We start from the raw sequence: 121,896 nt of genomic DNA on the forward strand, positions 1-121,896 counted from the left end.
TTAATAGGACAATTTTAGAGTTCACATACTCTTAAATTAAAAAAAAATGGCTGGTACATAAAAATTGTACATATTAATGGAATAACAATGTTTTGACACTTGTATAAATTGTGCAATGTTTACATCAGGTTAAACACATCTGTATCCTCAGGCTTTATAATTTTTATGATAAAAACTTCTAAAACCCTTACTTACAGCTTTTTAAAATACACAGTGCATTATTTTTATCTGTAGTCACCCTCTTGTACAGTAGCACACCAGAACAATTGCTCCTATGTTACTAAGCACCCACTGACACCCTCTTTCCATCCTTCCCTCCCTCTCCTCTTCCCAGCCTTCCATAGCCACCATTCTACTCTTAACTTCTGAGATCAATTATTTTATTTTTTGTTTGTTTTAATTAGTTATACATGACAGTAGAATGCATTTTGACACATCATACATAAATGAAGTATTACTTCTCATTCTTCTGGTTGTACATGATATAGAATTGCATAGGTCATGTAATATATATGTACATAGGGTAATAATGTCTGATTCATTCTACAATCATTCTCACCCCTATACCTCTTCCCCTTACTTCATTCCCCTCCTTCTAATCCAAAGTACCTCTATTCCTCCATAGCTCTCCCTCTTATTATGAATTAGCATCTGCATATCAGAGAAAACATTCAGCCTTTGGTTCTTTGGGATTATCTTATTTCACCTAGTGTGATATTCTCCAGCTTCATATACTTAGCAGCAAGTGCCATAATATTTCATTCTTCTTTATGGCTGAATAATATCATATATGTATGTATGTATATATCACATTTTCTTTATCCATTCATCTGTTGAAGGGCATCTAGGTAGGTTTCATACTTTAGTTATTGCAAATTGAGCTGCTGTAAACATTGATATGGCTGTATCACTGTAGAATGCTGATTTTAAGTCCTTTGGGTAAAAATTGAGAAGTGGGACAGCTGGGTCAAATGGTGGTTCCATTCCAAGTTTTCTAAGGAACCTCTATACTGCTTTCCATAACAGTTGCACAAATTTGCAGTTCTACCAGCAATGTATGAGTGTACCTTTTTCCCCACCATCCTAGCTAATATTTATTGTGGCTTATATTCTTGATAATTGCCATTCTGACTGGAATGTGATGAAATTTCAGTGTAGTTTTTATTTGCATTTCTCTTACCACTAAGGATATTGAACATTTTTTCATATATTTGTTGATTCGTTGTATTTCTTCTGTTCCTTAGCCCATTTATTGATTGAGTTATTTGGTTTCCTTGTGTTGAGTTTTTTGAGATATTTATATATATACTGGAGATTAGTTCTCTATCTGAGGTGCATGTGGTAAAGATTTTCTCCCGTTCTGTAGGCTCTCTCTTCACATTATTGGAGATCAATTATTTTAGTTTCCACTTATGAGTAAGATGGTGCAATACTTATCTGTATGTGCATGGATTATTTCACTGTAACATAATCATCTCCAGTTCCATCTGTGTTGTCACAAGTGATGGGACTTCATTCTTTATATGGCTGGATAACATACCCACCATATATTGTGTGCCACATTCTCTTTATCTATTCATCAGTTGATGAACACTTAGAGAATGGGAGAAAGAATTTGCAAATTATACATCTTACAAGAAGTTAATATCCAGAATATATAAGAAATCCCAAAAAGTCAATAACAAAAATAATTATGAGTGAGCAAAGGACCTAAACAGACACTTCTCAGAAGAAGACAAATGACTAACAGGTGTATAAGTAAGGCTCCAACTCATTAATCATTCAGAAAATGCAAATCAAAACCACAATGAGATATCATCTCACCCCAGTAAGAATGACTATTATCAAAAATCCAAATGATAGTGGGTACTGACAAGAATATGTAGAAAAGGGAATGCCATAAGCTATTAGCAGGAATGTGAATTAGTGTAGCCATGATGGAAAACAGTATGGAGGTGCCTCAAAAGCTAACAAGAGAATTGCCATATGACCTGCAAGTCCAAGCTGAGTAGATAACCAAAGGCAATTCATCAGCATATCAGAGAGATGCCTGCACACCCCTGTTCACAGCATTCTTCACAGGAGAACTCAAGGCTTAGTGGCCATCTGGCTTTGGCAAGGTGATTTACCGCACTCACATCAGTTTCCTGAAAATGTGGACAGAAGTATGAAATCCATAGTTTCCCAGAAAGTATATAAGATAAGCAACATAAAATATATCAACATTCATTATTTGATAATGTAAGATTAATGTTCTCTTTTCTACCAAAGTTAAACCTGTAGTCTTAGTTTCCCGGTATGTAACAAAAACCTGTTTACTGTAGCCTAAAACTTAAATTTCATAATATTTGGTTAGATGGAGCCATTCTAAATTATAAAACCATATGGAAAAAATAAAGCCATTTTGAGCTCCCCTACATGTACAACATATGTTCAACATATGTCCACCAAGAGTGCAGATTCTGATACCTATGTCACAACCCCAACTATAATCTCCCTTTGTCCTTGGTCTTCCAATCATAGTGTGTATAGTGTCTTCAATGAGCCAATCATAACCCTTCCCTTTTCTCTTCCCAATTTTAAATCAGCCAATCATATACATAGTAACCCCAAGTTCCTCCTATCAGAACTAGGGGCAGATCTGCATTAGGGATAAAAACAGGTGGACTGCCCACCCCACTGTGCTTGCTCTGGTTGGTGGAACACCCTTCTGTAGAAGTGAATTTTGCCTTGTAGAGTAACTTTTGAGCACTTGTCTGATTTCTTGTAGCAATCCAATATTTCTAACAGTTATCACCCAACACATGGTACCTACAAAGCATGATCTCTTAGGGGACTGTTAGAGGAGGCAGACATGTAAATGAACATAGAAAACACATGATAAATAATAAAATATAAATTATCTGGGCACTGTGGTGCACACCCATAATCTCAGCAGCTGGGGAGGCTGAGGCAGAAGAATCACAAGTTCAAAGCCAGCCTCAGCAATTGAGCAAGTTCCTAAGAAACTTAGCAAGACCCTGTCTCAAAATAATAAGTAAAAAGGGCTGGTGATGTAGCTCAATGGGGTAAGCTCCCCTGGATTCAATCCCTAGTACAAAAAAAATTAAATATCCCATTTCATCTACAAAATAAACATCAAAGCTAATATTACTCTTACATGTGACCTTTAGGCATAATGCAGTAAGACTTATTTGATCACTATCAAAAATAAATAAATAATTTTTAGTGCTGAGTAATATTCCATTGTGTATAATTGCCACATTTTTTTTTTATCCATTCATCCATTGAAGGGCATCTAGGTTGGCTCCACAGTCTAGCTATTGTGAATTGTGCTGCTATAAACATTGATGTGGCTGTGTCCCTGTAGTATGCTATTTTCAAGTCCTTTGGGTATAGACTGAGGAGAGGGATAGCTGGGTCAAATGGTGGTTCCATTCTCAGCTTTCTAAGGAATCTCCATACTGCTTTCCAAATCGGCTGCACAAGCAGTGTATGAGTGTACCTTTTCCCCCCACATCCTCGCCAGCACTTGTTGTTGTTTGTCTTCATCATGGCTGCCATTCTTACTGGAGTGAGATGGTATCTAAGATCATGGCATTTTCAGGGAAATGGATGGCATGAGAGCAGACCATGCTAAGTGAAGTTAGCCAATCCCAAAAAACAAATGCTGAATGTCTTCTCTGATATAAGGGGGGTGACTCAGAATGGGGTAGGGAGGAAGGGCATGGGAAGAAGATTACCTCTACATAGGGAAGAGAGGTGGGAGGGAAAGGGAGGGAGAAGGGAAATTGCATGGATGGTGGAAGGAGACCCTCATCATTATACAAAATACATGTATGAAGATGTGAGGAAAAAAAGAATAGTGTTACCTTAGATTAGGTAGAGAGAAGTGATGGGAGGGGAGGGGAGGGGAGGGGAGGGAGGATAGGAAGGACAGTAGAATGAAACAGACATTATTATTACTGTGTGTATATATGTGACTGCGTGACCAATGTGATTCTGCAACCTGTACACTCAGAAAAATGAGAAATTATATCCCATCTGATTCAAATGTATGAATGTCAAGGTCATTGTACTGTCATGTGTAACTAATAAAAATAAATTTAAAAATCAATCACATTTTAAAAATTATAAATAAATAAATAACAAAAAATATGCTTTATGTGTCCAAGGAACATTTCAGGCATATCCAACAAGTTACCTAGTATCACTAGGCTCCAAAGTTATGGTTCTCAAGCCTCATTGGCTCTTTCTCATACATATTAACATTTAAGAAATTTGTTTAACCTATAATAAGTTTCTTTAAGATCATTGACCTGAGCTAGGTGTGATGGCACACACTTGTAATCCCAGTAACTCGGGAGGCTGAGGCAGAAGGATCATAAGTACAAGGCCAGCCTCAGCAATTTAGCAAGACTCCAAGCAACTTAGCAAGACCCTATCTCAAAATAAAAATTTTTCTAAAAATGTAATAGAGTGGGGATGTAACTCAGTGGTAAAGGGCCCTGGGTTAAATCTCTAGTACCCCCACCTCAAAAAATAAAAAATAAAAAAATCACTAAGCTGAGAAGCCTAACATCAAAGAATATAATGGCATATAAACCAAATAGCATAGCCTCTGTCTTAAGCCCCACCTAGCAAAGACTGAAGTTCTAGTTTCCCCCAATCTTATCACAGTTCCTGGGTGGCTCAAGAATTATCCTTATAATCATGTTTGCTACCAAGAATCTTGGTAGCAATAAAGAAGCAAAAATCTTGCTGTGACAATCTTCTTCCCTACACGACCTTCTTTGCAAGCACCTCCTGTGTGTTTGTGGGAGGTCTACTCAGATTTATTATCCTTCACAAACTTCATAACTTTACAAAAGATCATTTGAGTTCCTAAATTTGGTCATATAACAAGTGTACTGAATTGGTTCCTCCTGTTTTCTAAAGCTTCTTTACTTTTTTTTTTTTTAATGGCTTGCTTTACTGGTACTGAACCACCTTCCACCTCCAAGGAAGCTCTATCCTGCCCTGAGGCTGATGCCCAACTTCTGCCAAATCACTCCCCTCTTCTAGTCACCATCACCGCTCCCATCCTGAGTCATCCTCCCTTGGCTAAACCTCTGACTGCAGCTGCAGAAGAGAATGGTCAGTTTTCTTCTTTCCTTACTACATCCACAAGAGGGAGCCTCCCGCCAACTTCTTCAGCCAGAGCTTTAGCCCTCAAGACACTTTTCTACTCACCTTGAAGCACAGACCCAACAAGGTAAAATTCAGGGTCTTCCATCCAATTAAAAATTACAAGACATGCAAAAATTCAGGAAAATATGACTCCTGTTTTGTCATTATTAAGACTAAAAATAAAAAAAGTCCCAGAAATGACATGGACAAAGACATTAAAACAGTTATAATTATTATAACTATATGATCAAGAAGTCAGAGGAGATTGCACAAGTTGGTAGAGACAAGGAAAATATTTTTTAATCCTTAAATTGAGCCAGGTGTGGTGACTTACACATCTAATCCCAGCTACTAGGGAGGCTGAGGTAGGAGTGTCACAAAATCAAAACCAGCCTGGGTAACTTAACAAGGTCCTATCTCAAAAATAATCAAATATTCAAATTGAACTTTTGACCTGAAAAAACACTGGATGAGATTAATATCAAATTAGATGTTCAAGATTATTGAACTTGAAGATCCAGCAAATTTAAACACAGAAAGAAAAATACTGAAAAGAAATTCAGAGCATTAGTACACAGTGAGACAACTTTGATCATATATATAATATATGAAGAACTAATATATATGAAGAACTTTAAATGCTTCAAAATGTAACCAAAAAGATAAAAAGTAAAAGAAATCTTCTAAATTGTGAGAAAGTCCATCAGAAATTTTTAACAGTTTTATTGGAAGAAAAAAACAATTATTTTGCCATTTAAATCCCCTTCAGACAAATCTTTGTGACAATCCCTCAGGGTGTCATCAACCTACACAGATAGCTCTAATGCTAACATGTTATTGGGACTTACTATCATATTATACATTTGTTAATATTTTTAATAACATAACATAATATTGACCAATAAAGAGTTCCTTCCAGAAATGTAATACTTATTCCACAATAGGAATCTTGTCTGTGTCACTGAATCTATATATTGAGACTAAAACCTACATGATTTTATAAATACATGCAAAATAGAGGATCTCCCCCCATATTTAATAGCATTCTAATTTTTAAAAATAACTAAAACAGGAGTAGAAATTATTCAAACAAGATAAAAACTGTTTACCAAAACAGAACTCTATTTTCAACTATGGTGGAGACTCAATTTACCTTCTTTCCTTTCACAACTAAAAGCTGGACAAAATACATGAAACAAAAGTTTCCATACGTTGGGTAACAGAAAATGCTAAACAGTGATCACTGAAAGGAAGAAAACATATGAGTGTGACCAGTGGCCCCACTCACTGCCTGAGAATTTGCAGGTCTAATACACAAAAAGAAAAACTAAAATAGAGCCAAATAGTTTCACTGATTAAGGACACAAAGTTCAGAGTTCTAGCAGAACAAGGTGATGAAATTTGTGAGGCAAAGTATCAAAAGGAGGAAGTATAAAAAGTGAGGGCTCCAGAGACCTGCAGAGTGGTTCGCCAAGTCTGTCTGAGATCACCTGTGTGCAAGTTAGAATGCTGTTAAACAGGAACCGTGTGCTATGTAGAAACCGGGGAAAGGACAGACAGAGACAGGCCACTAAGGAGTTCACACAGGGCCAGAAATAGTGTTCTCACTAGTCACACTGAGAAGACCTCCCAGGATGTGAGGCATTGGTACAGTTCTCAAAGCATAAAGCCTTAGTGGAACCAGATTAGCCCTTGATAAAAAGTTGTCTTAGACCTGCCCTACTGAAGCTTAAAAGCAAACCTCAAAAGAATAAAACTGATTCAAGAAATTTAGTTCATTTTAAACAAATCTCAAAGTACCGGCCCTGTGTGGTGGTGCATGCCTGTAATCCAGGGACTTGGGAGACAGAGGCAAGTGAATCTCAAGTTCAAATCCAGCCTCAGCAATTTAGCAAGATCCTCTCTCAAAATAAAAAGTAAAAAGTGCTGGGGATGTAGCTCAGTAAAGCGCCTCAGGTTCCATCTTTAGTACAAAGGGAAAAAAGAGAGAGAGAGAGAGAGAGAGAGAGAGAGAATCCCAAAGTATCTAAAAGAATTCAAACATTCCAGCACCCAATAAAATATAATGTACAATGTCCAGTGTCCAATCAAACATTACTAAGTATGAAAATAAGCAGGAATATAAGTCACAGAACCAGGAAAAGAAATCATCCCCATAGAGATAAAGCCAGATAAAACATAGATGTAAAATGTATAGACAACAACATCAAAATGGTAGTTATAAATACATTTCATGTGTTTGGGAAAATACAGGTATGGTAAGAAGAAAAATGAAATGAAAACATAGCCACTAAGCTTCTAGAAATAAAAAATACAATATCTGAAATGAAAGATACACTGGCAAGATTAACAACAGATTAAATGCTATAGAATAAAAGATGACTTCACTTGAAGACACAGCAACAGAAACTATCCAAAATGAAACACTGAGAGAAAAAAAAAAAAGAAAGAAAGGTGGAATAAAATTGAACAGAGCATCAGTAAGAAATGGGGAAATCCCACAAAGCTTAGCTTGTGTACAATTGCAGCATCCAGAAAAAAATAAGGAAGCAATATTTGAAAAAAAAATGGTATTCTTTCCAAATTTAATGAAAATTATTAATTTGCATATATCAGTCAGGGTTCTCCAAAGAAGCATAATGAATAACACACACAAACACACACACACACACAAATAAATTACATTGTAGATGTCTTTACGATGTATTTGGGGAGATACTTAGATAGAGGATGATTTGTTATGAGGAATTGGCTTGTGCAATTACAGAGGCTGATAATCGCCATCTGCCACTCCCAGGCTGGAGACCAAGAGGGCCAGTGGTAAAATGCAGTCAGAGTTCAAAGGCCTAAGAGCACGGGGAGCCTGTCGTATGAATCCTAGTCTGCGACAGGAGAAGATGAGATGAGATGTCCCAGCTCAAGCAGTGAAGCACAAGAAAAGGGGGTAAATGTCTCCTTCGTCCACGCTTTGTTCTGTTCAGGTGCCCAAAGATCATATCATGCCTACACATCAGGGAGGGCAATCTATTTTAGTGAGTCCACTGATTCCACACACAGGATATTGAATGTTTAATCTGGACACCCCATGATCCAGAATAGTTGACACATAAAATTAACCATCACAGGTCCCCTCATTGTCAGCTTGTCACCTATACACATCTCCTTATAACAAACATTTTATCTCTAAATGAAAATAATAACAAGATCGTAATTTCTCCTAACTTAATACAACTATCCTGTATACAACTGAAAATGCACTAACCTTTTCCCCAGAAAAGGAGATAAGGACTTTACCCTTCTCCTTGCTATCTCATGACTCAATGCTATGATATAAAGTCAGCAGTACTTAGATAGTGTGATATAAAATTAATACCTCTTATAAGGGAATGAAAGGGAAGAAAACAAAGACACACATTCATAGTAAAATAAGGAAGAAATACTCATGACAATTACCATCCTCTTTTGTGTAACTGGCCACATGGTCATAGTCAGTTTTTACAACTACCTGCTTCCACTATCTGTTCCGTATTTCTCTTTCCTTCAGTGAGCACCCAGCTGGTCATGGTTCTTTACCTGTGAAGTGACCTAAATCATTCCCAAAACGTCTGAGTCTTTAGTTGTCCTGCCTGGATGAATGTTATAATTTTCCATTAACCTTAATCACAGGGCATAATAATACCAAGAAACACCCCACGGGATATTCTGTATCCTAGACATAGTTTTCCTTACCTCCATTGTGGAGGAAAGTCCAATTTCCTCTGGTAGGCAGATCAACCTACCCAGCCAACACAGTAAATCCCTTATCTGTCTGTTGATCCATATGCATGAGAAGTCTAAAATGGCCTGAGAGGCAATCTTAACATCCAGTTAATGGAATCATTATTGTGTCTCTGGAACTAAGATAAGACCTTTAGGTCAGCAGAGCATAAAGCCACAGAAATAGGAAGCCAACCTTTTGCTGGTAGGTCACTTGGGGTAATGGTGAGTGGTGACACATTTCAAACCTTGATTCCTAGACTCAGGAATCCTGACTATAGGAGAAACAGCACAATATTTTTGGATACCTTTTCAGAGCCCATATAGCCTTCTGGAGCACTTTACTCCAGGTATGCAAGATATTGCTATCCAGCTGGAATTGTAACGAAGTCTTCAAAAGGCCATTTCACCATTCATCAAGTCAGCTGCTTAGGGCAGTGGAAAACATGGTAAGACCAGTGAATTCCATGAACATAGGCCCATTGAAGCACTTTGTTTTCTATGAAGTGAGTTCCTTGATCAAAAACAATACTGTGTGGTACACCACTACAGTGGATAAGATACATTATAAGTCCACAGATAGTAGTTTTTACAAAAGTATTGCATATAAGGAAAGTAAACATATTTAAAGTATCTTATCCAGTAAAAACAAAATGTTGCCCTTTCCATGATGGAAGTGATCCAGTGTAATCAACCTGCCTCCAGGTAGCTGGCTGATTACTCCCAGAGAATGGTGCCTTATCAGGGGCTTAGTGCTAATTTCCATTGCTGGCAGACTGGGCACTGAGCAGTGGTTGCAGAAGAAGTCCAAGTCGCTTAGCCCATGCATAACCTCTATCTCTGCCATCATGGCCACTCTGTTTATGAAACCATTTGGCAAAGACAAGGATAGCTGGAGGAAGAGGTTGGCTGGCATTCACAGAACATGTCAACCTATCCACTTAATGATTAAATTTCTCTGTATATGTTTTATCCATTCAGAGAGTCTATCCTCATACTTCCCCAAATTTCCTTGCCACCATTTTTCCAATCATGTTCTTTCTAAGTCTCTGAACATCAGGCCAAACCACTGGCTACCGCCTGAATTGGTGGATGATCACATGTGTGGACATTTCCCCTTCCAAGAAAAGTGCACAACCAGGTACACTGCTCCAAGTACTGACCACTAGAAGAACAATGCTTCACCATGTCCCTTTAAGAAGGTTCCAGAGCCAGGCACAGTGGACCAGCAGCTCAGGAGGATCATGGGTTCAAAGCCAGCCTCAGCAACTTAATGAGGTCCTAAGCAACTTAGCAAGACCCTGTCTCAAAATAAAACACAAAAAAAGCTGGGGATACAGCTCAGGGGTTAAGCCCCCTGGGTTCAACTCCTAGTACAAAAGAAGAAGAGGAAGAGGAAGAGGAAGAGGAAGGTCCCAGAAAGGAGAAGTGGAGTCACCCACCGCTGCCATCACTGTTGTAGCCTCATCCACTGCAGGAGAAGGAGCACCAACAGGAAAGCCCCTGTGTGAAACCCACCATCTTGCTGGCTGGTTTGTCCGCTCCTCCTTCCTTCTCCCCAGCCCCCAGCCCCTATCCCCACAGGTGCCATCCACACCATCCACCCTCTCTACTCACCATCTCTAGGTGGGAGGAGACAATTCAGGATGTGGAGACCCAGAGCAACTCAGCAGGGTCACCATTTGCAGCCCAAAGTGGTAACAGCTGGAGGAGGAAATGATATTCAGTGGTGTTTTCTCAGGTGAAAGCAGTAAATGATAATGTAGCAGAAGCAGATATAATTTCTACAGTAAAGTTTAATCATTCTGGAAAATTACTAGTAACAGGAGGAAAAAGTGGCAGAGTTGTCATCTTTCAACAGAAGCAAGAGCACCTTCAACCCAAGGATCTCAGGTGCTTTACCAACACTGACGAATTAATCCTCACAACACCCCATGAGAACAAAATCCAGTTTTATAGCAGGGGAGAAAATAATGCTTACAGCACCTTCCAGAGCCATGAACCATAATTTGACTACTTGAAAAATTTAGAAAAAGGGAAAAAAAAGATGAACAAAATTAGGTGGTTACCCCCCAAAAATGCTGCTCAGTTTTTATTGTCTACCAATGATAAAATAAGAAAATTATAGAAAATCAGTGAAGGGGAGGGTATAACTTGAAAGAGGAAGATGGAAGGTACAGAAATCCTGCTACAGTTACTACACTACATGTGCCAGTCTTTGGGCCCATGGATCTAATGATTGAGGCCAGTCCACAAAGAATGTTTGCCAATGCACATATATAGCGCATCAACTCAATTTCTATTAATAGTGATCATGAAGCTTATTTATCTACATATGGTTTGTGGATTAATCTTTGGAACCTGGAAATGACAGACAGGAATTTTAATACTGCAAATACCAAGCCTGCCTATACAGAGGAGCTCACAGAAGTGATTGTAACAGCAAAATTCCATCCAAATGACTGTAATACTATTGTATACAGCAGCAGTAAAAGAACTACTTAGTTATGAGATATGAGAGTATCTGCCTTGTGATAGATGTTCTAAACTGTTTGAAGAACCTGAAGACCCTAGTAACGGGTCATTTTTTTTTTTTTCTGAAATCACCTCTCCTATTTCTAATGTAAAATTCATCCATAGTAGTCACTATATGATGACTAGAGGCTATTTGTCAGTCAAAATTTAGAACTTAAATATGGAAAACAGGCCATGGAAATATTCCAGGTACATGAATACCTCAGAAGTAAACTTTGTTCACTATATGAAAATGCATACTTGATAAATTTGAATATTGCTAGAATGGATGTGACAGCGTTGTCATGACTGGATCTTACAATAATTTATTCAGAATGTTTGACAGGAACAAAAAACGAGATCTAACTCTAGAAGCATCATGAGAAAACAATAAGCCTCACACAGTTCTGAAGCCACACAAAGACAGTGCAAGCAGCAAGTGAAAGAAAGATGAAATAAGTGTTGACAGCCTAGACAACCCTTCAGGGGCTGGGGTTGTGGCTCAGCGGTAGAGTGCTTGCCTAGCATGCTTGAGGCACTGGGTTCCATCCTCAGCACCACATAAATTTAAAATAAAGACATTGTGCCCACCTAAAACTAAAAAATAAATATTAAAAAAAAGAAGGAAACCCTTCATATGGCCTGGCACCCCAAGGAAAACATCATTGCTGTATCTACTACAAACATCTGTGTACATTTCAAGACAAAGTGAATTAGGGTTGGCATTCCTAGCAGAAGAGCCCACTTCCTGCTTAGTTGAGATAATTGAATCTAGCATTTGTATCTGTGAAAGCGAGAGATCTATTGCAGCACCCTATTCCAGTGTTCTACATTCATTCATTCAACATTCATTCATTCATTCATTCATCCATTCAGCAAAACATTTCTATAGCTACATGGAGAAAGCTCTGTGGATTATCACTGTATTCTCCATATCTGCTAGACAGTTACACAAGGGTAGGGCATTTTTAATTTAAATGACTTCTTGCACCATCTTGCCTAATGGACTAGATTGGACTATCAACATTGAGTTACTCCACTTTTTATGCCTTCCATTGCGATGACATCCAATGGAGTGAAAGCCTTCTGCCGTGTTTTGGGATTTGTGTATCCTCATTACTGTATCATTTGTGGGGTATATCTCTTCACTCCCCCTCCCTTTTTAAATTAAATACAGCTAATTCTTACTGTGGCTTGTAGCATTCCTCCTCTCTGGCCTACTGGACTCTCCCGCTTCATCTCTCTTGCCCTAGCTCCTTCCACCAGTCTTGGTGGTAGTGTATTTAAAAAGAAAGAACAAAACACAGACAAAATGAGTTGGTTTGAGGTCAGTGATAAAGAGGATATAGGTTACAAACAAATGTTTTAATAATGGTTGGCTGTATCATTCCTTGCCATGTCTGGCACTGAAAAATAAGGGCAGGGAGTGAAGGGGTATATGAATAAAAAATGACAAAGAAGAGAGAGAGGGAAAAAAAGAAGGAGAATGTCCCAGAAAGGGCTAAGCACTGCAGCTGTCTACTTCTGGGTGGTGCCTGCATATTGGGCAGAGCCTTCTGTAGGCCATGCATGGTCACAATTCTCAAAAAAATTTGTCTCTTTTCTGCAGTGTAGAAGTCCAGGATTAAATGGTCAGAAGCTTGATTCCTATCCAGGCCTCTGAAGGATATCATGTCCATTCCTCTCCTCTAGCTTCTGGTGGGTTGACAGCAAGCGGAATCCCGTAGTTTCTGCCACATCACATCATCTTCTGCCTTCATCTTCACATGGTCTTCTCCCTCTTTTGTGTGTCTCTATCTAAATTGCTCTTGATAAGGACACTAGATATATTGGATGGGCACCCCATCTTTCCCCAGTATGACCTTATCTTAACTTTTGCAATAACCTTATTTCCAAGTTAGCTCACATTCTGAGGTATGGGGAATTAGAACTTCCACATATGAATTTGGAGGCAAAAGGACACAATTCAACCTCTAATATCCAGTAAAATATCTTTTAACAATGAAAGCAAACCAAAGATTTTTGCAAATATATGAAGAATGAATTTACTGCCAACAGATCAGCAGCAAAGAATAATTAAAGTATGCTCTTTCAATAGAAATAAGATGTTACCACGTGGATATTTGGATCAAAAATGAATAAATGATGGTTCCATTCCAAGTTTTCTGAGGAATCTCCACATTGCTTTCCAAAGTGGTTGCACCAATTTTCAGTCCCACCAGCAATGTATGAGTGTACCTTTTCCCCCACATCCTCACCAACATCTGTTAGTGCTTGTGTTCTTGATAACTGCCATTCTGACTGGGGTGAGTAGTTTTGATTTGCATTTCTCTAATTACTGAAGATGTTGAACATTTTTCATATATTTGTTGGTCACTTGTATATCTTCTTCTGAGAAGTATCTATTTGGAAAGCAGTGTGGAGATTCCTTAGAAAACTTGGAATGGAACCACAATTTGACCCAGCTATTCCACTCCTTGGTCTATACCCAAAGGACTTAAAATCAGCATACTATAGTGACATAGCCACACCAATATTTATGGTAGCTGAATTCACAATAGCTAAACCATGGAACCAACCTAGATGCTCATCAACACACCTGTGTTGGATAAAGAAACTGTGGTATATATAAACAATGGAATATTAATCAGCATTAAAAGAGAATAAAATTGTGTCATTTGCAGGTAAATGGATGAAGTTGGAGACTACTATTCTAAGTGAAGTAAGCCAGTCCCCAAAAACTAAAGGCCAAATGTTTTTTCTGATTAATGGATGCTGATCTGTGATGGAGTGGGGTGGCATGGGAAGAATGAAGAAACTTTGGATTGAGGAGGGGTTATGAGGATAGGAAAGATGGTGGAATGAGATGGACATCATTACCCTAGGTACATGTATGATTGCATGAATGGTGCATCTCTACACCATGTACAACCAGAGAATTGAAATACTGCACTCCATTTGTGTATGATGAATTGAAATGCATTCTGCTGTCATGTACAACTAAGTAGAACAAATAAAATTTTTTTAAAAAAAGAAGAGGAAGAAGAAAGAAAAATCTAGCCACTAAAATGATAAATATTTCTACTAAATAAATATTATATACAAAAAAAGAAAAGAAAGATGACAAAAAAATAGTAAGTAGGTGAGCAAATACAAAAGACTCTTCTCATTTTAAAAATCTGTTTAAGGTATAATTGCACCTCCAGTATCTGGTCAAACCGGTAAGATGCCTGGAAGTTGCTAGTGTGTCCTATCAAGTGAAATGTTGAACAAACTGAAAAATCAATAACTTTCCTTAGGTCCACAAGAGATATGAAGCCCAAAGCAATCCACTGTCCCCAAATTGGAAAGACTTATAGGCAAATACAGAGAATTACAACTTACCAGAGCAGTAACTCACTAGCATAAACCTCCATGGAACTAAACCATAACTGAAAATTGTTGGAGGCTCATTGTATAAAAGTCTGAAAAAGAAAATGTCCAGGGCACTCGGTCATCAGGAGGCCCCCACACATTTGTGAGTTTTACCTCCTAGAGCTCAACCAGTTCTCACAGTAAACATCAGAGAAAAATCTTCTCATGGTTCTAGCAGGGGGAAGAGATAAGGAAACATTTTTAAATGTGCCAGAGCACAGTTTCTTAACAAGGCCTGTCCATATGAGTAATTGTCTAACCAGAACCCAATATGCTGGGCTTATCAGAGCCTAACCTGACTATTGGGGAAGAAAATTACCCAAATCCAGCCCACCCCATTTAGCTTTCCATGTAGGAGAAGGGAAATACCCAACTACAGTCCATATAGCCATACTGTTCCAAAAAAGTCTGAAGGATGGAGAAACACATCTGAGATTCACAGTTCAGGGATACTTTCCCACTAAAAGACTGAGACTTAATCATAGGTCTACAGAATACTGTCCCGCTCCTCCAACACCTTACCATCATGGTACTGAAGGCTTATTCACTACAATTCCTTTTACCAAATACATTGTGCTCAGCTATCAAGAAAAAGTGAGAAGGCATGCTAAAAAAAAATGTTTTTAAGAGAGAGCAAATATTAGAAGCAGAATCGGATATGGTGGAATTATCAAACCAAGAATTTAGAACAAATATGACACAATATAAGGATTCTCCAAGCATGTCCAACATCTTGTGTTCAATCCCCAGAATATTGTTTTGTCTTTTGGTACTGGGGATTTAACCAAGGGTACTTTAACACTATGCTCAATCTCCAGTCCTTTTTATGTTTTATTTATCAATAGGATCTTGCTAAATTTCCCAGTTTAGATTGAACTTTTGATCCTCCTGCTTGAGGCTCCCAAATCACTGAAGTCACAGGCCTGAGTTGCCTCACTCAACTGATCCCCAGAACTACAAAAAGAAAAAAGAAAGAAAAAATGCTACTAACAGCTGTAATGAATGAAGTAGGCAGCATGCAAGAACAGATGGCCAATGTAAGCAGAGAGATGGAAATCCTAAGAACCAAACAGAAATGCTAAAGATCAAAAACACTGTAATGGAAATGAAGAATGACTTTGATGGACTTATTGGTAGATGAGATATGGCTTAGGAAAGAAATTCTGAGTTTCAGGATATCATAATGCAAACTTCTAAAACATAGAAAGACAAACAGAAAAAAAGATGGGGGGAAATGTCCAAGACCTATAGGACAACTATAAAAGGTCTAACATACTTACAATGGAAATAACAGAAAAAGTAAAAAGAACAGAAAAATATTTGAGATAATAATGACTGAGGATTTTCCCAAATTAATTTCAGCTACCAAACCATATGTAATGATTAATCTGAATTGTCAACTTGTTAGGATTAAGAGATGCGGGTGTTTAATAGGCTTATGGGTGTATCAGTAAAGGTGTGTCTAGGAATGACTGGCTTGGGGGAATAGCCAACTGAAATGGAGACCCTCCCTAAGCATGGGCAGCAATGTCCAATAGGATGAGGGCTTGGATGGAATAACAGTTGCAAGAATAAGGAAGCAGCTGCAGATGCAAGCTCCATTATTCTTGAACAGATTCTTTTTTAAAAAATATTTTATTTTTCAGTTGTACACAATACCTTTGTTTTATTTATTTATTTTTTTATGTCCTGCTGAGGATCGAACTCAGGGCCTCGCAGGCGCTGGGCGAGTGCTCTACCGCTGAGCCACAACCCCAGCCCCTTGAACAGGTTCTTTACTTTTAACTTTTTTTTAAATATTTTTTAATCATTAAATGGACCTTTATTTATTTGTATGTGGTGCTGAGAATCAAACCCAGTGCCTCACACATGCTATGCAAGTGCTCTTCCACTGAGCTACAACTCTAGCCCTTCAACTCAAGCCTTCCGTCTTGGACTAGGGTAGCACTGTTGATCCTTCTTGTTCTGAGGCTTCAGCCTCTTGGACTGTGCAGCTACTGGTTCTTCCAGCTCTCCACCTTGCAGGCAGCCATTGTGGACTAGTCATGTAAGCCAACCTAATATGTCCCCCTTTTATAATTATACTTCCTGTTGATTCTGTTCCTCTAGACAACACTGACTAATACACAATAGTTCCAGGAATTCAAAAGAACACCAAGCAGGATAAATGCCAAAATTTTTAGCTACACATCATTTTTTTAAAAAATATTTATTTTTTAGTTGTAGGTGGACACAATCTTTACTTCATTTTAATGTGGTAGTGAGGTTTGAACCCAGTGCTAATGTGGTGGTGAGGTTTGAACCCAGTGCTTCATGTGTACTAGGTAAGCACTCTACTACTGAGACACAACCCCAGCCCTAGGCATATCATTTTTTAAACTATAGAAAGTCAAAGATAAGAACAAAAACCTTTTTGTATATTAATCTCTTATAGATAATGGTTTGCAAATACTGTCTCTTATTCCATAGATTTCACTTTTCACTTTGTTGTTTGCTTTTGCTGTGCAGAAACTCGTTAGTTTGACAATCACTTGAATCCAGGTGCTGGAGGTCAGGCTACAAGACACTGTACCTTAAAAAAGAAAGGAAAAATAAAAAGATAGGCAAAGTCAGAGTCAGAGACTGCTTGGGAGAAAATGGAAAGCAGGAAAAAGAAAAAATAATGAAGGAACAAATGGAATGAATAGAAAACAAACTCCATCATAGAGAAATGATAGCCTTTTCAACATGGGTGCTGGGACAACTGGACATTTGCACTCAAAAAAAAAAAAAAGATTCTAGACACACCTTATACCCTTCACAAAAACTATCTCAAAGTGGATAATAGACATAAATGTAAAATACAAAACAATAAAAATTCCCAGGAAATAACATAGGACAAAATCTAGGTTACCTTGGGTTTGGCAATAATTTTTTAGTTGTGACACCAAAGACATGACCCTGTAAAAAATTGATCAGATGAATGTCATTAAATTTAAAATTTTCTGCTCTGCAAAGGACACCATCAAGAGAATAAAAAGATAAGCCACAGACTTGGAGAAAATATTTGCAAGGAAACTTACATGCACATTACTAACTGAAAGAAGCCAGACTGGAAAGACTGCATACCATATGATTCCAACTATATGACATTCTGACAAAGGCAAATCTATGGAGTTGGAAAAAAGATTAGTCATTACCAAGGATTTGCATGATGGAAGGATGACTAGGCAGAGCTTTTAGGATTTTTAGGGCAGTGAAATTACTCTGAGTGGTATTATAATGGAAGGTATATGTCATTATACATTTGCTTATACCAATAGAATGTACAACTCCAGGAGTAAGCCCTAATGTGAACTATGGATTTGGGGTGAGAATACTGTGTCAGTGTAGGTTCATCAGGTATAACAAATGTACCACTCTGATCAAGGATTTTGATAATGAGGGAAACTGAATATATGGGGACAGGAAATCTCTGTACCTTCTGCTCAATTCTACTGTGAATCCAAAAATGAAAAAAAATGTAATTGATTAAAGCAAAAATAATAATTAATTTTAGTGCTTATGATATATAGAAGTTAATGCTTGAATAGTAGCTCAAAGGCCAGAAGGGAGAAAAAAGAAGTATATTATTGCAATTATTTTTATTGCAAATAAATTGATGTAATATTATTTGAAGGCACAGTGTGATAAATGAAGAGGTATATTGTAAACCATACAGCACCTACTAAAATAAAAATATAGCAAAGGGTAGATTCAAAAACCAATGGGGTTGTGGCTTAGTGGCAGAGTGCTTGCATTGCACATGTGAGGCACTGGGTTTATCCTCAGCACCACATGAAAATAAATAAACAAAATAAAGATATTGTATTCATGTATAACGAAAAAATATTTTTAAAAAACCAATAGCAGTCAGTGTGCTTGTTAGAAAATCTTAAAAGAGATGAATGAATTCCACTATCTGTCTTTTGTTTCCATGTCACTAGAAGAGAACATCCCAACCTGGAAAGTTCACCAACAATAATTATTTCCTCTGGGGCTGAAGAGATAAAAACAGGTGGGCTTGTTGGCCTGGCAGCCTGTAGTTCCAACTACTCAAGAGGTTGAGAATCACTTGAAGCCCTGGTATTGGGGGCCAGCCTGCAAGACCCTGTATCTTAGAAACAAATGCTAACATGATAGATTTGAATAAACATATTGATAATCTTTTTTATTTTTTATTTTTGTTTTTTAATTTGTTCTAATTAGTTTTACATGACAGAAGAATACATTTTGAAACATTGTATACAGATGGAACATAACATCTCATTCCTCTGGCTGTACATGATGCAGAGTCACACCAGTAGTGTAATCATACATGTATACAGGGTAATAATGTCTGTCTCATTCTACCATCTTTCCCATCCTATAGCCTCTCCCCTCCCTCAATCCCCTCTGCATAATCCAAAGTTCCTTCATTTTTCCTTACCCCCCCACCCAGTATGGATCAGGATCCACTTATCAGAGAAGACATTCAGCCTTTGGTTTTTTAGAATTGGCTTATTTCACGTGGCATGATATTCTCTAGTTTAATCCATTTTCCTGCAAATGCCATAATTTCATTCTTCTTTAGGGCTGAGTAATATTCCATTGTGTATATGTACCAGATTTTCTTTATCCATTCACCTGTTGAAGGATACCTAGGTTGGTTCCATAGTTTAGCTATTGTGAATTGAACCACTATAAACATTGATGTGGCTGTGTCACTATAGTATTCTGATTTTACATCCTTTGGATATAAACTGAGGATTGGGATAGCTGGGTCAAATGGTGGTTCCATTCCAAGTTTTCTGAGGAATCTCCATACTGATTTCCATAGTGGTTGCATCAATTTTCAGTCTCACCAGCAACGAATGACTGTACCTTTTCCCCCATGAATATTTTTTCCTATGTTTGTTGATTCATTGTATTTCTTCTTTTGTGAAGTGTCTGTTCAGTTTCTTATCCTATTTATTGATTGGCTTTATTTGTTTGTTTGATGTTAAGGTTTTTGAGTTCTTTTTTCCCATTCTGTAGGCTTTCTCTTTACGTTATTGATTGTTTCCTTAGCTGAGAAGAAACTCTTTAGTTCGAGTGCACTCCATTTATTGATTCTTAATTTTACTTCTTGCACTTCAGGAGTCTTGTTAAGGAAGTCAGGTCCTAAACTGACATGATGAAGATTTGGGCCTACTTTTTTTTCTGTTAGGCTCAGGATCTCCGTTCTTGTGCCTAAGTCTTTGATCCACTTTAAGTTGATTTTTGTGCAGGGTGAAAGATAGAGGTTTAGTTTCATTTTGCTACATATGAATTTCCAGTTTTCCCAGCACTATTTTTTTAATAGGCTGTCTTTTCTCCAATGTATGTTTTCAGCACCTTTGCCTAGTATGAGATAACCATATTTATGTGGGTTTGTCTCTGTGTCTTCTATTTTTGTACCATTGGTCTACATGTCTATTTTGATGCCAATACCATGCCATTTTTGTTACTATAGCTCTGTAGTATAGTTTAAGTTCTGGTATTGTGATGCCTCCTGCTTCATTTTTCTTGCTAAGGATTGTTTTGGCTATTCTGGGTCTCTTATTTTTCCAAATAAATTTCACAATGGCTTTTTCTAATTCTGTGAAGAATGTCATTGGGACTTTAATAGGATTTGCATTAAATCTGTATAACAGGGGCTGGGGATGTGGCTCAAGCGTTAGCGCGCTCGCCTGGCATGCGTGCGGCCCAGGTTTGATCCTCAGCACCACATACAAACAAAGATGTTGTGTCCGCCGAAAACTAAAAAATAAATATTAAAATTAAAAAAAAAATCTGTATAACAGTTTTGGCCATTTTGACTATATTGAATCTGCCTATCCAAGAGCAAGGGATAGGTCTTCTAAGGTCTTATTTAATTTTTGTTTCCTTTGGTGTTCTATAGTTTTCATTGTAAAGGTCTTTTACCTCTTTTGTTAATCTGATTCCCAGATATTTTTGTTTGTTTGTTTTTTGAGGCTATATTAAATGGAATAGTTTTCCTAATTTCTCTTGCAGTGGCTTCATCACTTATGGTATAGAAATGCATTTGGTTTACGGGTGTTGATTTTATATCCTGCTACTTTACTGAATTCATTTATTAGTTCTAGAAGTTTTCTGGTAGAATTTTTTGGATCTTCTAAATATAGAACCACGTTATTGGCAAATAGTGATAGTTTGAGTTCTTTTTTCCTATTTGTATCCCTTTAATTTATTTCATCTGTCTGATTCCTCTGGCTAGAGTTTCAAGAACTATGTTGAATAGAAGTGGTGAAAGAGGGCATCCCTGTCTTGTTCCAGTTTTTAGAGGGAATGTATTCAATTTTTCTCCATTTAAAATTATGTTGGCCTTGAGCTTAGCATAGAATGCTTTTACAATATTGAGGTATGTTCCTACTATCACTAGTTTTTCTAGTGTTTCTAGTACTGTATTTTCTCAAATGCTTTTTCTGCATCTATTGAGATAATCACGATTCTTGTCTATTCAAGTCTATTGATTTGAAGTATTATGTTTATCGATTTCCATATGTTAAACCAGCCTTGCATCCCTGAGATGAACCCCACTTGATCATGGTGCACTATCTTTTTAATATGTTTTTGTATGCAATTTGTCAGAATTTTTTGAGAATTTTTGCATCTATGTTCATCAGGGATATTGGTATGAAGTTTTTTTCCTTGATGTGTCTTTATCTGATTTTGGTATCGGGGTGATACTAGCTTTATAGAATGAGTTTGTAAGAGTTCCCTCCTTTTCTATTTCATGAAATAATCTGAGGAGTATCGTGTTAATTATTCTTTGAAGGTCTTGTAGAACTCAGATGAGAATCTGTCTGGTCCTGGGCTTTTCTTGTTTGGTAGGTTTTTGATGGTGTTCTATTTCATTGCTTGAAATTGATCTGTTCAAATTGTGTATGTCCTCTTGATTCAGTTTGGGTAGAGCATATGTCTCTAGAAATTTGTTGATGTCTTCAAGATTTTCTATTGGAATATAAATTTTCAATTTATCTTCTGTGTTTCAGTAGTGTCCCTTGTGATATTTCCTTTTTCATCATGAATTTTAGAAATTTGTGTTTTCTCTCTCTGTCTCTTCATTAGTGTAGCTAAGGGTTTATCAATTTTATTTATTTTTTCCAAAGAACCAACTTTTTATTTTGTCAATTTTTTTAATTGTGTCTTTTGCTTCAATTTTCTTGATTTCAGCTCCTATTTTAATTATTTCCTTTCTTCTACCACTTTGGGTGTTGATTTGTCCTACTTTTTCTAGGGCTTTGAGATGTAATGTTAGGTCATTTATTTGCTGACTTTTTCTTTTAATGAATGAGCTCAATGCAATAAACTTTCCTCCTAGCACTGCCTTCATATTGTCCCAGAGATTTTGATATGTTGTATTGGTGTTCTCATTTACCTCTAAGTATTTTTTAGTACTTTTATATTTCCTCCCTGATTTCTTCTGCTATCCATTTGTCATTCAATAATATGCCATCTAATCTCCAGGTATTGGAGTAGCTTCTATTTTTTATTTTATCATTTATTTCTAGTTTCATTCCATTACTACTTTACAATCTCATAGAATGCAGGGTAGTATTTCTATTTTTTTGTGTTTGCTTAGAGTTGCTTTGTGGCATAACATATGGTCTTTTTTGGAGAAGGACCCATTTACTGCCAAGAAGAAAGTGTATTCACTCAGTGATGAATGAAACATTCTATATATGTCCATTAAGTCTAAATCATTAATTGTACTATTTAGTTCTATAGATTCTTTGTTTAGGTTTTTTTTTTTTTGGAAGATCTATCAAGTGGTGAGAGAGATGTGCTAAAGTCATCCAGTATTATTGTGTTGTGGGTCTATTTGATTCTTAAAATTGAGAAAGGTTTGTTTGATGTACACAGATGCTCCATTGTTTGGGGCATATATATTTATGATTTTATGTCTTATTGATGTATGATTCCCTTAAGCAGTATGGATGTCCTTCTTTATCCCTTCTGACTAACTTTGTCTGATATGAGAATGGAAACCCCTGCTTATTTACACAGTTCATGTGAGTGATATGTTTTTCCTCAACCTTTCACCTTCAGTCTGTGGATGTCTTTTCCTAGAAGGTGAGTCTCTTGAAGACAGCATATTGTTGGGTTTTATTTTAAAATCCAATCTGCCAGTCTATGTCTTTTGATTGATGAGTTTAGGTCGTTAATATTTAGGATTATTATTGAGATATGATTTGTGTTCCCAGCCATTTTGGTTTACTTTTGGTTTTTAACTTGACTTAGTTTCTCCTTTGATTGACCTTTTCTTTAGTGTAGTTCCTCCCTTTGCTGGTTTTTATTGTTTTTTTTTTTTTTTCCTCCTCATGGAATATTTTGCTTAGAATGCTCTGTTGTGCAGGCTTTCTAGTTGTGAATTCTTTTGACTTTTGTTTATCATGGAAGGTTTTTATTTCATCTTCAAATCTGAGGCTTAATTTTGGTTGGCATCCATTTTCTTTCATAGCTTGATACATGTTTTTCCATAACCTCCTGGCATTGAAAGTCTGGGTTGAGAAATCAGCTGAAATCTGAATTGGTTTCCCCCTATATGTAATTTGATTTTTTTTTTTTTTTTTTTTTTTACTCTCAGGGCCTTTAAAATTCAATCCTTGGGGCTGGGGCTGGGGCTCAGCAGGAGAGCGCTTGCCTCGCACATGTGAGGCACTGGGTTTGATCCTCAGCACCATAAAATTTAAAAAATAAATAAATAAATAAACAAAATTATATCCTTATTCTGTGTATTGGTCATTCTTATTATAATGTGCCTTGGTGTGAGTCTGCTGTAATTTTGTACATTTGGGGTCCTGTAAGCCTCTTGTAGTTTTCCATTTCATTCTTAGATTTGGGAAATTTTCTGATATTATGTCTTTGAAAAGATTGTGCATTCCTTTGGTTTGTATCACCACACCTTCTTCTATTCTGATAAATCTTAAATTTGGTCTTTTCATGTTATCCCATATTTCTTGGAATTTCTGCTCATGGTTCTTACTATTTTTACTGTGCAGTTGACTTTATTTTCGAGAGTATATATTTTTTCTTCCTTGCCTGAAGTGGTCTTCTAAGTGGTCTAGTCTGTTGGTGATACTTTCCATTAAATTTTTAATTTGGTTTATTGTTTCTTTCATTTCAAGGATTTCTGCTTGATTCCTTTTTATAATCTCTGCCACTTTATTAAAGTGATTTTTCACTTCCTGTATTTTCTTTCCAATACCAACCTTTATTTTGAAGATCAGCCTAACTATGCACCTTCTAAACACCTTCCCTGACATTTCTTCTACTATGTTATCTATGAATTCTATTGTTGGAACATCTTGGTTTGATTAAAGTGCTTTGTTCCCTTGTTTTTTCATGCTGTTTCTGTGTTTTCACATCTAACAGTATGGATCTGAGGCAGTACAATTTCTACCCTGTAGTCTTATGGTGTCCATGAAAGCTTCCAGTACCTCACCTTTAAGTGGGAGACCAATATTAACAGCACCTAATGTGTTTGCACCTTTAAACCAAATAGATCCTATTAAGGTGTCTACAGTTTGTTGCAATAAACAGAAATGATGTGTTCAATTACTGTCTACAACATAAACAGTAAGTTTGCTAAAAGTGTCTACCATTTCAAATGATGGACAATGAGGGAACAGAAGTAGTATAAGACATAATGTTTATGAGGGAGAAGGGAAGATGATAGAGGTAAAAATTTATAGTAAGAGTTAGGAATTAATTGAGATTGGCTGTTAGTATAAGAGAAGTGAGAAAGAGAATCCAGGCAGACAGGTGAGAGAAAAAATATGTACAGATTTTTTTTTAAAAAAAGTAAAAATATAAGAATAAACAACAAAACTGTAATATATTATTCATACATCCCATTCCTTCATAAATTGATGCATAAAAAATATTTGGATTCAAAGATGGTAGAGATGTGAGAAAGGGCAAAAATAATGGAAAGTCTCAATGGAAAATTGAATAATTGCTTCCATTGGCTTTCAAAAACTTTCTCAGCTTCCCTTCTCTTCCCATAGGTGGGGTTGTCTGAAGTTTGAAGGTAGCTCCAGTCCATTGGGGGCCCAACTGTTTGGGTGAGTGAGCAGAGAGCAAGATGCTCTCACACCCTCTTCCAGTCTCCCCACCCATTGTATCCAGCCCCTTTTATCCCCACACACTTCAGGACTCACTGAGCTAGAGAGAGCCCAGTTTTCTCCAGTTTCTCCAACCTGTGCTGCCCCTAGGGAACTGCCTCTAGTCTCAGGCTTTCCACAGGCTTGCTAGACCCAGACTGGCCCACGAAATCCTGGCTGCAATCTGGAGCTTCCATATAGGAGCTGAGTGCCCCTCCCCCAGCTTTGAGCAATGGAAATGCAGAGACTGGCTTCCCTGGGCACTGAAGCAGGAGGATCCCCATCTCTGCTCAGCAGGGGAGTAAGGCTTTGGGAGTGGGCTGCCTTCTTGTTCCTCTGTAATACCACCTCTTACTTTCTAAGGTAGAATGTTCCACAGAATGGCTCCCCTCAATAAATAGGGCTTCAGAACATGCTCTTCCATCTTTTTTGTCTGCCTCTCTTGCTTCCCTTGTGGGAGCTGAGGCTGAGGAGCCACCACTGAAATGCCCCAAGAAAAAGGCACTTTCTGTGTCTGTGTGATTATTTAATAGCCAGCCAAATTCACCTGGAGTGACCCTGACTGATTTACTCACATGTCAAGGCAATTGACTGGGCTTTAGCTTCCCCAGGCTCTGCCTTGCTTTAGTCCCAAGATCTCAATGCCCTTTCAACTTGCAGAGAGACAGGGATATGCTCACACAACAGAGTGACCCTGCAAAGAAGCAGCCAGATGGTGGCCACTAGCACACCCAGCAGAAAGACCTCAGGTGCAACCAGACTGTAAGTACCTGGACCATATATCTCCAGTCCCTGGCCAGTGTTCCCGGACTGAGGCAGCCACGCCCCAAGATGGCAGCAGTGGCAGCAGCAAACTTACAGGTCCTGGCTGGTGTCCCAGGTTGGTGGCAGCCATGTGTAACCAAACCTGCAGGTACTATGACAATGAACTTCCAGGCAGCAGGGGCAATGGGCAGTGGGCAATCCAATGGCGGTCTGCGGGCAGTCTGCAGGCTAATTGTGGGCAATCTGTGGGTGGACGTGGAGCAGTGAGACATGGGCAGGCAATGGGCAGGCAAGAGGCAGGCAAATGGCAGATGATAGGCAGGGTCAATGAGCCTATATTGATAATCTTGATACTAATTATAAAAATACAAAACACTCAATTATACACTATGTATAAGAAACCCATATTTTGCTCTTGGTTTATTTTGATTTTTAATGAAGCCCAAGATAATACTTATTCCATTTTCTTTTTTTTTTTTTTCATTTCTGTTTGCTACTGCTATTTACTGAAAGTAAAAGAGAACTTGTGTGGCTTTTCTTTTTCCATAAGCCACCTCAAGCTTTCTAAATTTGGAACATTCAATCAATCTGAAGGGAAAAGGGAGCTCTAGGGAAAAGCTCTACGGAGAAAGGGAAGGCTACTTTGAAAATTGTAGCCTAGTAGGTGATTAACTGCTTGTACAATTACCTCTCGATTTTAATAAATTGAGTATAGACTTTAATTAAATGTGGGAGTTCCCTTCTTAGAGCAAGTGCATGCACCGGGTGATGTCATGTTCAGGGCAAGTGAAGGGACGGAAGCGAGAGTAGCGACCAGTTCACCTGGCAGTACTGATCCTCAGAAATCAGTCAGGGATAAAATACTTGGGTCACTGGTGACTCAGAAATTGCATTTCTAAGATTACTGAAGAAAGCAAATTCCATAAAATAGTCCTCAGGGTTTTTGTTTGTTTGTTTGTTTGTTTCCCAGCAAGGACTTTCTCAGCCAGCAGGTCCTGCTCATTCTAAAACAGAATCACAGCAATAGTGCACAGTCGTCTCTTATCCCAGACCCTCATGAAGAAGTTCAGAGCCTTCTGCAGGCTGTTAGGTTGTCCTCCCATATGAATGCATTGAAACTGCTGCTGACCACCATGAAGGTGATGGCACTCACTTCATTGCAGCCTTGGATCTGTTTGCTGCAGTCATCACACTGGCCACCCATATCCTCCACATGGAAGTTGGCTTTGTCTATCCATAACTTGGTCTCAAGGATCCCAGAAGTTAGTACACAGCATTAGGGTAGGTCCTGGATGCCTAGCACAGTGGGCCTGCTTGCCAACTCAATCTGTCAAGGAAGCACAGTCAGCTGGTACTGGTTGGAGCACTAAGCAGGCACATACTCCCCATCCTCCCATACAGCCATGGCCTGCTTGTAGAATTCAGGTGTGAAAAGTCAGGCATGGTCATCATGTTCAGAATGCAACCCGCTGGGAACTGGTTCTCCACTGGGAGCATGAGCATGTTCATAACAATCATGATGATTCAGTGCCTCTTTCAGTGTGTTTTTGATGTCCTGCTCTTTATTAACCCTCTCACCATGACTATTGCTCCTTGCAGCCTGCAAGTCCTCTCCATGAAATCCATTAATATGCAGGATCCTCATCTGCTTCACAAGGGTTTCATTCCAGATTCTCCAGAACCCAGCAGCAGTTGGGGCCTGGATACCTGTTTGTTCCTCTGCAGCTGCTTCTCAACTTTTTGGTTGTCTTTATACTGAGCCTTCAGCTCACTGCTCTGGATTTCAGCCTTATTATTCCTAAGGCAGTCCAAGGGGAAAGTTGACCAGGCACTAGCTGAGTTTTCACCAGGAGTGTGCTAGGCATGCTGCAAGGGTGCTGGCAACATGGATCAGATAGAGGGGTATGTGCTGCTCTAGGACCCCTGGGCTGTCACCAACCAAGATATACAAGAGCAGGAGCAGAGTAAGCTGCTCAAGAAATCCATTTTGAATACAAGACACAATCATGTCAAAAGAAAATAGTGGGGGAAATTCTACCATATTAACACCAGTCAAAGGAAGACTGGAATGGCTATCACCACTAGTATTTTACATTATTTTGGAATATCTCGTAATGCTATAAGGCAAGAAAATTAAATAAATAATATAAATATAGGAAGAGACTTCTTTTTCATTGATGGTATCACAAAATTATATATATCTTAAATCTGCACTTTATCCCACTGATATGACCACACAGGCTACGACTTTAGTAACAACATTGATACTAGTACCGTAGATCTCTTCAACTAATACATATTCAGAGGAAGTTCCTATAGTGGTTGCTGGATTAACTTTGCTTAGCACATGTTCATTACATCATCTGTCTGGTCTAATTTTTACTGCTTGATTCCTTATGATACATAGCTTAATAGCTTCCTGATTTGCTTTGATTATAATTAGAGTTGGAAATTTACCTTATCCTTCTTGGGGAAGGAGAGCAGTAACTTGAATGATTTTAATTGCTTGTTGAATAATGTCAATGTAGCTTTTCAACATTTACAAAGAAAAAAATAATGCAATTTTGAAGTTCAGCAAGTTTGTTGATGAGAAATGCTGTATCTTGTTTAATGCCTAGTACACCTCTTCCATTCTCCATTCCAGGGGAATACAAAGAATGTCCACTAACTGTGTTTTAGCCAAGATTTCACACTCTTGCCTCATCAAGGCTTTTAATAACAGGTATTGCCTTAAAAATTACAGAATTGGCAGATTTCCTTTCTCTGTTTCTTGGTACTAATAAACCAAAGAAATTTTAAGAAATAAAAACAAAAGCCAGACTGGTGCATTATTTTCTCTGAATCCTCTAATATTTAAAACATCAAACTATACCCTCTTTTTTTTAACTTGGTACTGGGAATTGAATCCAGGCAGGGGCACTTTACATTCCCAGACCTTTTTTTTTTTTTTTTTTAATTTTGAGACAGTGTCTCACTAAGTTGCTGAGGCTGGTCTCAAACTTGCAATCCTCCTGCCTCACTGAGTGCGCAAGCCTCCTGAGTCACTGGGATCATAGGCATGTACCACCACCATTCCTGGCTTTCTGCTTCACTCTCGACTTCTTTCTATTCTTCCTGCATTCAATTGTATATTCCTCCCTTCTCTTTGATAATTATATTCCTCTTTTTCTAATGAACATATTTCAAATACAAAAATCCAAAAAAAGCCTATATATACTAATGCATGAATATTTATTTTTAAATAGATGTGATTGTTTTGAAACTTTTACTTTAGATCTAACAGGGAACATTTGTAATATGCTTGCTCTGTGCCAAGCACAGTAGGTGCCATGTAAATATGGATATATTCTCATATAAAGTACATACATTTTGATTATCACATCAGCCCTATGTGATAGGTATTATTATCATTTCCATTTTACAGATGGAGAAACTGAGATGTATAGAAGCTTGTACTGTCACACAGCTTATAAATGGAAGATTTGAGAATAATCTACCTGCCAGAGTTCATGATTTTTAGCTTTGTACTATATCCTGCCTCTGACTAATACAGAGGCTAGGAAATAAAATATTAAAGATAATAAATGCAACTGCACAGTTGTAACTAAGCCATCTTCCTTCCACTCTTTCTGTAATTGTAAACAGAAGTGCAATCACCATTTCAACCCAGGCAGAGGCACTTGACATTCCCAGACCTATTGTGGACTTGTATGAGAAATACCCTAGAATATATTAATGCTTAATTTAAATTTAAGTAATTTAACTTACTCTTCAAAGAAAACTATACCAGTCAAAATTCTCCCAGCAATGCAGGAAGGTCCTATTTTTTCTTATATCTTTATATTTGGTATTATCAAACTTTTAATTTTTTAAAACCAATGTCTAGTTATCTTAATACACTATACATTTTTCTAATTTCTAGTACCATTACATAATTTTCATTTGGGTTTCCTTATTTGGAAATTTCCTGTTTATATCATGTATCAAGTTTTCCATCATGTTTCTCATTGTTGATTCACAAAGAGTTGCTCGTACATTCCAGCATTATTCTCTAATCAGTCTTAGATATTGCAAATATATTCTCCCAACCTATCATCTGTGTGTTGACCTTAACTATGGGATTCTCAGTCTAATATAAGCCTATAATTTGATACAAACAAAACTTTTTTTCCATATGCTTTATGTATTTGAGATCTTAAATAGTCACAAAGATATCCTCAGATAAGCTTCTTAAAATATGTACCTTTACACCTTTAACCCACCTGAAATCTACCTCTATAAATAAGGTAGAGGCATAGTAGGAATCCAGTTTTGTTTTGGGTTTTTTTTTTTTTTTTTTTTTTTTTGGTGGGGGATGTCTTTTTAATTTACTTTACAGTAGAATGCATTTTGACATTTATTACACAAATGGAGCACAATTTCTCATTCTTCTGGCTGTATATGGTTCAGTCACTCTAGTAAGGAATCCAGTTTTTACTTTCCTAAACATGGTTCGTTTTTCCAGTATACTCTACTGAGAATTGATTTGTGGTATCACCTTTACCATAGCAAGTGTACAAAGAGGTGGGTCTATCACTGAACTCTCTATTCTGTTCCATTAGGCTGTTTGTTAATCCCCATTGAATTGCCTTGGTCTAAAATCAGTTGACTGTTAACATTAGGATTCATTTCTGGACTCCCAGTTCTGTTCCTTGAGCCATAGGCCTATCTTACACCAGTTTCACACTGTCTTGATTAGTATATTAAACTTTAAAATCAGGCAGTATAAATCCTCCAATTTTTTTCATATGTAATAAGGCTATCACCCAACTTTTAAAAACATTTTATGATCAAAAATTGTTAATTCACAGAAGTTAAAGAAAGTGTAAAATGGACAGATTTAGTGGGGCACACCTATAAACCCAGCAATTCAGGAGGCTAAGGTGGGAGGATTGCAATTTCCAGGACAGCTTGGGCAACTTAGTGAGACCTTGTACCAAAGTAAAAAATAAAAAGGGCTGGGAATGTAGCTCAATAGTAGAGCACAACTTGGGTTCAATTCCTAGTACCAAAAATAAATAAAGGTGCAAAATGAACTTTAAATAGCCATCACCCAACTTCACCTATACTTTTCCACACCTTACCATTGCTGGTCATCATTTTCAATATGTTTAATGAGGCGTAACATACCTATCAGTTCACCCATTGTAAGTATACAATTTAATGAGTGTCAGTAAAGTTATAAAGATGAACAACTTCACCACAAGAATTCTTTATATATATTATAGATACAAGACATTTTAAGACATTCAACTTAAATATAGTTTCTCCTAGTATATACCTTGTACAGCATTTTTACTTTATTAATGACATATTTTGGGTTTTTATTTTTTATAAAGTCCAAGTTTTTCTTTCATAGATCATGCTTTTGGTGTGGATAGTTTGGGTCCTTTCCAGTCTAGCCAATGCATCTATGTGGAGAATTTATCAAGGCCCAATGCCTGTCTCATATTCCAAATTCTATTAAACTTTTGATCAGTCTCCAGTTCATTGCTTGTACCAACAAGGTCTGTAACTTGGAGATAGCTAAGATACTGGTTACCCCCAAGCTCAGCAACTTGGGGATTGTTGAGGATGGGTTTTTCCATGTTTCATTAAAAGTTGAGTCCTCTCTGGCAATGAAGCTGTGTGTTTTCATAGCTGGCACACTCTGGTAGAAATTCCCACCCCACAGAAGTGAGGGAAGGGAAATAGGAGTTACCCCCAGAAAAGATTGCAGGAGAGCCCACTGCTTTTGCCTAAAGTTTAGTTTTTATTCATATCCAGTTCTAAATTGGTTATATGCCTTTAGGCAGCTTCCAGAGTTTTAGAAATGGTTGTTTTTGACAGCTCAGCCTAGCTTTATCACAAGTTTATATGGATAGAATTTCATGAGCTCTAAGCTTCACCAACCAAGAATCTCATCCACTTGCCTCCCTCTTGTCAGCTTTGTACTTTTTTCCCCCCCCAAAAAAAAATTGTCTAGTTTTATTTTTGGAACTTTGCTCTTCATGTAAATTTTTTTTTAATTTTAATATTTATTTATTTTTTAGATTTCGGCGGACACAACATCTTTGTTTGTATGTGGTGCTGAGGATCGAACCCGGGCCGCACGCATGCCAGGCAAGCACGCTACCGCTTGAGCCACATCCCCAGCCCCTTTGTAAATTTTTTAATGGATTTGTTTTCCTCAAAGTCAATCTAGCAAATCTAAAATGGTGATTGGAATTGCACTGGTGTTTATGAATTAATTTGGAGATAATGGTCATCATTATAATCTTAAATCATCTTATCTATAAACATGGGGTTATCTCTCCACTTAAATCTGCTTTTAAAGTCTAAGGTATGGGGTTAAATTTCTCTTTACAAATATCTAGTAATCTAGAAACCTAGTAATCTCTAGGTTTTTTAAATAATGTTTTGTTGTTCTTTTGAATAGACTCTTATTTTCTATTATTTTTAAAAATAGTTAAATGAATAAATCATTCTATTTATTATTCTCACACATTATTTTGTACTTTCATTGTGTATGTATGTGTTTATAAGTTCATATATTTTATGTTTATATATTTGCATTATACTGTAAATCTGAACTTTTAACATTCATCACTTTTGAGATTGATTCATGTTGATACATGAAGATCTGGAGCTTTCATTTTCATTCCATTTTAAAATTAAAACATGGGTTATTTATTCATTTCCCTAACTGGGGACAATGAGGATATCACCATTTGGGGGCTACAGGCAAGTGATGCAATGGCCATTCTTGAGTGTGCTTCCTAGGCAATTATTATTGTCATTATACTGTACCACCAGAATCCCCCACTGAGGTGTATATGCCCCCTAGCTCCTTGACAATCCTTTCCAGAATTTCCCTCAGCTAAAGAGAGCCTCCTTGCCAATATGCTCCTTTCCCAGGAGTAAAATACATCTAATGACTATTTGAGACATAGCTATTAATTTCTAGTCTTGTCATCTCAATTCAGGACAACTCTGAATAGCAAAGCTTCAGTGATCCTCACAGGGTTGCAGATTCTTCCCTGCTTCATTTTGCATCTGTCCCTAGTCCCACAGGTGTTCCTATAAAAAGCATTCCCTAACTATCTTCTCAAAGGCCATTATCCATCTCAGGATCTACTTCCTGTGAAACCTGACCCATAGCAATTGGAACCAGGAGAGGTCTGAGAAGGCAGAAGGTAAGATGGGATTCTGGAGTTTGAATCACTTACTGGCCAGTTGGCAAAAGGCTTCTGTTATGGTTTGGATCTAGAATGTTCCCCTAAATCTCATGTGTTAAAAGCATGGTTCCCAATGCCACAAAGTTAAAAGGTGGGGCCAGGCACAGGGGTGCATGCCTATAATCCCACTGACTCTGATTCAGAGGGCTGAAGCAGGAGGATTGCAAGTTCAAGACCAGCCTGAGCAAGTAGCTCAATGGTAAAAATGTCCTTGAGTTTGATATGCAGTACCAAAAAAAAAAAAAAGTTCAGAAGTGGACTTTTTAGGCAATGGTTAGATCAGGAGGGCTCTGACCTCATGAGTGCATTAATCCATTGATAGCTGAATGGACTACTGGCAGGTGGGATCTAGTTGAAGGAAATAGGTCACTGGGGGCATGCCCTGCAAGAATTTATCTTCTCTGCCCTTTCCTTTCTCTCCATCCCTCTCCCTTCTTGCCTCCCCTCTTTTCTCTCTGGTTCCTGGCTACGATGAGCTGAGATGCTTTCTCCACCATTCCTTTCCACCATGATAATCTGCCTCACCTCAGGCCTAAATGAAACAATGGAGTTGGCTGACAATGGATGGAATCTTCGGAAGCCATGAGTCAAAATAAAACTTCCTTCCTCTAAGTTGTCCTTGTCAGGTGTTTTGGTCAGCTTTTCGCTGCTGTGACTCAAAGATCTGACCAGAACAATTGTACAGGAGGAAAGTTCATTTGGAGGCTCACAGTTTCAGAAGTCTTAGTCCATGGAAGGCTGGCTCCACTCCTCAGGGCTCAAGGTGAGGCAGAATATCATGGTGGAAGAGAAGAGTGTGGCAGAGGGAAGCAGCTCAAATTGTGATTAGAAAGCAGAGAGAGGGGTCTCCACTTGACAAATACAAATTATACCCCCAAGCCACGCCCAAATTCCCACCTCCTCCAGCCACACCCTACCACTTCAGTTACCACTCAGTTAATCCCATCAGGGAATTAATTCACTGATTGGTTAATGCTGTCACAACCCAATCATTTCTCCATTGAACCTTCTTGCATTGTCTCACACGTGAGCTTTTGGGGATAGCTCATATCCAAACCATAACATTCTGCCACTGGACCCCCAAAAGCTCACATTCATCTGATAATGCAAAGTATGTTTAGTCCATTCCCAAGGGTCCCCATGGTCACAACAGTTCCAAGATTATTCAAAGTTAACTCCAAAGTGTTCTCTGAGGCTCAAGGCAATCTCAAATTGTGAGATCCTGTAAAATTAAAAGTAAATTACAAGTATCCAATATATAATGGTATGGAGTAAAAATTTCCATTCACAAAACTAGGGGCATAGAAAGAAGGAATAGGACCAAAACAAGACTGAAATCTAGCTGGGAAAATAAGTCCTGTAGCTCTAAGTCTGGCATCTGAGGCACATGACATTGTGATATTCTCTCCAAAGAGCTTGAGTAGCTCTGCCCCTGTGTCCTTGTTGGTTACAGCCCAAGTGGCCTTTCTGTTGGCTTGTCTCTGCTCAATTCCTACAGCTTTCCTAGGATGATGTCCCACATTACTGGCATTTCTTAATCTTGGGGGTCTCCGCTGCAGCTTTCGTTTCCTTCTCAAATCTCCACACCTTGTCTTCTCGGGGCATGCCCACAGGGACTCTGACCCTGCTGCACTTTGCCTGGTTTCCAAGACTTTCCTTCGAAATCTTGATGGAAGCCTCCATGACCCCTAACTCCAGCATTCTGTATTCCTGCAGAACCAGCACCCTGTGGTAGACGTCAAGGTCTGCCCCTATCTCGAGCAGTAGCCAAGCTTCCAGGGACCCTGGCTGCCTCTGAATGTCTGGGTGGTTGAGCACATTGAAAAAACTTCCTAGGCCCCCTTGTGCAAGCAGGGTACCCCACTGGTCTCAAGAGAATTTGCACTTTTACTCCCTTGAGCCTGAGATGGGTGTGGTCTTGCCAGCTCCTGAGATGTCTCCAAGCCATCTTTTTCATTGTTTCTAGGCAAAGTCTTTAGCATTTCTTGTGGTAAGAAAGTCTTTAACAACTGCAACTTCCTTAGCCCCAGTTTTAATCCCACCTTTCAAGTCCAAGTTTTTCAAATCTTCCTGCTCTGCTTTCTGCTCCTGGATATCACAAGAAACTTGATTAAAAGACACCAGCAATATCCATGCCCACTACCTGAATGCTATGTTGCCTAGTCATTTCTTCTGCCAGATTAAGTAGTCCATAACTTTTTTTCCTTAATTTTTTTGTAGTTGTGTATGGACAGCATGCCTTTATTTTATTTATTTTTAAGCAGTGCTGAGGATCGAACCCAATGTCTCACACATTGTCTCACAGAGCGCTAGGCAAGCGCTCTACCACTGACCTACAGCCCTGGTACCAGTCCATAACTTTTTAAATCAGCCTCACAGCAAGTCTCAGAACACAGGTAAAATGCAGACAACTTCTCAGCCAGAACATAATATGAATGACCTCTAGTCCAGTTACCAATAGTGCCCTCTTTTTCCTCTAAACCCTCTTGAGCCCTGTCTTCACTGTCCACCCTCCTATTGGCATTCTGATCTTCTGAGCTCCCACCAGAATAGGCCATTAATCTCCATTTTCAATAACTTAAAGCATTTCCAGTTTGCACTACTAAGCATCTCAAAATTCTTCCCACCAATTCCAAAGTGCTCCAAAAATGCATGAACCATATGGTCAGGTTATAGTCACAGCAATCACCCCACTTCTCAGTGCCAATTTCTGTTTTAGTCAGCTTTTTCACCTCTGTGACTAAAGGATCTGACCAGAGCAATTGTAGAGGAAGAAAAGTTTATTTGGAGGCTCACAGTTTCAGAAGTCTCAGTCCATATACTGCAGGCTTCATTCCTCAGGGCTTCAGGTGACGCTGAACATCATGGTGAAAGAATATGGTGTAGGGAAGAAGCTCACATGGTGATTAGAAAGCAGAGAGAGAGGTCTCCAGTTGCCAGATACAAATATACACCCCCAAGTCATGCCCCAATTCCCACCTCCTCCAGTCACACCCTACCACTTTAGTTACCATTCAGTTAATCCCTATCAGAGGATTAATCCAGTGATTGGTTTAAGATTCTTACAACCCAGTCATTTCTCTTCTGAACCTTCTTGCACTGTCTCACATGTTAGCTTTTAGAAGACATCATATTTAAACCATAACCTTAGGTATTTGGTCAAAACAACAAAAATCTGAATAACACTAGTAATACGAAGATCATGGATAATACTGAGAACAAAGTAGCGACACATGTTACACTTCACTGGTAGTTAGCTGGATGTCTTTGTCTGTATTACAAAATATCTGCGGATGGGTAAACTTTTCTGCCAGGCACAGTAGTGCATACCTGGACTTCCAGCAACTCAGGAGGCTGAAGCAGGAGGATCCCACGTTTGAGGCTAGCCTGAGCAATTTAGCAAGAACCTATCTCAAAAAATAAGGGGTGGAGATGTAGCTCAGTGGTAGAGTCCCCCTGAGTTCAAACACAAGTACTGAAAAGAAAATTTTTTAAATTATTTTTGTTACTGGGAATTGAACCAGGGGTGCTCTACCCAGCCCCCCCCCCTTTTTTTTTTCTACCCAGCCCTTTTAATTTTTTATTTTGAGACAGGCTCTTGCTTAATTGCTAAGGTCTCATTAAGTTGCAGAGATCAGCCTTGACTTGGGATCGTTTATTCTCAACCTCCTGAGTCACTGGAATTGCAGGTGTACATCACTGTGGCTAGCCAAATAAAAATTTTCTGCTCTGCAAAAGATGTTGTCGAAAGAATCAAAGGTCAAGCCATAGACAAGGAGAAAACATTTGCAAAATATACAGCTCATTAAAAAAAACTATTATCAAAAATATACAAGGAATTCTTAAAACTCAACAATAAGGAAACAGTATGCAGTACTGGGACCTAAACTCAGAGTTCACATATACTAGGCAAGTGATCTCCCACTAACCTGCATCCCCCAGCTCTAGTCTAATAATTTAAGTAGGCCAAAGACTTTGACAGATACCTCATCAAAGGTAGATAGGTGGCAAATAATTTTGTAAACAGATGCTCTAGTATGTCTTCAGGAAAATGCAAATTAAGATAACAATGAGACATCTTTGAACTCTTATTAAAATGATTAAGATCCAAAACGTTGATAACAACAAATGCAGACAAGGATGCAGGCCGACGTCACTTTCTGGATTATTTTTTCTAAGTTTTTCTTTTTTTTTTTTTAATTGGTTGTTCAAAACATTACAAAGCTCTTGACATATCATATTTCATACATTAGATTCAAGTGGGTTATGAACTCCCATTTTTACCCCAAATACAGATTGCAGAATCACATCGGTTACACATCCACATTTTTACATAATGCCATATTAGTAACTGTTGTATTCTGCTACCTTTCCTATCCTCTACTATCCCCCCTCCCCTCCCCTCCCATCTTCTCTCTCTACCCCATCTACTGTAATTCATTTCTCTCCTTGTTTATTTTCCCATTCCCCTCACAACCTCTTATATGTAATTTTGTATAACAATGAGGGTCTCCTTCCATTTCCATGCAATTTCCCTTTTCTCTCCCTTTCCCTCCCACCTCATGTCTCTGTTTAATGTTAATCTTTTCCTCCGGCTCTTCCTCCCTGCTCTGTTCTTAGTTGCTCTCATTATATCAAAGAAGACATTTGGCATTTGTTTTTTAGGGATTGGCTAGCTTCACTTAGCATAATCTGCTCTAGTGCCATCCATTTCCCTGCAAATTCCATGATTTTGTCATTTTTTAGTGCTGCATAATACTCCATGGTGTATAAATGCCACATTTTTTTAATCCATTCATCTATTGAAGGGCATCTGGGTTGGTTCCACAGTCTAGCTATTGTGAATTGTGCTGCTATGAACATCGATGTGGCAGTATCCCTGTAGTATGCTCTTTTAAGGTCTTCAGGGAATAGTCGGAGAAGGGCAATAGCTGGGTCAAATGGTGGTTCCATTCCCAGCTTTCCCAGGAATCTCCATACTGCTTTCCAAATTGGCCACACCAATTTGCAGTCCCACCAGCAGTGTACAAGAGGACCCTTTTCCCCACATCCTCGCCAGCACTTGTTGTCGTTTGACTTCATAATGGCTGCCAATCTTACTGGAGTGAGATGGTATCTTAGGGTGGTTTTGATTTGCATTTCTCTGACTGCTAGAGATGGTGAGCATTTTTTCATGTACTTGTTGATTGATTGTATGTCCTCCTCTGAGAAGTGTCTGTTCAGGTCCTTGGCCCATTTGTTGATTGGGTTATTTGTTATCTTATTGTCTAATTTTTTGAGTTCTTTGTAAACTCTGGATATTAGGGCTCTATCGTTTGTTAATCGGTCTATTCTTGTGCCAATTCCCACATTACCTCTGTTACTGTGAGTTCATAAAGGTATTGATGAGTCTACTTTAGCCAGTCTTATCCCTCTTACACTTTCATATTTGTCTTAAAGTTGTGTTATTGTTTATCTCTTACACACACACACAAATCCTCTGCTAATTGATTGAGATTGCATTGCATCTATACATTAGTCTGTAAAATATGAACATTGTTACCATACTGAATTTTTCAATACATGAACATAACATATTCCTCCTTTATGTACAAGTTCTTTAAACTCTCTCAATATTATTTTACAAAATTCAGTGCAGAAATCTTCCACATTTTTTGTTGACTTATTTCATTTATGTCATTGCCTGAATCAATTCCTTGTTTCATTAGGAATAGCTGAATTGCAATTTTCTAATTCTATCATTTATTAAGCATTTTATTAGCTAGAATTCTTCTATAAATAAAAACTCTCCCTCATCCTCTGAGACTATTTCATTTTCCTGATACACAGTTCATACAAGAAAGTCAAGATATGTTCCTAGTTCTTTTCCCTAATAACTAATTTTTAAACAAATAATTTGGGGCCCTAGCAACTTCCAAAAATGTCTAATTAGTTCTGTTTTATTAATAATTATTATCTTTCTATTTTGGATACCATTATGAACTGATGGCTTTCTATGTATTCAGTATGTTCCCATAAATTGTCGGCATTTTGCTGAATTTTCAAATTGTTCCATCTTTAGATAGAATGTCCCTTCGTGCTAGCTCCTGGACTTTCTTGACAAACTCCTGTCTTTACCAAGGTTTCCTTAACTCAGAGACTGAGACAGTGATTGTGTGTAGGTGGTATATTTGGGAAGGCAAGCAATGTGGGGAGTGTCAGCAGGAGGAGGAACAAGCTGACCACCAGGACTTTTTTCATTTTTTCTAATACTTTTTGAGGAGCTTTTAAAAACATATTCAAAATTCTCTGTCAAAGAAGACAAAAGGTTGAAGCCTTTATCCTTTGGCTACTACTTCTTACCAATCAAGATTAACCTCATAGGCCCTTATTCCCCCCAAATTCCCAATTGCACTGGACAACCCTTGAGTGGGTTCCTACCAAGTTTCTGCACTCTACACAGCTTTAGAGAACTCTCAGGGCAGGAAGCAAGGGATCTTCAGCTCACGCAGAAAGGAGGTGCTCTCTGTACTTGGGCAAAGCCTGTAAAAATTAGAGATGGGACAGAGAAGATGCTGGAGTGTCACACAAAAGGCAATGAGTGCTGTTCACTTCAAGCTCCTCATGCCTCTCTTCAGTGTAGTAGCTAGACCCAGTTTCTACAAGGACTCCATGTAAGAGATTAATGGAACAAACAGCGGTCTCCAGGCCTCAGTTGGTCTCCAGGCCATGATTGGGATAGCCCTCATCTACCATAAACCTGGATTCCCTCACCCTCGCTCTCACTTCAGAAGTAACACACTTCTGAAAAGAACCGTCTTTCCCCGGCCCTTTTTCTGTCTACTGTCATGCCAATGGAGTAACCAAGGTTGTTTTCCATGCCTTCCTTATATCCTTATACATGTAACACACACAAAGGAAATTAAGAAAACGTGTGTGCAGTATGATCTCATTATTACATAACAAGTGAACAAACAAAAATGAAAGAAAATATATACCAGTAGATCTGACAGGTATATATATAACACTCCATTCAACAACAACAGAACATACATTCTTCTCAAGTGCAAATGGGACATTCTCCAGGGTAGAACTATATGTTAGCACACAAATCAAATCTCAGGAGATTTTAAAAGGTAGATATTATAAAAGGTTCTCTGATAACAATAGAATGAAGTTAGAAACAAAGAAGGAAAACATGAAAAAAATCACAAATTTGTAAAAAAAAAAAATTAAAACATGCTTATATAATCATAATGTTTGAAAGAAAGAAAGACAAAGGGATTTTCACTCTCTGCTTGCTTCCTGGTTCCTGCTACCTCTGGACTTCTCTCATGGCCTCAATGCAGGAAGAAGGCTGAGATGACAGGGGAGATCACTAAGGCGCAGGTCACCCAGCTTGGTGGTAACATGATCTTTGGGAAGATCATCCATAAGGAAATCCCAGCCAAAATCATTTTTAAGGATGACCAGTGTCTAGTTTTCCATGACATTTAGCCTAAAGCACCAACATATTTTCTGCAGCATATATCCTAGATTTCTGCAGAAGAAAAAGATGATGCAAGTTTTCTTAAACATTTAATCATTATTGGTAAGAAATATGCTGCCAAGATGGGCCTGAAGAAGAGTTATCAAATGCTGGTTAGTGAAGGGCAGATGCAGGAAGGTCTCTGTCATATTCATGTCTTGTTCTTGGAAGTCAGCAGATGAATTGATCTCCTATTTAAGATATGTTTGAGGAATAATTTCCCTGTCTCTAGGCAAAGATCAAGTTTGTAAGTTCCAAAGTGGTAAGTAGCATATTTATTTTTGACTATGTACGGAAAGATTGGAGAAATAATTTTTTAAACCTACACATGCAAAAAAAAATACATTATTGCATGGTTCTAAACAAATAAAGAGCAAGTGAAATTAGAAAATTTCTAAAGATGATGAAAGTGAGAACCCAACATACCAAAACTTATGGAATGGATCAAAAGCAGAAATTTTGTAGCTGAAAACACTTAAGTTTTTTTTTAAAGATTGCAAGCCAAACACTTAACTTCACAACTCAAGAAACTAGAAGAAAAAGAACTCCAGACTAGCAGAGAGAAGGAAATAATAAAGATTAGAAATAAATAAAACAGAGAAGAGAAAAACAATAGAGAAAATCAACAAAACCAAAAGTTAGTTCTTTGAAAAAGATTAATAAAATTGACAAAACTTTAGATTGACCAAGAAAAAAGAGAAATAAGACTCAAATTCCTAAGCTCAGAAATGAAAATGGAGATGTTATGATTGATTCTGCAAGTATAAAAAGTAATATAAAATAGTACTATAAATAGTTGTAATCCAACAATTTGGAATAACTAACAACAATTGAAGAGGAGGATATACTCTGAATGTTTTGTATCTCTTCCAAAATTTGTGCCAAAACTTAATCCCTAATGCAACAGTATTAGGAGGTGTGGCAGGTGTGATACAGACTTGTATTCCCAGCTACCCCCAAGACTGAGGCAGAAGGATCACTTAAGCCCACAAGACCAGCCTGGACGACATAGCAAGATTGCATCTCAAAAAAAAAGAGGTGTGATCTTTAGTTGGTCATTGAGTCATGAAGACTATGCCTCCATGAATGGGATTAGATGTTTTTATAAAAGGGCTTGATGAAGGGAATTCACCTCTTTTCCCCATCCTTCCCTTCCACATGTGAGGTTACAGCGTCCTTTCCTCTGGAAGACACAGCAACCAGGCACCATCTTGAAAGAGAATTGGGCACCTCACTAGTCATTAAACTTACCCATATCTTGATCTTTTTTAAATTTTTTTATTAGTGCATTACAGATATACATAATATTGGGGATATATTTTGACATAATTATACAAGCATGGAATATAATTTTTAAGCATAGAATATAATTTTTGCTCCATTCATTCCCCAGTACTTCCCCCTTTCCTGTTCCTCTTCCTTCTGCCTGTTCCCTTTCCTCTAGTCTGCTTGTCTTTCTTTTTTTTGTTTATAATTTTTTTAAATTAGTGCATTATAGATTTAAATAAAGATGAAATTCACTGTGGTGTTTTCACATGTGTTCATAGGATAATTTTGTCAGTTTCATTCTACCATTCCTCCCTTTTCCTATCCTTCCTCCCTCCCCTTCACCCCTTCCTCTACTCCACTGATATCTCTTCTATTTTCATGGAATTCTCCCTACTTTGTGGGGGTTTTTTCCCCTTATTTTGGTCTAGCTTCCACATATGAGAGAAACATTTAACTCTTGATTTTCTGGGTCTGACTTATTTCACTTAGCATGATAATCTCCAGATTCATTCATTTACTGGCAAATGCTATAATTGCACTCTTCTTCGTGGTGGAGTAAAACTCCATTGTGTTTATATACAACTTTGTCTTTATCCATTCATCTGTTGACTAGCATCTGGGCTGATTCCATAACTTGGCTATTGTGAATTGCACTGCTATAAAGATTGATATAATTGCATCCCTATAGTATGCTGATTTTAGATATTTTGGATATATACCAAGGTATGGAATAGCTGGATCATTTGGTGGTTCCATTCCTGTTTTATTTTTATTTTTTTAGGAACATCCACACTGCTTTCCTGAGTGACTACTAATTGCAGTCTCACCAAAAATGCTTGAGTGTACCTTTTCCCCCACATTTTCAATAGTGTTTATTATTATTTGTATTCTTGATAATTATCATTCTGACTGGAGTGAGATAAATTTCAATGTAGTTTTGATTTGCATCTCCCTGTTGCTAAAGGTGTTGAACTTTTTAAATGTATTTGTTGTCCACTTGTATTGCTAAGGAAGTTGGAGCCTGTGTCAATATGCTGGATTGTTGAATCTACATTTTATTCTAGCAGTTACAAAGTTTATGGTCTAATTCCTAGGTCTTAACCACTTTGACTTTTGTGCAGCATGAGAGATAGGGATCAAGTTTCATTCTTCTATACATGAATATCCAGTTTTCCCAGCACCATTTGTTTAAAAGGTTATCTTTTCTCCAATGTATGTTTTGGCACCTTTGTCAAGTATCAAATGACTGTATCTATGTAGAATTGTCTCTGTGTCTTCTATTCCATTTGTCTTCATGTTTTTTTTATGTTGTGTTTGTGACTATAGCTCTGTATTATTGAGAGCCAGTATTGTGATGCTTCCAGCATTGCTCTTCTTGCTCAGGGTTGCTTTGGCTACTCTGGATCTTTTATTCTCCCAAATGAATTTTTGAACTTTTTTTTTCCTAGTTCTGTAAAGAATGCCACTGGTATTTTAATGGGGATTGCATTGAATCTGTATAACACTTTTGATAGAAGAGCCATTTTGATAATACTCATTCTGCCTATTTAAGACCATGGGAGGTCTTTTGCTCTTTGAAGGTCTTCTTCAATTTCTTTCTTCAGTGTTCTATAGTTTTCATTTTAGAGTTCTTTCACCTCCTTGGTTAGACTTATTCCCAAGTTGTTTTTTTGTTTGTTTGTTTGTTTTGAGGTTATTGTGAATAGGGTAGTTTCCCTTCTCATTAGAATCATCATTGGAGTATAGGAAAGTGATTGATTTATGTATGTTGATCTTGTATTCTGTCAGTTTGCTGAATTTGTGGTTAGCTCTAGAAGTCTTCTGGTAAAGTTTTTTGGGTCCTCTAGGCATAGGACCATGTCATCAGCAAACAGAGATAATTTGATTTCTTCTTTTTCTATTTATATCCCCTTAATTTCTTTCTCTTGCCTAATCTCTCTGGCTAGAGGTTCAAGGACTATGTTAAACGGGAATAGTTAGAATGGGCATCGTTGTTCCTGCTTTTTTTTTTTAAATAAATGACAGCAGAATGCATTACAATTCTTATTACACATATACAGCACAATTTTTCATAGATCTGGTTGTATATAAAGTATATTCACACCAATTCGTATCTTCATACATATACTTTGGATAATGATATTTATCACATTCCATCATCTTTGCCAATCCCCTGCTCCCTCCCACTCCTCTGCCCTTTCTAGAATTCATCTACTCCTCCCAGGTTCCCCCTCCTACCCCACGATGAGTCAGCCTCCTCATATCAGAAAAAACACTCGGCATTTGTTTTTTTGGGATTGGCTAACTTCACTTAGCATTATCTTCTCTAACTCCATCCATTTGCCTGCAAATGCCATGATTTTATTCTCTTTTATTGCTGAGTAAAATTCCTTTGTGTATATAGGCCACATTTTTTTATCCATTCATCTACTGAAGGGCATCTAGGTTGGCTCACAGTTTAGCTATTGTGAACTGTGCTGCTATAAACATTCACGTGGCTGTGTCCCTGTTTTTAAGTCTTTTGGGTATAGACTGAGGAGAGGGATAGCTGGGTCAAATGGTGGTTCCATTCCCAGATTTCCAAGGAATCTCCATACTGCTTTCCATATTGGCTGCACCAATTTGCAGTCCCACCAGCAGTGTATAAATGCACATTTTTCCCCACATCCTCATCAACACTTATTGTTTGCCTTCATAATAGCTGCCATTCTGACTGGAGTGAGATGATAGAGTGGTTTTGATTTGCATTTCTCTAATTGCTAGAGATGATGAACATTTTTTCATATATTTGTTGATTGATTGTTGATTCTCTTCTGAGAAGTGTCTGTTCAGGTCCGTGGCCCATTTTTGATTGGGTTATTTGGGGTTTTTTTTGGTGCTTAGCTTTTGGAGTTCTTTATATACCCTAGAGATTAGTGCTCTATGTGATGTGTGAGGGGTAAAAAATTGCTCCCAGGATGTAGGCTCTCTGTTTACCTCACAGATTGTTTCTTTTGCTTAGAAGAAACTTTTTAGTTTGATTCCATCCCATTTATTGATTCTTGGTTTTAATTCTTGTGCTATAGGAGTCTTATTAAGGAAGCTGGGGCCTAATCCCACATGATGAATCTTCTATTAGATGCAGAGTCTCTGGTTTAATACCTAGGTCCTTGATCCACTTTGAGTTGAGTTTTGTGCATGGTGAGAGATAGGGGTTTAATTTCATTTTGTTACATATGGATTTCCAGTTTTCCCAGCATCATTTGTTGAAGATGCTATCTTAGACACAACATATCAAAATCTCTGGGACCCTATAAAAGCAGTACTAAGAGGAAAATTCATTGCATGAAGTTCATTCCTTAAAAGAAGAAAAAGTCAACAAAAAAATGACCTCACACTACATCTCAAAGCCCTAGAAAAAGATGAACAAATCAACAGCAAATGCAGTAGAAGACAAGAAATAATTAAAATTAGAGCTGAAATCAATGAAATTAAAACAAAAGAAACAACTGAAAAAATTGATAAAACAAAAAGTTGGTTTTTTGAAAAAATAAATAAAATTGACAAACCCTTAGCTACGCTAACAAAGAGAAGGAGAGAAAAAACTCAAATTACCAGCACACGTGATGAAAAAGGTAATATCACAGCAGACACTATAGAAATACAGAGGATAATTAGAAATTATTTTGAAAACTTATACTACAATAAAATAGAAGGCATTGAAGGCATCATCAAATTCTTAAGTCATATTATTTGCCCAGATTGAGTCAGGAAGATATACACAATTTAAACAGACCAATATCAAGTGATGAAATAGAAGATGCCATCAGAAGATTACTCACCAAGAAAAGCCCAGGACCAGATAGATACACAGCTGAGTTCTACAAGACCTTTAAAGAAGAATTAATACCAATACTCTACAATTTATTTCAGGAAATAAAAAAAGAGGCAGCACTTCCAAACTCAATTCTATGAGGCCAATATCACCCTGATCCCAAAACCAGGCAAAGATACATCAAAGAAAGAAAATTTCAGACCAATATCTCTAATGAACATAGATGCAAAAATTCTCAATAAAATTCTGGCAAATCAAATACAAAAACATATCGAAAAGATTATGCACCATGATCAAGTGGGAGTCATCCCAGGGATGCAAGGTTGGTCCAATATACAGAAATCAATAAATGTAATTCATCACATCAATAGACTCAAAGAATCATATGATCATCTCAATAGATGCAGAAAAAGCATTTGACAAAATACAGCACCTTTATACGTTCAAAACACTAGAAAAACTAGAGATAACAGGAACTTATCTCAACATCGTAAAGGCTATCTATGCAAAGCCTCAAGCCAACATCATTCTAAATGGAGAAAAATTAAAAACTGGAACAAGACAGGGATGCCTTCTTTCACCACTTCTATTCAACATGGTTCTTGACAATTAGACAGATGAAAGAAATTAAAGGAATATGTATAGGAAAAGAAGAACTTAAATTAGCACTATTTGCTGACAATATGATTCTATACCTAGAAGACCCAAAAAGCTCCACCAGAAAACTTCTAGAATTAGTAAATGAATTCAGCAAAAGTAGCAGGATATAAAATCAATACCTATAAATCAGTGATAAATCCTTTGAGAAGGAAATGAGGAAAACTATTCCATTTATAATAGCCTCAAAAAAATAAGATACTTGGGAACCAAATTAACAAAAGAGATGAAAGATGTATACAATGAAAACTACAGAATCCTAAAGAAAGAAATCAAAGAAGACCTTAGAAAATGGAAAGATCTACCTTGCTCTTGGATAGGCAGAATTAATATTATCAAAATGACCATACTACCAAAAGCACCATACAGATTTAATGAAATTTCAATGAAAATCCCAATGGTATTCCTCATAGAAATAGAAAAAGCAGTCATGAAATTCATCTGGAAAAATAAGAGACCCAGAATAGCTTAAGCAATCCTTAGCAGGAATAGTGAAGCAGGTAGTATCACTATACTATACCATAAACTATATACAGAGCAATAGTAACGAAAACAGCATGGTATTGGCACCAAAACAGACTGGTAGACTAATGGTACAGAATAGAGGATACAGAGACTAACTCACAAAATTACAATTATCTTATATTAGACAAAGGTTGTTCCTGTTTTTAGAGAAAATGTTTTCAGTTTTTTTTGTATTCAGTATGATGTTGGTTTGGGACTTGCCATATATAGCCTTTACAATGTTGAGATAAGTTCCTTCTCTCCCTATCAGAACTTGATCTTAATCTTCCTAGCCTCCAGAACTGTGAGTATAACTTTTTGTTCTTTATAAATTACCCAGTCTCCAGTATTTTATTATAATAGCAATAATATAATAGTAAGAGCCAGGTGTTGTGGTACATGGCTGTGAGTCCGGAGGCTGAGAAAGGAGAGTTGCAAGTTTGAAGCCAGCCTTGGCAATTTAGCAAGGCCCTTAGCAACTTAGCAAGACCCTCTCTGAAAATAAAAAAATAAAGATGTGGCTCAGTGGTTAAGCACCCCTAGGTTCAATCTCCAGTACCAAAAAAAAAAAAAAAAAAAAAATTAACCAGTACAAATGGACTAAGAAAAAAAATCTATATGAAACAGGCAAGTTGCTAGAAACCTACAACCTGCCAAAACTAAATTATGAAGAAATATAAAATCTGAATAGACCATAATTGTTATGATTGAATCAGTAATTAGAGACCACCTGATAAAGAAAAAGCCTGAACTTAATGATCATTGGTAACTTAACCAAACAGTTAAAGAATCAACACCAATTCTTCTCAAACTCGTCCCCAAAAAAATTTGAAGAGAAGGGTATGCTGCCTAACTCATTTGATGAGGCCAGCATTATTACCCTGACACCAAAGCCACATGAAGACACTACAAGTATCAACCAATATCCTTGTAAAAATTAATACAAAATCCTTACCAAAATATTAGCAAATTAAATTCAACAGCATATTAAAAGGATTATAAATTATGAATTAGTGGGATTTATTTCTGGAATCCAAGAATATTTCAATATTTAAAATTTGTTCAATATAACATAACACATTAACAGGATGAAAGGATAAAAGGCACATGATCATCTCAACTGATGCAGAAAAAGCACTTGACAAAAGTCAAACCCTTTCATGATAAGAACATTCAAAAAGCTAGGAATAGAAGGAAGCTACTTCAACATAATAAAGACTATATTTGAAAACAACCACTGCCGCAGTCTAGAGCAATTAAGCAAGAAAAGGGGGAAAAATCTGAATTGGAAAGAGAGAAGTGAAAGGATCTTTGTTAACAGATGACATGATTTTATGTGTAGAAAACCATAGACTGTTAAAAAAAAAAACTGTTAGAAGTAATAAATAAGTTCAGTGAAGTAGCAGGACCAAAATTCGTTCAACACTCAAAAATCACTTGTGCTTCTGTACACTAACAATGAAGAATCTGAAAAGGAAATTAAGGAAACAATCTCATTTACATTAACATCAAGAGGAATAAAATACTTAGAAATAGGCATATTTAGTTTAAGGTTTAGCTCAGTGGTAGAGCACATGCTTAGAATATGAGCAATCCTGGGTTGGATCTCTAGGAAAGAAAGAAAGGGGAGGGGAGGGGAGGGGAGGGGAGGGGAGGGTGGTGCTCTGACACTGGCTGAATAAGCAGCAATAAAACTGGAACAAGTGCAGACCCAAATGGTGATTGGAGAGCTGACCAATAGTGCTGGTACTTTTCCAAACACTGATTAGCATAAATTTGGACCAATAGCGTTGACCTGAAAGCTTTTTGAACCTCTAGACTAGTACACTTAAGGAGCAACCTTCTCTCCTCCTGCCAAAATTTAAAAAAAAATAAAATAAAATAAAAAAGGGCTGTGGATATAGTTCAGTGATGAAGCACACCTAGGTTAAATCCCCAGTATCAGAAAAAAAAAAGTGCCGGCAGGTTCCATATCTGGGGAGGAGCCTGGTCTCTGATTCAAAGGTGGAGTCTTATTGTGTGGCCATTCAATGAGGAAAGGACAGTCTTTCCAATAAATGATGCTAAAGAAACTGGATATCCACATACAAAAGAAGAAACTGAATTCTTTCCTAACACCATATACAAAAATGAACTAAACACGTGGAAAAATAAGAATTCATACCCTATTTGAATCAAATGTGTGATATGTCAAGATCATTGTAATGTTTTGAGCAACTAATAAAAAATGAATTAAAAATAGACTAAAGATCTAAATGTAAGCACTAAACCATAAGCCTCTTACAAGAAAACATAAAAGAGAAGCTTCATGATAACAGTTTTTACGGTGATTTCTTGGGTATAGTACCAAAAGCATAAGCAACAAAAGCAAAAATAGCAAATTGAACTTCACTAAAATTAAATATTTTTTTTACATCAATGGACACTATCAACAGAGTGAAAATGAAACGCATTGGATGGGAGAAAAGATTTGCATATTATATATCTGAGTAGGAATTAATATCCAGACTATATAAGGAACTCTTAAAACTAAACAAAAGCAAAATATCTAATTCAAAAGCAAAGAACTTGAACAGATATTTCTCCAAAGAATATATACAAATGCCCAAAAAGCACATGAAATGATGCTCAACAGCACTAATTGTTAAGACAATGTAAATCAAAACCACAGTGAGACAGTTATACCCATTAGGATAACTACTCTTTTAAATAAACAAACAAACAACAAAAACTGGTGTATTGTGGAGAAATTAGAGTCCTTGCGCACTGCTTGTGGGAATGTAAAATGGTGCGGCTGTTATGGAAAACAACAATAATTCCTCACAATCTTAATCATAGAATTACTATTTGATTTAGCAATTCCCCTCCTGAGAGTATCAACAAAATGAAAGAATTATATATTTGTATACCAATGTTCATAGCAGCATTATTCACAGTAGCCAAAATATAGAAACAATCCAAATGACCATCAATAAATGAATACCTAAATGAAAAGTTGTAAAAAAAAAAAAAAAACATATAATGGAATTTTATCCAGCCTTGAAAAGGGGTAAAATTCTAATACATGACATTGCATGGATGAAAATTGAAGGCACTATACTAATGGTAAGTCAGACATAAAGGACAAATAGTGTATGATTCACTTACGTGAAATTCATAGAGATAGGAAGAACACTGGTTATCAGAGGCCAGGGAAGTCAGGAATGTATAGTTATTGGTTAATGGATGAGTTTCAGTATGGAATGATGAAAAAGTTCCAAATGATGATGGGGAGTGGCAATGATTGCACAACAATGTGAAGGTACTTAATGTCACTGAACTGGATGATTAAAAATAGTTAAAATTGTGAATTTTATGCTACATATATTCTATAACAACAAAAAAGAAAACTATAACTTTTTAACTTTAATAATACATAATATCTCTTTTCTTGATCAATAATTATAAATCTAATTCATCATTTTCAATGCAATACATCATAGAAATATACAATTTGCCATTGAAAGGGCTTGCTATAATATGTTTAACTATTCCCATATTTTGAATGACATTTGGTATTATAAACAATGCTGTAATAACAATCTTTAAAATTATTATTATCTAGGGGTTGAGGCTGGGGCTCAGTGGTAGAACACTTGTCTAGCATGTGTGAGGCACTGGGTTTTATCCCCAGCACCACATAAAAATAAACAAATAAAATAAAGGCATTCTGTCTATCTACAACTACAAAAAAATTCTTATTATCTAGAGTCCCCAAATGGTGGTTACTGGACAAAGTAAATGATATATTTAGATTTTTCTTTAACCCATTTTTAATATTTGTTTGTTTATGGTGAAAAGCAGGAGGGAAGTTATTCTAAATTAGTTAAGATGTGGATTTAGCTTCATGTAACAAACTTTATTCTTTGTGGAACAGATTGGAGGTAGACATTATAGGACTAATGCAGAGGCTACTGCATGAGATCATCCAATAATCCAGTCTTCTTTCATCCACATATTTTACCATTGGTCCATAATGTTTAGCCACTGTGGTCCAAGATTGGCTCAGCGTCGCCATGCCCATATCCCTATCATGAGAGTAGAAGGGGAGAAGATGAGCACATTCCCTTCCTTTCAGGACACCCACCACAGTATCCTATCTCCCTTTTCCTCCCATTAGTCTGAATTTAGTTATCTAACCTCTTCTAGCTAAAAGCCTGGCTGGGAAAATCGTCCTTATTTGGTCATGTGCCCAACTAGTAACATGATGGCCAAAGAGAGATTGAATAATGAGCAATGATCTTCCAAAAGAACAGTCAATTATCCTGGGGACATTTATGAACTAAACCATTTCCTATTAAATTAAAAGTTGTTTACCAAGGTCTTTATAAAAGACTGTCTCTAGACACAACTTTGTTTGAATTTTATATTAAAATAGCTTGATAATAATGATTAGCTAGTATTATATTATTTTATAGTTGATTTAATAGTAATTTACCTTTTGTCAGCTGCTTACTTGAAGCTGTTTCATTTGGGTTATTTTTACATACCATGTTAAAGATAGTCAAATTTATATTTTAAGTGGTTTATCCTAATACCACAATATTATAATTTGAGGCAGAAATTATTTTCTTAGTTCTAATTTTTTTCCACATTAAGAAGCATCTCTACCCACCAGTAACTATACAATTAAGACATCACACATTTGTTTCATGATCCTAGCCTATGAGAAAAATAAAACATTAGTAAAGAGAAAGACCATAAAAGAGATCTGGTGTCAGAGAATAGCCTCGCCCAGGATGACACACACACAGGACTCTAACATATTCATTTCAAAATCCATAGGCATGAGCAAGTATCAGGGTTAAGCCTGGCACTTACATCAGTTTGGGAACAGATTTAATCACCATGTCTCATCTTGGCATGTTTCACCCAGGGATTTTAAAATAGATGAAAGGGTTGAGCCTTGATGTTTGTCACCTTGGGAGAGGCTGTTCTCTGTCAGGCATCCCTCCTATGCCCTTTCTCTTCAGGAATTCAAATGATGCTCTTCTGGGAATCTCCTGGCTCTGGCACATCATGCATCTCAGATGTATGGTTTCATTATTCTTTTAACCCAAATCGCACAACTTCCTGGTCATTACCTTCTCCCACCAGGTCCCATTCATTCTATTTTACAGAGGAAAGATCTGCTACAGGAAATGCTCCATGGTGTCTTTCTTTACTTTATAGAAAAGTTATTTGATCAAAAGTGGCACTTGAGCAGGGCACGGTGGCACATGCCTGTAATCCCAGTGGCTCTGGAGGCTTAGGCAGGCAAGTCAAAGCCAGCCTCAGCAAAAAGCCAGGGGATAAGCAGCTCAATGAGACCCTATTTCTAAATAAAATACAAAATAGGGCTAGGGATGTGCCTTTGTGGTCGAGTGCTCCTAGTTCAATCCCTGGTACCCACTCCTCCCCACCAAAAAAAAAGAAAAAAAAAAAAACAAGTAGCACTTGTTCTGCTCTGCTCTTGTACATCCTTTGCCTTGCTCTACAACCAAAACACAAACATTAGTTTCCACAAAGCCCTCAACAATGGAATAAACTGGAAGGCATTTTAGAACTCTAGATCTGTGGTTCTGGACCCTGACTTCTTAGTATCACCTGAGAAGTTTTTAATAGACCTCTGCTAACATTCCTCCCAGGGGGACTTATCAGTTGGTGTGAGATAGAGACTTAGCTCTCTCATTCTTTTATGTCCTCAGGAGAGGAGGAGCAACAGAGCGTTGCAGAGGGAGGTTAATCTCTTAGTTTCAGATGCTACAAAGATTCGCAGCATCTTATACTACAAAGAAAGTCGTGCATACCTCCGTAGAAAGGAAGCTCCTCCCAGGGCAGAAACTCTGTCCCCTTTGAGCACACAGAACTGTGTCCGTCTGTCAGATTTGTTGTTAGATGAGCACGTGGCAGATTTGTTGAATGAATTAATGCATGGAGTGAATGAAAGAGCGAACTATGTGACACTCAAAGTTAACTATCAAGTTTTACCCAGAAAAAGAAACTTGATTCTGGTTCTCGGCTGGCTTCCAGTGTGTTTGCAGTGGTTGCTTGTCCTGGGAAGCTGGCTTCCATGCCCTCTGAGTTCTCGGTGTCTCTCAGGCTTTGTGATTCTTTTGCATTGTAGAAGGTTACAGTCCGACACAGTCCACCCAGGAACCCGCTCCTGGTGAAACACACCTTAGGGAATACCTTCGGACCAGATGGTAGGAAGGAACGGAGGGAAGTGCAGTTCCCGCGACTGGAGGTCCTATGAGCTGGCAGGTGCGGGGAAGGGCGATCAAGGGTGGAGAGAGCCCACGTCGGCGGGCGGGGCCCACAGCTGGCCGCCTGCTCCTGCACCTGCTCCGCCACCTGCCGCTGCACTTGGCTTGCGGGCGCTGGCCGCGGACGCTTCTGAGGAGCTCAGCTCAGGTCAGACTCCAGTTGAGGGCAGGGAGCTCCCACTGTGAAGAGAGGCTTGGACTGGGATGAGGGTTACGGACGGGAGCTCGGAAGTAGGACAAGAAACGGGGAAAGGAGCTCAGGGAGGGGAAAGGGCCCCCGGGGAAGGGCACTGGGACCGAAAAGTGCTCTCAAATTTGGAGGGGTCTCGGACTAGGAAGGGGCGCTGGGATGGGGAGGAGGACTCAACTCAACTACGGGAGGGGCGGGAGGATGTTGGTGTTGCCGAGGCCGAACTGAGAGCCCCTCGGGGCTGGGAAGTTTCCAGAGGTCCCACTTGTGCTCCGCGCCTCGGTCGCATTGCCGGCCCTGAAATGAATATCACTCAGGGTCCCCCAATGAGTCAGGTGGACTATGCTGCGTGGTGAGAGGAAGGTATGAAGCCCCTGGCATCCATCCTGTCCCGGAGGGTCGCTCAGAGGTCACCCTGCCCACAGTGATGACAGGCACCTGGGCCAAGGGACCTGGAGCTGTTTTTAGTCAGCCCTTGTAGCTGTGGGAACTTGTATCCAACGGCCACTCCTTGTTAGCCAGGATCTACTAATACTTGAAACAGACACTGTCCTTAGTCCCGGAAGTCTGGTATCTAATAATACCGGGCGATGGATAAAGTTCTTCCAGCCACTATTATAGAGCAATAAGTAGAAAAGCTGTCTGGAGCAGAGGGTGAATTTAACCGTGGAGAGGTTTGAGTGGAGAACACTCTCTGGGTCCAGAAGGATGAGGTAGCACCGAACGAAAGAAAGATTTTGGCTGAAGGAAAGGTTCAGCCAGCGAACCTAGCGCTTTATGAAATAGAAGACATTTTTAAATTTTAGGGCACGTCTTTCTCCTAAAACTCACAAAAATGGCCATATCCTTTACATTCTCCTTGGTACCTGCCATTTTCTTCCTCTCCCTCCAAAACTTCCGAAATTGGCCTCCCAGGCATCTAATTGGCTCCTCCAAGTGGCACAGTCTTCTAAACCTAAAGGCTTACACCATTTTACCAGTAATTATTTTAATAAATAGTATGGTTTATTGTCCATAAGACACGTGTGCTTATTTAACCAATTGTGCTCTATATTTAGCAGAATCTGGGTATTGCACCTGCATGCAGAGACTGAAGTGGTAAAGCACAGTACACACAGTGAAACATAGATGGGGGGTCCAGAGCCACTTCAGACTTGGCTCTTCATGAGTAAGTTTCTTGGCTTAATAACAAACAGGGTGATCACCCTCTGTTCCTACAGTTTCTAGACAATATGTGGAATTGATATTAAGGCGCTATTGAATATGGCCCCTTGCTTTTACCAGAGGAGGGAGTGCCTGAGATAAGTAGAGGGTGAGACATTATATTATTATTAGTAGTAGTAGTAGTAGTAGTAGTAGTAGTAGTAGTATTATAGGAGCCAAGCATTCAATTTCCTTCTTTCTAAAGAGCTTGATTTCCTCTCATTTCTTCTGTGGAAGATGGAAATAGAAGCACTACTTACTTTTCCTCAAGCCACACATTTTTCCTTATATTCTGTGGGTCCTAGCCCCACCCTTCTGCTGGATGTTGGTTGTGATGACTGAGGTGAAGCTATTAAATCTCACAAGGGGCAACAATTATTCCATTTGGAGTCTCCCTCTGCTATATCCTTAATTATGAATCTGGCTTAATTGAACTTTGAGACAGGATTTGACGAGGGCTGGAGAGAAAAAGAGGCAAAGAGGAAGATTTTCATTTCTTATCTCTCCACCACTTCAAGGTAACAGTGGCTGCCATCCTTAATTGTTCAAACTACAGATGTTGTCTGTATTGGGTATAATCAAAGGACTGTCTCTTTCTCAAATGCATTTGCTTGTTCAAAATGGATGAGGGCAGTTTTATCATATGTAAAGCCACTCCCGTAGCCAAAGTCCCTGCTATTACAAAGGTTTTTAACTGTAAAAAGCTGAAAACTGAGGTATCAACAAATAGGTGCATACATAGACACAGTTTATATCTATATGTTTCTACAGGCAGGTCATAAGACAAATACTAGATTATTCACATATTAGACCATACTGAATATGAACAATTAGAGACCCCAGGTAAGTACTTAATCCCCACACTTCATTTAATTTTTTAAAAATTTGTGTGTGAGTGGATAAGTGGGTTAGCATATGTGTGTGTGTGTGTGTGTGTGTGTGTTGCTAGGGGATGAACATAGGGCCCCCTGTTTGGCTCTACCACAAAGTTACATCCCCAACCCCAACTTTTCTTTTTTTGTGGTGCTGGAGACCAAACCCAGGGCTTCAGCACTCTGTCACTAAACTACATACCCAGCTTTTTTACTTGAAATCTTAGCTTCCTCCCTTTTAAGAGCCAGCACTCTCCCCAAAACCTTCATTGGAACTAGAAACAAACAAAAAGAGATCACTTAAATTTTAGCTGTTTTTTGTTTCTTTTTACCTATTCTCTTGTGTAAAAATTAGCCACAAGGCCCATTATTGGGGAGGCTAGAAAGTCAAAAGATCTATCAGCCACCTACATGTGATGCATATTGAGGCCACAATCTTTCCCTTGCTAGAATCTAGATGTTATAAGCCATTATCAGTATCTTTCTGGTAGTCAAATCATAATGAGGCTTTCAGTATGCAAAGTGATTTCTATAAGCAGCCCTGTAAGTTAAGAGCAAACAGAGGCATTGTGTATGTGGCCCAGGGCTTTCCAGTTATTAAATAGCTGAACCAGGACCCCAACCAGAATTTCTTCCAGAATACCACTGCTCCCACTAGGGTATTTTTGTTGTCAGTGTTTGCTGTTTGTCTAATTTTGTGATGGGGATTTGTGATTTGTTTCTCCTCAACATTTAATATATTCTCTGACTTGAATTTAGAGCCTAAATTTAGAGACACTTTGGTCCATTTCATGGCAATCTTTGTTCAATGTAATCACAAAATATCTTAGAACTAGGTATACTTAAAGACTATCAAGTCAAAAAAAATTTTTTTTTTCAAAAGGTGATTCCAGAAAAATTAGGTAAGTACTCCATGTTGCTTTGTTATAGGGACAAAGGAGGCAAGGCCCTGAAGACAGCAGGAAACAGTTTTATTTGGCTGCAGCCAGGTTCACAGCTTTTGCTGTAATCAATTAATCCCCTGAACCCTGAGTTCAGGTAGTTTCAGAGTTTTATACCCAGCATGTGAGGGGAGGGGCTCGGAAGTTTACAGTCTGCAGAAGTTGACATAAAAACAGCTTTTTCTTTCACTGTTTTGGGCAAATTAACACTTCAAGGACAACACCTGAAAAAGGGAGAGCTTCTTCTCCCCTTTCTTTTCTACCCTTGCCAAGCTTTTACCATGGAGCCCAATTATAACTTATCTTAAAAATATAAACATCTCTGTGAAGCCCCAGCTCAAGGCCAGAGGCCTTATTTGCACATTTCTACAAACTACTATACTGGGATATGTTTGTGAAAAACTAGTAAGGGGTGTCCAGCACCGGGAATGCTGGTATCTTCCCGGCCAGTGGCCAAGTAAAATAGGACGACACAAAAATAGGAAGTTTATCTACATTGAACTCTTTTGCAGAGACTCTTTTGCTGACAGTCCTAAAATCAGTTTGGGTGATGATTTCTGGAGAAGCCCAATTAAGTCTTTTTTGTGGAGAAAGGGGGTGCCACTTCAGCTTCCCCAAATCTATTTCACTAAAAAGTTTCAGGTAAAATCTAGGTCTCCCAGAATTCATATTATTCCTCTTTCTGGCATGTGGTCCCTTGGGAATATAAACTAAGTAACTATTTTGATTCACTCTATTGATTTAAAGTCTATTGGTTTGAGCCATAGTCTTCCTGAATCCCAGTCTCGATGCTCCTGGACTTATGATGGAGTTATGTCATCATGAACACCTTGTAAATTGAAAAATATCATGAGTCCAAAATGTGTTTACTGGGCTGGGGATATAGCTCAGTTGGCAGAATGCTTGCCTTGCATGCACAGAGCCCTGGGTTCAATCCCTAGCACCATATACACACAAAAAAATTTTTTAAATGCATTTACTACACATAACCTCCAAACATCCTAGTTTAGCAATACAGAACAATGTAGAGCATGGTTGTTTCCTTTTGTGATCGTGTGGCTGACAGGGAGCTGTGATTGGCTGCCACTGCCCAGCATCAAACAAGAAGATCATATTGCATATGACTAGTCCAGGGGCAGAATAAATTAAAGAACTGAAGTATGGTTTTTACTGAATGTGTCTGACTTTTGCTCCATCATAAAGCTAAAAAAATACTAAATTAAACTATCATAAATTAGGGACATTCCCTACCTATAGATCCTTCCAACTGTTTTGTGTTCTGTGAAGTAAAGCACCTTGTCTGTGTGGCCTCCTAAGTGATTCCTAGCACAGTGCCCACTAATAGGCACTCAATAAAACATGTTGAATACATGTAAAATAAACATTTGAACAAGTATGAGATGGCACTAGAATTTCATTTAGTTATAAGAAATAGAAAATCCTTCTACAACTGGCTTAAACAAGCAAAGAGGTTTTTTTTTTTTCTTTTTCTTTTTCTTTTTCTTTTTTTTTCCCCCTCATATAACTAGAGATCTGGAAGTGAGAAGTTGGGAGCTAGAAAAGGTATTCCAGAATGTCATCCAGAACAGGCTCCTTCTTTCTTCCTGAACCACTGTTCTTTGTATGTAGCTTTCATGCTTGTCTCATTGGAGAGCTTAGCCTGCATAACAGCAGAAAGAAGGGCAGAAAGCAATGCACCAGATGAGTTGGTCTTTTTTAATATTAATTATTGTTATTAATTAATATCTTTCCTGGAAACTCCACCCAGTAGAATTCTTATATTTCATAGACTGAAACTATGTCACATAGCCACTCCAACTGGAAGGGAAGCTAGGAAAATCTACTGTTTGGCTTGGTTGTGTCATCAGTACAGCAAAACTGGAATTCTGTCAATAAGGAAGAGGTAAATGCATATTGGGAGTGAACAACTAGCAGTATCACCATAATATACTTTATGAGTCAGAGACTCCTTGTTTCTAAATGAGTCATTTGGTTGGTTTGATTTTTGTTTGTTTTATAAAAAAGCAATAGATAATGCGTGAGACTAGGGGAACTTTTTAAAATTGTAGAATCTGAGGTCTATCCCCAAGAAATGCTGACTACAGTCAGACCTCCATTTCTGGGGTTCCCCATGTACAGATAAAATCAACCACAGATCAAAGGTATTATAAATATACAGCAGAATGGGGTAGAGTTCACCTGTAATCCCAGTCTCTCCTCAGGTTGAGACAGGAAGATTGTAAGTTAAAAACCATCTCGGGCAATTTAATGAGATCCTGTCTCAAAATGAAAAGGGCTAAGGATGTAACTCAGTGGTAAAGCACTGGATACCTGGATTCAATCCCCAGCACTGCAAAAAAATTATGTATCTATTATATATTACATATAATACATAATATATATTTTATATATATTTATACAATTTTAAAAAGTTCCCCTAATATTATATTATATATATAGAATATTATATATAGTATCATATGTATACACACACACACAATTATACATATTGAACATGTACAGGCTTTTTTTCCATGTCATTTTTCCCTGAACAAAACAGTATAACAATTATGTACATACTATTTGTATTGTATTAGGTTTTTAAGCAGTCTAAATATACAGGAAGATGTGTATAGGTTAGACATTTTCTTCAGTTGCATAGGGTTTTGAATACCCATCACCAATTCCTGCTTAAAGTTTGACAGAATACATAACTCTCCAATAAACATCAAGTAATCAAAGTAATCAATCACTCTGATTTTTTCTCTGGAAAACATCCCCAGTCAGTCCTCTATTCTCAGAGACTGGTTATTCTCAGGCTCCTAGTTATACTGCACTTCCCCTCACTGCCACGCTGGGAATCATGCTGAATTCCCATTTCTTAGATACCATATCCTTGGTTTTACTGAAACATAGCTTTCTGATAAACAGCATATGGAGGCAGAGGCACATTTACCAAGGAACTGAGAAAGCTCATGGAGCCCCTAAGAGTACCGTGAATTGCTTCTAGTTGCCCAGTGAAAGAGAAAACCAGGTTACCATAAAGAAGCATTTTAGATAAATTTTCTAAAGAGATATTAAAAAGAAAGATCTCTCCATGGTCCTAGTTTGTTATGATTTCTTTTCTCATTCTAAACAAATATTCACTTTTATTCCTAATTTTGTATTTGTAATTTTAAGTCTTTTTTTAAAGAGGGCTCCCAAAATCATATGAGTCTCAGTCTCCCAAAGACCCAGCTGCTTTTTGAGACCTTGCACATTTAAGATGCCACTTTGCTTCCTTCACACCGGATTAATGGTTTGGGATATTAATTGGAAATAATTCTCTTTCCAAATTTTGAGCACATTTCTTCATTTTCTTCCACTTTATTGGGATGCTATTGAGAAATTGATGCCATTCTAATTCTAGATCCCTTGGACTTTGTTTGAATTCTGGAATTTTGTAGGATTTCCTTTTCTTTATTCCTTATACTCTGGTATTTAGTGATGCTGTTATTTGGTGTTGGGGCTTTTTTTTTCCATTGGTCTAGATACTTTATAAGCATTTTCTCTTAAAATTATACTCTTCAGTCCTGAGTGGTTTTTTTCTCTCTTATATAATTTTTTCTGTTATCTCTTTCTGAAGCTTACATTACTTAGATATTGGATCTTTGATATCTTCTATTTTTAAAAAAATATATCTTATATTTCACTTCTAATAGAACTTCTAGTCTATTAAACTTTACTTTCCTACCATGATATTTTTTAATTCCCAAGAGCTTCCATTGGTGGGGGAGGAGAGTACTCAATTTTCTTTTTATAGCATCCTGTTCTTATTTCACAAATATAGTATCATCTCTTTTTTATCTGAGAATTTTAGCTCTGTATTTTTTCAACATTTTAAGAGATTTTTTTTCAGTTACCTACAAAGTGTGTGGTTTCTTTCAAATACTTTTTTGGACATTGATAGACCTTTAATTAATTTATTTATTTATTTATTTATTTATTTATGCAGTGCTGAGAATCGAACCCAGTACCTCACACATGCAAGTGCTCTATCACTGAACCACAACCCCAGCCCCATGTGTGTTTATTTTTAAAGTGACCTTTTCTATAATTTTTGGTTCTTCATTTCACATTGCAAGCTTTATTAAAATGTTCATGGTTGAGGATAATGTACATGGTCTATGAACTTGGCTTGTAGATTGGTGGACTTCATGTGGTGTAATTAGACACAGCAGGGTTTTAGATGGCTTATCACTAAATGTCTCTAGCAACTCTTTAATGTAATCAGTTTTCAGTAGAAAAATCCCATCTCTAGCAGTTATTCCTGTTTGAGAAAAGGCCATTAATAACTTAAATTTATTTATTATGTAATCTACTTAATAGTAGAAGATCTTGTGAGGTGTTACCTTACTATAGCAAATGTCTGAGATAATCAACTTGGGATAAGTTTATTTTGGCTCACAGATTCAGAGGTTTCATTCTGCTTAGTTGCTTTGGGCCTGTGGCAGCAAATCATGGTCAGAACAAAACTACTCTCTTAATAGCTAAGATGTGACAGGGGCTGGGCTTCCACAATCCTCCTCAAGGGCACACCTCCAGTAACCTAAAGACATCCCACTAGGCCCCACCTCTTAAAGGTTCCACTACCTTCAGCAGCACCAAGTTGGGGACCAAGCCTTGAACACACAGGCATTCAGGGAGCATTCCAGACCCAAACTATAGCAAGTGAATAAGTAATACTCCACTACTCAAAACTGAAGTTTTGTCTTAACTCTTTTTCCACTTTAATGTTACTATGAACCCAGGGTTGTTTTACCACCAAACTACATCCCCATCCCTTTTTATTCTTTATTTTAAGATAGGATCTCACTAAGTTGCTGAAGCTTGCCTTGAATTTGCCTCAGTCACATGAGTCGCTGGGATTACGGGCATGTATATTTTCTTTCTATTGAAAAATACAAATAAAAAGCCCCAAGATTTTAAGGCAATGAGAGCTCTTTGAACACATGTACAACTAATTATTTTGCAATAACCATTTGCAAGATATTCACTACCCACTTGCAATGATGTACTTATTAATCTTGAATAAATTAGGGCCTCAGGGATACCCTTCATCATGTCAAGCTGTTTAGAAGAAAATTCAATTAAGATGGAAAAGTATAATATCACAGCATTTCTCTCTAAGAGATTATATTGGGAAAAAATACTTTCCTAATACTTCTAGAGAATGTCTTGGCAATAGAATTTAGGAAAGAATTTCTGCATTTTCTGAAGGTAAAGGTAACTCTCCAAATCTGTACCACTTCTTCCTCTGTGCATTCTGACATGTGATCATTAATTATAGAACAGCTATATCACTGTTTATGCTGGTAAAGTTTTCAGCCTGTGAAGGGACCAGATAATATGTACTATGGGAACAATTCCTTGCTCTGCTTTCAAAGACCTCTTAATTGGAAAGCATGTCATTAGTCACTAAATTTTCTACTATGGATTTTACCTTCTTGGGCATCTTCAAAGAGGACTATAAACTCTTGGAAATCCCAGCCCCTGGTCTTATTATCTCTGTTTCCCAACTGTGTACAATAAAGCCTTATGCATAACAGGCACTCAATAAATACTAAACTAAATTGACCCTATTATTCATTTTAGACTAGCCATTCCTATTTGTCCCTTGCTATTTCCTGTGTCTTTTATATCTTTTTACTTCATGTCCCCTCACTTGCTGCCTTATCTCAAATTTGATGGCATGTAACAGCCACAATAGATTTGGAAGATCTTAAGCTAGTAGGACTCTAAGTAGAATTTCTAGGGATGAAACTGTCATCACCTTACTGAATTCATAATTATTTCTCAAGTTCTCACCAAACATGTTCCTTCATTAAGCACAATTCTATTGAGATTCTTTTCTTTCCTCAGCTTACAAGCCTTAACTATAATATTTCCTTCCACTCTCTTTGATTCAAACTATCTCTTTAATCTGTCATACTATTATTTTTCTGTCTCCTCCCCCTACCTTTACCTGCCATCTTGTTTGTCTCGTACAAAGCACAATATTGTTCTAATTTCAGAATAGCTACCCTGCTAATCATGAAAACACCTTTTCAGATCTAACTCAGACTCAGGATGAAAGTCTACTCTTATGAATATTCCTGAGACCAGTTCTGCTTTGGTCTCACTGGGGTTGTTTAATATATAATGGTCTGGGTATAGTGCTTCTCAGTCATTGCCACTAAGAACTGTGGACATGGAGGCTTGGCTGAGAACAGCCTGGCATAAACCAAAATACCTCTCTTCTTCTCTCCACCCCTCCCCTCTCCTTTCCTCCCCTCCTCTCCCCTCTCCTCTCCTCTCCTCTTCTTTCCTCTCCCTCCCTGTTACTTGAATCTAAGGGTACTTTACCACTGAGCTACATCACTAGTTCTTTTTTATTCTTTGAGATAGGGTTTTGCTTTTAAGTTGAGGGGAGAGGGGCTAACCTATACACGAGTCTATGGAGGAATAGTACTAAATGATCAAAGGATTCATCTAGCTCTACAAATTATGTAAGTTAAAATTCTCAGATAAAAAAAGAGATGATACTATATTTGTGAAATAAGAACAGGATACTATAAGAAGAGAAATTTTAGAATTGAGTACTCTCCTCCCCACCAATTAAAGCTCTTGGGAATTAAAAATATGATGATAGAAAAGTAAAAGTTTAATAGAAATACTGGAAGTATTAGAAGTATCAGAAGTGAATATAAGATACATTTTTAAAAATAGACAATATCTAAGATCCAATATATAAGTAATATAAGCTTCAGAAAGAGATAACAGAGGAAATTATATAAGAGGGGAAAAAACACTCAGGACTGAAGAATATAATCTTAAGATAGAAAATGCTTATAAAAGTAACTAGAACATTGAAAAAAAAAAGCCCCAACACCAAATAACATCAACATCATGAAATACCAGAATAAGAAGAATAAAGAAAAAGAAATCCTACAAAATACATAATTTTAATATGACATTTGTCTGTCTTCCATTACTATAACAAAATAGCTGAAGCTGGGAAAGAAAATAGGTCTAAGAGTTGGGAATATAGCTCATCTGGTAGAACACTTTCCTAGCATATGCGAGGCCCTAGATTCAATTCCCAGCACCCCCAAAAGTAAAGAGGTCTATTTATCCCAAAATTCTGAAGGTTAAGTTCATGGTGCCAGCTTGGTTTTAGTCAGGACTCCAATGACAGGACAGGAAACCAGAGCATGAGAAGGGCCCAGTAACAAAACCCACTGGGCCCACACCTGAAAGTTCTCACCACTTTTAACATGGCCACACTGAGGACCAATCTCCCAATATGTGAACCCTTAAGGGACACCAAAACCCTTGGAGGACCCAAACCATATATATCCATGACATAATACATAGAAAGTGATAAAAAATCGAGGTATGTACAAGGTACAGAGGTGGGGCATATGCCAAGTCTGGAGGTCCACAGAGGACTTTCTAGAGGAGATAAAGCCTGAGTATTGGAAACTGGATGAAAGTACGTCAGGTTGACAGAAATAAAAAAAGGTAAATAAGGTGGAGGAAAGACATGAGCAGAGGTACCCTGTAAGGTTCATGACAGGGAGAAATGGGAGTTGAAGCTAAGGAAGAGTCCTGGACATATACAATGCAAAGGGATGTGGGCTGCCTCCTGTGGTGGTTAGACAATGGAATATTTTACATTCTATAGTAGTAAATTCACATTGTAGATGATCACTCGGGGACATTAAGACCAGAGGCATCATAGTAGTTCAGGCAAAAGACAGGAGAGCCTAAATTAGATAATTGTTGTAGAAATAAAAAGGAAAAAGAGAATACTAGAGTATTTGGAGAAATTAAATAAGCAGAATTTTGAATGTATGGGGAACTGGGACCCTGTGGGGAATAGTGAGGGAAGAAGAGGAGACCAGGATGATTCTCAGGAGTGTGGTTTTATGTGATGTTAAGCCATCCTGAGTTTGGAATATGGGAAGAGAAGCCAATTAATGGGGAAGGAAGATGGTGAGTTCAGTTTTGGCCCTGTTGACTTTGAAGGGTCTAAGAAACATCTATGTGTTTGTGTCTGTCTATAAGCAGGTAGTTGGATATATAAGTTTGAAAATTAGGGATGAAGTCAGGTCTAGAGATACAGTTATGGGAGACACTGGTGGGCAAGTGGTACTTAATCTATGGCTATGAGTTCTTGCATGGAAAAGAGGAAATGGAAGATAATGCACATGATAAGAAGGATTGTTGGGTAAAGTATCAGGCCTAGCTAGCACCCACCTTATTTACTAATGTAAGTGCTAAACAAGTTCACTGATAATAGATGTAAAAGGAAGGAAAAGAGAGAGGGGAAGAAAGGGGGAAAAGGAGGGGAGGAGGAAGGAAGGAGTGAATATGACTGAACTCTTTTCTAAGAATTGAAGAAGGCAGAGAGCCTCATCCTTAGAGATATGTTTCTCAATGGCCTGGCATCTTAGGGATTTTACTCAAGGACTTTGGAGAGATCTTTGATTATCATTGCTCTTAAGTCTCCAGAAAAAGAATTCTAAACTAAATGTATCTTTGGCTAAGCCAAGTGGGAGAAACTGTTAATTACTAAAAAATATATAACTTTTTCTGATTGTTTGAAAAACAAGCAACTGGTCAGTCTCCAAGAAAGGAAACCCTTTTCACTCTAATGTACACACTACTGACATGTCAACTGCAATGCAGTGTGGTAGGTGATATCTATAACCTGCACTTGACTCTCCCCTCGTCACAGCTGAACTTGCTCTAATTCCTACACTTCATTTTTGTGATATATTAATAAGGGGATTTTAGAACTAGAAAGGGCCATGGAAATTTCTTCTTCCAAACTACCCATTTTAAAAAATAATAATTATGCTGCAAAGGTTGTGTCTCACTAAAGATCAAAAAGAGTTCACAATAGAACTTGGGCTAGAAACCAGATCTTACTACCAGAAGGCAGTGTTCTTTTTAGATGATGACAAACAATGGAATTTAGCCCAGCTTTGTTTTTCAGTCCATAATTTAGGATTCCAATAAGATTGCTTAATTTTCACCAGTTTCAAAGAAGCAAGGAATGGCCCAGATCAAGCACCACCCTCTTTAGGAGACCTTCAGATTCTCCTATGAGTTATGCATTCTATTCTATGTGCCCAAGGATTGCTATAAGTAAATCTCACGACATTCATTCTCTGACAATTATACAGTTCTCTACCAAATCTTTTGAAAAGCTTTTTTTTTTTAATACCAGGAACTGAACTCAGTGGCACTTCACCACTGAGCCATAACCCTAGCCATTTTTATTTTTTATTTTGAGACAAGGTCTCCATAAGTTGCTTAGGGTCTTGCTAATTTGCTGAGGCTGGCCTTGAACTTCCAATCCTCCTGCCTCAGCCTTCCAGTTCACTGAAATTGCAGATGTGCACTACTGAGCCCGGTTTTATAAACTTCTTGAGGGTAGGGTTACTTCTTATTCATTTTATTATTTTCTTACAACCAGTAATAATCAGGTATTTAATTAGAGAGAGAAAGAGAACAGGACTGAGGCTATCCTGTACTTAGATAACAACTGTTGCTCATGGTAATTTTATTCCATATCATAGTGAAGTCATGCCCAAGCAAGGTTCAACCTTTTATTCTGGTCTTAGTCCTTCTGTGTTGTTCCTAAGAACCACCTACAGAGAAAATGGAAATGATGGTAGTAGCCATCTCATTTTAAAGACCTACTTAAGCTACTGAACAGGGCTATCTATGCCTTAGATGAAGTTCAAGACCATGACCACAGTCACATCATCCTCTGAGCAAGAGAAAACTTTCAACACTAAACTTAGGCTTCCCCTGCATTCTGTTACTAAGCAGCTAGTAGAACAGGAAAAGGTATTCACCTTACTATTTTCAAGGTAACAAAAAGCTGAGTCAGGTGAGGTTGGCTGTGTTCCAAAGTAAACTCGAACAGAAACCATCTGAGTGTTCCTGCTAGAAAGGACAGACTTGGAAAGTATAAAAACCATACTCTGCAGCAAAGTAATATGCTATGATCGCCACATAATCTGCTTTAGCACTAACCAACACATATCCCATTCCTACTAAAAAGCCACTGCCCCCTCCAGGATTAGGTGATGTCAAATAGTCATTTTTTACCCTCCTGAGGTCAGTGACTAAAAAGCAAAGGACAGTAGTCTAACTTAAACAAGTATACTTCCCTGCGGAGAGAATTCCAGGTTTCTTCCCCATAAACACCAGGACTAGGTACAGAGCACTAGATTTGGAAAAGAAATTCCCACTTACAAAACACTCTGGTCAGCTGTTAGATATTTTCAGTTAATCCTTACAAGATCCCCTGAAGGTAGGTATTAATGTCCCTGTTTTAGAAAAACAAGTATGAGATTCAAGGAGGTTAGGGAACCAAGATTTTATCAGCAGAAATGACAAAACTAGAATTAAATTTAGGTCCAACACTCCATGGATTGATATTCTATTATATGACTATATTTCCCCTTAAAGGAAAATTTAGGAACCCAGTTTCCTTTAGGAAAATCTAGGAAACAGAATGCACCTGTACTAAAATAATACTTGACTTCACTCTTTTCTAACTCAGCCTTCCATGGGTCCAGGTGTGAACTAGTTTATATCTTTCTCCAGAGATTCTTAGGCACATGAGACCATAAGATCTGATAGATTTGACTTTTAAGTATACTCTTTTGGTCAGTCCTAATCCAACACAATTTTAAGACATAACATATGGGTGGGCCCATGGAGGATGATACAAGGTTTTTCTTAGTAAGGAAAACGAAGTGTTACATAAAGAAAATAGGTAATATTATCTACCCAACTCTACTGCAATTGTCTCTCAGCCTTTATATATGTTATTTCCTCTTCCTGACACTCCACCCACACTGCCTAACTACACTTGCTTGTTTTTCAAGGAAGCTTTCATGACACCTTCCTGTAATCTTTGTCCTAGTTCTCCCAACTGAATAGGAACCCTCTGTTTTCATAACATTCAACAGACTCTACTAAAGTATTCATTATATATGTCATAATAGTGTGTTAATTTAAGCAGGTTAAAGACAAGTTCCTTTTTTGAAGATTCATGAAAACTACTTTCAAGAGTAGAAGGGTAGATAAGGTGCCAATATAATTCACTGAGTTGGGGGGTAGAAGATAAAAGAACAGTCTTTCAACAAATGGGTGGGAAACTTGATATTCATCAGTAAAAGAATGAAGTTTAATCCCTACCTCACATTGTATATAAAAGTTCATTCAAAAATGCATCATTGACATAAATAAGAGAGCTAGGGCTGAGATTGTAGCTCAGTGGTAGAGTGCTTGCCTCACATGCCTGAGGCACTGGGTTCAATCCTCAGCACCACCTAAAAATAAATAAATAAAATAAAGATACTGTGTCATCTTCAACAAATGGTGCTGGGAAAACTGGAAATCCATATGCAACAAAATGAAACTGAATCCCTTTCTCTCGCCATGCACAAAAGTTAACTCAAAATGGATCAAGGAGCTTGATATCATCAAATCAGAGACACGGTGTCTGATAGAAGGAAAAGTTGGCTACCATCTACATACTGTGGGGTCGGGCTCCAAATTCCTCAATAGGACACCCATAGCACAAGAGTTAATAACTAGAATCAACAAATGGGACTTACTCAAACTAAAAAGTTTTTTCTCAGCAAAAGAAACAATAAGAGAGGTATATAGAGAGCCTACATCCTGGGAACAAATCTTTACTCCTCACACTTCAGATAGAGCCCTAATATCCAGAGTATACAAAGAACTCAAAAAATTAAACAATAAGAAAACAAATAGGGATTCCACCTCTTGGGTCCCCTTCTTCCTCCGGGAGAAGTCTTTTCTGCTATCCTTTAATAAACTTCTAATTTCTACTATGAAAAAAAAAAAAAAAAGAAAAGAAAACAAATAACCCAATCAACAAATGGGCCAAGGACCTGAACAGACACTTCTCAGAGGAGGACATACAATCAATCAACAAGTACATGGAAAAATGCTCACCATCTCTAGCAATCAGAGAAATGCAAATCAAAACCACCCTAAGATACCATCTCACTCCAGTAAGATTGGCAGCCATTATGAAGTCAAACAACAACAAGTGCTGGCGAGGATGTGGGGAAAAGGGTACACTTGTACATTGCTGGTGGGACTGCAAATTGGTGCAGCCAATTTGGAAAGCAGTATGGAGATTTCTTGGAAAGCTGGGAATGGAACCACCATTTGACCCAGCTATTCCCCTTCTCGTTCTATTCCCTAAAGACCTAAAAAGAGCATACTACAGGGACACTGCTACATCGATGTTCATAGCAGCACAATTCACAATAGCAAGACTGTGGAACCAACCCAGATGCCCTTCAATAGACGAATGGATAAAAAAATGTGGCATTTATACACAATGGAGTATTACTCTGCATTAAAAAATGACAAAATCATAGAATTTGCAGGGAAATGGATGGCATTAGAGCAGATTATGCTAAGTGAAGCTAGCCAATCCCTAAAAAACAAATGCCAAATGTCTTCTTTGATATAAGGAGAGTGAGTAAAAACAGAGTAGGGAGGAAGAGCATGAGAAGGAGATTAACATTAAACAGGGATGAGAGGTGGGAGGGAAAGGGAGAGAGAAGGGAAATTGCATGGAAATGGAAGGAGACCCTCAGGGTTATACAAAATTACATACAAGAGGAAGTGGGGGGAAAGGGAAAAAAAAACAAGGGGGAGAAATGAATTACAGTAGATGGGGTAGAGAGAGGGGAGGGGAGGGGAGGGGAGGGGGGATAGTAGAGGATAGGAAAGGCAGCAGAATACAACAGACACTAGTATGGCAATATGTAAATCAGTGGATGTGTAACCGATGTGATTCTGCAATCTGTATATGGGCTAAAAATGGGAGTTCATAACCCACTTGAATCAAAGTGTGAAATATGATATATCAAGAACTATGTAATGTTTTGAACAACCAACAATAAAAATTTAAAAAAAAAATAAAAACACAAGAGACTCTCTTCAGCTTTAAGGACATACATAAAATGAAAATGAAGATATTCTATACAAACAGAAACCAAAAGAAAGCAGGGTAGCTATAGTTACATCAGACAAAATAGACATTAAGTAAAAAACAAACAAACAAAAAACTATAAAAAGTGACAAAGAAAGGCATCATATAATGATAAACGGGTTAATTCATCAAGATAATATATTAATTATAAATAAGTATGCATACAATATTGGAGCACCTAAAAATATAAAGCAAATAATAATAGATATAATAGTGAAAAAAGACAGTGATATAATAACACGGGACTTCAATACCCCACATTCAATAATGGATGAATTATTCATACAGATAAGCAATAAAGAAGCACTGGACTTGAACTACACTTTAGACCAAATGGACCTAACACAGAAATTCCATTAACAGTAGAACACACATTCTTCTCAAGTACACAAGGAACATTCTCCAAAATAGTTAGCTCTCTTTATCTATGGGTTCTGTATTAGTGAATTCACTGAATTATGGGTCAACAACCTTTGGAAAAAAATTGTGTTTGTACTGAACATGTAGATTTTTTTCTCTTGTCAGTACTCCCAATACAGTAATAACAACTATTTACTCAACATTTACATTATGTTAGGTATTACAGGCATTCTAGAGATGATTTAAACTATTCAGGAGGATGTGTATAGGTTACTATGCCATTTTATATAAGGGACTTGAACATCACATATTTTGCTATATGCAGGGGGTGCAAAGGCACGATTATAAAATATACTAATGGATAGCCTTTGTGTTGAAAAATGATAAAATTATAGACTTATTCAAATGGCTAGGAAGGGATGAAGAGCACTGGAAATGGCAAATATATGATTAAATATGAAAGAATATACAGACATCCTCTGACTTAACAAAGGCTCAGTTTAGGATTTTTCAAATTTATAATGGTGTGAAAGTTATATGCACTCAGTAGAAACCACATTTCAAATTCTGAATTTTGATGCTTTTCCTGGATAGTGTTATGTGGTGATGCTGCAGCAGCAAGCCACAACCAGCCAGCCACAAAATCCTGGGGTCACCAACCAATATCCATACTCTGAATGTGCTGTGTTCAATAAATTTCAAGAGATATGCAACATTTTCTTATAAAATAGGCTGTGTTAGGTGACTTTGCCAACTGTAGACTAATGTAATTGTTCTGAATGTGTTTAAAGGAGGCTACATCACAGATTGTTTAGTAGCTTACATGCATTAAATGCATTTTGAACTTACAATTTTTCATTTGCGAGGTTTTTTTGGGTACGTAACTCAATTGTAAGTCCAGGAGCATTTGTATATTCATTCTTTGAAAAATACAAAATTATTTACAGCAATAATTGCAACACTGTTGGACTGTATATGTGTGTAAGAAACTCCCTTTTCATTGGAATAGTTTACTTCAATGGTTCACATAATGATTCGTGTGTGTCTTTGTGTGTGTTTGTGTGTGTGTGTGTGTTTATATTTATGGTATAATTAGTTCATTACATATATGTATGTATGTGTGTGTAAGAATATATATAGGCATGAAGGGAGGGTAGAAAATGAAGCCATGCTGGAACAAAGTTGCAATTTTTTATCAAAATTTAGTATTAAATAGAGTATAATATAATAAAGATTTTTACTATAATCCCTGGAACAAGCACTAGAAAAAAATTAAATATCGCCCCAAAAAGAGGAATTTAATGGCATGTTATTATTAAATTATTTATATATTAACTCTCAAAAGACAGCAAGAAATGAGGAACAGAGGAATAAGAAATTAAATTCTAGACATTGTAACATCAGGAAAAAAACAATGAGAGACATAGAAAATAAAATGACAGATGTGATATAACCACATCAATAATTACATTAAATATGAACGGGCTACAAAAAAAAGACAGAGATTGTCAACCAAACCATGCAAATTCTCAAAAAAAAAAATCTCCCTTTTATCTGTGTACATTTTTGAAGAATACTAGATAAATATTAATGGAGGTAAATCAAAAAAGGAAAATAAATGACATCCAAGAAACAAGAGAGCCAAAATAGGAACAAAGCAAAGAGAATGTGAAAGATGGTGCTGGATGCTCTAGAATAGTAATCAGCTCAGTTCTAGAGAACTCTGTCTCTAGGAATAAAACAGAGCTGATAATGTCTAAAACTTTATTTGGCAGACATTTGATAGATCTGTTAGTTCTATGGATAAACAAAGAGAAAAGGATGTGGGAAACTAAACAAATAAAAAACAAGGCAACTATTAACTCTGGAAAATAAAAGGTAAAGAAAACAACCCTTGATATGCTAATTGGTTAAGCAGCCATTCATTTCATGATCACTTACTGAGTGCTCACTGTTGCCTGGCCATGTTGTAGGCACTGGTCTGACAGCAATAACAAAATAGATCAAACTCCTTCTAAGTGACTTACATTTTAGTAAATGGACACAGATGCTTGAAAAGGAACCTGTCTGTAATATAAGTGATTCATAGGTTAAGGAAAATCTGCAAGTATATATGGATTGAAAAGTGGGACATACCTGCTATTTTCCACAGAATAGCCAGGGAATAAAGTGACACTTGAACTAAGACCCATGTAAAATGAAGGAGAATCACTGGTAGAATACCATTTTAGAAAGAACAGAGGGATGAAGGGTGGCAGAAGATAGCTGGGCATGATCAAAAAGTTAACCCAGGGCCTTCCTGGCCCTGATAAGGACTTTGGATTTACAGAGCCATATTAATGAAACTAATGATTGAAATAACATGTATGTTGTAACCAGAATGAAAATAAAAGGATAAAAAAGAGGGAGGAAGTTGTAGGAGAGTACTAGGAAATTGGTAGATAATACCTAGCAGTGATAAATTACTAGATTGCAACATGCACACAGGAGCAAGATCTATGGATGTAAAACCAGAAGAAACTGCTGAAAAAGTTGAAAGTGGCTTCACTAGAGAGGCAAGGAGGGATGGAGCATGAAACTGCTACTTGTCATCTAAGTTTCTCATAATACTTGATATTTTTAAAATTATATGCATTTTTTTAATTGTGAAAGAGCTTAATATCAGGGCAGGGGAGATCCCTTAATTGTCAATGTGGAAGATGTGAAAAGATCCTGAAAATCTAGTGGGTGATAAAGGATGGGCCAACAGCTAGGGCTGGAATGGTTATTGTGTTAGCTTTCTGGTGCTGAGACAAAGACATCTAAAATAATCAACTTAATGGAGAAAAGATTTATTTTGGCTCCCCGATTCGGAGGTTCTAGCTCATGGTTGGTTAGCTTGTTGCTTTTGAACCTATAGGAAAACAGTACATCACTGCAGAGAACACAGAGTATAGCGAAGCTGCTCACAGCATGACAGCAAAGAGGAGGAAGAGGCTGGGATCCCAATATCCCCCTATAGTGCACTCCCAGAACAACCTAACTTCGTCCCACTAAGCCCCACCTCCTGAAGGTTCCACCACTTCCCAATGGTGCCAAGTTGGTGACCAAGCCTTCTGCTCATTGGACTTTGCAGGCTATTCCAGATGCAAAGTATAAAAGCTGTGTAGATGATGGGTACTTTATGTTCCTAGGGAATCTTTTTTTCCGTCGGTCTTGGCCTACCATCTACTCCTATAACATAATACCACAAACTGGATAATGCAGAACTTTATTTCTTATAGTTCTGGAGGCTAAGAAGTCTAAAGATCAAGGCCCCAGCATATAGTGTCTGGTGAAGGCTGCATTCTCACATGGCAGAATGGCAAAAAGAGGGACCAACCCCATTCATCAAAATCCTTTACAAGCATACCTAATCCCGTTCATGATGGAGGAACCATCATTGCCTAATCACCTCTTAAAAGCCCCAACTCTTAATATTACCATGCTGGCAAACACCTGAATTTTGGAGGGCACACTTTCAAACTATAGTAGTCACCAAAACTGTTATTTTCCTCTTACATTACATATTTTTTATGCCCCAGGGAAAAATAAACATTTTTCTTCTTAATAAATTCTAGTTAACACTCCTAATTTCTATCCTATAGTCTCATGCTACTGTAAAAGAGATAAAAGCAAATCATGCCTGAAGTCTTTTTTAGAATGAGGTGATGTTTATATAATTATTTTGATGTATATAAATTTGAATCATATTGACCATAATCTTCATATGCCCAAAGTCTTGTTTTCCAAATTATTTTCAAATTAGATGAAAAATGGCATTGTGATGCCATATACATATCTAATTGAGATTTTTCATCAATTTGTATTATTTTATGAATCATCTATTCATGTCTTTTGTTCATTCATCTTTTTTATTAATTTGTAAAAGCTCTCTAGTACAATAGCCATAGAGCTGTTATAAACCATATATACCTTATACCTGCTGCTAATAACATATAGCTGCTACAAACATTTTTAAACTGTCTTTTTGATACATAAAATGCTTATACAGCTGAATTTTTCTTTTTTACTTCCCTCCTTTGTTTATACTTAGAAAGATTTCTTTACCCTGAGACCAATGAATATTTACCCATCCCCCACTGCAGTTTTTACAACCTTAGGGTTAGTAATGATCTCTTCATCACATAACTTACCTTATGAACAAGACTTCAGTGACAGAACATAAAAGCTTATTTGATAAGAAACAGCTGACCCTTCTTGATGTGGCTCATGATTTGGACTCCTTAGGCATGTAATTTATTTCTTACCAAAATATACATTTATATGTCTTCTTGAATGATCACTAACAGCTGTTCCTAATCTTTTAGGTGTCCTAGAACACTGATGGCAAACTTCAAGGGCCATGCTCTCCCAGGGAGCTTCTTCCTGATAGTTGGACTGTGGTGGTCAGTGAAGTACCCACTGAAGTACTTTCACCAGAAGGGGAAGAACAGCAGGCTCAACCATTATTACCAGCGTCTAGAGGTCATCGAGGCTGCAGTCAGGATTCTGTTTTCAGTCATTGGTAAGAGCAGGGTCATTTGGTCCGGGGAATCTTCACATCATACCAGAACCTTTAATCCATTTTCTGGGCTCTGTGAAATAGATGTTTCACTGGCAGAGACAATACAACAAGGATTTTCAAATAGCCACTAGGTTGTTTTATCATAATACCTACTGGGTATATTGTTAACAGAGTCTTAACATTGTATATAGACTATGAAAAACTACCAAATAAACTATACTCTTTGTCCTAAAAGGACACTGGTTTAGGAGGTTGTTGAAGCAAAACACATACTGTATGAAAAAGATATAAAAAAAATAGCCAAGAACTACATTAAAGCAGAGTAAACTTATGTACATGAACTAAAAAGTACTAAATGGAGTTTACAGTTAGTTTAGGAAAAATCATTTTTCCTCATTTGTCTTTCCGTCTAGAATATCAGGGTAGTTAACTACCATCTGGCCGGCATGCCTTCCCTCCTCAAATCTCAAGCAACTATAGAGGGGGGGAAGTTTGCACAGGGGGGGGCTAGTAAGGTAAACAGTGGAAAAGACTGAAAAAAGCCAACAAGGAATGAGCACTGACCACAGTAAGGGTTCCTCCTCAGAATCAGCCCTGCACTGCATTAAGTTAATTAAGGCTCTTATTCTGCAATTGTGCTTGGCCACTTGCCATCCTTGGCCTAGTTTTCCAGGAGGGAATGAAGCAAAGACAATAACTTCCCTTGGAGTAGGCAAAGCTCACCCAGCTTTGTTTGCTTACCTAGCTGAGATTTCCTGTTCTCAGTTCAGACATCAGAGATCTTTCTGGAGTTGAGAAATGACTGGGACCGTAATGATTTACATAGAAGAGATAGCCTCAATTTTGCCTAAATAAAGCTAGAAAAACTGTATTTGGCATCTCAGCTGGGTGAAAGTGACACTTGTTCAACAGCTATCTCTTGAGTTCTTACCATGTGTGAATGTTAGGAACACAATAAGGAACCATATTCCACTCACAAGGCTTCTATTCTGCTGTCACTGCTACCTCACATAGGTCATTTTCGCCAACTTCCTGAACAGTTATAAATTAGTTCAGAAAGGGACTGTTTTGGGGAACAGCACCAAGAAATGTTGTGATGGAAGACTCCCAGACTTCCTCAAGAACATTTTGAGTATAAGACAAATCTTCTAAGAGGTAGTAAAAGTACATGGGACAGACAGGTACTGAGAGCTGTGCTGGGTTACAGCTGCAAAAACTTCTGGCCCTGCTTACTTCTTGGATACAGTATGGCAACAAACAAACAAACAAAAACTGTAGCACCTTCACCTGCAGGTTACAGAGCTTGCTTGGTGCTGATATGGGAGCTGCTGTCCTCCCTTAGGTTTGTACAGGGATCTTCATCACAGTGTGTCTTTGCTCAGAGTCTAGTTCAGCCTGATTCTTTGGGGATACCTTTCACTGCTGACTTGGCAGAGCCCAAAGATTAGTGATCAGCTACATTCTCACTTAAGTGGTCTGGCCTTGTGTTCACCTTGGCTTGGAACAAATACACTGGAGGCCTGTGTATGGATGCATTTCTATTGCTTATCCTTCCAGACCCACAACTCCCAAAAAGGAGAAACAAAGGCCAGTTACCCACACAGATTACTTGGCCAATCTTATTTTATGATGAAGGAGCTACATCCAAGGCAGCAAAGCATAGGCAACCCTCACCCACATCTAGACTTGGTTCATGCCTATTATGGTTTGGATGTGAGGTGTCCCCCAAAGGCTCCTGGGTGAGATGCAAGAAAGTTCAGAGAAGAAATGATTGGGTTGTGAGAGCCTTAACCCAATCATTGAATTAATTCCCTGATGGGATTATCTGGTGACTGGAGGAGGTGGGCATTGGGGGCATGGCTTGGAGTATATATTTTATATCTGGAGAGTGAAGTCTGCTTCTCTGCTTTCTGATTATCATGGGAGCTGGTTCCCTCTGCCACACTCGTCCAGCCTCACCTCATCCCACAAGGAATGCAGCCTACTGTCTGTAAAGATTGAGACCTCTGAAACAGTGAGCCCCTACATAAGCTTTTCTTCCTCTACAGTTGTTCTTGTCAGGTCTTTCAATCACAGAAGTGAAAAAGATAACTATCACAGAAATTGGTAACAGGAGTGGAGTTCTTGCTGTGCCTAACCTAATCGTGGTTCAGAAGCTTTTTGGAATTTGTGGGTGGAATTTTGAGATGTTTAGCAGGGCAAGATGGAAATGTTTTAAACTGTTGTAAACAAAGATTAATGACCAATTCTGGTGGGAGCTCAGAAGACCAGAATGCCAATAGGAGGGTGGACAGTGAAGACAGGGCTCAAGAGGGTTTAGAAGAAAAGGAGGACACTATCGGTAATTGGACTAGAGGCCATCCCTGTACTGTTCTGGCTGAGAAGTTGTCTGCATATTGTATGTCCTGAGACTTTCTTTGAGGCTGATTTTAAAAGTGATGGAGTTCTTAATCTAGCAGAAGAAACGTCTAGGCGACACAGCATTCAGGAAGTCTCATGGGTGTTACTGGCAGCTTTTAGCCAAGTTTATTATGATATTCAGGAGTAGAAATGTTTGAAGAACTTGAAAGGCAGGAGTAAACTGGGGCTAAGGAAGTTGCAATTGTTATAAGACTTTACTGACACTAAAGAAATGCTGAAGACTATCCAGAGGCAATAAGAAAGATGGCTTGAGGGCATCTCAGGAGCTGGCAAGCCCACACCCACCTCAAACTCACTGAAATAAAAGTAAAAATTCTCTTGAGACTAGTAGGACACCCTTCTTGCACAAGGGGGCCTAGGAAGTTTTTTCTACATGCTCAGCAACGCAGACATTCATATGCTGCTTCAGCAAGGGTCCCTGCAGACTTGGCTACTGCTCAAGATGGCGACAGTCTTGGTGTCAACCATGTGGTGCTGGTTCTGCAGGAATTCAGAATGTTGGAGTTAGGGGGTCATGGAGGCTTCCACCAAGATTTCAAAGGAAGGTCTTGGAAACCAGGCAAAGTGCAGCAGGGTCAGAGTCCCTGTGGGCATGCCCTGAGAAGATAAGGTGTGGAGATTTGAGGAGGAAGCCAAAGCTGCAGTGGAGACCCCCAAGATTAAGAAATGCCAGTAACATGGGACATCATCCTAGAAAAGCTGCAGGAATTGAGCAGAGACAAGCCAACACAAAGGCCACTTGGGCTGCAACCAACAAGGCCACAGGGGTGTAGCTACACAAGACCTTTGGAGAGGACATTATGCCATGTGCTCCAGATGCTGGACACATAACTATAGGCGCTGTTTGCCCAGCTGGATTTCAGTCTTGCTTTGGTCCCATTACTTTTTTTCTATGCCCCTATTTTTGTAAATGGAAATGTATACTCAGTGTCTTTATACAATGGATACCTGTGAATTACTTCTAACTTTAGAAGCTCACAATGCCAGATTGCCTTGAGCCTCAGAGAAGACTCTGGACTTGAACTTTGAGCAATCTTGGAACTGTTGAGACTATAAGGACTCTTGGGAATGGACTAAACATAATTTGCATTGTCTTATGAATGTGAGCTTTTAGAGGCCAGAGGTGGAATGTTATGGTTTGGATATGAGAAGTCCCCCCAAAGCTTATACATGAGACAATGCAAGAAAGTTCAAAGAAGAAATGATTGGGTCATGACAGCATTAACCCAATCAGTGAATTAATCTTCCTGATGAGATTAACTGAATGGTAACTGAAGTGGTAGGGTGCTGGAGGAGGTGGGAATTGGGGTGGTGACTTGGGAGTATATATTTGTATCTGGCAAGTGAAGGCCTCTGCTTTCTGATCACCATTTGAGCTGCTTCCCTCTGCCACACCATGATGTCCTGGCTCAACTTGAGCCCCCAGGAATGAAGCCTGCTGTCTGTGGATTGAGACCTCTGAAATCATGAGCCCCTAAATTCTTCCTCCTCTACAGTTGTTCTGGTTGGGTCTTGTAGTCACAGCAGTGACAAAGCTAACTCAAACAATGCCTTTCAGCTATTTTTTATTATTTAAATTGTCTTGGAGCTACTCTCTCTACTCACTTTCCACTCTCATTTCTGGCAGGGATCCTGGCAGAGCAGTTTGTTCCTGATGGGCCCCACCTACACCTCTACCATGAAAACCACTGGATGAAGCTAATGAACTGGCAGCACTGCACCATGTACCTATTCTTTGCAGTCTCAGGAATCATTGACATGCTCACCTACCTTGCCTCCCATGTCCCCTTGGGGGTAGACAGATTGGTTTTGGCTATGGCAGTATTCACTGAAGGTAACTTAGTAAAATGGATGGAGAAAAGGGAGGAGAGTCAGACAAGTTAAATTTATGAGATCAAAACATAAATGACCAAAAATATTGCAAATTCAACTCAGGACTCCCAAATCTTGAATAGGACTTTGTCCTATGCTCTGGATGATCCCAACTGCATATTCCATAAAGCATCTCATGAAAGCATAAGGCCTTAAGACAGTTCTCAAAGGTTCTGGCTAACACTGCACAGAGCCTCCCTGCCTTCCCACTGCCACCAATACTGCACTCATACATGTGCATACTCCTATGCACGGGTGCACACATGCACATATATTCACATAGATACAATGCTTCAGGACTGACTGACTGCTACTATATATGGGGTAAATCCTTTTGGTTAAGGAAGAGACACTGCACCCCACTCCACCACTTGGGATGTTATTGTGTTGGCCTCCATTACAAGCATCAAGAGACCCACTGCATTAGTCAACTTTCTACCACTATTATTAAACACCTGACATAAGCTACTTAAGGAAGGTCAGTTGGGCTCACAGTTTTGAAGTTTCAAGTCCAAGACTGAGCGGCCCTGTCTGACCTCAAATCATGAAGACTGCACATCAAAGCAAGAGCATATATGTAAGAGCAAAATGGTCACATTTTGAACCAGGAACAAAGAGAAGGAGAGATTGGGTTTCCCCTTGAAAAGCAACCCTTCCCCATGACCTAAAGACCTCCAACTAAGCCCCTCCTCTTAAAAGATCCACAGCAACTCCCTATACCAGCACCCTGAGGGCCAAGCCTTTACATATTGACCTTTGAGAGACACTCAAACATAGCACCCACCCAACTGCTCAGGGGAAAGAGGTAGAATCCCAATATACCTCACATTAACTGAAGCAGGAAGAAAGCATTTTGTAATCCAATCACTTCTACCTCAGCAGAGTTGAAACAGAAGGTTGAAGAAGGGAAAAACTGAATTTCAAGTATACATACTCACAGCTTGTTATAAAGCAGCACCATGTATCATTTATCCATTCTGTATAGAACCTTACTGTGGATTCTGAAGAGTTATCTTTTTAATACATCTTTCTTGACACTCTTATCATACCTATGAAATTAACTTAATCTGCACCTGTTTGTTGTCCTGAAACACTTCCTAAAAGAAGAAGCTATCTTTGAGACAGATCTAAGAGAAAATTCCAATACAGGAAAAGCCCAGGGTGAATTCTCCTAAGTATTAACAAGCAAGTCTCTGATGGCTGTCATTTTGTTCGTGGCAGGTTTTCTCTTCTACTACCATGTTCATAACCGATCTCCACTGGACCAGCATATCCACTCACTCCTGCTGTATGCTTTGTTTGGAGGGAGTATCAGTATCTCCCTGGAGGTGATCTTTCGGGACAATATTGTGCTGGAACTTTTCCGAACCAGTCTGGTTATTCTTCAGGGAACTTGGTTCTGGCAGGTGATTATTCACACCAACATTCTTTATGTGGTCTAGATTGAAGAGTCCCCTCAAGTGTGCCCAAGAGAAATCCTGAAGGCAAAATGTCTGAAAACGCAGCATACACCCCACAGGAATGTTTTCAGATGGCCCCTTTCTCCCTAGGCCCATACCCTGACCTATGTGCTTTTTCTGTTACTATCCTGTTGCTGCATTAACCTGTGGCAAGACTTCCCTAGTACAGGCAGGCACTGGTACCTTGTACAAGTCCCACTTCCTAAATTTCCCACAATTAACATTCCTGTATGAAAAGGCCTGAGATAGTAGGTAGCTTAAGCAAACCTGGTGGCCACTGGAGAAGGCTAACCAAAAGACCAATTTCTTCTTCATCTAACTCACCAGATTGGGTTTGTGCTGTTCCCACCTTTTGGGACACCTGCGTGGGACCAGAATGATGAGACCAACATCATGTTCATCACCATGTGCTTCTGCTGGCACTACTTGGTTGCCCTCTGCATTGTGGCCATCAACTACTCTCTTGTTTACTGGTATGTTCTAAGAGAAGTAAACTTTTTTGACAAGTGCTAATCCCTAGGCAGTGCTGATTAACTTCTACTTCTGCTAATAAGTGCTAACTATATGCCAAATCCTAGGTAAGGCACTCGATACTTCAGAGTAGGTATTACAACTCTCATTTTACCAATGAGGATGATAAGGCTTTTTGATGTTAAATGACCTGACTAGGTCATAGTACCCTGATAGACCAAAGTCTCACATACAGCTCTGATATTAAGGCTGTAGTACAATGGGGAAAACTCTGAACTAGGGATCAGTACTGAGTTGTAGACCCTGCTGTTACTGGTTCATCTGGGACCCCTCTTCTATTTCTGGACTTGTTTTGCCTACTTGCCAGAAATGTTATGACTATCAAAATATATGCCCAGGCAGAAAGTGCTCTCTAGAGTGCTTCTTAGCAGTATACAGACTGTAATAGCTATTAACTCCCACGTACTCACTGTGTCACAGGCATAGATAACTCTCAACACTGTATTACCCCACTTTGCTCTATAGCTTTATGATGAACTGTTAATGTTTTACAGATGGGGAAATCAAAGTTTCAAGACTGAGTAACTTGACCAAGGTCATCCAACCAGTAAATGTCAGTGCCTTGCAGTACAAGGATGACTTACAGCATATGGTTTTACAGTTCTATGGCTGTTGTAGCTGCCCCTCCTTTTTTCCTAGGTGCTTATTTCCCTAGACCCAAAGCAAACACACTACACCCAGAAGAGTCCATAACAGACCAAACAGAAAGGAGTTATAGTCATGGTTACCATCAGTCTACTCCCTGGTCAGTGAAAGAGCTGAATTTGAGCTCAATTATGACATTTCAGTCACACTGAGTATTGTCTGAGGTGTCAGATATATAAACACATATCACAATATTTAATAGAGATGTGAAGAAAATGCTTTAAGAACCAATAGGTGTTTTTAAATCCTCAGATGAGGAAGGATCTTTTTCTGCCTAATCTGATTGGACCTCATTGTTTTTTCTATTACAGCCTTCTGACACGGATAAAGAAACATGGAGGAGAAATTATTGGGATTCAGACACTAAAGTCCAATCACACTTACCAGACTGCACTTTTGAGTGGCTCAGATGAGGAACGAGATTAGGCCATGGAGTTTAGGAGACCTCCTATCCCTTTGAGCCCCCAAGGAGTGAATATAGCTTATTCCCTCATTTTGAGGCTTACCTTGGTCTGCTCCTAAGACTCCATACATTTGTACCTCCTCATTTAATACAAGCCTGGAGGCTCTAGTACAGGAAATTAGGCCTCTGATGTTTTGTATATTTTGCTGTTTGGATTCTTAAACATAAGTTAACTTAGTCTGTGTTAGTGTAATATCTTTCATAAAGAGAAATGAGGTAATACCTGTAAGTAACAAGCCTGTGCATCTGTATAGAGAAATCAAAGACTGAAAACCTAAAACAGGAAATAACCTCGTGAATGAAATAATGAGTCCAGCAAGACATCATGCTGCTTTTCCTTCAAGAAAACAGGTATTTTCTTACTGGAAAAACATCAGGACACATGTGAATGACAGTGCTTTTACTTTAAAGCTATAATTCTAACTTGTATTTTTTTTAAGTAAAGCAATTTACAAGCAAATTTTAAATATTTTAAATATTACTTGTTAAACATTTTCTAACTAATCGTAACAGAGCACTGCAATGCCTCCATTGATAAGGGACAAAATTAGGCCAAAGATATATATATTTTTTTTTTTTTTTTTTTTTTAAACAGGAAGTTAATTAGTAGCCCAGCCAGGCTTGTGGAACTCAGCTGTTGTGACTTCTAAAGTCACTCAAAAGAGGGTGCCAAAATGAAATCTGTACAGTGAGGTACAGAGAAAAACATCAGGTTATGGAACGCCTTGAATTTCAACATAGCTGAAAGCAAAAGATATGAATTCTGAATTAGTAATATAAAATCTTGATATTATATAATCTTGGTTCCAGATCTTTTTTCTTTAAAAAAAAAAAAAATTCTTTCAACAGATATTTATTAAATGTCTACTTTGCACCAGATCTGAAATGGTTGTCCCAAGTAATGAAATATGTGTTCAGCAAGCTGACAGTCTAGTGTTAGGGGAAGACAGTGTAGGCATTTACACAGTGTGGTGGGGCTTTGAGAGGTAAGTACGAACCATGATAGAGGAAGCAAGAGAGTTGTTTCTATAGGGAGTCTGTCCTACAAAGAGCTTACTCCAGGTACAGAAAACAGTGCAAAGGCAATGAAAAGGAGAAAAGAACATAGATAATTAAGTATATGAAGTTGTACAGGCAAATAAAAGTGAACTAGCATAAAGCTGAAGGGTCTTAAGAGACCACCTAACACCTTTTATTTGTACAGCATTTTCTGGATGAGATGCATTCTCTCATTTGGTTCTCACAGCTGTCTTTCAAACTTGAAGCCAAAACTTAGGGATTAAAAATAATCTACTAAAAACATTGATTCAGTTATTATAGAGAGCTGGATCCCATTTTACCATCTACCTTGGTGTTGCCAGCTGAATGGGAACTCAAACATTCAACAAACAGTGCCAGGCACAGTGGTGCAAGTCTGTAATCCCAGCAGCTCAGGAGGCTGAAGCAGGAGGATTACAAATTTGAAGCCAGCCCCAGCAACTTAATGAGGCCCTAAGCAACTTAGTAAGATCCTGTCTCAGAATAAAATATAAAAAAGGACTGGGGATATTGCTCAATGGTAAAGCACCTCTGGTAACCCCCATTCAAAAAACAAAGTATTGAAGGACTCATTATTAGCAATTAATGTAAAATATGCATTTTTCATAGGGACTGGAGGTGGGAAGAAGAACTTAGTTTCTGTTTTATTTTCACAGGAAAGATATACTTTTGGGGTTTTGTTGTTGTTTTAAGGGGTAGACTAAGAAATGTAATACTCTCTAGAGTGAGTAGTTGAGGTGTGAAAATCGGATATAAGATATTAAAATTTATTTTGATGCAAGCCTCACATCATGGTTTGGAACACCTTAATGGAAGTGATCAACCCTGGCATAAACATTCTTAGATATGATACTAAAGTACAAATGGATCATGATGTTGTTCATCAACTCCTCTCTTGGATATGTTGTCTGAATAATTTTACCAATCTCTATCAACCAGCTTAATGGCTGTCGCCAGATTTCAAGAACTGTTCCCCACCACAGCTGCCCCATCACCTGGAGTCCTGAAGCCTACATGTGAAGGAAGCATATATGGTACAAATACTGGTGCTATCACCATGAACAACTCTCACTCTATGCTATTCCACCATCAGGCTGAATAGTGCCAATATTAGATTTCCCAGGGAGTCAAGCCACACTGACATCCTGGAACAGGCCTGTACTTCACATCCCTGCTCTCTAGAACACACACATCTGTAGCACAAAGCAGTTAGATAACTTCAGCAGATTAACATATAGGATAGGGCTTCAGCTGAATGCCAGCGCTACTTTTATGGCATCATTTGTTAAGTAAATTCAGAAGAGGTTTGTTTTTAACCAGCAATAAATATCTCAGACAGAATATCTCAAATTTCTTTTTCTCTTTCGTGCCACATGTCACATGGCTTCCTATATGAAAAGTGACTCTTAGAAATAATGATCTCTATATTATAAAACACAGATGAACTCTCCTTCACTCAAGTAAAGTACCCTGTTGTTCCCTCCCTCTAGTCTCTACCTCTCACCATTTCCAGTCTTATTTCTGTGCCAGTCTTCCATACACCCATCAAGAGTTCTATCTTACCTGTCTCCTCTGCCCTCTGGAATTTAGAGTTCCCACCTTCCAACTCTGATTGTCCCCAACACCCATCATGATACATCCTAGCCATCCTCCCCTTAAGAATGCAGTAGAGAAGGAATCTTAAGATCAGAAGTCTGAGTTTTCACCTTGGTTCTATTTTTAATCTTCAGTCATACTCATCTTCTCACAGCTAAAAGGGGGCTGATACATCTATTTTACAGAACTGCTATATGAAATTGTAAAACCACTGGGTAACCACCAAGTCACTCTAACCTTTTTCTCTTTCTCAGCACCTTGCCTAATGCCCACCTGCAACATAGCTACCATCTAAACCAGGCCACTTCCATTCTGTGTCCTCCAGCTCTACTTTCCCACCCAGATCCTATATAAGACCATCACTAACAGTCCACAGGTTCAAGATAAATTTTTTAATAACATGAATAATTTCTAAGAGAGATAGGGAAGCCCTATCACTGCAAAAAAGCATTCCTACCACCCCTGCCCCATGATAGGTGAGGCATATGTTATAAATGACCAGTTCCTTAAGTACTTAGGACATTTTAAAATACCATTCTGAGCTCCACTTATAGTCGAAAGTGGCCGAGGACTGCAATAACCAGGAATAAATAAATTCAAATCCAGACTAACCTCTTCTGAAGCTGGTAGTGCCTAACCCTGCACACTGCCAACTTTCCACCTGCTGTTTCTCCTGCCAGAGATCAACATACTTTTTCTTAAAGGGTTATAAAAGTATCACTTCAGGCTTGAGAGCCATACAGTCTCTATGACATCTACTCAATTCTGCCTGCTAACTTGAAAGCAGCCATAAATACTATATAAACAAATGGGTGTGGGCTATGTTCCAATAAAACTTTATTTACAAAAACTGGTGGTTGGGCCCAAGAGCCTGGGGTTTGTGACTCCAGCTCTAGAACAAAACAGAATGCACAATCTTTGAAATGCAACAAAGTTGGTGCTGCGAAGTCTCTGTCACTGTACTCTGCCCACTGGGCAGACGAAGGTAGGACCACAATCAAGATCCCAACAAAGAGGTGATGCCAGAACAATCCCATTTTGGGGAATCCACACTACTTAACTTCTATGTTTTTTTTCATCTCATAGACTCTCAACTACAATGTAGTTATCAAATCAGCCACCAACTGGCTAGGATTCTCATTCTGGTCAAAAAAACAAGTGGTCATTTTAGAGGGGAGCTAAAGCCCACATTTCTATTTGATGAAGAGTGCAATAGGCTCTTTAAAAAAATAAGTTACACAAAATTTTCAGAACACAAAACTCATATCTAGACCACAAGTCACAAAGAAAACCAGAAACTAAAAAATACAACCCTTAGAACAAGGCTTACACACTGCTTGCCCACTCTAAATAGTAAGCCTTCCCTGGGCATCCTACTCTCAGGAGAGAACTTTGGCTTGAATGATGGAACCATGACTTTCCACGACTGTTGACAGAATCTTCTCCTAGATTGGTAGAGAGCAGACTCAGGAACCTGGAGTAAACCATTCTTAGGGCTCCAGTGTGGTGTATGGCAGCAGAATCAAGGCCATTTCTATCCTCCCCACTAGCCTGCCTTTAACAGACAAGCTTGGAGGAATAACGAAACCTCCGTGCTCCCTTTCTTTGAGCCAGGGCAGACCAGGAGTGATCTTTTATGGAAGCCACCTCTGTCACAATCACTGCTGTTCAGGTGCCTGTTTAGGAGATGGAGCTGTGGTCACAACAACAGTGGAGACTGCTTTGGAGGAACCAGAAGCTGTGCCCTGCTGGAGATGAGATGCGGGGACAGTCTGGATGCGCACCTGTTTGCAAAGAGAAGGTCTGGTCAGTGGACTACAAGTAGGTGCATCAGTTAAGAACAGTAAAGGAAACAGAAAAGTCTGATGTGGCCAAGAGTCTGCCTTGGACCTTACCTGTGTGGCCTGACCTTGCTGCTGAAGTTGCTGCAACTGCTGGGCAGTGAGGAAACTAACAGGCTTATTGCCAGCAATGAGCTTAGTACCTGCTGGCATGGTGGTGAGGATGATATTGCGGCCCAACCCACTCAGGCTGTGGAGGGAAAGCAGGAGTAAGGTATAACCATATCATGGGATAGTGGTCTGCCCTGGATTTAGGTTGTGCAATGAAGGAAAACAGGCAGGTCTGGTGTTCAGTCAAAACTCCAGCATTCTGGATTCACATGGACACAAGCTGCTAAGATCACCCTTCTTCCAGCTTCTATGCTTCCCATGCAGAAAAGGGTGAGCACAGAAGGCCCTGGCACTCTGGATAAAATGGTCCTAGACTCTATATCTGTACCCTAACCAGGAGGAAGACACAGCCCAGAAGGGTGTGTGCTCCTCGCAAAAACACCTCCTGAGCCAGATGTAGTGTTGTGCACCACAGTCCCAGCTATTCAGGAGGCTGAGACAGGAGGACCACTTGAATCCAGAAGTTCAGAGTCAGCCTGGGCAACATAGCAAAACCTCAACTCTTAAAACAAGAAAATGAGCTGGGCATGGTGGCACACGCCTGTAATCTCAACAGCTTGGGAGGGTGAGACAGAACTACAGGTTCAATGCCAGACTCAGCAACTTAGTGAGGCTGTAAGCAACCTAGTGAGACGCTACATCAAAATAAAAAATAAAAAGGGCTGGGGGTGTGCCTCAGTGGTAAAATGTCCCTGGGTTCAATCCCTGGTTCCCCCCCCAAAAATAAAAAAAAAAAAACAAAAAAAGAAAATGAAGCCCTCCCTCAAACAGCCATGTCACATAAGCTGGTTTGATAGTGGTAGACTTGATTTCATCCTGCCCTTCATCATGATTAAGTCAGGGTCACAGGAAGTCATTATCCTCCGAACTGTCCTGGGTTCAAAGCTCAAACGTCAAAGGCAGGTGCTTCACACTCCTCTTCTATCACTTGATGCATTAGGTTTTTTTAAATTATTCCTCACCCCATCCTGCAATCTATGTTTGAAAGCAGTACAGATTTTTGTCTATTTTAATTAGAGTACCTAAAACAGTACTACATGTTCAATAAATATTGTTGATGAGCATGGCAATTATTGATGAGCATTGGTGTGGGGGACACAGAAATACCAGCTGCCATCCCATTCTGTGACAAGGACTGATATTATATTCCATCCCCACCTCCACCCCTGAGGATGCTCCTTCACTACAAACAGACTCACTTGGCTCCCAGGTTGCCTTTGATGATAGGGGCTGTGACCACACTCTTGCCCTTCATTGGCTGGCTAATCACAGACAGTGGAACTGTGATCCGTGTAGGTAGCTTCCCCTGCAGAGAAAAAGAAATTGGCTTTTGAGGAATAGAAGAAAGGAAGACCACCAAGCATCATTACAGAGAAAAAGAAGTGAGGAGCACTTTCAGTCCCTATTTTTTACCACAATCCAAATATTCTGAGGTCAGGGCCCAGGCAACCCTACATAAAAGGGTTCACACTGGTAGTAAGGTGTCACCTGGCCTGTTATCATCTTACAATCTTCTTTCATGGGTATAAAACCTGTACCTGAACTACATAGTAAAATGTGTGTTCACTCACTACAGTCCTAGATTTTGAGCCCCTAGGAGGAGAGGCTTAAGCATCTCAGTATCCCCCAACATATGGTACACTGCTGGGGACCCAGTAACTATGAGGTGGAACACACATGAGGAAGGAGCGAGAAGCCCAAGAGTTAACAGAGAAAGGACACAGCTACCCCCTCACTGGAATGCAGGCTCACTGAGGGGGAACAAACAGCCAGGCATGCAGGATAAAGAACAAGTCACATTCTCCAAGTGCTTTCTGTTTTTCCAAGATAAGAGAGGTCAGTTAGGGGACACCAGTAATAAACTCAACCAAGTGAAAAGTCCACTAAACTTACTAGCTAAGTAAGAACCTAGATGAAAAAAAGAGTAAAGGCCAATATATTAAGGGTTCTGGGAGGGATACAATGGTCACCGGTTCCCAAACTGCCTGGTTTCTAATACATGTTTAATAATACAATTTGTTTTGGGCAGTGCTGGGGATGGAACCCAAGGCCTCATGCACATCCCACTGAGCTATACTCCCCAGCCCAGTAATACTATTTCTATGTAGTAAATTTAATTTTTTTAAAAAATTCAAGAGGGGTGGTTGAGTCAGGAGTGGTGGTGCACACCTGTAATCCCAGCAACTCCAGAGACTGAGGCAGGAAGATACCAGGTTCAAGGCCAGCCTGGGCAACTTAGCAATTTATTTCAAAATAAAACACAAAAAGGACCAGGGATGTAGTTCAGTGGTAGAACAATGCCCTGGGTTCAATCTCCAGAACCACCACCAAAAAAAAAGAGGGGACAGCTGATAAGAAGCTAAGCAAAGACATAGATGGGCATGCATATAATTCTAACTATTTCCGTAGCTAGGGTTGGATTAGCCAGTTATATTTACCTACACTGAATGTCTGAGTGACACAGGGAGATGCCACTGGGTAGGACCTTTTGGTGTTAGGAGGAAGATTCAAGAGGGCAGAGGTAGATTGGGTAAGCACGGTTTCCTCACTTCCTTAACTTTACCCTTTGTGATTTGGAAACTTATATAATTATTTTCCCTTAACCACATTATGTAAGGTTTTTTTGGTGTTGTTGTTTAAGAACATGTATATCCGTCTTCCTTCATCACCTTGGCTTTTATCCCAAATTATTAAGCTTTTCCTATGTAGCTTGCTTAGAAAAATAAAAACATGTTTTATATCTTCCATACACTAGAACGGGGCCTCCTTACTCCAAGACCAAAGAAAACACACATCTAGAAACACGTTGAGGTTGATATGGGGAGTTAGTTCATAATAAACAAATCATTTCAAGTTGGTGAGAAAAGGATAAACTGGTTGATGATTTGGGGATAATTTGAAAATATGAAATGAGATCCCTACTTCATGATACAGAATTATGTTTTAAATGGACAATCACTTATAGATACTTTTTTAAACTCATAATTTTATAAAAATAAAATTCTTAGTTATCTTTATAACTCTGGAGAAAGGTAGGCACAGGCACAAAACCTAGAATACGTAAAATGTTAATAAGATTTAATCAACAATATTGTAAATACCTATAAAGTGAGAGGTACCAAATGCAAGGATGAAAGATGACAGACTGAAATATATTCTATACACATAAAAAGGGCCACCTCGAACAATATAAAAAAAAGTCAAATACCTCCCTTCCCTCAAAAACAAGCAAAAATTTCTTCTCCACTAAAGAGCACATGCCAATTTCTATATGATGTATGCTCAACCTCACTCATGATCAGGGAAACAAAATTGAAAAGGAACGCCCTTTCCACTAGTAAGACAGGAACATAAAGTTAAACAGCCTTCTAACTTGAACCAGCCAGCTCTGGTTAGGGTTGGAGATTTGCTGATGAGAAGTGATTGTGTGGCCTTTCTGACAGCACAACTAGAGTATCATCAAAGCCTCCAATTGTGCCTCACTGTGCCTCCTACTCACAATCTCCACCCTAAATACAAACAACCCAGAAATACATACATATTCAAACACACACACCACAACATTCACAGTGGTACTGGGAAAGTGGAAACTGTATTCTTTTTTTTGGTACTGGGGATTGCAGCCAGGGGCACTCAACCACTGAGCCACATCCCCAGTCCCTTTTTATATTTTACTTAGAGAAAGGATCTCACTGAGTTGCTAAACACCCCACTAAGTTGGTGAGACTGACTGAACTCATGATCCTCTTGCCTCAGGCTCCTGAGCCACTGGGATTAGAGGTGTGTGCCACATCGTCTGGCTTGGATATATATTAACACAATCCCTTCTATGGATCGCTACATCATCAGAAAGGATGTAGCCAGTATCTCTCTCTGTGGTGTAGGATCCCTAAGACTTCTTTATAAAAAAAAAAAAGAGTAAGGGCTCTTGTAGATTTTTTTTTCCTTAAATTATGTGTATACATATATGAAAATACACAGGAAAAGGACTCATAGGATAAATGCTGTGTTACTAATAATAATTAGCAGTTATAAACGAAGAACTGGTAGAGGGATGAAAGAAATTTTACATTTTACTCTATACTGTTAGCATCATTCTTACAATTTTGTGTAAGAACGTATGCATGAACTATACCATTATAAAATGTGGTTCATAAAAATACATAAATCCATTTGGATCAAAGAAAAGAATACAGACAGGACTTCTAATTTCCATACCTACAAAGACATTTCTTTGGTCCTAGTGAGTCTCCTGAGGGATGGGAAGCTAACAACCTTAAGAGATTTCCTGAAGAGAGGGATACTCTTTACCACTGACATTACTCACAGCCTGGGACGTGGACACAACCGTGGTGCTGACGGGGACCTGCCGCACAGTGGGGGCTCCTGTCCCGATGCTGATGGGTGTGTTTGCAGCCCCAGAAGCTACAGCCACAGTCTTGGACACAGCAGCATTCATACTGGGCAAGGATACTGCTGAAGAATGAACAGTTCCAGACCCACTGGCCACTGAGGCCCCTTGCTTGGCATGGGCTGCAACAGTGATGGTCTGGCCTGCTTTGGGAGGCATTACTCCCAGGCCCTGCACGATGCGAATTGTGGCAGCTGGCTTCGCTTCTGAAGAGGCCACTGTATTTTTTCCCTTCTGATCTGCCACACTCACACCAAGGGCTGGCATCAAGCGAAAAGCTGAACTGGAGGGCTCTGCTGGCTTGAGGTCGGGAGTCACTTTGACCACAGTGGTGCCTGCTGGAGCAGATGAAGGAGCATTGGCTGAACTGGCCTTGGCAGGGCTATCAGTTGCATGGACTGGATTGGAAGTGACATGTAAGGTGGCAGAGATGCCTTTGCCTGCAGTACCACCTCCTGTCCCGAAGAGGTCCTGAGTCAATTTTACTGTGGTAACCTGGGACTTAGCCAATGTGGCCATCATGTCCGGTGTGATTCGAAGAACCGTCTGGCCCTTGGCATCTGTGGTGATGGAAGAGGGCGGCAGTCGCAGTACATCCTTACCCTGAATTCGGAAGTTTGTGGCTGTGAGTGGGATGCTGTTGCCTGTCTGGGGCTTCACACCAAGCTGCCCAGTGATGGCCACCTGTATGGGGGAGACACAGCATTAATGAAGGGGTGCATGATGCTGACTGATCACACAATAAAATTAAGCAAACCTCTATTTCATGTATGTTTCATATATCTTTACCTTTTTATTTTGAAAATAATAAACAGGCACAAAAGTAGAGAAGAGCACAGCATACCCCCTTCTCCCACCTTCATAAGTAATCACTTTGTATCCTTTCCCACCTTGGGGAGAGAAGGGTAGAAGAGAGGAACTGTAATTTTGGGGGGGAGTAGACGTTGGGGTTTAAACCCAGGGCCTTATCACTAAGCCACACTTACATCCTCAGCCCCTAGGAACTGGAATATTCTAAAGTCTATCCAAGATTGATCATTTTACTAATCAAGACTTATCTATAGGGCGGGGGTTGTGGTTCAGTGGTACAGTGCTTGCCTGGCATGTGTGAGGCACTGGGTTCAATTCTCAGCATCACATATAAATAAATAAACTAAATAACCGTTCATCAACAACTAAATATACTAAAACAAACAAACAAAAAAAGACTTATCTATACAGAAGTTCAATAGATTAGACCAAGAGGAATGAAGGGAAGGGAGAATAGGGAAGACAGTGGAATGAATCTGACATAATTTCCTGTGTGTGTGTGTGTGTATGTGTATATATATATATGAATACACCACAGTGAATCTCAATATTGTGTATATCCACAAGACTGGGATCCTAATTAGAGTAAGATATATTCCATGTTTGCATAATATATCAAAAGAGATTCTATTGTCATATATAACTAAAAAGAACAAATAAAAAATTCTAAAAAGACTTATCTATATATCCCTAACCTAGGAAAGGACTTTTTAAAATAAAAAAAAATTTAAAAAAAATCACAATGCTATCATTACTATTCAACATAATTACATCTGTATATAACAGTATTTCCCCATCAGTCTCAAGTACATTTTATTCTATTTATGGTTGGATCACCTTTATTTTGAGAGTAGTAGTGTGGTGAGGTATCTGCAGCACAGGCTCTAGAGCCAGACTCCGTGGGTTCATATCAACTCAAAGGGAAAGTCAAATGCTCCATGTGTAACAGATCAACCCCTTTAGCCTGCTCAGAACCTTCTTCTCTATGGCCCCTCTACTGGACCATTGCCACACAGACATGCCATGACACTGGACACCCTAAATACAAACAACCCTGGCTCTGCTCCATACTGCCCTCCTTGCTTCACTCAATTCCCCTTCACATTCCACTCCAACCCAGTTCTCAGAAAAGCAAAATTTCTCTAAAAATTACTTATATTCACTAACTCTGCTTCATCATCTTACACTCTTTTGAAGCCATTCCCAAAAAGCCCCTGGAACTCGTCGCATTTATTCAACTACATACAATGAGTCTCTTCTTACACTCTTCACCACACCCAATATAAGCACTGCTTTCTCCTGCATGAGCACACTTTTCTGTCTGCCTTGCAGTCCCTACACCTCAATTTTCTTGCATCTTGGTAAATGAGACCACTATCTATCCAGTCACTGCAACCAAAGCCCATGGGGGCCATTTTCAACTCCTTTTTCTTGAGCTACCATGCTTGAGCCATATGTTCATGCTTGCTCACTTGTAAACCAGTTACAATGGCTTTCCTGCTGTTTCTCAAATGTATTCACTTTCCATGCCTAAGCCTGGAATGCTTTATCTCCCAGTCATCATCGTAACCATAGCACACCAACTTCATTTGCCTCGCTCAAATTTCATCTCCTCATAGAGGCCAACTCCCATCGTCGTGGATGAAATTAGCACACTACCATTCTCCAACACTGCCCTGTCTACTGAGCCTCACAGCATCTCTCTTTTGTGTGTGTGTGTGTATGTGTGTATATGGTGCTGGGGATTGAACCCATGGCCTTGTGCTACCAACTGAGCTATATCCCAAGCCCCTCACAGCATCTCTTATTCTCTGACACTGATGTACTTATCTGTCTCCTCGCCTTCCGAGAACACAAATTCCACAAAGGCAGGGCTCAGTCTACTTAACAGACTACTAAATCCCCAATCCTTCACATAGTGCCTGCCACAAGAGACAGTGAACAACTGCTGAATGAAAAGGCTTCTTCATTGTTATATAACTCCACTTCTTCATTTATAAAATGAGAATAACAGAAGTGTCTATCACCCTCCATTGCTTGAGAAATAAACCACTAACATCTATAAAATGCAAGGCATGGTACAGATACACAGGAAGCACTCCTGTCAATATTTCTACTAGTTTGCCAATACAAATGTATTCTACCATTACTGGTGTAAACTGAAAAGCCAATTAGAATATGGCCATGGGAGTTTAAATAAGTCCTTGAAGAGTCTCACTAAATCCATAAACTATTACCAAATACTAAATTATATGGAAAGAAATGGAAGACCTCCCTTGAGCATCCACAGAAATTGCAACTGCCTTGAATGGAAACATACTTGAAGAACCTATAAACAAAGAGCCCAAGATGACAAATCTTTTTTCCACAGACATCTGTCTGTTCAGGACCTCCAGCCTGAGGTTTTTGTTTTGGGACAAAAAAAAAAAAAAAAGAACCACCTGGAGAATTCCACATACCTGCTTGATGATGTTCTGTCCTGTAACATTTTGAATGACTGCAGTTGTAGAGGCACTTGGAGCCGAGCTCCCAGGGGAACTTGTGGCTGGCTTGCTCACAGGGCTGGCTGCAGCAGGGAGACTTGTCACCGTAAGCCCTGTCTGCATGGGTCCAGGCCGCTGTACACTGGGTGCCCCAGTTTGTGCTTTGATTGGAACAGTGGCCATGACTGCCTGTTCAAGGTGTGAGGCAGAGAGGTCAATTAGACCCTGAGATGGAAATCAGCACTCCAAGGCAGGATCTCCCCATGTGTCACCACCCAAGAATTTTCTTCTAAAAGTACTATTACTCTCTCAGTGTTCAAGGCTCAACACTCTCTGAAACAGACACTGCAAATTTCCTGTATTTGTATAAAACACTTTAATTTTCAGAACATCTTTACATTTAGCATCCGGTTATTCCTACATATTCAGGGCATATATTCTCCTTTTATATACAATAAGAGAAAAATGAAGTAAAGAGGATAAAAATCTTCTGTACAATCATACAGATAGTCATTGGGATACCCAAGACACACGGCTGAGGCACAATGGAAGGAGCCTGAGATTTAAACTAAAAGGTTTATTAGATTTATATCCCACCTCTACAAGGGTACTATTGTTTGAACAATGGGAAATTACTGAACTTCTCTGAAAGTCTGATTTCCAACATGTAAAACAGTATCTAAAAATGCTTACAAGGCTTTAAACATAAAATGCGTTATCTTAGTGAATTTTATCCTCAGGAACAATAAAATCTATGATTCCCTGGTCCTTCCCCAGACTTTGACCATTTGACTCATCAGCCTACCTCAGTCCATAGTCCTGTTTCCCAGTGACCTACAGTTTCCATTTACCTGGGGTACTACTTTGGTCTGTGTGGCAGTGGCTGGCACCCGGATCTGTGGTCCTGGTGGCATCTGTGGCAGTGTCTGTGCTGGTCCTGCTGACTGCTGTGGGACAGCAGGAAGGCTAGGTTGAGCCACCACCCGCACCTGGGGCAGTCCAGCTGAGCCAGAGTGGCTTACAACCCGGGCAGCAGCCTGTGAACTGGGTGGAGTCTGGCTGGAAGCTGGGGATAGCATTGTTCCTAGCTGTGGCATTGTTGGTGAGGACACCAGAAGAACCCTATGAGGAACATCAGGAAAACAAAAATAAGAACTTAAGTGGTGGCACACACCTGTAATTCCAGCTACTCAGGAGGCTGAGACAGGAGGATGAAAAGTTTGAAAAGCATGGGCAACTCAGCAATACCCTACCTCAAAAACAAAAGTTTTCAAAAAGGGATGGGGATATAGCTCATATAATGCTCCTGAGTTCCATCTCCAATAGCCCCCCCCCCCCCCCCGCCCACACACACACACACAAAGAAAATAACCTTAGGACATGCATACAAGAGGATTTTGGAGGAGAAAATACAGAAACAAAACAGAGGCACTTACCCTGAACTAGACTTAGCTGGTTCTGAGACAGAAGTAGAGCCACTTTTGTTCACTGATGACACAGGCGGAGGGGAAATTGGAGTGGTAGGCAATGCTGGTGTGGTGGGGGTTACAGGAGTTACTGGGGTGGGTGGCATACTAGAGTCACTGAGGCTCATCTGGCTTTGCTCAGAAGGTCCACTGCTGAGGACTTTTAATGAAGTCTCCTTGCTACTGGACTTCTAGAAAAGATGAGAAAGGGAAATTTACCACAGGTGTCATAAAGGCTCCAGAAAGGAAGGCATGGGTGGACTCTTCAGCTCCTGATGCACAGTGTTAAGTACCTAGACCTAGCCCCAGGATTCTCAAGAGGGTTCTTCATGAGATCACTTACCACCTTGGAAGGGGGCTTGGGTTTTTGCTGAAGGGCTTTTCTGGCTTTAGCTGCAGCTGCTTGTGCTTGGTGAATCCGCTCTATAAACAAAAGTGGGAAGCTTCAGCAAGAGTTGGATCTTAGTATATTAAGGGGGTGAGAGTGGGGGGGGCAGTTTGCTAAAACCCAAGGCCTTGCTGGTGGTAAGACCCTGCCTCCATAATCCTATTCTACCTGAATGCCAATGGAAAGAATGATGGAACTGGGACAGAAAAGTCAGAATCATCACTGGTCTACTTGGACACACTCCCCAGAAGCCTCACACACCAAACTCTTCTTCGCTCCGGTCACGATGCAGGTAGATCCACAGCTTCCGTCCAATGTCATATTTCACACAAGGATCTTTTTCATAATGTAGTCGATCCAGGGCACCACTCACTACTGTGTTGACCTGAGAACAGAGAAAAGGGAAGTAAGGGTCAGGCCAGACCCAGATAACAGAAGCTGTTTGGAATCCAGAGAAAAATCCCTAGATGATTCATAGCTGACGATATAACAGACTATATATCAGTCTAGCTATGTCTTCTCAGTGGCTCACCAAATCACCTGGCAAAACAAAAAATGCTATAAATTCCTGAGACAGTGATGTTTTCACTGTAAAAATATTTTGAATTCTGACTATAGCAACTTTTCTTTTACTATAAGCTAAAGGAAAACCTAGGGCTGCTTTTGTGCTTCACTGACAGGGGTTTTGGTCATCACTGTGTGCATTTTTTAAGTTCTTTTTTTTTTCCTTTCTTCATTTAGTTGTGTTTTTGCTTTTGAGACAGGTTCTCACTGTGTTGTCCAGGCTGGCCTCAAACTCACAATCCTCCTGCCTCAGCCTCGTGATTAGTTGGGATTATAGGTACACCACTGCACCTGTTTTCCTTCATTTTTCCGGGGGGGGGGGGGGGGGGGCGGGGGAAGTAATAATCAAAGATTGAACCCAAAGGTGCTTAACCACTGAACCACATCCCCAGCCCATTTTTATTTTTTACTCTGAGATAGGGTCTCACTAAGTTGCTTAGGGCCTCTCTGAGTTGCTGAGGCTGGCTCTGAACTTAGTGATCCTCCTATGTTTCCTAATAAGTTTTCCTTCTTTTTTTTTTTTTAATATTTTTTAGTTATAGATGGACACAACAGCTTTGTTTATTAATTTATTTTCATGTGGTGCTAAGGATAGAACCCAGTGCCTCACACGTGCTGAGGCAAATGATCTACCACTGAGTCACAACCCCAACCCTCTAACAAGTTTTCTGAAATCCATTCTGAAAGAAAGCCAAGCAAAGTTGTTTCTCCAACTTACCTGAGTGCTGGTAACATCTGGTGCAAGAAACTGGGAGTCCTTGAGCAGTTCACAGATCTCTGCCCGTGTGCCTTCTCCATTAGGCAGCCGAGCTGCTGCATCCCGAACTGATAATATTAGGAAATGCAAAGCCCAAGAGTCAAGCAATATCCCCCTACTTGCTCTAGTGGGGTGATGCTCCCTTCAGCAAAGGGCTTTAGTGCTCTTCAGCCTCCCAACTCAGTATCGGGCACACTGACCCCTAGTGGCTGAAAGCTCTGCCATTGGTGTTTCCTACACACTTTCACAGAGGCAAGAATAAAGTCCACAGATACCTTAGAATTCAGTGGGTCCATGAATTCAGGTAAGAAAAATTTATCTTTCAGTGAAATTTAGAATCTCCTTTGATTATAAACACAAGATAATAAACCATTATTGGCAGTGCTGCGATGTTGTAAGAGAAATCAAATATTTTCATATTATAAATGTCAAACACATCTCCCTATCTGGAAGTTACAGATATTTATAAGACCTATTGCTAGATCCTGTCAATTAAAATAAAAACTCATATTTCTACACATTGTTTTAATTGTTTTGATAACTATTTCAATATGATTGGCTTCTTTATAACTCTAAGCATTTAATGTATATTTAGAATTATCATAACTATGGGAAGGGATCCATGAGTTTCACCAGACTGCCAAAGGGATTCATGGCACAACAAAATCTTTAAGGAAGCAAAGTGCTATAGTTAAACCTATTCAGCTGGCCTGTGAGCCCTTCCTAAAGGAACATAAATAATAGCACACCTTCAGAAAAGAACAGTGATTCTTGCCACCAATCTCTAAGAGCAGAATCCCCCCTTCATTTCCCAATCCAAAGCTTCCAAATGCTATGCCTGACTCACCTCAGGGTGGAGGAGGCGGGTGGGGGGTATGCAGGGAGGACAGAGATGACTTGAGGAAAGATTCAGAGTGAAAAAAATAAATCACCACATACCAAGAGACAGGATGGTGACATAGGCAGGCCGGTCAGAGCGCAGAAGGGAATGTTCCCGAGCTTTGTTGAGGGAAGTCTCCTTGTCAAACACACCCTTCACTGGCCCCACCACAGACTCAAAGCCATGCATGCGAAAGGTGAATGCCTTATGGGGTTGGCTGTATCTGTAACGCTCCTACACAGAGAAAAGGGAGAAGGCTTCTGAGTCAGAATCAGTGGAGTTCATTCTAGATCCACATGGGGAGATTAAAATGGGAATGGAACCAAAAATTCCCCCATGGATAACGAGCCAACTACAGTGAGAAAAGGATGGTCCTCAGAACTGGTTACTGAGCAAAGGATGAGGAAATAAAATGCATTTTGCTAAAGAAATCAAAGTAGTTTCTCTGTCTCTCTCTCTCTCTCTCTCTCTATATATATATATATTATATATTTATAATATATATATATATATTATATATTTATAATATATATATCCCTCCTTAGGTATATTAGGCAGGTGAGAATCAGCAAATTCTTATGATCTCTCAGGCCCATTACAGCTCTAACAGACTAAAACTTTTCTGCCCCCCCCCCCCCCCGCCCTGCCGCAATCAATCCCAACCAACAGAATATCCACGGTGAAGGTATGAATTTCCTCCATGACGGTAGACTCAAAAGAGAGTCAGGCTCAGCACTTCAATCTATAGGGCCTCACAGAGACAGACTTTCTCTATCTTCTCCATATTTCTTACCTGCTCCTGAAAAACCCGTTTCTCCTCCCCAGTGCTGGGCCGCACCACATAGTCAGTTCTTCTGAAACATAAAGAATTTTGTTTTAACTCTGATTACTAGCAGATGGGTCACAGATCCATCTCCTTTCTTTAACACCCAGAACCATTCTCTTTGCAACACACAAAAAAAATGTCCCTTCAGAAATGTCCCTTTAGATGTACTCAACTCTTACAAACTCCACTTTCCAGCTCCTACCAAGTAACTCTTGATGGTATTTCCAAAAATTACTTGATACTTAGAAATCCAGAAAAGTACTGGGCAGGTGGAAATTAAGCTGGTATCTCGCTGCTAAATCCAATTTAATGGCAATGAAAAATATTAGATAGCAAGGGTATATTTCCTGGCTCACAGGAAACTTACAAATACTTGTACTACCCCCACTTCTACTAAATGCACAGGCTAGGGTGCAGCTCATGGGTAGAGTACTGGCCTAAGATACATGAGGCCCTGGGTTCAATTCTCCATGCTGCAAAAAAAAAAAAAAAAATCTAACTGCAGAACAACACCAGACAGGAAAGAGCAATATGAGAGGAGTCACTCACAGGATGTAAATTCTAGTGAATTCCTGTCACTAACCCTCAACAAATAATGTAACCTCATAACCCAACTTCTTTACAGAAATGAAGAGGTTGGGGGGCTGGGGTTGTGGCTCAATGGTAGAGTGCTTGCCTAGCATGCTTGCGGCACTGGGTTTGATTCTTAGCACACCACATAAATGTAAAATAAAAGATATTGTGTCCACCTAAAACTAAAAACTAAATATTAAAAAAAAAAAAGAAAAGAAATAAGGAGGTTGGGTTAGATAGCACTCTCAAATGGGAAACCCAGGAGGACAACATGTGGAAAATAGTATGTTCACCTATAAGGTAGATCAAATCCCCTCAGACTCTACTGCACATCCCCTTCTAGCATCAAGAACTACTGGGGCTGAGGTTGGGGCTCAGTGATAGAGTACTTGCCTGGCACATGTGAGGCACTGGGTTCAATCCTCAGCACCACATAAAAATAAATAAAACAAAGGTCTTATATCCATCTACAACTAAAATAAACATTTAAAAAAGAAAGAACTCCTTCCACAGGGAGCCACTCATATCAATGGATATACATTGCCCTCCTTAGGTATATTAGGCAGGTGAGAATCAGCAAATTCTTATGATCTCTCAGGCCCATTACAGCTCTAACAGACTAAGACATGTAAGTACCAGGAATCATGGTTTCATGGGACACCACCCACCATTAGAGTGCTATACTCACACCCGAGGGACAGGTGTTGTAGCATCTGAGCTGTCTTCATTTTCTTGCTGGAGAAAAGGAAAACATTAACAGGTAAATGGACTGGAGAATTTTCACTAATTTGAGAGTTCTAGAAACCAAAAGGGGAAGAGTTGGTATTTTGAAAAATTATACCTTACAAAAGGCCTGGTCTTTGGTCTCTAGCCACAGCTGGAAGAGCGCAGCTAATTCCTTTTCATTATCTTGAGACTGGCCTATAAGAAAGGAGGGAAAAGAAGACAAAATCTAAGGTGTGACTCAGAATCCCCCTTTCTCTTTACCTTCTTACCCTATGACAAAGAGAGAATACATCAGGACTGAAGCCAAGATCCTTGGCACTGCCTTTCCCTTCACAGACTACACCATCACTGCTGCATGTCACCTCCTTAGACAATTCACTCAACAGGTATTTGCTGAGTAACCACTGTGTGCCAGGTACTACCTGTGGAGAAGCTGGGGTCATCCAGTGAATTCAGTCTCTGCCCTCAAGAATTTTATAGTAAAGTGAGAAAAGAGCACATATTAAATAAACCCAATATGGAAAGTGGTAGGCATCACATGTTATGAAAACTTACAACAGGGAATGGCTAGTGAGCCACAAAGGCATTCTACACACTGGCACAACAATCAGAAGCCTAAGGAAGGGGAAGAAAAAAAAAAAGGACTCCTCCTGGTCTGCCTAGAAAAGAAAATCACTCTGTCGGTGCCCTTCTCTCATTTGTTCAGAGTCCTCCTGAAGCTCTTGACACATAATGTACCTAAATCTCTTAACCAGGCTAGACTAGAAGTCACCATTAATCAGCATCATCCAGGTCTGCTTGTGAGAGAATGTCCCTGTGCTTCCCAAAAAGGTCACATTCACCAAGATGCTTCTCTTTGATTTCAGTAGTTGGCACACAATACCACCAATACCCATCTCCAGGAACCTTTGTGCTTCCAGAATTGCTACTTCAAAACCAGTTAGTTCTATTGCCCATCTTTTTCTCCTGTTTGGTGGTCCTTATATATTTTAGATATTAGCCCTTTATCACATATATGGTTTTCAGGTATTTTCTGAGAAAAAATTGGTTCTCCCTTGATTCTTAACTATAGGGAGGCTGACTGCTCATTTTCTCATAGCCATGTCCTTCAATGAAGTCAGGAGGCAGAGGTGAGATTCTTCAAAGATTTCAGACATTTCTCCTAGTTCTTTTTTTTTAATTTTTTTTTTTTTTTAGTTGTAGATGGACAAAATATCTTTCATTTTATTTATTTATTTTTATGTGATGCTGAGGATCGAACCCAGGGTATGGTACATGCTAGGCGAGCAAACCCTCTCCTAGTTCTTTTAGAAAAATAAGAACAAAAGCCTGTTCCTAAAACACAGAACCCAGAAATAAACCCACGCATATAGTCAATTCACTTTTGGCCAGGGTGTTAAGAACATTCAATGAGGTAAAGACAGTCTGCAAAAAGCAGTGTTGGGGAAACTGGAAATCCACATTTGAAAAAATGAAATTAGATTCTTCCATCATATTATATGCAAAAATCAATGGTTTAATCATTTAAACATGTGGCCTGAAACTATAAAACTCCTATGAGAAAACAGCAGAAAGCTCCATGAGATTAGTCTTGACCTTTTTGATATGATACCAAAAGCATAGGCAACAAAAGCAAAAACAAATAAATGGGATTACAGGAAACTAGAAAGCTTCTGCATAGCATAGAAATAATCAACAGAGGGGAAAGCCAAGCTACAGAAAAGAAGGGAATAACTGAAAACGATATATGTGATAAAGGGCTAAAACATCTAAATTATATAAGGAATACCTACAAATCAATGATAAGAAAATCACCAACATGATTTAAAAAGAAACAAAGAACTTGAATAGACAATTCTTATATTTCTATTCCAAAGAAGAAATATGAATGGCCAACAGGTACATGAAAAGGTGCTCAATATCACTAATCATCAAGGAACTTCAAATCAAAAGTACTACTGAGATATCACCTCACACTTATTAGGATGGCTACTGTTAGAAAAAACAAGAAAAGAAAAAGATAAAGTAGAGGGAAGAATATGGAGAAAAGAGAAACCTTATGTACTGTTGGTAGGAATGTAAAATGGTGCAGTAACCATGAAAATAGTATAGAAGCTCCTCAAAAAAATTAAAAACAGACCTACCATATGGTCAAGCAATCCCATTTCTAATTATAAGGGAAAAAAAAAACCCTGAAATCAGGATCTCAAACACATATCTGCACTCCAATGTTCACTGCAGAATTATTCACAATAGCCAAGATATGAAAACAACCCAAATGTCCATCAGTGGATGAATGAATAAAGAAAATATGCTATAACGTAAAATGGAGTATTACTCAGTCTTAGAAAATAGGAAATCCTGCCATTTGCAACATGGATAAACCTAATGGACACTATGTTAAGTGAAATAAATTAATTTTATTAATTTATAAAAAATTATAAATGCCTCAAATGCTCAAAGTCACAGAAACAGAGAACAAAACTGATAGTTACCAGCAGCAGGAGTAGTAAAACCAAAGTAGGGGAATAGCTGCTCCAAAGGTATGAAGTTTCCATTATGAAATGTCAAGATAAGTTCTAGAGTCCTGCTGTTGGACTCAGTTGTGTACTTAATGAAACTGTACTGTGCCACTTGAAAATTTATTAAGAAGATGAATGTCATGTTAATGTTCTTGCCAGAAAAAGGGGGAAGGGAGATATAGAAGTTTGAAAGGTCTATCTTGACTGTGGGGATGGTTCCCAGGTGTATGCGTGTATGTCCAAACTCATCAAATTACATACATTAAATATGCAGTTTTTAATATATCAATTACACATCAATAAAGCTGGGGGGAAGCCTGTTCCCTGAGGCTTTTGCTCTCCACCTGTACACCCCAATCCCCACTCCTGCGGTTTTGCATCTAGTCCTTTCTCCTCACAGGAACTGGCTCACCCTCTCTCACTACTCCACACCCTGCCACTATGAGGAAGACCCACATCCACATAAGCAGTACATCCAATATCCTAACCTCTCAGTTGGTGAAAACTCTTCCTCTACCATAACCTCCTCCCTCCACTCCACTCAATCATTCCCACAAGCACAATTGGACTCTGCCAGTTCCTAAAGCTGCTCTATTTTCAAAATGCCTGCTTCAGTGTTTCTCAACTAGGGTTGCATTTTGAAGAATTACCTGGAAACTTTTGAAAACATCAAAGTTCAGACCCCATCCCAACCATTTAATCAGAATCCCTGTGGTAAGGTCCAGGAATAGGTATTTTTTAAAAAATCCCACTGACCATAGTACACAGCCAGTCAGGATGAAGAACCCACACTCTGCTTTCTAAACATAATGGCCTGGATTTCACCTTGCCCGTTTACTCCCATGAAAACTTCACTTGGACCCAGCAGGACAGTTCCCAATGACACCTCTACTTCTCAGCTGCCATTGGCCCAGATCCATCTCTCTTTTCTCTCCATTCAGTGCAGATTCCTGGTCCATTGTTTCAGTAATATGCTTCCCAACAGAGTAATACCTTTACCTCTGCCCTTTGATTTTCTGCATCATTCCAATCTAGCAAAATTCAAATTCTGAACTATCCACATTCTCCATGCTTCAAATTAAGCAGCTGAGGACTGCTAAAGGAAAAAGTGCACAAACAGGCAGAAGAAGGCCAAAGAGGTGAACAATGAGCAGTCTCCCCTGGCACTCATGACTTCCTAGCTATCCTATGTCATCTGTGGTCACTCTGCTTCACACAATGACCATCTCCCACTTTCCTCAGACTTCCCTTCTCATCAGCAACAGACAATCTCACCTCTCTCACCTTCTACTTTACACTGAAAATGTCAACAGACCAAACTTCCTACAAAGACCACTCAGCCCACTGCTATGTATCCATTATTTCCTTCTTTCCTCCTGCTAGATAGGAAGAAATGTGCTAGCTCCCGCCATACAGAGCTCACCCTCTTCCCACTTCCCATGAATATATGTGATGCATTTTCCCTTCTCTCCTTCATGTTCAATCTTCTCCTCAAGGTCCACAGTACCCGTCCCATCAACATTTAAACTCACTCAAGGTTTCTCCCATTTAAAATTCCTCTATTGGCCACAAATCTCCCTTACTATCCTGCCCTTGCCCAGCTAAATCTCTAGAAATTCACTGGCTCTTTAACCAGTGATGTGCTGGTAAATTTTTAACTGGTTATAGGAAAGGGGGCCCTGACTGGTCACATTTACAGATTCCCATGGTGTACACCAACACATGGCAAACTAGCCACCTGCTTTTGTAAATATATTTTTGTAGAAAACATCCCCACCTGTTCATTCCCCTACTGTCTGGAAGCTGAGCATTTTAATGGCAGAGTTGAGGGGTAATAACAGAAAGCATCTATTCCACAAGCTTAAAGTACTTATTATCTGGTCTTATAAGGACAGTTTGCAGAGCCAGTGTAAATATTATCACTATGATTGACTCCAGCCACCAACCTGAAGACCATAGGCACAGCAGCACCATGAATCACCTTCAACTCACACTGTCCCCAACCCTCATCCTTTCACTTAAGGATTCACTATTCACTAAAAATTTTGCAATCTGTTCCACATTTACAATCTCTTATATTTACCCTACTGAATCTTTTAATCACTTGGCTCCCAAGAGTCAACAATCTCAGAATTTTCTTCCTGTCTCTCTAGCCATGTCCTCTCTACATGAGCTGCATTCAGCTGTCTCTACTGTGGAATTTCTCAAGGCTTAGTCCTCAACCCTCTTTTTTCCTCACTTGACACTTCCTCCCTAGATGACAGCCTCATCTGTGCCCTTCTGATATAGACAGCAAACCCTCTGGGAATTTCAGTAGAAAACCAATACTGAATTAAATTATTCTCTTATCACCATCATCAGGTAACAGCCAATAGAGTAAGCAGAACTTTATAAATTTAAATTAAAAGGACACTGTTCTTTAGAAACTGCTTTACTTGGGGCAGTCCTATATCTCACTGCACATCATCCTTAATAAAAAAGCCCATTTTTAATAAATAAAAATAACTATAGTACAAATGAATCCCACACCATTGGTATGCTTACTATAAATGCTGATGCTACTATAAAATACAACGGCAGATTTGAATGTCACCATCCACAGGCTATATCATAATAAAAAGACTATTCCATATTACTCAGCAATAAAAGAGAATAAACTCACGGCGTTTGCAGGTAAATGGATGGAGTTAGAGAAGATAATGCTAAGTGAAGTTAGCCAATCCCCAAAAAACCAAAAGCCGAATGTTTTCTTTGATATAAGGAGGCTGATTCATAATGGGATAGGGAGCGGGAGCATGGGAAGAATAGACGAACTCTAGATAGAGCAGACAGGTTGGAGGGGAAGGGAGAGGGCATGAGGTAATTAACAATGGTGGAATGTGATGATCATTATTATCCAAAATACAGGTATGAAGACACGAATTGGTGTGAATATACTATGTATACAATCAGAAATATGAAAAATTATGCTCTATATTTATAATAAGAATTGTAATGTATTTTGCTGTCATATATAAATAAAGTAATAATAATAATTAAAAAAAATAAAAAGACCATTCCATTTCAGCTTTGGGAGCAAAGTCCAAATGGGGGTGGAGATGAAACCTATACTTTAAGAGTACAGGGATCTTAAAGAATTCCTTCACAGACAAAAATAAAGTTGAATATTGCCCTTTTGCCAATCTCCTGTACTATATTGACTAGCATACATAAGAAGCTGGGGAGGACAGGAGAAAGGTATATAATACAAATTACTTACCAAGCAATTTCCACTGCTGGGTTTTCTCTTTGAATTCAACAAATGGAGAGAAACTGGAAGGAACAGCTGCAAGAAATAAATCACATGAACCAACCACACAGGTGATAGAATGTGTTAAACTCAGGACAAAAGGCTACATATCCCTGAGCTCTGAGAGATTCTGAGAACTTTATGGTGTAGCAAAAGACATGGTATGATGCAAAGACAAAATAGACCAAACAAGCACAAGAATTTAGACAAAAATTTCTCTACGAATTTGTCTTAAGAATTTAGACAAAAAAAGAAAAACAGTGACCCTTCAAAAAAATGACCTTACCTCGGCTTTCTCCAGCAAGATACTGGAGGGCAGGCAATACCAACTCAGCCCAGTTGGGGGCTGCAGAGAACCAGCTGTTGAGGGAGCTGGCTGGAGATGACTGCCAATCCAAAACTCTTTCCTCCAGCTGGCAGGGAGAAAAGGCAGACAGAAGCCAGTTATATTCTCTCTATATCAGCAATTCAAGATGTGCCAGTGCAAGCTGGGTCCGTTTGCTCAGGTTACCCAAGTCCCAGAGCAAGCTGGCTGCAGAGCTTTGGGAGGAATCCCCTCAAGCTAGGGATTCCAATAATTTCAAAACCTTAGTGTATAGGACTGGGGTAATGGCTCAGTGGTAGAGCACTTGCCTAGCACATGTGAGGCACTGGGTTCAATACTCAGCACCACATAAAAATAAATAAATGAAATAAAGGTATTTTGTCCATCTACCAAAAAAAAAAAAAAAAATCTTTGATGTACATCTGACTTTTCCAAAACTCTTACCATAGGAAGGCTAGCTTGATTCTCCAGAAGCAAGATCTCTAATAGAAGAGAGAAAAAACTGGAAGAAATCTCATTGATTCCAAGGCAAGGCTTGAGGTCTTCCAGGGGCCTAATGAGAGAAGAAAAATATAAGAACAACCACAAAGACCAAAAACACATTCTAAATTTGTTCAAGTCCTCCAAACTTCCTAGCAGCTATAAAAGCTCAAGAAAGGGACACACAATACATTTTCCTAACAGGATTCCTGACACTCAGAGCCAACTCACACAAGCCTCAAAGGAATGGTTATAGCCTCCAGCTTAATCTCCAAACTTAAACCTTAACACCATGTAATCTATTGCTCACTTACTCTTCCTTGATAGAAGGTATTGCCAGTGGAGATGGGGCCTGTGAAAGAGGTGGAACCCCTTCAGTGTTGCTCAGAGTTTCAGCCAGATCCTCTGCCTCTGATTTGATCAGCTTTATTTTCTTCTTTTTCTTTTCCTCTTTTTCCTTCACCTTTTTTTTAAGGACAGCCAAGTCATATAAGGCTGGGAAGAATAAGGAACATAAGTCACTGAACTGCTTCTTCTATATTAAGAAATTAGGAGTCTTTATCTGCGTATTTCCTCAAAACCAACAAAGAAAAGTCTTAGTAATTTACTAAGATATTTAGATGTTTTTAAGACAAAATGGAATGAGTGATTTACAGCTTAATTTTAATATCTAATGATACTTTGTATTAATTTTAAATTCCTAAGGGCAGTAACAAAGCAAAAGGTGTCAGCATGAAAGATGTGGATTCATTTATTTTTGCCACATGTAGACAGACTCACAATTTAACACCAAAGTCAGGTGAAAACCATCCGGAGGAAGAGACCTATAGTCCTTTACCTGCTAGTGAGCCCTTCCTGCCAGCATTTACTCGAGTCATGATGTCACTGAGGGTCAGGTCCCCTGTCAAAAGGTCCGGGTGATCCTAGATGTGATATTCAGAGATTTGGTTATGGCCCAGAAAGGAAGCAAAAACTGATGGTGACTGTGCCAATTTACCTAACAACCAGATGTCCCAGACACCTGAGGAAATCATGTTGAATTAAAACTACACAGAGATAGAAACAATTGCTCTTCATAATAGTACACAGGGGAAACTTTGGTGTTCCGCTGCACGGCATTTACAATTCATACAGCTCTTCTGCATTCCTTATCTCATGTGCTCTTCAAGAAGTCTTCCTAATATTGTTAGAGTTTAAAAAGTTTTAAAAAAGCGTTCAGAGGAGTTAAGGGATCGCTCAATGTTCTGACATCCAATGTGGGACTCTTCTTATCTCACTGCTCTGCCCAGACTACCCTCTTTTCTCCATCATACTCTCTGGCTTGATTTAGTTGAGTGGAATAACAGAAATAGTAAAAAGTGTGGAGAGAAAAGGGTCTGGCTCTCAGCTCTAGCACTTACTGGCTGTTTGACTGAAGAAAAACTCCTTAACCTTGCTGAGCGCTGAAGACATGGAGACAATTCATTCACACACCAAACAGTGCCATGGCAAAGCTTGAAGCTTGCCTTATAAAGCCAAAACACCTGTTAACACCTCTTATCTCTGATGCTAATTAGCCTCTCTAATTGCTCCCATCCTCTAACAATAACAGAGAAGCACAAAAGAGGTGGTGACTACCAATATCCTCCTCGGGATAACCATGCCAAAGAGAGTCAACTGAAAACCACAACTGGCCACATCCATCCCAATCTTACTGGTTGATGTTTCCGCTTCTCATGGTGCTTCTTTAACATTATCTTCAGGTCACTGTCCCCCAGTTCTATTTTATCTGAGAGAAAATGAACCAAACCACATGGACTAGGTCATTCACTACAACAGTGCTCTAATTTAAATCTTCCTGGTCACTTGTGACATTCAAAAGTAAGATAATCCTCTGAGTTTCCCTTTTGATTCCTGTGTACTACAAGTACCAAAAACCTTTATTCAGTCACCGTCAGCACTTCTACTTTCCTTTTTTTTAAAATGATTTTGTTACTTGGCTGGTCTAAAAGCACATTGAAGCTTCATAACATTTTTTATTCCTATTCCAAATTCAAATTCTTCTCCAATTTCAAGAGACATTCAAAGGAATTGCTAAAGCTCTGGTTATCTCTTTTGTGCTATGACTGAATTATTATTTCAAAATTCTGCTTTCTATATCACAAAACACTATCTGATCAGCTCTGGACAATTTTTTTTTTTTTTTTTTTTTAATGAAAGAAGGTCTACCTCTAGATATAAAAAAAAAAGCAGAATAGTACAAAAACTTATCCCCATCACCTTCATTTAAGGAGCACTGCTTGTTTTTGGGAAGGCAGGAATCTAGACACTACCTCCCTTTAAGGAGTTCTCACTTCTGCACTGTGATTTCCTAGGAGAGCAATGGCATCAGCTCAGTTCTCACCTGTAGTTTTCATATCCGTGGTGGAAAGCGTGGGCACCACCCTCAGGGGCACCGCAGGACTAGGAGAACGCGCTGGAGAGCTCGGAAGCCATGAGCTGAGATCTTCAAAAGAAAATTTTTCTTGTAAATCCAACGTGGCTGTGGACTCCAATAGGGGAGATTGGGTAAGTGGCCATTTGGGTTCAACAGGGCTAAGCCAACAACATGGAGGCCAGGGTTCCACATTCCTTTCTGACCCTTCCCCAGATGAGCTGGAGCACACTTAGGTCATTTAAACGGCTCTTCCAGGAAGAGAGACTTCAACAGAGTGATGGGGTCGCATTGCAGCAGGCCAACAGTCACTACTACTCTCCTGTAAGGGGAAAAGCAGTTCTCTCAAGTGGCACAATGGCACCAGAAGGCCTACTGTGGAGAGACCCTGCCCTGCAGGGATTAATCCAAGAGGTTCTCATCTAACTCAAGTGCCACATAAGCACAGAGTAAAGAGGGTATGGAGTTAACTCCCACCTGATAGCAGTGTCTCAGTGACTCAAAGACCAAGGGCTAATGAGTCCCACCATCCACCCCCCCCAGACAAGACAACTCATAAAGGACTTCTTTACCGAGGGGATAAATGGCTACCACTGGCTCCAATGCCCCAGCTAACCCAAGTGCCCAAAGACACTCACCCTCTTCATCAGAGGACGGGGCAGTGTCGCCACACTCCTCCTTCACTTCCCTCAAGACCTTCAAGTAGCGCTGCTGGGTCCGCCACTCCCGCTCCTCAGGGCTTCGGGATGGTGAAGGACGCTTCTGCCTGAAGGGAAGGGTTGGGCCACTCCTTCGGGCCATCTCCAGTAAGTCCTAGGCAGAAAATCAAATGCGAATACATGTGATCATCAAATCTTTAACATACACTGTATACTCCGTAAGGCTACATTTAAAGTTTAATTCCCCACTCCATCATAGAGAAAGATGCAGATACATGAACATGTTCAAATAAAAATGACCCATATTAATTACAGGTTGAGCATTCCTAATCCAAAATCCATAATCCAAAGTGCTCCAAAATCCAAAACTTTATGAGTGCATGACACTACAAGTGGAAAATTCTATACCTGACCTCATATAACAGGCTGAAGTAAAAACAAAAGTGTACTAAAAATAGTATATAAATTACCTTTAAGCTATGTACATAAGGTATATTTGAAATGGATGAATTCATGTTTAGATTTGGGTCCCATACCCAAGATGTCAATATGTGTATGCAAATATTCCAAAATCCAAAAAAAGTAAATAAAATCTGAAATCCAAAACACATCTAGTTCCAAGGACTTCAGATAAGGATTACTCAACCTATATTAGATAATGAAAAAATCCCAAATCTGAACACTGAATTGCTCCACAGAAAATGAATACTTATGCTACATCCAAATATTCCTATACTTAAGTTCAAAAAAACCACTTAAAGAACTCAGAACAACTTTGCCTCTGAGAATTACCTGGCTGGAAAAGACCCAGAGGCCACTGAGCTTTATGTTCTACAGGTCCACCACAGCAGAGGCCTTGTGTACACTTGCACATCAATTCCAGAGCATCCTAGTTTTCCTCAATAACCCATGATGAATCTGAAATCCATTTGTTTATCTTAGTAAATATGGAAGCTACTATATTTCATTAATTTTAGGAAGCACTTACTGTTTCATATTTTAACATCTCTGAAATCAAAACACATCATAAAACTGATAAGGAAAAAAAGACATAGGTGGGAAGGGAAAAGGGAAAATAAAAAGACACAACTTAAATGTTTTGCAGCTTAATTGGTAGCATTTTTTTCTTAGTGGTTATCATCTGTGTTTTGCCTCTGAACCACTTCTTGATACCTGTGCATATAACTGCCCATATTTTATATTCAGTTCCCAGCATTACTTACACTCCGGGAAGCAAGAATCTGCTTTAGCAGTCGATGGAAATACTGCTGCTGAGAGTTGAGGTATCGCTTGTACTGTGACTTGAAACATAGCTGTCGATACTTGACCACCTCAGGGTTAAAGTGTCCATCTTAAAAAAATAGAGATACAACTATATACATACCAGTCATCACATTTAATGGGTGTTTAAGATGTAGTTGTAGCACAGAACTAAAGGGCATTCAAGAGAATCAGAAAAGAGAACGAGAAGTAAAAGAATGCTGAAAACGATAGCTCAGTTAAGACTGATAATCGCAAAAAACATGCAACACAACTGAAATCAGCAAAACCAACACTGAAACATGTCACTACTTAAGACTAAAATATAGAGAAATGTCTGCCCTGACATCCCTGTGTCCTTACCAGACTACCACACTATTTGGAGGAAGCATGTCATCCTTATATAACCCCTCTAAATCAGCCAAGTTTCCCTCCCTCTATTCTACAGGAGAGGACAATGTACTTCTACTTGAGACTCCAGCTTCAGTAAAGAAAACCTCTGCCAACCACAGAGGGGAAATCCTTTTTAAGTTAATAATGTGATGGGAGGGAATATGCCCAGGAGTGAAGTATGCCTATGGTCCCAGCTACCTGGGAGACTAAAATGAGAGGATCACCTGAGCGCAGAAGTTCTGGGCCAGTCTGGGCAACATAACAAGCAAGACTCTGTCTCAAAAAATAATAGGGGTCTGGGGGTATGCCTCAGTGGTAGAGCACTTGCCTAGCACATGTGAGACCTTGGATTCAATCCCTGACACCATAAAAACAAACAAGATGAGAAAATGCTAATTTTAAATCCTTTTTTTGTTGTTGTTTATTTTTTTAAAGAATTTTTTTTAAGAGAGGGAGGGGGGAGAGAGGGAGGGGGGAGAGAGGGAGGGGGGAGAGAGGGAGGGGGGGAGGGAGAGAGAGAGAATTTTTTTTAATATTTATTTTTTAGTTTTCGGCGGACACAACATCTTTGTTTGTATGTGGTGCTGAGGATCGGACCCAGGCCGCACGCAAGCCAGGTGAGCGCGCTACCGCTACCGCTTGAGCCACATCCCCAGCCCTTAAATCCTTAAGATAATGAAATATTTGAAATTATAAGCCTGTTCTCTGTAGTTTTAGCAACTGTCAAGTTGACCAATTTAACACAACTCAAGGAGATCTGCTGCCCTTTCAGGGCATCCTGCCAAAACAAAATCACCCCATAAATGAAGGGGGAGTTTCTTTTGCTCCTCTCCATAGACCATAGGGCAAACTGTGACTTAAGCATGGCCCCCATTTTGAAAACCTCTGAAGTAATAGTTTACTTGGTCAAGAATCAGAAATGAAATAAACAGTAGGTAAAAGAAAGGCTTTAAAGATACAAGATTATCATATGATCCCAAAATACCACCCCACACATGGCCTTTTAATTACAAAGGATAAAAGGTGCCTTTATAATCAGAGGCTGGACAGACACCACTTAACAAAGTAACCATACATCGCACTACCAACAATGAAAAAGTAACACCAATGTGCCTCCTGAGATGATGCGATAGGAAGGACATTTCCCATACAGGGTTTCTATCAAAAGCATTTGACACAAATCTAATCTTGAAGTAACAAGATAACAAATTCCCAGAGAGCAGGACTTTCACAATCCAAGTGTCCCAGGTCCTTCAAAAATGCCAATGTCACTGGGTGTGGTACACATTTCTGTAATCCCAGCAACTCAGGAGGGTAAGATAGCAAGTTTCAAGGGTAGCCTTGGCAACTTAGTGAGGCCCTGTCTCAAAAATAAAAAAAGTTGGGGATATGGCTCAGCAGTCAAAAAACAAACAAATACCAATGTCTTACAAAGACAACCAAAAAGGGCAAAGAATTTTCAAGTCAAAGAACTGAAGTGACACAAGACCCAAAAGCATGAACCCTGAACGGATCCTGGATTTAAACAGCAACTTACAGAAGACATTTAAGGACAATTTTTAAAAATCTGAACATGCACTATTCTATATTATTTGCTCAATATAAAATTTCTTGGGTCAGATAACAGGACTATGATTATGTGGGAAAAAGTCCATGTTAAGAGAGATACGTGATAAAGTGCTTAGCAGTGAAATGTCACATTTTCTAAGGGAATAAAAAGCAAATGGCAAATTTGAGGGGTGGGGGGATAACCAGGGATTGAACTGAAAACTCAACCACTGAGCCAAATCTCCAGCCCTATTTTGTATTTTATTTAGAGATAAGTCTCACAGAGTTGCTCAGTGCCTCACTGTTGCTAAGGCTGGCTTTGAACTTATGATCCTCCTGTCTCAGCCTCCAGAGCTGCTGGGATTATAGGCATGTGCCACCATGCCTGGCTGGCAAATTGTTTCTTAAAAAAAATTTAAAGCCTGATCATAGAGAGCACCTCTGGGATGCTGGTAATATTTCTTTCTTTCTTTTTTTTTTTTTTTTTTTTGTACAATTTTTTTAGTTATACATGGGGACAATATCTTTATTTTGTTTGTTTATTTTCATGTGGTGCTGAGGATTGAACCCAGTGTCTCACATATGCGAGGCAAGTGCTCGTCACTGAGCTACAACCCCAGCCCTTTATTTCTTGTTCTGGGTGGTGGTTACAGAGCTAAATTCCTATTATGTATTTCCTGTATGTGTCAATAAAATTTTATTTTAAAAATATAGCATAGGCAGCACACCATTACACAATGCAATTCTCCATTGGGTCATTTCCTATAAATTAAAATAAACAGAATAAACCAAAGACAGAGCAGGGTGTAGTGGTACACACCTGTATACCCCATCTGCTCAGGAGGCTGAAGCAGGAGGATCACAAATTTGAGGCCAGCCTAGGCAACTTTGCAAGACCCTGTCTCAAAATAAAAATAAAAAGGGATAGTATATAGCACAGTAGCAGAGTACTTGCTTAATACAAGTAGGAATATGGATTTAATCCTTGTTACTGGAGGGAGGGGGAAAATAAAGGCATAACTGCAAAAGTGAACAACCGTCCCCCCACTCCACCCTATCAAAAATAGAATGCTGAGTTACAGACCTCGGAAAAGCTTCTGAGCAATGTGTAAAGGGTTTCCAAAGCGAAAGTTCTCCCCACTGAACAGAGCTAGGATGAGTTCATTCTGCTGCTCCACACTGTCTGCAGGAAAATGAGGCAGAAACTGCTGGAGGTGTTCCCGCTGAGAGTCGCTTAATACTTCCTGCCATGTTGAGAGACTGACGACATCAAAGAATATCTCAGGCTAGGAGAATTTAGGGGAAAAGTAAACAACAAAAAAATAAGCTTATGTGTACATAGTAAAATAAATGTAACATGAAACATCATTTTTAGTGTACAGTGTAGTGCTTTTAAGACCAGCCAAGTAACACTCACATTTGACTCTGGGATTTTAATTTTTATTTTCTTTTTTGTTTTGGTTTTGGTTTTCTCTATTCTAGTTCATTCACAATTGTTATGCAACCATCATTACCATCCAAGTTTTTTGTTTTGATTTGGTTTGGTTTTTGGTGGTACTGGGGTTTAAAGCCAGGGCCTCTTGAATTAGGCAAGTATATTACCATTGAGTTATGTCCCCAGCAATTTAATTTTATTTTGAGATAGGTTCTCACTAAGTTGTCCAGTGTGGCCTCTAATTTTTGAGTTCAAGTCATCTCCCACTTCAGCCTACCGAGTAGCTCAACTACAAGCATGAGCCATCACACCTGGCTTATAGCATGTTTTATTACTGCTTAACTGTAGTTTACATACTCTTCTTATTTGTGATGCATTTCATCTTTTTTAAATTAATTTTTTTTTTCAGGCAATGTCTAGCTAGATAAAGTAAGGATGAGGAAGGTGGGGAAGGAAATAGAAGACAGAAGTAAATACTTATAAACCTATTAGGTAGTTACGACTTTATTCCAAGGACAAAAAATAGCCATGTAGGGGTTAAGGAAGAGACAACCAAGCAAACCAACTATATACCAGGCATTTTTGCTCAAATGTATCAAAAGCATCTCAGACTCAACGTTGAAGATCTTTCCCTTCTGCATACCATTTTATTTCAAGCACCTAACTCAGTGTCTGGCCCAGAGCAGGTACTAATAAAATAATTGTTTGCTGAATCAATAATGACACAAAGAGATTGCCTTGAAAGAGTACATAAAGAAAATACAGATGTGACTGGGCAACATACTTAGACCTCATTTCAAAAAAAAAAGTATGGGAACTATATACATCAACTTCAATACAGTTGCTACTGCAAATAGAAAGGAGGATCAGAAAAGAGCATAATAATGGTTCTCATTTTCTCTACAATGTCTGAATATTAATAAAGAAAAATATGGAACAAGTACAACTAAATGAAATGATGTTCTAAAACTGACGCACAGGTACATATTTGCAAATATGCTTAGTATACTACACATCTACATGTTCAAAATGTTTAAATGAATGTCTTCACATACATAGGTCTTGCACATAAGCACTTTATAAATGGTAACCACATTAATGATAATGATAATGATACATCTTACCTGTGAAAGTGATTAAGGGTACGCTGACATCCTATCCCAGGACATGTACTCTTACTTGACTAGAGGATTAGCATATAGACAGAGATAATACGTCTGGGTTTTGTTTAGTGATTCCCAACACAATAACCATTTTAATGTAAGCACATATACAAGTCTGCTCTTAAAATATAAACCTTTATTAATTAACGAAAATTATCTTATTAAAAATAAGGCTTATACTACCAAATTATTCTGATGTTATTAAGCACACAGAATGTATATAATCTTCCTTAATCGGCATACTAAATAGACTTCACATTAAATAAAAAAAAAAAGCACAGAGATCACTCTGTCTGCAATGTAGAAAATAAAATGAATGGGAGCACAAAAACCGAAAACTTAGGAATAGAAAATGTTCAGAATAGCTGCTATGGGGAAGCTGATAAGAGGGGAAATGCTTGCTATGATGTTACTACTTACATCCTCCAGAAGGTCCTCAGGTAGACTAACTCTGGTGCCTCCCAAGAGGCAGTCTTCCATAATTCGTGTACCATGGCCATCTCCACATGGACCTAGTTCCAGGGGATCTGTCAGCATATGGTCCAAGGAATCCATTGTTTCTTCTCCAGAAGTATTCTAGGCAAATAGATGCCTCTTAAGGAAGAAAAACAGAAAGCCCAGGAATCTAACCCTCTTCCAGAAAATATTTATTCTCAATTCTGTTCTTACATGTTGTCCTTACCCCCTAATTACAGCTAAACAGCTATTCTCCCCCACTTCCATCACAGTATTCCCACTGGAATTTTCATGTGCTACCAGGTAGGACTCTCTGTTCAAAATGCTTCTACAGTAATTACTAAATTCACAAGTTTCTTATACTTTCATTTTATAAAATAATAAAATGATTCAGAGATTAAATGATAATAAGATCCACAATTTAGAGTTCCCAGGTCAACAATCTAACACAACATAATTTAATAATTGTTTAACAATTAATTCTTCTGCTGCTAGAAAATTCACAGGAAAGCCACATACAGTAGGAAAACTGAGACACTAACAATAAGTTTTCATGATGGCCTATTAAGTGCCAGACCTTTCACACATCTCATTTAATTCTTACAACTATGCTTATTACATATTACAGCTGCTCTACAGAAATTAAAATTGGGGATCAAAATAAGTAACTTTCCCAATTCCTAATGCAGTACTGAAATTCTACATGCCTGCAAATCCATATTCCTTTTTTTTTTTTTTTTTTTTTTTTTGTGGTGCTGGGGATTGAATCCAGGGCCTTGTGCATGGTAGGCAAGCATTCTACCAACTGAGCTAAATCCCCAGTTCCCCCATGTTCTTAATACTATACACAATTCCTCTTCCATAAACTCTCAACTTAAATCATGAAAAGAAAGCTTTTTGATATGATTTTATTGGTCTCCATCAACTCCTGCAGCTCCAAGCACCTGACCATGACAACCAGTTAAGTAGGTGGCCAATAGACTTTTATTTGGTCCACCTGATCTTTATAACCACATAAATTAATGCTATTTTTTCTCCTTCCTACAATAACTGAACCTTGCTGACCATCTTTGGAAAAGTACATACCAAAACATTTTCAGAGCATCTCACAAAGCTGATGGCTGGAATCATGAATAAAGTTGAGGCCACAGGGACCACAGGGAGTTTGAACTCACTCTACATTGACTAAATCCATTCTCTCTAGCTCCTACCCTACCAAATGGGCTAACAAGTACACTAAAATGGAAAGAAAAAATGGAATTAGTCAAAACATAAGATTTCTAGCTTAGATCTACCACTAATTCTCAGTGACATCCCACAACTCTTACCTCACCAGGTGTCAATTTCCTAATCAATAAAATAAAGAAGAGTTGGACCAGATCTTACCTACTGTTACTTCCAATCTTGGAATCTTGCAATGAATGATCTCCAGCTAAGTAAGTTTATATCACTAATGTAGGGACTTCATATTTCCAAAACTCTTATATGATAAAGGGCAGACCTGTAATGCTACATATAAAATAATGCACCTTCCCACTAGATTATCTCAAGTTCTCCTGAAGTAATTTCAGATTATGTAAAGATACAGCATTAAGATTCGTGTTAGCAAGGCAGCTGGGTGGTCCCCAAGCAATTGTGCCCCCACACCCCCTCACCCTTCAGCACACTTTGAAAGTAAGACATCCTGAACATACCTGGTGTTCAAGTAACTGAGGCAAGTAAGAAAGAAAGCCCATGGCACATTGTTGAACAAAATTTTAAAATAAAGGGAAAATGTAAAAGCAACCTGATGCTTACAATAAATCCTCTTAACATAACTGGCACACAACAGTCACAAATGCAAAGTCAGTATCCTGGCTGACATTTATGTACTTACTTACAAAACTTGCTTACAAGTTTCTTCAATTATGGTGGATATTTAGCTAAATTTTATATATTCCAGTGACAACCTTTGCCTTGTCACTATTCCGAACAAGATCTCAAAACATAAAAAGCAGCAGCTACAGGAGAGGTGAAATCCCGGAAGCCATCGATTTCTGACTTGGGAGAGCCCCGGACTTCTTCACTAGACCAAAAGGCCTCTCCCATTGGCCTTTCCTCTGCACCTGAGCTAACCTTCCCTCCTAGACCCTCCTCAAGCAGAAGTTAAACCCTTCGCTCCTTCCGGAGCAACGGCCAGTTCCAAATCCGCGGAACCCAACAGCAAACCCCCCCCCTACCCAAACCTACCCAAGGCCAAGGCCCAAGTCCCGCCAGTCTAAACTGCGGTCCTCGCCCCCCACCCCTCCCCCACACCGTGCCTAACCCTAACCCTCACTCACCCGGGCCGCCCCGCTCCCCACACCTGGCTGCCTTGCCCCAACCCACGGGTAAGACGACCTTTGAAACCCACCTCCTTCCTCCGCCCGCCGGCTACACTTCAACCCTCGCGCCGCCCCCAACCCGTCCTCACCTGAACTGCAGGCACAGGTCTCCCAGCCTGTGGCCCTCCTCCAGCCCCGGACTCCCGAACGCGCTCGCTCCCGCAAAGCGTCTGGGTGCGTGCACGCTCCAGGCTCCGGCGGCGGAAGGGGCGGACTTTACGGGGCGGGGCCTGGGAGTGCGGGGCGGGGGCCGGGGAGGGCGGGGCGGGGGCCGGGGAGGGCGGGGCGAGGCCTGGAACCGCGCTAAAGACAGGCTGGATTTCACGGCCTATGGCAGTCTTCGGGGTGCTACTTTCAGACTGCGTGTGAGACTCACCGGTTTCGGAGCTTCGGGAGGGCTGAGACTGTATGGGTTGTTTTTGATTTGGGCCTTTTTTTTTTTTTTGCCTGGCCACAAATCAAGACTTTGGAAGCTAATGTATGAAAAGCATACCCTGCTCCCTCCACCGCACTATGCTAACCACTTTCCAACTAGTATCTCTGTACTGAAACAGTAAGCTCTATACACTAATAGTGCCCGTTTGAAAGTGAAGGAAATCGTAGTTTCTCCAGGTTCAATGAGAATGCGGACCTCGGCCTTTTCCTCCGGGCAGTCCCCGGGCTCCCAACTTCCGGAAAATAAAAACATCGAAAAAATACCTTTCAAATTAAGGTCTATAATGCTCTTCTTATTTAAATATGGAGGTTCTTTCCCTTTTATTAACTGGATTTTATTTAGAACGACTTCAAATTACTTATTCCACAGCTACTCTCACTAGTTCCTGTAGAGACCATGCTCAGTAAGGAAATGTCAGAGAAAGGGGAGGGGGCGGGCAAGCTAACGTTCCTCCCTTGATGGAAAACAGAGCCTTCCAAAAACACAGATCTCTGCTTTTCTACTGACTCCACTGATGCCCATGATTCCTGTTAGACTTGGAAGTTTCTTGAATTAGAAGCCACCAGGTATAAAATGACAGTGGGACATCGTTCCATAATTGTCATCAATATTTCCCTTTCCTTGGGACCAGACTGGAGATAGAGTGCAAGTCAAAACATTATAAATTGTAATTTTAAGTAGACTTTTTAGAGCAGTTTTAGGTTCACAGCAAAACTTAACAGATCAGAGATTTCCCATATACTTCCTAATTCCAAACCTGCATACTCTGCCATTACCAAAATACCCCACCAGAGTGATACATTTCTTACAACTGGTGAGCCTACCTGACTTACCATTATAATATATATAATATAGTTTCGCTATTGTAAAAATCATCTGTGCTTCACCTATGCATTGCTTCCTCTCCCCTACCCTAGGAAACAAGAACTTATTGTTCTCTCTTAAATTATGGTTTTTGCATTTTGGTATGTCTTATAATTTTTTTGATAGCTGGAAAGTTGTTGTTTTTTTTGATAGTATATTGATTTTTTGATAGCTGGAAATTTTTTTGATAGTATATTGATTTCAAAGCATTTCTGTAAGTGAGCCTTTAATGATGTAATAAGGAGTAGAGGAGGGGAAATTTTCTACAGCCCTATTATTGGCCTTAGTCTTCTAGTGCACCTGTGTCTCTGGACATTGACCTTCACACATGCTTCTCAGTTTTCCCCTTAGGTAGCAAAGAATGGCTACCAATAGCTGGAGTTGGGTATTTCCCTTTCCCCAAGTCAGTTTGGCTCTGAATAAAACCCCTGAAGGTTAAGCTCTGGTTTCTTGGTTTCTCCTGAGAACAGGCCTTCTTAAGAAGGAGTGCTCTGGGAGCGCCTGCAGCTGCTGGGGCGGCAGCGGGTGGTTGGGTGGCCCAGAGAAGGCAGAGGCAGCGGAGACCATGGCTGGAGGCAAAGCTGGAAAGGATTGTGGGAAGGCCAAGGCCAAGGCAGTGTCTCTCGCTCAAAAAGAGCTGGACTACAGTTTCCTGTGGGCCGCATCCACAGACACTTCAAGACTCGCACCACAAGCCATGGACGGGTGGGTGCTACTGCTGCCATATATAGTGCTGCGATTCTGGAGTACCTCACTGCTGAGGTGCTGGAGCTGGCAGGTAATGAATGCTTCCAAGGATCTTAAAGTAAAGCCTATTACTCCAAGTCACTTGCAGCTTGCAATCCGTGGTGATGAAGAGTTGGATTCTCTTATCAAGGCTGGGGGTGGTGTGATCCCTCATATCCACAAATCCCTGATTGGAAAGAAGGGACAGCAGAAAACTGCTTAGAGGGTTGTTTTAACCAACCCTCTACCTCCCCGTCATTGTACTGTAACTGGGACAGAAGATAACAGTGGGCATATGTGGAATTTTTAAAAACAGTTAAATGGAAAGGCATAGACAATTACTGTAGACATGCTAAAAGAAACATTTGTATGTTCTTAGACTCGAAGTTTGATAAAGTACCTTTTCATGTGGTGACAGTTTGTGTTGATTGGCTAGGTTTCTCTCTTATGTTTTATACAAAATGGAATTGATAAACCATTTTTTTACAAAATTATTGTCTCAAAATTGTTCTGTTCATGATGTATTGAAAATATCTGGCTCAGCTTTTGAAATTTTTTTAAATCATAATCATTATTCAGAATAGTCTTAAAGTAGAAATTGGGAATATAGCTTTATCATGATTGATATTCCATGTTATATTGAATGTTAGATGCTATCAATTTGTTATAATGCTCCATTATCTTATTATATATCACTAAGGAAGGAAAACTCCTTGAATTAATGCCATCAATTATAGGATACATCTCAATTTCAGAGATGTTAGAATATGGAAAAATGTGCATTTAAAACCAAAATGGGGTAGTAGATTTACTGGAATCCTTTACTGAGTACTTACCACATGCTAGGCCCTGTGGTCAGTGCTTTCTAATCAAGAAATCTTATCCTCACATTATAGACATGGTTCCTGAGGTTCACAGAAATTAAATGATCTGCCAAAAAATATTTAGGACTAACAGAACAGAGCTAGAATACACACCTAGATCTTAATGACTCTAGAGCACACCCTTACCTAGATTTAATGTTAGATTTATCAAACTTTTCTGCTTTTGGCTTAAAATTCCAACTTTTGGTGGTCTTTTATTGATATAGTAACAGTAATTTGTACAATATTTTAAAAATTATTTTTCATTGTCAGTTTCTAAATAACTGTTAGAAGATTTAAGTTAATGTACTAATTAATGGTCCATCAGAAAATTCTATTTTTCTGTCAGGAAATTTTGGATGTTTTATAGTATAACACTATCAAAACAAAACTCAATTTAAAAAATATTTTATTATGGAAATCCTCCCAAATACACAAAAATAAAGAGAACAGTATGATTAAGCCCATCTTCCAAAAAAAAAAGTAGTGCTCTGGGGCTGGGGTTGTGGCTCAGTGCTAGAGTGCTCGCCCAGCATGCTTGAGGCACTGAGTTTGATCCTCAGCACTACATAAAAATTTTTTTAAA

General features: G+C 39.0%; 2 protein-coding genes and 3 pseudogenes across 7 annotated transcripts; 3 read left to right on the top strand and 2 right to left on the bottom strand.

Annotated features, from left to right (window-relative positions):
- The first annotated feature begins 9,788 nt into the window (after nucleotides 1–9,788).
- Nucleotides 9,789–12,156, top strand: LOC114100734 (serine/threonine-protein phosphatase 2A 55 kDa regulatory subunit B alpha isoform-like; annotated as a pseudogene).
- A 14,479-nt stretch (nucleotides 12,157–26,635) lies between these two features.
- On the bottom strand, nucleotides 26,636–27,572 carry LOC114100672 (guanine nucleotide-binding protein G(s) subunit alpha pseudogene; annotated as a pseudogene).
- A 46,500-nt stretch (nucleotides 27,573–74,072) lies between these two features.
- On the top strand, nucleotides 74,073–81,608 carry Tmem45b (transmembrane protein 45B). The gene is made up of 5 exons (XM_027945521.3): nucleotides 74,073–74,253; nucleotides 78,302–78,508; nucleotides 79,768–79,952; nucleotides 80,334–80,479; nucleotides 81,494–81,608. Exons 1-5 carry the CDS (start codon nucleotides 74,073–74,075, stop codon nucleotides 81,606–81,608), a joined length of 834 nt encoding a protein of 277 aa, XP_027801322.1.
- A 1,828-nt stretch (nucleotides 81,609–83,436) lies between these two features.
- Nfrkb (nuclear factor related to kappaB binding protein) lies at nucleotides 83,437–118,596 on the bottom strand. 6 transcript variants are annotated; one of them, XM_071616866.1, is made up of 26 exons: nucleotides 118,511–118,596; nucleotides 116,023–116,196; nucleotides 114,089–114,290; nucleotides 111,027–111,154; nucleotides 109,783–109,957; nucleotides 109,115–109,216; nucleotides 108,426–108,499; nucleotides 107,570–107,654; nucleotides 107,046–107,226; nucleotides 106,696–106,804; nucleotides 106,213–106,339; nucleotides 105,897–105,962; nucleotides 100,231–100,310; nucleotides 100,078–100,124; nucleotides 98,784–98,841; nucleotides 98,050–98,224; nucleotides 97,072–97,178; nucleotides 96,051–96,174; nucleotides 95,745–95,824; nucleotides 95,372–95,592; nucleotides 94,787–95,057; nucleotides 93,912–94,124; nucleotides 90,559–91,326; nucleotides 87,431–87,537; nucleotides 86,175–86,310; nucleotides 83,437–86,063 (listed from the first exon to the last, which is right to left on the bottom strand). In XM_071616866.1, exons 2-26 carry the CDS (start codon nucleotides 116,155–116,157, stop codon nucleotides 85,938–85,940), a joined length of 3,897 nt encoding a protein of 1,298 aa, XP_071472967.1. In that variant the 5' UTR covers nucleotides 116,158–116,196; nucleotides 118,511–118,596; the 3' UTR covers nucleotides 83,437–85,937. The 6 variants fall into 6 exon arrangements, with proteins under 6 accessions (XP_071472967.1, XP_071472966.1, XP_071472965.1 ...); XM_071616865.1 differs by having other exon boundaries at nucleotides 98,784–98,844; XM_071616864.1 differs by having other exon boundaries at nucleotides 109,115–109,252.
- A 1,412-nt stretch (nucleotides 118,597–120,008) lies between these two features.
- LOC114100707 (histone H2A.V-like) lies at nucleotides 120,009–120,859 on the top strand (annotated as a pseudogene).
- The last annotated feature ends 1,037 nt before the right edge of the window (nucleotides 120,860–121,896 follow it).

Source organism: Marmota flaviventris, chromosome 9, assembly GCF_047511675.1.
Source record: "Marmota flaviventris isolate mMarFla1 chromosome 9, mMarFla1.hap1, whole genome shotgun sequence".
Lineage (NCBI taxonomy): Eukaryota > Metazoa > Chordata > Mammalia > Rodentia > Sciuridae > Marmota > Marmota flaviventris.

Bases quoted from the DNA above. Each gene is read 5' to 3' on its own strand.
- Tmem45b (XM_027945521.3), top strand. From the start codon at position 74,073: ATGGCAAACTTCAAGGGCCATGCTCTCCCAGGGAGCTTCTTCCTGATA. The intron at 74,254-78,301 runs GTAAGAGCAGGG...CATTTCTGGCAG, and splicing joins GATTCTGTTTTCAGTCATTG to GGATCCTGGCAGAGCAGTTT. The intron at 80,480-81,493 runs GTATGTTCTAAG...TTTCTATTACAG, and splicing joins AACTACTCTCTTGTTTACTG to CCTTCTGACACGGATAAAGA.
- Nfrkb (XM_071616863.1), bottom strand. From the start codon at position 116,157: ATGGATTCCTTGGACCATATGCTGACAGATCCCCTGGAACTAGGTCCA. The intron at 107,655-108,425 runs GTAAGATTGGGA...TATCACATCTAG, and splicing joins AGAAGCGGAAACATCAACCA to GATCACCCGGACCTTTTGAC. The intron at 97,179-98,049 runs GTATGTGGTGAT...TAATATTATCAG, and splicing joins TGTCACCATCCTGTCTCTTG to TTCGGGATGCAGCAGCTCGG.